Source organism: Acomys minous, assembly GCF_964271855.1.
Source record: "Acomys minous genome assembly, chromosome: 11".
In the NCBI taxonomy this organism is placed as follows: domain Eukaryota; kingdom Metazoa; phylum Chordata; class Mammalia; order Rodentia; family Muridae; genus Acomys; species Acomys minous.
Genome location: NC_140492.1, coordinates 12,618,007 through 12,762,185, shown reverse-complemented (window position 1 = coordinate 12,762,185; position 144,179 = coordinate 12,618,007). Strand labels below are relative to the sequence as shown.

The 144,179-nt window shown below is 39.7% G+C and overlaps 1 protein-coding gene and 1 long non-coding RNA gene across 2 annotated transcripts; one reads left to right on the top strand and one right to left on the bottom strand.

Annotated features, from left to right (window-relative positions):
* Positions 1–21,442: 21,442 nt before the first annotated feature.
* LOC311609342 lies at positions 21,443–34,464 on the top strand. Its single transcript, XR_014783362.1, has 3 exons — positions 21,443–21,553; positions 23,772–23,977; positions 34,419–34,464. It is a non-coding gene; the product is annotated as an uncharacterized lncRNA (long non-coding RNA).
* Positions 34,465–48,017: 13,553 nt separating this feature from the next.
* Positions 48,018–140,710, bottom strand: CYYR1 (cysteine and tyrosine rich 1). The gene is made up of 4 exons (XM_084802357.1): positions 140,245–140,710; positions 133,799–133,901; positions 64,568–64,725; positions 48,018–52,751 (listed from the first exon to the last, which is right to left on the bottom strand). The coding sequence occupies exons 1-4, from the start codon at positions 140,315–140,317 to the stop codon at positions 52,549–52,551; spliced, it is 537 nt and encodes a 178-aa protein (XP_084658483.1). The 5' UTR covers positions 140,318–140,710; the 3' UTR covers positions 48,018–52,548.
* Positions 140,711–144,179: the final 3,469 nt, after the last annotated feature.

Below are 144,179 nucleotides of genomic sequence, written 5' to 3'. Positions count from 1 at the left end.
GCCTTACCGTTTCCCTTCTGTCTTCTATGGTGAGGATGTGTTGGGCTCTGCTGCCAACACTTGGAGAGAGAAGAACAGGACACCTTCCATTTTAATCTTCTCTGACTGCAACCAGCCTCTTCCACATTCCACCATTTCAGTTTGCTCTAATTTCTGGTGAGCTTACAGCATGTAGTAATTTCCAGCAATAATCACCCACCCATCTCATAGATAGCAAGAACATAAACTTTAGCATCATTTTTTTTTTTGCCAGTTACACTTTATCACTCCATCTTAACTTTCATTGAATTGCTTAGCATCATTCACAAAAGAGGGTGTGTTTGCTGTTGAGATTCATGAATTGGTCAGTTACCTTTTTCTTCTTCTGTAGTAGAGAGTGAAGCTAGGAACTTATGCACATCAAGCAAATTCTCTGGCACTGAGCTTCAGCCTCACTTCTCTTTATTCTTTTTATTTTGAGATGTGGTCTCATGAAGTTGCCGAGACTTGACCTTTCTATGTAGTTTAAGCACACCTTGAGTCTACAGTCCTTCTAAAGAGCAAGGACAATTAGCCAGGCATGGCTAATTTCAGGTCTTCTCTCAGCTCTGTAGGTCTGTTAGTTTGGCCACAGTCCTGTCTCTGGCTTCTGGAGGCTTTGCTTTATTTATGAACAAAATGAACATGTCTTACAATGGCTATGGTTCCTTTCCAGGTTTTGTATTCTCTATCTCAGTTTTGGTGATCAGTGCTTTTGTTGGTGCTGGTGATATTTTTTTTTTTTTCTGAGACAGAGCCTTACAGTGTAGCTCAGATGACTGCCTGACTCACTATGTAGACCAAGTCGGCCTTGAATGGCTTGATTCTTCTGTGTGTGTGAGTGCTGTGGCTACAGGCATTGCCATGCGTTGAAAATTGCTGATCTTGTATCATTCTGAAACAACATTTGAGGGCTGGAGAGATGGTTCAGTGGTTAAGGATATGTACTGCTCTTACAAAGGAGCAAGGTTCCATTCCCAGCAACCTTATAGGACAAACACAAACAAGCGCTTGTAACCCCAGCTCTAGGAGCATATGATGCCTCTGGTCTCCATGATACCTGTGTGTTCATACACATGTGAACACACACACACACACACACACACACACACACACACACACACACACACATACTTTTTTCTCTTTTCTTTTTTGAGACAGGATTTTTTTGTTTTTTGGGGGTTTGTTTTGTTTTGTTTTTTGTTTGCTTGTCTGTCTGTCTTGTGCAGCCCTGGCTGTCCTGGAACTCACTCTGTGGACCCAGATGGCCTTGAACTCACAGAGCACCCCCATGCCTCTGCCTCTTGAGTGCTAGGATTAAAAACATGCATGCCACCACCATCAGGCTATATTTTTTTCCATGGCTCTCCTATTTCCATACCCCTATAATTTCTAAAAATTCACTCATGTTTAAATTTGTTATTTTGAAAGACAGGATCTCTTTTAGAGTTTGAAAACAGTCTTTCATACTTCTATTGAAGGTTTGCTTGTGCAAAGATCTCTCCAACAAGAATCATGTGACAGATGAGAAAGAAGAATGGAGCTAACAGCTGAGAATAGAAAAATTGCAGAACAAAGGTGAAAGCAAAGCATTGTGGAGAGAGGTGGGTGAGAGAGAGGATCCTAGGATGGAACATTTATAATGGTCTCACTTTCAGGGGTCTTGCTCTCAACTGACAACTGTGCCATCCTACCCTTTAATTCTTTCTATAATACCTTTTTAAAAGCAAATGTTTGGTAGGGTACATGTTATATATGTAGTATTCACTGCATGCATATTGGTATGCATATGTATGTACATTTACAATATATATGTATATATAGTAATGTTATATAATATTTATACATATAATTTAGCTATTAAAACATGTAAATTATACACAAGTATGTACACATAAGATATTCCTCTGTGTTGGTAGCTAAATTACAGGCTCCTATTATATTTTTAACTATATAAGAAATATAAAGGTTCTTATGGAATAAAATTAGTTTCGGCAAACATTAATTTTCTATACCAATTCTTCTTTTGGTCTCACTTCTAATACAAATCCAGGCACATACCATTTTTTTAAAGTTCAGATAATGAAAGGCATTTATTCTTTTCAATGTAATCTCTTCAAACCTCATAATCCAGTAGAGAATGTCTGCCTGACATGTTGAGCAATGATTAATTCCCTTAATCATCATTTCCACATCCAGCTTTCTCTTTTCCAGACATTTTCGATCAGTCTGGATCCATTTCTTTCAGCATCTGCCTCCAGCTTTCAAGCTATCTCTCTTATAGCTAATTTCTTTCTTTCTGTTCTTCTCTTTTGTGATACCTGCTTCACTCCAATCCTCCATCCTTTGCCCCAGTCTTATTTCTAATGCTTAGTCTCTAGTTCAAGTATCACATTCTTTTTGCTTCACTAATTTCTTCTCAATCATTCCCTCATAATTTTAATTATATCTAAATTTATTCTAAGTATCTCATTTGCAATTAGAGTATAATAATGGTTCCACCTAATAGTGGAGCAAAAACATATACAATTGTGTTTTGAATGCACACTCATATATATTTTGGGAGATATTTGTGAGTTTGAAAGAAAAACATTCCTCTACAACATTGGTTCTCAATCTGTGGGCCATGGCCTCCTGGGGGATCAAATGACCCTTTCACAGGGGTGACCTATGATCATTGGAAAACACAGATACTTACATTATGATTCATAGCAGTAACAAAATGACAGTTATGAAGTAGTAATGAAATAATTTTATGGTTGAGGGTCACTACAACCTGAGGAACTATATTAAAGGTTTGCAGCATTAAGAAGGTTGAGAACGCTGTCCTAATGCCTGAGGACTGACTACCCACTGAGATATGTAAATGTATCTTTTATTCACCTTGTGCAATTGTCATCTTGGAGGCTTACTGCTGATTATGCTCACCACTTCTCCTTTGTTCTGAACTCTGGCTGGCTGGTTAAACTCAGCTGTTCTGCTCACATTTCTCTTCAAGGTGATTGATTCAATCAGGATTCTTTCCAATGCTCATTGAATTTCTCTGCTTGACCTCAAACTAACTCTGGCAATTTGTTCTAATCTGGTTTCTTCTTACTCTTTGGCTTCAACTGTCTCTGAACAAACTCACAAATGAACTCAACTCCACTGCACTGCACTCACTCATCTGAACTGGACTGAGCTCAACTCCATTCAAATGAACTGACTGAACTCATCTAAAAGGTCACGAACTGAGCTGCCACTGCACTGCCTCTCAACTGCCTCCCCACTGACTGACCTAAGCTCTCTACTGTACTGTTTTCTATACTGAACTCTCTACTCTACTCTACCCTACCCTACCTTACCCTACTCTACTCTACTATATTGTCTTCTCTACTCTCTCTTCACTGTACCCTACTCTACTGAGATCTCTTAAATCTCTCTTTTGTCTGCTGTTCTTGTGACAGTTGGGCATACCTTATCTCTGGCTCATTCCGTCAAATCTTTCTCTGATTTGTCACTTTGTCTCCTCCTGTATTAGCTGTCACTTTCAAAGAAGGGTACTTCTTTTTTTTTTTTTTTTTTTTTTTATTAATTTAATCTTGTTACATCTCTATGGTTATCCCTTCCCTTGTATCCTCCCGTTCTTCCCTCCCTCCCATTTTCCCCTTACTCCCCTCCCCTATGACTGTTCCTGAGGGGGATTACCTCCCCCTCTATATGTTCATAGGGTATCAAGTCTCTTCTTGGTAACCTGCTGTCCTTCCTCTGAGTGCCATCAGGTCTCCCCCTCCAGGGGACATGGTCAAAGGTGAGGCACCAGAGTATGTGAGAAAGTAATATCCCACTCTCCACTCTACTGTGGAGAGTGTTCCGTCCATTGGCTAGATCTGGGTAGGGGTTTAAGGTTTACCGCCTGTATTGTCCTTGGCTGGTGCCTTAGTTTGAGCGGGAAGAAGGGTACTTCCTTCTGCAAACTTACATTACCTTCATTGTTTGGGATTGAAGGTATGTGTGTGTACCAAGGGTGTGCCTATTCCAGTCAGAGGGATTAAAGATATGTGGCACGTCTGCCTTCCAGCTGAATCACACAGACCTAGGTCTTTGGATATGACCCCTTTCCAGTGCAGCCATATTGCTGGATTAAAATTCCTCTACAGAGACAAGATTTCAAGACAATTTATGCTGGGGCTAGAAGTTTTGAATGTTCCACAAATAGAGACTCATTTTAATTTCACTATAGAATTTTGTCAAGCACAGGTGGTAAATCAGGAGAGCTGTGCATAAAAATAATATGCTCTTCCCCACCCCCTCACATCTTATTAGTGTCTATTTACAAGGGCAGCTATGCCACAGGATGGAGTTACTTGGAATCTTGCATCTGCATGTACTGGAGAATATATTCAATGGACCCTACCAAAGAGTGGCCCAGGAGCATGCAATTCAAATGAACTCTGTTGGTACTTCCTTTTATTACTCATGTACATATACTTTATTCCCCTTTCTTTGAATATTTCATTTTCTTAGGCCATGAAACAAGGGCTGATGTCTCCAAAGGCCAAGCCTTCCAAGAGAGAGCAATTTCTTGCAGATGGCAAATTTCTGTGGGAAGAGGAAATAATTGCCCATCTTGTGTGTAAAATATTCTAATCTCTATATTCGTCTGGGAGGTTGAGGTCACAAAAAGGGGACACCATTATACTGGGGCACCATTCTCTTTTAGGTTTCTTCCTTTCCTATCTACACACCTTTCTTAATCTTGCCCTTCTTAATTCCTGGACGTGGAAACAGTATTGTGTCTCATACTTGCTCTGTTTCTTTCCTTCCTCCCTTCCTCTCTCTCTCCTTCCCTTCCTTCCTTTTCTTCCCTCCCCCCTTTCCCTCCCTCCCTTCCTTCTTCTTCTTTTTTTTTTTTGAGAGAATGTCTCTATGTATAGCCTTAGCTCTCCTGGATCTCACTATGTAGGCCAGACTGGCCTAGAATTCACAGAGATATGCCTGTCTCTGTACCCCAAGTACTAGAATTAAAGGCATGTGCCTCCATGACTGGATTCAGTCAAATTTCTATGTGTGCTTACTTACTGTATAATTTCATCTACTCTTGCGACTTGGAAGGTTGAAATGCTGATATTGTCTTTCATTCTGGTGTCCAAATGCCACATTTATGTATACCGAGCTGCATACCTGTGCACAGGGCAGAGAACCAAGTAGGAACACAGACTCTGGAATCATGATGCCTGTGTTTAAGTTTCATCTTCTCCACATAACTTAGATGAGCAAATTTCTTACCTTATCAATGTTTTTTTTCCAATCTATGAAATGGCTATGATAATAGACTCTATGCCAATAGGCCATTATAATAATTAAACAAATTGATATATACAAGCTACTTGGAATGGGGCCTAGAACATGGGAATTGCTAGGCAAGTCTCTATCACTGATCTATACACATAGCCCTTGCTTGGGAAATTACAATATTGATATTTTCTGTAATTACTTTTAGATATTTGAAGTGTATCATAGTTAAAATTATTTTAAAAACCCATAAAACTTCTCATATACTTTCTACTTCAAACTACAGAGAAGACAATCAAATCATTTTCCAGATAGTTTCTTATCCTGTATTATTTTTCTATTCATTCCTCCTAGGTCATAACTTTCTTTCTTTCCTTTGCCAAATTTATTGATCTTACTGCCTTTTTCCAATTCAAGTGCAATCAACTCTTATTATTCTACGGCACCTCAGTAGAAATTATTGGCATGTCATAATTTAACCTATTAACTGACCCACTTTCTGAATAATTCCTTTCTCATCTGTTAGTAGATACAGTTGGCACTGTTGAATTCAATTCTTTGCACCAACATCACCTCTCAAGACATGCTTCATGGAGCAGCCTATGTGGAAAACTGGTCACACAGCGGCCACTCTTGTTTCTCTCCATTCTGTTTCCCACAGAGGAGTCCATGTGTTCAGTAGTCTGCTTTGTCACCATAGTATTGGCTTTTGGAAGAGCAAGAACAGTGCTTGGCATGGAGCAAGGGCTCAAAAAAGTGAGAGTCCACTGGTCTGCCAGTTTCTTGGCAAACCAGGTTCCTGCATCATAACTCTTTTTCATTTCTTGTACCTGATGCACACCCAGGCAAACAGCAGGTACTCACAATGTATTTGCTCAGTAAGTGGCTGACTTATGAGATGGCAGTACAAGTAAAGCCCACATTACTGTTGTTCCTTTCATGGTAAGGACACCATGGAATGTTAAAGGGGTAAATCTCTCCAGAATGAGTAATGGACCATTTTGTTAGGGTGAAGATTTGCAGATCACAGTGGATGAAAAGGAGCTGGAGGCAAGGCTTTGACAGACGAGGGAGTACAAGAGCAAAGCTGCCTGGGACATGATGTGCAGGATATGAAGGCATGGACGTCACATGGAGGAGGCACCATTTCTAGATGCAGGAAAACGAAAGCCTGAGCTTCTAAAAGTGGAAGAATAAAATGACTGAGAATTGAGCACAGTGGGCAATAACATAGTTTCCCTCTCTTCCAGCCACTCGCCCCTCCATGCTTACTCCATTCCCTTCTTATTTCGTCCACCGTACTTGTGCTGGGGGCTTACTGTATCCCAGAAGTAATACAGAAGTGAGTGCATAGACAGAATCCCAATAAAGGGGAACAGTAAACCTCTCTCTCACTCCCTCTGTGCATGTGTGAGGGTCTTTGTGAATCCATATGTATGCCACATGCATGTAGGTACCCATGGAAGCTAGAAGATGGTGTCAGGTACCCTGGAGTTAAAGTTTCAGGCAGTTGTGAGCTGCCTGATATGGGTGTTAGAAAGGAAGGGGGGGGGAATGTTTGACCTGGCCTAGATGAAACTGTAAGAGCATGGGCAAATGAGGGCATTGGAAGCAGAGGAAAGCTGTTTTGAGACAAATACAGGAAGAAGAACTTATAGAGTGACAACCAGTTGGATATACACAAGCAACTGTGAAGAGAGTGCTTAGAGTTCTCGGGAGGCATGTGGCTGTGGTGGACTCTGAGACCTTTCACAGACACAGAAACCATCTACACCTAGGAGGGTCAGGGCGTGCTAAGCCTAAGTACTTGCCACACATGGCAAGTGTGCATAGTGGATGCATAGACTTGAAGTCCAATAATGAATTGTGGGTGGCTGAAGCATGGACAAGGTGGCATGGAATGTTTAGGATAGAACTTTCGATACCAAGATATTTATAATGTGAGTAAGAAATGAAAAAGGAGGGGGAGCAAAGCCAGGACAGAGTGAGATGCTAGAGCTGAGTAGGAGAAGGAGGAGAAGGAGGAGAAGGAGGAGGAGGAGGAGGAGGGGGAGGAGGGGGAGGAGGGGGAGGAGGGGGAGGAGGGGGAGGAGGAAAAGGATGTGCTGTCAATAGTTCTAAACATCACAGCCAGAGCCAGTGTGCTAAGAAGGGAAACACATCTTTTTAACTCAGCGATAATTTATTGAAGGAAATCTATTTAGGGTTAAAGCTGAGAAAGTACCTTGTTTATAGACCTCAGAGGCAGACCACTGACTTGCTTCAAACGGGTGTGTGAAGCAGGGACAGGAGATATTTTCTCTTTCCTTTTGGTCTCATTCAGACCAGCTCATTTAAGACCTCTCTAAGTGTAAACTAGGCCTTTACTTTTCTTTCTCCTATTCCCTTTTCTCTGCCACCCCCCTTTCTGTCAACTAAATCACAAGAACATGGAGAATAAAAGGTCTGGTCTTAATTCCCCACTGGTAAATGTTTTCTTTTTTTTTTTTCCTTACTGAAGTTGACTTCTTCTTTCAGTAAGTTAATAACAGTCCTCCTCACAGTGCTTCCAGGAGAAGATTTTAAGCTGGGTTAGGATGCCCGTTGATGTAGTGCTATATCTAGAGTCATCAACCATGTCAAACTGACTTTCTATTTCTGTAAGCCTTGGTCCTTTGCTTAGAGCAAGCTGAATATGTTAGTCTGACTTTAGTGTCTTGTGATTGAAAGACACAGTGTTGTGATGTCCTGGGTGTTTCAAATGCAAGGACCAGGAAACAGGGGCTTCCTTTCTTCTCCAGAATAGGGGTACACGCAGAGAGGGAACAGGTGCATCGTCTCTTTATTGTTATGTTCACAATTACAATATTTAAATACGTGGGCACTTTCTGACTCCTGAAGCATTTGATTTCAGGGGGCAGAAGGAGGGAAGTCTAGGAAGGGTAGGACAGTAGAGGCAGGTGGCTGATTTAGGCAGAGTTATTTCTTTGTACCTCAAGGACTGAAGATGCTTGAAGATGCAAAATTTCAGGCTGGTCCTGAGTTTGGGAGTCCAGATGTATGATCTGACTTTTCCTGAGGCTAAGTGAGACAGATTGCAATTCTTTCTCATCTCGCTACCAGTGACTTCACATAGGCAGTTAGCAAATGGCCTGGAAGGAGTGGCATTTCTCCATTCCACTGCGGGATCCATTAAGTATCCTGGAATCTGTGGTTGTTTTGATAAGAAAAATGTGGGCCAGTTGATCACTGTGGATGTCGGAAGACTCAATAGCTTCTGATGGTATTCATAGACCTTCAACAACAATTAAACACTGGCTTCCTACTAATTGAACTTAATAGGTTATCATAAATTTTAAAAAATTAAGTTGAGAATAGGACATATTGGGAGAAATGGGAACAACTGAGGGAAAAACCAGGGGTGAGGAAAAATCAAAATTCATTATATACTTGTATGAAATAATTCCTCAAGAATAAAACAAATTCTTTATAAATATAAATATTGTCTTTAAATGAGTTGCCACTAACTAAGCTGAAGAATGCAGCCAGCCAGTTAAATGAGCAGTATTTTGGAGATTGGCTCAATACAAGTAAGCATTGTGTTGGTACTAACTGAGCTTAACAGGTCATCATAAATAAAAATAAAAAATGAAGTTGAGAACAAAAATGAGAATCCGTATGGCACAATAGTGGTGCTCATATCTAAGCAACAGATGTGCAATTGGGCTTTAGGTCTGCTTGATAGGCAGGAATTCATACCCGGGACAGTAAACCTAAGGTCGGAGGGGTCATAGATCCTAGAGGAGAACTGCTATTTTGCCATGTTAAAATTGTTTATAATAATATTCTAAGTATCTTATGCTCATGGGTAAATGTAGCCCTCACTCCTCATCAATCAGGCATCTTTTTTTGCAGCAGGCAGAGGCTATTGCAGAGACCCATAGCTGGTCAAATATAGGGAATAAGTGATGGGGGTATACCCAGGCCAAGTAGGTGTATCTATAAAGCAGTCCTTAAATGTGAACACCATAGAAGAAGAAGGAGGAGGAGGAGGAGGAGGAGGAGGAGGAGAAGGAGGAGGAAGAGGAGGAGGAGAGCAATTGTGAAATCCAGAATAGAAGGATGCCAGAACAAGACCTCAACAGTGACAAGGTACAACCTCCTGAATGAAGAGCTATAGGCAATCAATGGGTGCTGAGAGAGAAAATCAATTTTATCCGGAATGATACTCTGATAGGTTATCTATTATCAAGTAGTCAACCCTAACATTTCATAGAGCACAAATAAAATGTTGAATGAACTCAGCATGTGTGTGTGTGGGTATGTGTCTGTGTACATGTGGGGGTGTCTGTGTGTGTCAATAGTAATTAAAAAAAATATCATTAATTCAAAAGGGATTTGGAGGAACATGGAAGGAGTTTTAGAGGACAATATAGGGGTGGGCATGATATATAGTACCCATGTATGAAAATTTCAAAAATAATAAATTAAAAATAATTTCAATAGTATTTTTATGTGATTAAAGCATAATTTTAATCATTGATAAAATTTTCATATGGAAAATAATCTTTTAATCAACATGTATCTTAAAAATTTGTTGATTAAAATAAGGTACTGGTTAAATAAATAGTGTTACTTTTTTCTTGGCTTTTCATTTATGAATAACTACACTGGGATATTGGGAATTCACTCATGCAAAACTATACGAGCAAAATTGCTTTCTCTGGCAAACTCACAAAGCAGAGTCTCAACAAACTGGCAGGAGATAGAAAACCCTGAGTGATTGCAGGCATCTAACTGAAGCTGCTGCCTTGACACAGTTGGAGACCTGGATATATGTTTAATTAAATGTCCAAAGTGATGCATGGGCTACAACATGTATCTTAAATGTGGACTTCAAAGGGCAGAGCTATGTTTTACAGACTTTTCTGGTTCAAATAGGAATCTTGAATCACCTCAATAAAATTTCTAGCTAATGACTCACATAGGCTTGGATGAAAATAAACTGACCAAGACTTGTTTACTCAACCTTGTAAACTCTTCACACTCTCTCAGCTGTGTAGGGATTTGGAATGTGTTTGTCTATTTGTTTAATTGCTTGTTGTTGTTGTTGTTGTTGTGTGTGTGTGTTCAGTGTTGTATTTATTTATTTTTTCATTTTACATAGGTTAGGAAAAAATGTTTTATTTCATGCTGGTCACCCTGCTACTAGACTTGTTCAAAATGCTCTTACTGTATCTGGTAACATATCAAACAAAGCAGTGAATAAATTAGTTTGTTTAAAGATTGGTGGTACCCTGGGTAAGAAAAAATAGGAAAAGATAGACAAGGAATAGGAAGGGAAAATGGAGTTTAATAGCAGAGAGGAAGACAGGCTGAGAGGAAACATTGGGATCAGAGGCTCCTCTCTCCAGCATGTGGAGGCCATTATCGAACACCACACATGGACAGGGTGCAAAGACCAAGAGATTGTGGGAGCCCGGATCCAAAGCATACACCTTAAGCACAGCTCCTCCGTCTGTAGCCACGTAGCATGACAGAAGACGGGCCAGAAAGAGCGTAAGAGCCAGAAAACCAAGAAGTCTGCTGTGTGCCTCTTCAAAACAACTGTAAATAAGACCAGAACAATGCTAATATCAATAGACATGCTAACCCAGGAGAATGAAATCTCATGGGGTCCACTTCTAGACCAAAAAAAAAAAAATCTGCAGACAACTGATGACTGCTGAGAGATGGTGAATTAGCCTCTCCAGAGATGAGCCTCCTAATTGGTTATCTAATACAGAGTGGGTTAAAGGAGCTTCACTCTGGGATGCTGTGCCCAGAATCTTCTTGTCAGGAGCTGTGACCTCAGGGAAGGCAGTACCTGAGCAAACCCTGCAAAAGAGAAGCCGGGCTTCTCTTCGCTGAGTGCCTTCTGTTGGGTGCCCCAGCCACTGAACACGCTGTAAGCAGAAGGTCACTGATGCTGTGGTGGCAATCTGTAGATTCATCATTTCAGGACACAGAGCAGACTTTGGAAAGGTGGAGAATATGTCTGGAGGGGTAAACATAAGACACCAGGCACAAGCTCTCAAGTGACAGAAATGGCCAAGGTGTCACCGTGATTACGAGGGAGCTGAAGAGGGGGAGACTCTCAGGGGATGAGATCAGACAAGCAGCAGACTAGAATTTCATGAGCACTGTCAGACACTGTAAAATCCACAGTCCTTACCATGGGGAACCTGGTGTGCTAGAGAGTTCTGTGTGAGAAGGCGGTATGAGCTGACACGCCCATGCTCTCTGATTGCAGCGTTAGCGTAGCCCATGGTGGGGCAATGGTAAAATTCTGAGGCCATCAAGCTCATACAGATGAAATGAAAATAAATAAATCTTTAAAGAATTATGTCCATTTGTTTTCATGTGTATGAGTGCCTTGCATTTTGAGAAATACAAGAGATTAAAACTGATGGGCTTAGGTTTTTTAAGGGTTCTGAGCCTGGATTGGGGAACACTTACACTAAAAGCAAGTGGCTCTCTTTAGTCTTCTAGAGATGAGGTCTTGACTGTAGGGGAAGGAGTGCCTGACCCAGAGTGCGCAGCCCAAAGTATTTCAATTAGAGGAAATGATCTTGTAAATGTTAGTTGCCTAAGAGAAAAATCCTCAAAACAATTTCATAGAGGAAGCACACAACATTTAGAGAGTGCTTCGTGCTCTAGCTTACAAATCTCAATGGGATGGAAATATCAGGGAAATCCCATTATTTGCCTACCTCAGAAACTGGTTAATTCTTTTCATGTTCTTAGCCTTTAGTGACCTTTAAAAGAGTTGTTCTTTTCCTAACTATCTGTGTAATAGCAGTTGCTTTGGTTTAGTGCTGCGCTGTGGCAGGGCTATTGGAATGTCTGGGAAGAATCGGATACTTTTTTTTAGTGTCATTTTAAGCCTTGGTTTCTCTGGATTTGGTGGCACAGAACTGAATGAGACTCATGTCCATGGAGTGTTTTTAGAGTGCACAGTAATTGGATCCATCCTCTGTGTGGTCCAGATCGACTCTAAGATGTGGCTCAAGGGAAACTAAGTTTTTGCTTTGCATTTCTCAGCATTTTTTCCCCCTGCAGAACATTTCTAGATAATATAAAAAGTGCATTCTGGGCTGAATTTTATTATGGCCATTATGAAAATTAAAATGGATGATTTAAGAGAAGGTCTATATACTGGCAAACTCTTACCTACGAATATATTACTGAGGTGACTTCCTTTCTCCCTTTCAGCGCTACACTAAATGACATCGCTGTTCACCTGGCTGCTTAGGTCCCCAGCCATCTCCTTCTAAGTACCTCGTCCTCGTCATCCTCTCCTGGACTGCCACCAGGAGCCAGGCAGCTCATCTTCTGCTCTCATGCTCCTCATTTACATAGAGAAAGCAAAGTGACCTTTTGGAAATGCCAATCACATTATGCTCTTTCTTATCTCAGAAACATCCCAGAGACTTTCCGTTCCATTTACTATAGGATGCAAAGAAGAAGCTCTCTGTTTCCACTCCCGCCCCCACATGTCCGGGCCACACTAATATTGGATTCTAACCTGAACCTCTGTCTTTGCTTTGTCCTTGTGTACAGCAGTTTTCACCAACTATAGACAGCCTTGCTTCCCAACTTTATGCAGGTCTCTATGCAAGCCTCTCCCCAGAGAGGACTTTCTAGGTCTTCTTATTTAAATAACTACTTCCCTGGAGTTTATTATGGTCTAAGTAAATATTTCTAATAAGCAAACAGAAAAAAATGTAAGCCACTTTATATTTTTGTATCTCAAAACTTTATGGTGCTAAGTCAGATCTGAAAAAAAAAATACTCCCTAAAACTTTATTTCATTGCAAATTAAAAGAATAAACACAAGGATTTTGTATATATACTAGACACACAAAAGTCATATTATAAATGACTAGAACTTCAGACAGTTAATTGGTTTGGGAGGAGGCCAAGGCTTTAATGTTAAACATATTACTATACAAGGCAAATAAGATGCATTTTACTTTGTTTTACTTGAATATTAGAAAGCTATGGCATTCTTTTCTAGGCTTAAAGCCAACGAACTGTTTTTTTAATAATTGAAAACAAAATGAATATATTTAATTAAATACATAAACTCTTAGGAATATATTTAAAATCTACATTGAGAACCATTTAAGATAGAAAAAAAAATCTGTTTTTCAAGCTTTCACACAACTGATCATGATAGTAATTTTTTGAAAAGAACTACGTTAGTGTGAGTAGCTCCAAATATGTGGAGAGCAATTTGTTCAGTTTCAATATAGCTCATTCTTTGTCCTTTTGCACTTTTCTCCTATACAGAAATAAGATTTGATATTATTCTCCTTTCCTTTCTGTGATGACCAGGCTCAGTCTTTCTCTCTTTCTGAATTTTCTCAGGTGCCTAGCAACAGGAATTGAGTATGGCCAGAGCAGGAGTCAGGTGTCAGGAAATGCAATGTCTGATCCCCATTTTAATGTAGCCTTGAGCAAAGCTCTTGAACTCTTCAAGGCTCTAAAAAGAATCTATCACTCACTGGGCTTCAAAATGCCTTCACTTTCTAAGTTTTTGGGTTTATCATGTTTCTAACCACTGAGTCCAAGATTTCCTCTCCAGCATTGCGTTTGGCTGATAAGGCCAAAATACAGTGCCTTAAAATAGTGCGCAGCCCTTGACTTTGGTTGTCTTTCCATTCTTACTGCTTTATGGTACCTTAACTGCTGTGACAGTCTTGCGTTCTGAAAGGAGTCAGTTCTTGTTTGGAACGCAAGGAACTTAAGATATGAACATCCTTCCAGAGGAATTGTCACTTATGGCAATTAATGGGACAAATGGTGTCTTTTGCTGAATTTAATATCCAAGACTCAACACGGTTAGAAAGAATAAAGGAAATATCTTTGTAGTGGGATATCATACCCACAGGAGAGCATATCAAACTCTGTTTTTTAAAAATATGCATCTTACAGATTTCCAAAATAACGTTAATAAAGTTAATTTATATGTACAACAATGCACTTACTTTACATATACTGTTCTGTGAGTTGTAACAAATATATAATTGTGAGGTTTTTTTTTTCCTTGTGTATGTGTAAAAATCAGAGGTCAATGTCAGGTGCCAGTTTTAAGGTGATATACATCTTGTTCCTTGAGACAAGATGTCTGACTGGGTTTCAGCTCATTGATTTGGCTAGAGGGGCTAGCCAGTGAGCCCTTGGGAGCTGCATAAGCATCAGGATTACAAGTAAATGTCAGCATGTCTAGCTTTTTAATGTGGGTACTGGGCAATGAGCTCAGGTCCTCATGCTGTAAGCAAGTGATTGATTGAGATGTCTCTCCAACTTGATATGGTATGTGGTTGTGCTTACAATTCTACCAAGGCTATGTTGGAGTTCGAACTCTCAGTATTTCAGAGTGTGACCTGTATTGAAGATAAAGAGTTAAAACTGAGGTCACTAGGATAAACCTTAATTCAGTATGACTGGTGGCCATAAAAAAGGAACTGTTTGGATGGGATTATATGAACACAGAGAGAGTATCTTGTAAGGAGAAAGGCTTCATGCTTCTGCCAGCCTAACAGTGACCAGAGCCGGGAGATGTTTCTTAGCACTTTTGGAAGGAACATGGCCCTGCCAGCACCTTGACTTTGGGAGTCCAGCTTGAGGAGCTGTGGCACAATACCATTCTGTCCTTCAGTCACCTCCATTTGTGGTACTTTGTTTTGGATCCACCTGGTTTGCTGTACTCAGTGCTGTGAGAAGCGCATAAGGTGAGAACCTTAAATGGATACATCATTTTAGTGCTCCCTTTCAGACTTGGTAATGTTTTGTTCTTTTACAGTAAGTTTGACAAAGACAATGATCATTTTACGTAGAGTAAAAGGATCTTTCAGGAAGAAAGAAAACCTTCAGAGTTTGAGCCATGTGATCATTCCAAAATGATTTAAAAAAGTGATTTCATTTAAGAACATCACAGTCTGGTAAGACTTATATATAGTCCCCTCTGAGTCCAGAAAAACGATGCTTGGCAGAAGTGTGTTAACGTGTGACCCTCTGGGTTACTGATGTTTGAGAGATGTGATATCAGTCTTTCAGCAGCAGAGAACCATTCGTTTTAGTGGCCTTTAAAGGGAGCACCCAGTGACAGCTAATGGCTGGCCAGAATGAATGAAGAACTAAAAGAAGACGGTTAAAAGAGTATTGTAAAAGCTTTGAGGATTAGGGTTGAGAACAGACTTGATGGGAATTAAAGAGAGAAAAGCCAGAATGGGAATAAAATTTAAAAATACATTTAATGACCAGCTAGATACATGTGTGAAAAAAAATATTCTAGAGCTAGCAGAGATTTATAACAATTCCAAAATTAGTTACTTTAGTTGGGGTTATAATAAACTCTAGAAAGAATCTGCTTATGTGAAATGGGGGTTTTTGGGGGGCTCATGGTTTGAGGGGACACACCCTCTTCGTGATAAGGAAGGCATGGTGGCCTGATCAGGTTGTCTGCGATGGTGGAGGAATGAGGCAATGTGCTCATTTCTTGGTGGACCAGAAGCAAAAATAGATGAATGCTGGCTCCTAGCTGTCTCTTTTTATTCTTTCCAGAATCCAAGTACATTGTAGGTGCCTTCTTCATTCATGGCAAGCAGTTCCTACCAGTCAGTTCTGTGTAGAAATACTCTCACTGAAACCCTGTCTCAGTTTCCTTTCCTGTTATCATGAGAGAACACCCTAACAAAAGCGGTATAGGGAAGAAAAAGGTTATAGTGGCTCTCCACTCAAGGTGGAGTGCATCTTGGTTGGGAAGTAAAGATGGCAGGAGACTGAAGCAGCTGCATCCACAAGTGAGGACAGAGAGAAACAGATGTGTTTGTGCCCAGCATGCTTTCTTCATTTTATACAACCCGAGGTGCCACCCCCCCGCCCCCCGCCCCGCCAGAGAATGGTCTCACCCACAAGATCCATCTCCTTGGTGATTTTGTAAATGACAACTCTTGCCGCCACATACTTCCATGTTCCTCATCCATTTCCCGGGTGTTTCTTAATCCAATCAAGGTGGATAGAGCAGGGAACGACCACAGTGTTAAACTCTCTGATTCACCAGCTCACCTTCTTCCTTTTTTTTAAATGTAAAGAGAACACAAAGCCAGAACAAAGGTTTTAGACTTTGTCTTCAAGGGAAGGAAACTTTGAAAAAAATTATAGACATTGTCATGGTATTATATAACATTGGAATTAGAGATATATTTTTAATCATCTTTCTATACATAAGCACATAGCTTTAATCCTTTGGGCAAGAAGGCTTATTTGGCGGCTTGCTAGGTCAAAGGCTGTCTGGGCGTGGGATGAGCCATTCCCGGTGTGAAAGAGCATAACCACAGATGTGCTCTAGTGTCTCAGAGCTCTAGAGAACCATCATGAACTCTGGTGTTGTTACTGGTACAGATCACACCTCAAAACCATTCTGAATAAATAGTGTTTCAGGCCAGACTGATGGTTAAAAATTCCTGTTGCATTTTCTGCATTTTATCATGTTTATGAGGATGGCAAATGTGTTCAGGCTAGAATATGCATATACTTTCACGAAAGACATAGAGAGAGATTTGGTCTGATCTTGTTTGATCTTCCATATGTAATAGAGAACACAGAGGGTTTGTCTCCTTGAGTGTGGTTTATATTACTTAGTGTGATATCTTGCAATTTTACCAACTCTTACGGAAGTGACAGCATTTCATTATTTAAATAGTTTTATATATACATGTCAAGAGCATGCATATACTCATACCACATTTCCTATGTACACTGTATTGTGTATTAATATCACACTGAACACTGTTAATATGTGTAATCAATATACAGGAGCCCAAAAATAGAAGCAATATAAAAGAAAATGAAATAATAATACCATAAAAATTAAATGTTGATTATATAACCTTAGGTAATTTTTATAATGTACATTTGTAGCAATTACCATTTTCACACATAATTTACTTACTTGATGTTTATGATAAAACCAAGAAGCCACATTATTGCCTTAATTTTAAAGATAAAGAATTCGAATCTCTAAATATTTAGGTGATTTTTCAGATTTTCAAATTTACGTATCTTTATGACTTTATGACTGTAAAGTTTAGACTTTTAACTGTTCAGAGTTCTTACATTTGTGCCCCCCCTCTGTGTGTATGTATATAGTGTATATGTGGTAGTTTGTGTGTGATGTGTGTGTGTATGTGTGTGTGTGCGTGTGTGAGGTGTAGTATGTATAGAGTGGTGGTGGTGCTGGTGGTGCTGGTGGTGGTGTGTGTGTGTGCCTGGTTCTCTGTCACACTCCCTGGGAATTAGACAGAAGTGGTGAGCACAGTTACATTGAGTTCAGCCAAATTCCCTCAGCCTCAGAGCATAAATTTTCAGTAGGTGCAGGTTGCTGTGATCTTGCCCATCCTCCACTGATGCTGATTGCATGAGTCTTGGAAATATTTGAATTTGCTATTTAAGTACTTCATTGTCACTGGGGTGCTTGCATGTCTGTAACCTTCCTGGTTAAACTGGCAAATGCAGTAGAGATATGCTAGAAAAATAAGTAATGTGTGCTTTTAGGAAGTTTGAAGAATGAGGTTACAGCAGCAAGCAACCCAACTCCTTCCTGTATCATTGTGGTGACACCTTTGTATGACTCCTCATATCCTAACCTGACCTTGTCTTATTCACACAGGGCTCAGCTTTGCCTTGACTCAGCTGGCTGGTGCTCTGATGTGGATGGCTTCTTTTGTCTCTCCCTGCTGTTCTGCTGCCCTCTTCTAGGGTGTCTGCCAACTCTGCCTCTTCAGCAGTTTCTGGTCTCAGCTGCTCTTGGCCTCCTGCCCCACGGCCACTCACTTCTTCAAAGCTTCGGTTCCTGCTCTCTGCTCTACCCCTGGTGTCCCAATGTATGTGACAGTTTGTATCCAGGAGGTAGCAAGTCCAGGTCTCTTTGATCTTGTTAACTGAATATTTCTCCTTTTATTGACACAATGGCCTCCCATCTTCTGAAGAGGCTTCTGGGACGAGCCAATGAGCAAAACTTGCTAACAGACTTTTCCTTATGGCTGTGCATCAATCTCGTATGAGATGTGCGCCTTGTCTTAGGGTGAGGACCTTAACTATTCCTTCAGCAGCACCACAGCAGCCATTTTAACCTTCTTGGGGGCAAGAAAGCTCTTAGCTACTCCTTATTGCCTGGGCCTCTTACTGAGGTCTGATGTTCTGGTGACAAGTGTGAATTGATTTGTGAATGCTCTTCTTTGCTTCCTTCTCCTCCTCCTTCCCCTCCTGTATCTCCTCTCCCTCCCCTCTCCTCCTTTTTTGATAGGGTCTCATGTAGCCTAAGACAGCTTCAAACTTTCTATATAGCCAAAGATAACATTAAACTATTAGCAGTTTCTTCTGCTTCTACCTCTCAAGTTCTCAAGTGTTGGGATTACAGGTATGTTAGCTAGTAAACACTGTTGTGTGCTATTGGGGTATGAGATTTGTGCAAGTCCTTTACCAACTGGGCAAACATTTCAAGCTCTGTATTTAAGCAAAGTTTTGATTCGTAGTGTCTATTGGCAGCCAGATTCTCATCATGGTGATGCCCTCTACTATAGTAACAGTGGCACTAGTGGTAATGCTATTATGAGTATTAATAGTTTTTATTACTCAGTTATTAGTTATTATTGTTATAGTCCTTTCAAGAGTCATTGAAGCTTAAACTGCGGGGGCTCTTCCTAGAAATTAAAAAAAATCTTTCTTTCTTTCTTTTTTTCTTTCTTTCTTTCCCTCTTTTTAAGATTTATTTACTTGTTATGTTTACAGTGCTCTGCCTGCATGTATACATGCAGGCCAGAAGAGGACATCAGATCACATTATAGATGGTTGGGAGCTACCATGTGGTTGCTGGGAATTGAACTCAAGACCTCTGAAGGAACAGTCAGTGTCTTTAACCTCTGAGCCATCTCTCCAGCCCCTAGAATATTTTCTTACATTAAATAATAGTATAATCCATATACAACAAAGGTTGATAAACTTTGAATTGACTTTTAAGCATTTGAAGAGACTCAGGGGTTAACATTCTAACCCTCTTGCTGACATAGTCATGTTTTTAGAGGCACTCCAGTGACTTTGAGCAACAGTTAATCTGAGTATGCATGAGGAGCTTGGCTATGAGCATCTACCACAAGTGTGAGCAATAAACCTGCTATGCCACAAGCCTTAGTGATGAACCAAGGATGAAGGAAGCAAAGACTATAAATTGGAAGTGGAAGAGTCTGGTTACTATTTGGGTTCTTACTTCACTGAGATCCCTAGCAATTCCAGCTGGTGGGAAATCCAGTATCGAAAAGAACTAGTGGTAGAGACAAAGGTAACTCAGTAGAGTTACAGGGTCCAAAGGGTACCGAACCTTTTTGTTTGGTATAGGCTTTCCAGTGCCTTAGTGAAAGAAGAGCCTGGTTTAGGTGATTGCATAGAAGTTAGGGGAGCAGAAGAGTTCACAATAGGTGGGAAGATTAGTTAGTTAACAGAAGACTCTGGAGTTCATTAAAGAGTACAAAGGACAGACTCAGTTGCCTTCAGGGGAACAGAGGGAGGCCACAGCAGGTTAGCAATGCTATAGCTAAAAGGCCAGGAAATGGGAGCAGGAATCCAGATATAGCACAATAGTAGATTCTAGGTAAGCAGTCAGCTGGGCAGACTCCTCCAGGCTCTTTAAATGACACAAGTTACAGTTCCTTATGTAAGACCAATGTTGCCTGAGATTGAATTAGTAGCTGGAGGGAACAGAACTCCTGATTGAAGGAAGCAATCATGGCAGGAGGTGGCAGGTGTAATATGGTGATATAGCAGTGTCAGTAGTTGGTTGGTGCTTCTGGTTTTCTTGGACTAGGGGTGTTGTAAGACTGTGGATATAAAACAGATACAGTTATGGATAAAGTGCCATATGTTGGCCACTCTATGAAGAGATGTCTTTTATCTTCTTATTTTTTTTAAATTTTTTATTAATTTATTCTTGTTACATCTCAATGGTTATCCCATCCCTTCTATCCTCCCATTCTTCTCTCCCTCCCATTTCCCCTTATTCTCCTCCCCTATGACTGTTCCTGAGGGGGATTTCCTCCTCCTGTATATGCTCATAGGGTATCAAGTCTCTTCTTGGTAACCTGCTATCCTTCCTCTGAGTGCCACCAGGTCTCCCCCTCCAGGGGACATGGTCAAATATGAGGCACCAGAGTATGTGAGAAAGTAATATCCCACTCTCCACTCTACTGTGGAGAGTGTTCTGTCCATTGTCTAGATCTGGGTAGGGGTTTAAGGTTTACCGCCTGTATTGTCCTTGGCTGGTGCCTTAGTTTGAGCGGGACCCCTGGGCCCAAATCTGCCTATCATAATGCCTTTTATCTTTTTAATGAAACACTTGCTAAATGTTGCTCAAGATTAAACATTGAAAACAAAAATATATATGCCACACATATTATATGGAATTGGTAGCAATGTTAGTGATAAGCATTTGCTTATTTTGTATCAATATATGTGTGATTGTAGATCTTAAGGCCTCTCAATTATGAAAGATGTTAGCTGCCATTTTGTTTCTCACTGTGTGGATGACAAAACTGAGTCACAAAGATAAGACTGTTCAAATTTGGGTAGCTAGTTAAGGGCACAAGCCTTTGGACCGGAGATTTCTTCCTGGCCCTCATTCATTTGCTTAGTCCTCTTGGTAAGATACTTACCTTTTGAAGCTGACTATTTTTCTAGTTCCCTTTCTTTAGATGGCTATAGTGAACTCCACCATGGAATCAGAAGGACAGCAAGTTTTAATGCGTCTACAATGATTACTAATGTGAATAAGAGCATTTCTGTTAGACTACTATTACTTAAAAAGAAAAGCATGCTAAATAATGCTTATTATGGCCCTATTTAATGACTGGATTGAAAAGAAGCAAGCTGCGAATTCAAGGAGCCCATCACCATACCTTGACAGCCTCATATCTTTCCACAATTCCTGCTGTAAATCTCTGAGGTGGAATCTTAGCTCTGGACTCAGTCAATTTTCTCATTGCAACATGTCATTTTTTTCTTTACTATCTAGACCATAAGTCAAGTTCAGGATTTGTATCCCTACAGGAAGAAAAGAAATAAGATACTACACAGTGACCTGAAAACCGTTACGAGAACAGGCCATACCTGGAGAGCCAGTGAGAATGATAAATAACCCTCTAAGTTTCAAAGTTTAAAGGAACAGATCGATCTCAACTGCAAGGTCAGCTTGCCATTTTTCATTCCATGTATTGTCAGGTCTGTGATGTTGAACATGCCCAGAGGAGCTTTTCGGGGATTGTCTCCTACAGACAGTTACTAGGAGAAAAATGTTCTGAGCAAGTCCACAGGTAAAATGTATTTATATTTTTCAAATGCTTTGGACAAGTACTAGAGAAAAAAAATCACCATCCTAGATTCTGTACTCCTGAAAATCGAGGCTGATAGACTATTCCTCCATAGCTCAACTAGCTCCCGGAAGGGTGGACCAAGAATGAATCAGTAGCTGGTTAGAGGCTGAGAGTATCATGTTTTGATACTTGAATCTGTAAATGTTCTAACTGACAGATTAAATAGATATTATTGCTGTATACTTTTGCTGTCTTTATATGACATTACAGCTTTCACTTGTTTGAATTTACTCATCTTGTTCAACACAATGCTGAGATTATTTAGGAAGGGAATGGTGTGTGTGTGTGTGTGTGTGTGTGTGTGTGTGTGTGTGTGTGTGTGTGTGTGTATGTAGACCTTCCCAGGAAATGGTAATAGAGTTTTAAAATGGTAAGGAAAGAAAATGATTGTTACTGACTGAGACAAAAAAAAAATACAGATTACAGAATAAGAATATATATTTCACATACTAAAACCAAAACTTACATAGAGACACTGATGTTTCAAAATTAAATGATTTATCATCAGAACTCTAAAGAATATCTTCCCATAATTGAAATGTCCCTTAATAAACAAATCTCTAAGTGGTTTTAAATGTCTTATGCTGACTAGTAGAACATGTCTTAATGGGAGTTTTCTGTTCTTTAGGTAATGTCACCTCTGTCATGGTCTTACATAAACATAACATTCAAGGTTCCACAACTAGAAAGATCCAGAAGAGTCTCAGACTCTTCTAAATATAACACTTATTAAATACAAAGTAAAGACAGTTCATCACTTCTGCTACCTAATAAGTGTTTGACCTAAAATAGTTGACTTTCTTCATTTTTTTGTATTAAAACTCATGTAGTTGTCAGAAGCAATTAAAAATTAGCTTTACAAGACGTTTAAATTTAGGTGGTTACATTCATTTGGGGTACTGGGGGATTGTTTTCTCAGACAGAATAAGAAGTTTTCTTTATCAAAGTACTGGTTTTGATGAAGAACCAACCCCTAAATGAACTGTTCCAATATTCTCCATGAAGGAAAAAAACTAATAAAGTATTTTTATTATGTTTAAAATTATTTCTGATTTATTATATTTAAAGTATCTTATTGGATGAATCAACTTTCAGAAGACAAAGTGGAGCCCCCAAACAACACTTGAGATCATGCAAGGCAATGACAGAAGGCAAGCAAATGCTCCTTTAAAAGGAGCCCTGGAGTGGACTTACCAAGAACTCACCAAAATTCCTATGCTCTTTTATGTCTAGAATATCATAACTTGTATACTTCTATGCAATCTGTTAAACACAGGACAATCCTTCCATGAACTTTTGAGGACAAGCATGCGGAACAGTATCCAATGATATATGTTTTAATATAGGTAACTTGTATAGTGGTTCTTTACTGTCCTTGATTGGCTAGTTTTACCATTTTTCTTTAATATATGTCCAATTGATTTTGCAATTTCATTAAGAATAAATCTGTATCTAAGAAGTAAAACACAGAACAGAAGAAGAAAAACACACTCCATGGTTGAAGCAACATAGTACATTTCTGTGAGAAATTCCAAATTAAAAGAACATTAGTTTCCTGTTCTGTCACAATGCATGAAGGACAAACCAAAGCTATCTCTAGCCTCAGTTTTCTCATATTTTTAAATGAAAACAACAACTGTGGATGATACCACCTTTGGAAGGGTACTGCAAAACACCAAGAAAATCATAGCATCCAATATTATAGCCATGCTGTGAGCTCAAAGAGATTCCTGTAACTATTCATTGTAAAGCTAGGTTATTTGAATAGAAAATGAAATTCACCATGTGAACTCACGATTTGAGACTGCATTGATTAATCTTCTTATAAAATGGATTTTTTAAAAGACCTTACACCTTTTGCTTAAAACATAGGAGAAATTTTCAATAGAGTAAGCCACTGTGCTTATTATAGACTCGGTGAGGGTATGACCTTTCAATATTTTCTTTTGATTTATTCTCCTTCTTAAATGAACAAAGTTCTCTAGTTAAACATGAAGCTGGAGACTAACAGAATCTCCGTTTTCTTCCCAGACAAGCTGCTCACCAGTCCTACCCCACATCTGGACCCACCTTTGCCCACTTGAGTCCTGGAGTGCGCAGGCTCAGTTTGTACACATCACGGAGGCAGCCAGACTCAACCGCTTGTTAGAGCTGCCTCTGGGGACCCTGCTTTTCTAGATATTTCAATGCAAGCTCTGTGGTGCTTTCTTCCAGGAAGAGGTCTACCCTCCACCAAGGTAAATCCTATCATTTAAAGCATGGATACCTCAACCATGCTCACTTACCAAGGACTCACCAAAATTCCTATGCTCTTTTATGTCTAGAATATCATAACTTGTGTACTTCTATGCAATCTGTTTGTAGATTTTAAGTAGGCAAGCACTATCTACCCAAATAAAGCAAAGAAATTCAGCCTGGTGTGCTGAATCTATATATGTATATATATATATATATATATATATATATATATATATATAGAGAGAGAGAGAGAGAGAGAGAGAGAGAGAGAGAGAGAGGGAGAGAGAGAGAGAGAATACACCATGGTTGGTCTTGATTGTTGTTCTAAACTGCACTGGAGTCTTCTATTCCATGACTCATAATGGAAGGAAAAATGAGACTGATATCTCATAGATTTTACAGAATTAATAACTTGAAATCAATGATAAACAGAACTATTTTTGTAAATTTGATTATAGAAATAAATGGAAAGACCTAAACATTATGTTTAATAAAATTACAGCTTTGAGCTACCTCTATTCATATGATAATACAGCTCCAAAATAGGAACATCCATGAGACACTATGGACTTTCATAGCTGTGGTGGGATGAACATTAAGATGACCCTCATGAACTTCACACCTGAAATCACTGTCATCTTAAGTAGATTGTCAAAGCAGGCCTATTCTAATTGTTAACACTTGAAAACCTTGTGTTTCCCTGGTTGAGAGAAGAGAATGTCAGCAGAAAGTGAGGCCTGAGAAGGATGTCTGTAGATTATTATCTCTGTCTTTGAAGATGGAGGGAGCATGTGTGAGGAACACAGAGCAGTCCTTAGGACCCAAGTGTGATTATGGGATGGCAGTCAGCAGAGTCACAGGGAGATTCTTTCCCAAATCCTCCAAAGACCTGTCTAGTCCAAGCAAAACTTCACTTTCACCAGTGGGACATTCTAAGCAGAAAACCCAGTTAAGAATTCTGTGACTTAGCAAATGGATATGATGTAAAGCTGTTAAGTTGATGGTGATTTGCTATACAGCATAAAGATAGATGTGTGTTGACCCTTTTCCTATTTGGGGCAATTTTGTGTTGAACAGATCACTAAAGGGGAAGATATCTAGTTAGAAAAATAGTGGAAAACCTCCTTTTCTCATCCTATGTCTCCTTGGTGCAGAGGACATTAAAATAATAACAACAGTTTCTTCTAATTGATAGCCTGGATGGAAGAAAGTGCTGGAGATTTGGAGTCATGGCTTTAATAGGCAGTCAATAGAACTGACTTCCTTCTGGAACTCTGATTGCATATATGGAAGAATGGACAAGCCATCTAGTCTTGTTGATGCATGTCTTCAAGCTTTGGTACACAGTCATCTACAGTGTTGGTAAAATTTCCATCTTTAAACATTGATATTCAAAACAAGAATAAGAATACTAAGGGGGAAGGAAGAGGAGGTGGACGAGGAGAAAACATAATTCCAAGCAGTATACATTCTATTCAAGTCAAATTCTAAGGTTCTCTCATTGTGAGTTTTATATTTATATTTTGATTTGTCACTTAAAGCAAACTGGGCCTTTCACCTCCCACCCCTAGTTCTCTTTTTCTAGAAGTCTACTTGAGTGGAAAAATTGTTTCTATGACATGTTCAGACATATTTTTGTAGATACAGCTGAATATTCTCCAGACCAAGGCTTCTGCACACAAGGCAGGGGAAAAGTAAAACACCTTTGCTTGTTTAGTATTTTGATACATAGCTATTTTAGTTTTGTTAGTTATGACTGTGAAAAAAATAGCTGGAGAAAGCAAGTGTAAGTAGAGGGTTGCTTCCTTTGTCTCACGGTTTCAGATATGTCAGTCTGTACTAGTTTGGCCCTCTGTACTTGGACATATCATCATGGCAACACAAGCATGTGGTAGCTGAAATTGTTGTCAAAGATAGGAAGCAGAGAGAGAGAGAGAGAGAGAGAGAGAGAGAGAGAGAGAGAGAGAGAAGGGGCCAGCTGGATACTTGGCCTAACATTCAAAGAAAAGCTCACCTCCAGTGACACATTTCCTCCAACAAGGCCACTTCCCATAAGCTTTCAACAACTGTCTAAAATTGCATCAAGTATTCAAAGCTCAAGGCTGCTGGGGGGATATTTCACATTGAAATATAATAGTGATGGATGCCTTTATACCGCTTTTTGGTGTATAATACATGTTGAAAGTGCCAGAAACAGTTTCTAGCCAACAGTTTGATGGCATGACGCAGGCAACATGTAATCTCTAAGGTGCAGCAACAGTAAAGCTCTACACCCTGGCATCACAGGGGAATGTCATCGTTAGGAGGGTCAGTGTGAGTCCCCACCTGTAAGGAGTCATTGGGAAGTAACACCTGTCACTAAACCATTAAGTTGTAGCAGGGCAGAAGAGACTTCCAACACATGGCATATGGATATGAGTAAATAAAGTCCACAAAGTTAAAGAGGACAGGAAAAGACAGCTACTTTAATTTTGAGACAGAGACAACTGTTAATAAATTCTTATAATTTAGATAAAAGAGATTCAGCTTAAATATTTTTAGTTTCAGGATTGGTTTTTCCTGGCAGTTATAAATAACACAGACTTGACCATTTTGACAAGTTTAAGCTCAAATGTCAGTAGCTGGAAGTACATTCACATTGTCAGGCAACCCTGTGGGCATTTGTAGTTGAAAATATGGCAGAAGTTTTCAAAAATTTTCTCATACTGAAGCCTGATATTTTATGCTTTACTTTGTCACTTACATTATTATGTAAAAGGTATAACTTTGAAGAGTTTTGTTAATTTGCATTCCACAGATAGCTAACTAATAGATGGTATTATGTCGGTAGTCTTAGATCTCCAGAGATAGTACCCTCCCCAAAATCCCCAAAGGTAAAATAATTGAAAATATTCATTACAAATTGTTTCTAACATACAGTGATTTGACTTAATGAGTTTTGACTTTATTTTTTAAATTTTTTTTTTGAGTTTTGACTTTATAATGGTGTTAAAGCCGTATCCATGAAGTCGAAATGTTACTTTGGATTTTGAATTTTGTTCTCCTGAAGTAGTGAAAGGTGGTTACATATTTTCTTATGATGTTGGGACGTGGCTGTCAGCCTCACAGTCATAAATGTGAATGAACATTCTTCTATGGTGTGCTGTGCAGCTAACTGATTTAAGTTGTATGGAAGGTCATGTGTATTACATACATTTTCAACTTATAATATGCTCAATTTAAGATGTTTCTTTCACAGGGATCTCTATGTTCCACCTAATGTTTTCCTGTGAGTCATAGCTTCTGTTTCATTTCATTGTTGGGTGGGGCATCTCAGAGGATAGTTATGCTAAGCTCCTGTCTGTAAACATAGCAGAGTGTCATTACTAGTGTCAGGGGTTGGTTCTCTCCTATGACATAGGTATCAAGTTGGGCTGGGCATTGATAGCCATTCCTTAAATCTCCGTTCTATCTGTATCCCTGCATGTCTTGTAGGCAGGGTAAATTTGGGGACAAAGTTTTTGTGGGTGGGTTGGCGTCCCCTCCTTCTACTAGGAGTCCTGTCTGGCTAGAGGGTGGTCTCTTCAGTCTCTGTGACCCCCGCTACTAGGGGTCTCACGATATCCTTCCAGAGACTACCCTGCTGTAGGTCTCCAGCTTGTCTCAGAGGTGCCTCTACTCACAGTTTCTCTTCTCTCTGCAATCCCTCTGTCCTACCCCCCTCCTCACATCTGATCTCCACCTTCATTTCCCTTAGTTTTTCCTCTCCTATCCCGCTCGCTCTCTTCAACCACCTCTGCTGTCTATTCTTTTTCTGCTTCTGAGTGAGATCCTAGCATCCTTCCCTGGGCCCGCCACATTACCTAGCTTCTTTGGGTCTGTGTACTATAGTGTAGCATCCTGTAGTATATTGCTAATATCTGCTTATAAGTGACAACCTAGCATGCTTGTCTTTATGGGCCTGGCTTACCACACTCAGGATGATCTTTCCTAGTTCCATCCATTTGCCTGCAAACTTCATGATTTCCTTGTTGTAATAGCTGAGTAGTATCCCATTGTGTAAAGGAAGAGTTGGGGGAAGCATAGCATGACCTGGAGGAGACAGGAGCTCCACAAGAAGACCAACAGAGCCAACTAACCTGGGCCCAGTGGGGCTTGTAGAGACTGAAGCACCAACCAAGGACCATGCATGGACTGGACTTAGGCCCCCTACACATACGCACCCAATGGCATCTTGGTCTTTACTTGGGTCCCCTAGAAGTGGGAGTGAGGGGATGTCTCTGACAAGATCTCTGTTGCATGCTTTTTGATCACTTCCCCCTGGCAGGCTGCCTTGCCAGGACACTGTGAAAGAAGAAATGCTCGGTCCTGATGGGACTGGATGTACTGAGGTGGGTTGGGGAGGTCCCCTTTTCTAAGGGGTAGACGAGGGTAGATAGGGACCAGGAGAAGAGGAGGGAGGGCACTACGATTGGGATGTGAAGTGAATAATTAAATAAATAAATTTTAAAAGAGAATTAAACAAACAAAAAAGATGTTTCTTTTGAGCATATATCTCATAATACAAAAGTCAAAGAGTAACTGTATCTTGTTCCCTGTATTTAGTATGTGCTATTGGTATGTTAACTTTTGGACCACATTGAACTATGTACAAATCATGCTCAAGTTAAAAATGGATCATGTTACTTAGCTTTCTTTCTTTCTTTCTCTCTTTCTTTCTTTCTTTCTTTCTTTCTCTCTCTCTTTCTTTCTTTCTTTCTTTCTTTCTTTCTTTTATCCAGTCTAGGATTGTAGGTCAAGGAATTGTGCAATGTATACTTGGGGTGGATATTCCCATATCAGTTAATTTAATCTAGAAAACCAACCCAGATATGCTCAGAGGCCTGTCTCTCTGGTGATTCTAGATACAGTCCCGTTGTCATTGTTAGCCGTTACACCTGTGTACTCTTGAGTAAGTTTGTACAATGGCTGGTACAGGTACTACTTTTTCCCATTAAATTTACAATTCTCGGGAGCTAGAGAGATGGATCAGAGGTTAAGAGCACTTGTTGCTCTTTCAGAGAACTCATGTTGAGCTTCCAGCATCCCTAGGACAGCTCATAACCATCTGCAACACCGGTTTCAGATGTTCCAATGCCCTCTTCTGGCCGCCATTGGCACTAGGCATGCATGTGAGACACATGCAGGCAAAACACATGTACATTAAAAAAAAATTTAAAAATCTAAATTCACAATTCTTCAAAATAATTTTTCAAAGATATCTAGACAGTATCCTATAATTAGTCAGAGCACAAATACTACATTCTAGAATAAGAAGGTTTGTGATGAAAAAGAGAGAGAAAATGTTTATGGTGAATATAGTCCCTTCCAAGTTGTTTTGTGTTTTTTTCATTTTTTTACTCAGGTCTTTGACATTGGCATATCAATGAACCAGACAAGGAATATTGTTAGAAATCTTCATTACAGCTTTCCTATAAAATGCTGAAGGCAGTGTTTCACAGATGATGGTCGTATGCACCGTAATGTGTTTAGCAGGAATCTGTGTCTACCTGCTGGAAGCTAATAGCTCCCTCTTGAGTGTGAACAACCATATTCTCCAGAAATCTTGGAACACGCACACATGCTGTAATCTAGCCTGAAGAAATATACACAGGAATTAGGGCATTTCCAGAACTAACCAAAACCCTGGTAACAAAACCCAAAGGTAGGCAGTGGGGATGAGTGACTTCATCATTGTTAAAATATGGACCTAAACTTATCAAATGTAAGTTAATTCTGAGGCTGCCATGTTTTTCTTGCATTTTATGCTGGCTCCAGCCCAGGCTCCTTTCCTCCTCCCAAGTACTCAGAAATTCAAAGACTAAAGTTTGGATGAAGCACATGGCCCCAGGATCTGCCTTATCTTTTGCTGAATTTTATTCACTCATATTTGATTTAACTCCTGTTAGGGTTTATCTTGGTTGCCAACCTCACTGGCTCTGAATGAACTATTGTCTCTGGGTGGGTCTGTAATGACTAGTGGGAGGGGCTGGAAGACACTCCCCCAGTGTGGGCAGCATCTTCTGTGTGTGTCCCAGGTAAAGAGGTGTGTGAGAGAACACCAGTGTGGACTTCTACCTTCACACTGGCTGGTGCTCTGTCCCTTTCTTGCTGCTGCTGCTGCTGGCACCAGAACCCAACTTCTTCAGCTTTCCAACATAAGCAGAAGAACAAGGGTTCTCCAGGAATCTTCCAGTCCTTCAGCCCCAGACAGGGACTGATGAGGCATCCAGCTTCATGGTCTGAGCAGTTAGTTTCCAGGTTCCTTGTACAGAGGGGGTCTTGGACTACCCAGTCCCTACTGTGCAAGGCAGCCTACCAAGTCCCCTTTTGTAAAAGCTGTTATGTGGTTCCAAAGTACCCCAATACAATTTCTCACTCCTTTTTTTTTAATATCATCTCCACCTCATGCAACCCAGAAGCAATTGTACTCATTGTCCTAGTCCATTCACAGCTGAATGCTTTGAGCAGACAGTCAGGTGCTTTTGGTTTGTTATTTTGGTGGGAGGGAATTGTTTTTCTATTCTGCAAGCTACCCCCCTTCTAAAATGACCGAATTCTTTATCACTAAATACATGACAAGGCATATCTGCTTTGAGGTTCATTTTTTAGAAGGCCTTGTTTTGAAAAATCAATGGGAAAATATCTGGAGAGAAATCTCTGCACCAGCTAACAATGTAAAAACAGCCCCAGCTGAGATGATAACACAAGCTTTGTCACAGTGCACAGGGGAGCCATAGCAGCCAGTGCCTGGAGTCAGTCCTCACGGCCCCTCACTGGCTCATTGACAAACTGCTCATGCTTCTCTGCAGATTCAGACACTGACAAACACGTTCAGGAGCTGGGAGATGCCAGTCTCTGTTCTTATTTGGAAGGGCTTATTAGTAAGCACTTGGTTGCTGGGAACCCTGTTTTGTTTGAATTGGGAAAAAAAAAAAACCTCTACTGCTGCTTATGACATTCATTGCACATTATTTCCCAAATATAGGAAACTCCTCCAAATAGCCAAGATATCCATTTAAAGTACAGGAAAAAAAAAAGCCCACACTTATCTGAGTTTTAAAAATATAATTATCTATTGGTTTTTAAATTACAGATGCCAATGGATGTTTTACCTAGAATATTTTTAAATGAAGTAATAGAGCCATTTCCTCCGCTAGAGATAACTTTTTTATTTTTGAAACTAACATATAAGCACATTATTTCCCCCTCATCCCTTTTAACCTCCAACCTCCCTCCATGCTCCCTCTAAAATTCATTGCCTCTCTTTCTTTAATTATTATTGTTACATGCATACATATATAAATACAATTTGTTCAGTGTACTTAGTGTTATTTGCATATACATGATTTCAGGGCTGACCAATTGGTATTGGAAAACCAGTTAGGTGGCTCTCCATTGAGGGAGACTATTTCTTCTGTTCTGAGCATTTCTTAGTCACTTGTGGTTCTATGTTTAGGGGTGGGACCCTGTGAGATTGTCACCTCCCATGTTAGCATGGTGTTGTATTTAGTAACATCTTATTTAGGAATCCATACCATTGAGATATCCCGAGTGTCGCTTCCCTTCTGTATCTGAGAAACATAATCATATTTTCAGGTCCTCCCACTCTAAAAATTTTCTGCTTCCTCTTTTGCAATGTTCCCTGAGACTTAGTACCTATTGGAGACAGACACCTCAATAGTCAATTGGTTTTTTTTTTCCATTTTGAATAGTGTTTTTCTATAGTGTTCTACCTCTGTTACAAATAAATATTTCTTTGATGATGAGTGAGGGCTACACTAATCTGTGGGTATAAGGAAAATATTTAAAATACGGTAAAGAATTATGCTGGTTTATTAAAGTTGTGATGGAAGAGTCTTTTCTAAGATCCATAATTCCACTATCTCTGTGAGGTTGGGTAGGTTTTTAGTATAAGGGCATGCTTTTCCTTAAGCCTCCTTAAGTTAGGCTTAAGTCCATCTAGACAGCTGTTGCTTACTACCAAGATATAAGTGCCACTATTGAATCCTTAGTGTTATCTTGCATGCTGGTCACTGTGGTGGATCATAAGCATCATAGTTAGGTAGAGCTACAGGCTACTTCCCTCCTCTGGGAGCTTACTTGGCACCTTTATGTTCCGGTCTTTTATATGCAGAAGATAGAATTTATGTTAAAACCCCATCAATTCTCCATTTTTTTCTTTTTGTTTTGTGCAGTATAGTCAACATGTAGTTTTATCTAGCTCCATTGTAGCAGATGGAGATTATTTTACAGTGTGGTTCATTATAATGTATAACTATGCTGATTTAATGTTACATTCAACATTGCAACTACAGTACATATGAGCACATCTTTGCATATTTATCCTATTGTTTCTGATAGCTTGTCTCCTGTAACTGGAACCACAGAGGTGAAGATGCGCATTTTTCTTTTCTGTGCTCTTCAGTTAGAGGTTTCCTGTTTCCATCCTACAGGCTCCTCCTGTGTTTGTCGCTCACTTCTTCTCTAGACAAGTATTTATTGGCAGGAAATTGGTTTCCATAACACTAAGAAGACTGCCCAGACTGAAGCCTTGAGCTGATTAAGTTTGACTGCAGAAATCTGTGACAATGTTCTCTTAACAATGATTATATCAGTCTTTTTCCAGATGAATTTTTCTCAGTAGAACACACAATAGGAAGTTGTCCAATGTGAAGAAGACTAAGCTCTGTTTACTGAGTAGTTGAACTGCATCCATTTGTCTTGTAAACAGTGTTACCTCTGTAAGGAAGCTAACTTCAGATCAAGTTTTCCTTTGGATTTTCATGGGGAGAAGTGACAGTGTTCATAGAACTGTATTGTTCTTATCACATTCACTAAAAAAGAAAAACCTTTACCTTACATTTCAGCATTCCTTCTGATGGAGTTATTTTTGAAATCTCTTTCTCTACTCTTTTAATTTAGAAGCCAGAACCCAGGTGAAACACAGCTTGGTCCTGAACTTGATGTGAGAGTGTGTTCAGAAACTGGGCCAACAGTTATCTTTTGAAATGCATGACTGTAGCTAGACTAAAGGCCCTCTCTTATGGTAGAACGAGACCCTGCTTGGGCCTGGATCTGGGTCAAATGACGGTTGATGGCACACTGACTTCATTATTTTATTTGTTTATTTTTGTCATGAGCAGCTTCTGTGAAAACACAGTGGCAAAAGACCGAGCGACACCTACAGTTGTTTCTTCATGGGAGTCACTAGCAATGGAACCTTTCCTTGATTCCTCTATGAACAGGCAAAGCAGGTTTGCATATAGATATGGCCTCATAGTGGATGTTCTGCAATAATTATTAGGAAGTAGGCAATGGATAAACCTGAGCACTTATGATATTCTTATATTGTATGGATCTCCTCCATTTATAGATACAACAAGATCAGACAGTATATTATTGAGTCACTGGAAAACAGAATCTGTTGCCTATGTGCGTATTTTCCCCTACATTATATTTGGAGAACTTCATACATGAGCATTTCATCTGTGTTGCTCCTGCCCCCCGTCTCCTCTACAATTCCTCTTGTGGCCTCCCCATTCATAATCTCTTTTTAAATTTTCATTGTACATATACATGTAAATATACAATGCAATCTACCGATTTTACTTCACATTGCTCATGTGTACACGTGTCTAGGGATGACCGCTTGTGATTGGACAACATACGCAGGAGCCAATCAATGGAGGGAACTGATCTGCCATCTCTGAGGAGCCCTTGGCCACCTGTAGCTCTTCATCTACTGGTGGGACCATTTAAGAAACTGGGCCATGTGATCATTGGGGCTGCCAAATTTAAAATGTGCCATGCATCGCAGGAGGTTGAAAACTCAGCAAGGTTTCCATGTTGAAGTCTTAGAATTCCTTCTTTCTCAGGAATCTTCAGTAGTTGCTTCCGTATCTTTGACTGATCAAGTGAGACTGACTCACACAATGAAGTATGATCTGCGTTATTTACAGTCAATTGATTATAAATGTCCATCTTATCTAGAGATATTTCCAGAATAACATACATTAATGTTTGAACAGACAACCAGGCACCACAAATAGATCAACATGATACAAAATTAAATATCAGATTTCTGGCTGTTGTTGCCAAGGCCCATCATTTCATCATCCCATTTCCAGAAGAGCCTGAGAAACATAGTGAGAAAGAAAAAAAAATCACAGATAGCTGTTGGAAATATAAGCAAAACTATAACCCACAGTCTTTGGTTTATAGCTGACAGTTGGGTAAACTGAGGCTCTAGGAAGTTCTGTCACTTCAGAAAGGTCCTGCATCATCTCAGAGATGGAACAGAGATTCTAGCTCACTTTTGACTCTGAAGATCCAAGTGTGTTTACCTCCTCGCACATCTTCAGACTGATACACAGGCAGCCACTCACTCAACTCTCACCTGTTTTCTACCAATCCCTGCAGAGCTCATGTCAAAGGAGAGAAAACCTGGCCCAGCCCACCTCCTGTTGCTACAGGCATCTGAACAGTGAGGTTGTGCTAGAGGATGTGGAACAACTGAGTCAGAGAGGAAGGTAACTATCAAAGATAACAAAACCTCCAAGTTTTATTTGGGTCCTAATATTAAAAGCCCTGCGACAAAGATGAAAACGGTTCAAAGTAAAGATGAAGTAGAGTCTTACATGTGTGGGTCTCGAGAGAGAAAAAAAAATGTTACCACAACAAGGTGTCACACAGTTCACTGTGTATCTAGGAGGTGTGGACTCCAGTCATTGGAAGCACATTAGCCCAGCAGGTCACCTGACCCCAGTACAAAATGCAGGCCACTTGCCCGAGTCCTTCAGTCGCAATGCAAGCACACAGTTCTGACCCCATTGCCCATAGGAGCTTTCCCAACCTTGATGAGATCTTACTGAATCTTAGGCTTTTGCTGTCCATTGCTGCCTGTCATCTTGTGAATGACAGACCTCCTTCCTGCAATGTGTTGCTGGTGTGTTCTACAACACTGAGGAGGTAAGCAGTGCACACTCAACAGCACTAGCCCCTTTTCCTTTATAAGTGCCCAAAGATGTGCACAAAAGATCTTAAATATCTCATAAATCACAATGCCTTTATGAAATAAAGGGACAAAGTTATATCTTGTTTTTAAGAGAAAACTGGCAAAAATATTCCATTCAAACATTCATAAGAAACACAGAATTACCAGCCCTTGCTTTTATGTGATCTGGTATAAATTTTACCACCTCCATCTGCCATCCATACAATGAGTGAAACCAGCTGTATGTGTCTATTTAGGAGAAAACTGACCATGGATAGCCTGAAACACAGAAAGGGGCCCAGTCTCTGGTTCCGAGACAAGACAGAGGCTGCTGACATTTCAGAGATAAGACCTAAGTAATTTTCCTTTTTTTTTCTCCTTCTTTTTCCTGTTCTTTCCTCTTTCTCTCCCCACCCCATTTTTTCTGTGTCAGTGCAGATGGAATCCATGCCTTGCACACACTAGGCCAGCGCTCTACCACAGAGATGCCTCCTCAGTTCCCAATAAGGAATTTTTTAAAAAATGAAAACACATTTTAAAAAATCCATTTTTGAAACTAGTGTTGCACTTTGGAATTTTATTGCTGGACACACACACACACACACACACACACACACACACACACACACACACACACACACTCACACCCCTCATGTAATGCAGTCACAGAAAGGATAGCTGGAGTTTTGCCTGTATTCATTTGGCATTAAGGGATATCTCATAAAAAAAAATCTATGCTCAGAGAGAAGTAACTCTTCCTGTCAAGAGTTATTGTTTTATAGGATCATCCGCTCCCTGTCTACCATCCTGAACTACTACCCTCAAATCTTCCTTTATCTCTAATCTCTTCAAGGTCCCTCACACTGACCTTATATTCTAAAATTTCCTTTATCTTCTGTGGTATGCAAACATTCACATGGAATATTGTGGTATAGATAGCCAGCAGCTGATTAAGTAGTCCCTGGGTATATTTACCTTAACTCAGCTTCTATTCTCTCTCTCTCTCTCTCTCTCTCTCTCTCTCTCTCTCTCTCTCTCTCTCTCTCTCTCTTCTCTGTGTGCGTCTTTTCTCCTTCTTGCCTTTCCCTCCTCTCTTTCCGTCCCCCATGCACCCTTCTCTTTCTATATCAAGCACCCCTGTGAGGACAATGGCAATTATAAACAGAAGCCTATTGGCATTTAGAGAGCAATATACAAATGCTATACATTAAAATTAAAGAATATAGATTTTCCAATTTTGTCATTTGAATTGAACATATTATTAGTAATAGATTTATATCTATCTATTATCTATCTATCCTCAACATCACCTATCATCTATCTATCTATCATCTATCCATCCATTTATCTGTCATCTGTCTATGGTCTCCCTATCTCTTTTGACTCAATATTTCCCATTGCTTTTTTCCCCCAATTTACTCAGAGTAAACATCTTGCCATTCTGATATTACATCTTTCTTCATTTTGTTCTGTTCATTCTGCCCCAGAATAGTGGATGTAAACATGTGTTTGTTTTGATCCCAAGTGTGGGATGGGAAACAGACTTGTGAGAAGTTTGATCTTTGCCAGCTGAAAAACATCACAGTATGGACTCTGAGGAGCTATATATATTTATAAGCTGAGCCTTTTGGCCTTGATATTGTTTACTATCGTTTGGCTGTTCATTGCTTCACTTTGAGACACTCCTAGAGAGAATAGCTCCAGAGAACACTTCAACGTTCCAGTCCTGGCTGCTGCTCTGGGTTCCAGCTATTGCAGTTGCAGCCACCTTTGCTGAGTTGCTGGTTTGTTGTTTAACGAGTCTGCTAGAATCCTGCCAACTATGCTAGTGGAATTGCTCTTAGGAACTGAGGCTAAGAAAGTCGACTTCTCTAGTTCCCATTAACCTGTTTTCTCTCCTATCTAGGATAGGTAGAGTGGAAGGGGGTATAAGCATTAAAGAACCCCAAGTAAAGTAGATTTGAAAAAGCTTGAAGCCTATACCCAGCCTTTAAAAATTCTTTGCTCTTCATTAAATAAACTGTGTCCCAGCCACAGGCCTGAGTATGTGCTTCTTCTTCCTGTGGTCTCTCGCAGCCCATGACTCCCTCCTTACCTTTAGTTCTCTGCTCAAAGAATATGGCAATGAAAGTCACCCCAGTTTCCTACCAAGCATAGTCTGCTATTTTTACATCAAACCTAGTCTCTCTTTTCGTCCTTGCTTTTTTTTTCCTTGGAGATTTTTTACAGTTGATGTACTGCATTTTCTTTTATCTTCTGTCCTTCTTGTTAGAACAAAGTGTGAAAGAATTTTGCTCTCTGGGGGGAATCCACAAAGCCCACAGCCACAGCTGACACATACAAGGTTCTCAGTCAGTATTTGTTGAATGAACCAAAGAATGTTAGCAAAGATTGGTCTATGTAGTACTCAAAGGTCTTCTTTGGTTGCTGAACTGATAGTTTAAGTTAATTTATTTATTTAGTGGTGTGTGTGTGTGTGTGTGTGTGTGTGTGTGTGTGTGTGTGTGTGTGTATGCAAGTATGTGTACCAATGAGTGGGCATGTTAGAGCCAACTTTGAAGACTCAGTTCTCCTGTACCACCTTATGAGATCTGGGAACTCAAACTTGGCTCATTAGGACTAGACTTGACAGCAAAAATTATTACCCGCTGAGGTATCTTGATGGTCTGGTTTCAATCTTTATAATGATTTTTGTAAACTATAAAATAGGTAAGCCCTTGTTGCAAGCAAGCTGCCATCCCCCCGCCCCCCTCCAAGACAGTCAGCAAGAAAACTATAGCTTTATAATCAACAGCTAAAATGAACAAGATGGAAAGTGTCATTGTTTGATCATGTTAAAAACAAAAAGAGGAGAACTGTCAGGATAGACCAGGAGGTGTTCTACAACCTCAATGAACTTCATGGAAAGCAAATATGAAACTGTGTTTTGCCTGTAGGGTCCTGCCAAGCATGCACACAGAGTACCCCACTCTCTTCTTCCATGATGCCTGTATATTAGTATGTTTTGTGTTCTACAACAAAATACCTGAGGTTGACTAGCTCATAAAGAAAAGAAGTTTATCTGGCTCACATTCTAGCAGCTGGGCTGTCTAAACAATATGGAATTGCCTCTTGGTTGAATCACAGGATGGAAAGGAAGAAGAAGCAGAGCTGGCTGCCTGCAGAGTAGTCTGCATGTGGAGTGCCACGCTTTGTAACCACCCACTCATGTGCAACGTCCTTCTGAGAGGCCAGCTTTAGTGTCTTCTTAGCATACTGCTCCCAGAGGACAGCTTCCTTCCTACCAGGCAAGCTCTCAGGGCTCTACCTCTTAGCATCACCATTGCCACATTGAGAATGGATCTCCAAGGGATTGCAGTGAAACCACTAATGCTTCCTCGCACCGCAGGTTTTTTTTAAACCACTCTTGCTTTCGAGACCATTTTTTGAAACTTGGTGACATTTGAGGCTGCACTGTTTTGTTTGTTTTTGTTTTTTGTTTTTGTATGTGATAACTGGCCTCCTTGTTGAATATATGCAATACTCTCCCTCCCTTTTCAATTCTATAGACAGCGCTGTCTTTAGTGATTATTTCGTGTGGAGTTTGTACAGACTGCTCTGTTTCTGTGAGCCAAGATACCATGGCCATTTCCTTCTTTGCTATAACTCCAGTTTCAAGGACTAGAACATAATAGGCTCTGGATTAAAATATGTTTAGTCATCATCCACAGACATGAAATGAAATGAATGACTATGATGACCAAGAAAGTATTTGCAGATGTGCTCGCTTTACTTTTTGGAAACTTTCTAGGAAGAAGCCATCATTTTATTTTTAAATTTATTCCCAGAGATGTCGTCTTACTAATTGGTTTCTTTTGCTTTTTTTTTTTTTTTTTTTTTTTTTTGGTTTCTTCTAATGTAAGTAGACATGTCACTTTTAATATTCTAATTTTAATGCTGTCTTACAGTTACAGGGCCTAACTCATTTAAGCCCGTTTCCCAAAGCATACGTCAGATCTGGTGTCAGGAAACAGCACTGCTCGGTTGGAATGCCCTCTAACAAATGAAGATCCCCAAATATCCCAGTATCAGCTATTTGCACTCCAGCACGTTAGTTGTCCACCATTACAACTTGCTTCTCACCAACAATAAAATGTAGCTTTTCTTAGAGTAGAATGTAGGTCGCTATTAGGTAGTAATAGATCCTGGTTTGAACAATGAGTATTTGCACATGACCCAGAGAGGCAGTGACATGAAGCCATGACTTGGGTGAAACAGAGTTGTCACAGTGTAACTGTAGCTTGAGAGGCCAATGCACCACCAATCCCTGAAGCTTGAAGAAATGGAGCTTGAACCTTTCCCAGTACCCTTTGCTCTGCAGATCACTCCAGCCAGAGAAGCACGTTATTGCTGATGGCATCCATTAAGGCTGTTACATACACATTGGTAACATTTCTAAAGTCTTAGGAATTATATGCTAATCTTTTGGGTTTTCTTTACGATACCCTCAGAAAGCAAATCTTGGAGAAAATGACCTCTCCTCTACTGTGGTACCTGGGTAGAGTTATGTTTCATAGTATGCTAAGGATCACTAGTATTTCTCTAGGTAGGTTTAACTAGAGTTTCAAATACCGGTGATTGGTATGGGTGGGTCAATTCCTCTCTGTGAACCAAACTCAGAAGAAAGGCAGCATGGAAAAGAGCAAGGGGAAGGGGAGATATTTTTGTGTTGACCACTTGAGTATATGTTTGTATGCGTTTATGTACGATTGTGAGCATGGAGGAGGAGATGTGCATGTAAAGATTGAAAGATAAGAGCATGCGCATGGACTTGTGCATATAAGAGCAAAAGAGAACCTCCAGCATCAGTCCTTGCCTTTCCTCTTGTTTGAAGCAGGCATTGTGACTCACAGCTGCATACGTCAGGCTTCCTGTCTCTGGACAAAAGGATCAGTGGCTACAGGTGAGTGCTGCCACAACTAGTTCAACCAGGGATTCAGACTCAGAGCCTCAAGTGCACATAGCAAATGTTCCACCCAATGAGCCATCTCTCCAGCCTGTCACGGAAACTTTTAACTGAAGCAGTTTGAGCTTACATTCAACTTTGCTTTTATTAGCACCTGCATTTTAGCTCTGCAAGACACATTAGATAATTAATTCAGCATGTTGTGCTTTAACTGAGTGGCTGCATTGGGTCCTGGGAGCTATGTGTTCAGCTGATGTGCCCTCACTCTCTTGGAATTTAAACTTCAGCGGAGAGAGGATACCAGATAAAAACAAGTAAATGACGCATTTTTAGTTAAGTGTCTTCGGGCAGCATGAAGAAAGGCACACAAAGGGGTTGTTGGATACCTACTTAGATGGAGTCATAGAAGATTTCTGAAGGATGAAAAAAGATGTTAATGTCTAGACTACAGGGAATGGAGAAAGCTATGAATGAGTGAAGTCCCCAGTGAATGTGTGATGATGTTATGGGCATGGCTATGTCAAAGATGCCAGCCTTAAACCCGTGGGAAAATGGCAAAGCCTTTTCTCTTGGGTGTGATTCTGAGGGATGGATGGAAAAGTCTTCTTCTGTTCCATGTACAGATGTTGATAGCATGTGTAGAAAATGTCCACCATCGTTTTCTCTGCAGATGTTTATGTCCTGAAGATTACTTGCCTACTGCACTCTACTGCTTCTTTTGAGATAAGCTCAGCCTGTCACCTTGTTCAATCATAAACTATAAACACTGCCTTCCTGTTTATCTGCATGTAGTAGCCTGCCTCCTTGCTCAGCTATATGCAATAACCCTGCCTTCCCTGTTCAACTCTGTATAATAAACATGCTGAGTTTCTGGGAGTGCTGTGTTTCTCCATCACAGAGACCAGTCCACCCAAAACTAGCTTTCCCATATGTCCATGTATTTTCTCTTTCTGTTTAGAGCAATAGCTTTATGTCAAGAGTGCAGAGGTTCTCCTTCCCAGCTGTTCTGTACTCATCCAAGGAGTACAGGTTATTTTATGACTAAATGAGATGGTACTTGTGAAAAGTTTCATATGGTGCTTGCTACACACTAAATGTTATGCATTTGTTGAGCACAAAATAAATAAGAAATCGAGTAAAAGGATGATTTAATGGATTGGGCTTCCATATCAGGGCTTACTGAGCCTTGGTCTTGGCCTTAGTGAACGGATTGAGGTCATTGTCCCAAGAGTAGTGTTGTTTAAAGGTGGGTTGTGTCCTCTCTTCTTCCCTTGTTCTTTTGTTCTCATATTCTACCCTCTACAATAGAAGAGATAGTACAGGGCCCTCACCAGAACTGGGACAATGCCCTTGGGATTCTCAGCCTCCACAATCGTTAACCAAATACATTTCTGTTCACTATAAATTACCTAGTCTCAGGTATTCTGTGATAGCCACCAGAGACAGTCTAATAGAGTTATTTTTAAACTGTGCTGTTTGTAGGTTTCTAGGACTCTCTACAAGAAGAACATCTTGACGGGTGGATCGGGGCCCAGGGGGATCTGCTCAAACTATTGCACTAACCAAGGACAATACAAGTAGTAAACATCAAACCTCTACTCTGATCGGCCCAATATAAAGGACATTCTCCACAGTTATGTGGAGAGCAGGGACTGACTCTGACATGAACTTTGGTAGGGAGGCCTGAGGACACTCAAAGAAAGAATAAGCAGGCTACCAAGATGGGACTTGATAGCCTATGACCATACAGTGGGGTAAGAGGTCCCCCTTGGTCTTAGACCTAGGAGAGGAGAATAGGGTGAAAGTGGGAGGGAGGGAGGAAGGGGAGAATACAAGTGATGGGATAACAATTTAGTTGTAATCTGAATAAATTAATAAAATTAAAATAAAAAATAAAAATAAATTGTACTATTTGTATAAAATATGAAAGCTAACTATTATTTTCATCTTAAAGTTCTTTCTTATCCATTATCCATAGTAATATCCAATTATTTGGCAAATAGATATATATTTCTTTTAATATTATATATTGAATTTGAACTTCTGGAAATGGGCAACACAATAGTATCTACAAATTTTACAGGAATATTCGGACAAAATAGACCTGCCTTTCAGTAGATGTCTGAAAACAGTGATAATACTGAGGTATGTAGTCTGTTTCTTTACTTACATGTATATGTACATACCTATGATAAGGTTTAATTTATAATGTAGACATAGTAAACAATCAGTGCCAATAATGATAAGCTAGAATAACTACAATAATATATTAGAATAAGAGCTATATGAATGTAACCTTTTGGAACATCTAATTGTACTTTTTTTTTTCCCTAAAGGAAGCCTTTTGAGCTTGTCTTGGCTGAATTAGCAGCCATATTCCTTTTTTACTTTAGACTATTAAAATAGAGGTTATTTGGACACAAACTCTACTTTACTACAGCAATCAATAACCTGACCATATAAAATGTTACTAAATGGGCAGCATAAAGGATAGGTATGCAGGACACAGGAGGGACTCATGACCAGAGTATGATGTAGCAAAACAGGTGAGTTTTCATCATGCCTCTAAAAGTAGAGTACACTGTAAAACTTATGAGTTGTTTGTTTCTGGAATTTTCCATTTATTATATTTGGAACACAGCTGGCTGTAGATAATGAAAACCCTAGGACTTGTAGAATGGAAAATTCATCGTGGTGGCAGGCAATGTGGAGGGCAATCTAGTAAAGCTTGGTGCTGGGCCAGGTGCTGTCTCAGAGATAAGAATGTCCGTTCACTCTCTTGTCTTGCCCATATTGTCATAAAAACTGGAGCCCAAGGAAGAATAACAAGAGATGAGCAATGGAAGGGCATGAGTCATTAAGACTGTTCAAGCATGTGCAGGCATTCGCTTGGAAATTATGTCTCTCCACTAGACCTAACACTCTCACAGGTAATTTTCATAAGGAATAAAGCTGTGTGTTTCCTTGGAAGAACTCAAAGTTTGTTCTTACTGAAAGAAATGGCTTTACTTTTTAACTGTGAAGTCACATAGTACAGTTTTTAATTACGAGAATCTAAGGCTGTTATAATCCTTACCACATAGAGTTGAGCAGTGCCAAATTTGAATGTGGAGTGTATTAGAACAGTGCTTGGTATACATAGCTCATATGCACACACAGAGATGTTGTCATTGTTGTTATGGCTGGTGACACTTGTAAGGATAAGTCTATTAAGAGCCATTTCTCTTTATAATATAAGTCAATATACTATTACTCTTCATATATTTAATACTAGCACAATAGCTGGTTGCCATTTATTCCCCATTTTTCATTCTATTTTAACTGTTTTTTATTTCTTTTCAAAATATTCAGTTTTTGAATATACCCTGAAGAAATAGAAATGAATAAATCATGGAATCTCATTCCAGTACAAATGCCTTTGAGTGAGTCGCTTGTACACTGTTCAAGTGACATCCGAATCCATTCTAAGGAAATGTGACTTATGAAGCAATTCTTTTTATGTAAAATAGAAGAAACTCAATTTGAATTTAAGGAAGAATTAGACAAGTGACTCTGCCAAGCTGGCATGTAGTTTTATTCTTTTTAAAGAAGCCAGTCAAGATGAATACCTTCATTTACATGGACAGACATGTATATTGTATTTAACTTCCCAATTCATTTGTGTCTAGATAGATATGTGTCATCAGTTGTGATTTTTTAATCCACACCTCAGATCCTGGACACCATATAGAATATTCTATTTACTATTGGCTCACCACAGCTGAATCTAAATTTTTGTGTGTTTGTGTATATGTGCTCATGTGTATGAGTGCCCAAGTGTGTACAGAGTGTGAATGCACATGAATTTTCAGGTATGGGGAAGCCTGAGGAAAAATCTCAGGTATCATTTCTCATGAGCTGTCCACATAATTTTTGGAGATATGGTCTCCCATTTCTATCTGGAACTCGGGTAATGCAGGCTAACTAGTGAGCTGCAGAGAGCTGCCTGCCTCTGCTTTCCCAGTGCTGGGGTCACAGGCCTGTGCTACCATGTGTAGTGTTTTCCCTTGTGTCAGCTCTGGGGGTTGAACTCAGGTCCCCATGCTTGCACAGCAAGTAGTTTACTAACTGAACTGTCACCCCAACTCAACCTTAATATTTTAAAATGTCAAATAGTTTTCTGACTGAATATCATTACCCAATTATTTTGTGACCTAAATGTATAATAGCTCCCGGAGACAATGTCCAAGTTCTTGCTTTCAAAGAGTTTGTATGGTAAAGAGGAGAGAGAAAGATAATGCTGGTTATGATGAATACAAAATGGCCACAAAAGTAGGCAGAGGAGGGACACAGCGAATTCTGACTAAAATACCTACTACAGTTTTCTCCTCTAAGTGTGGGCCCTTTAATGATGTCTGGAAGGATAAATACATTTCCACAGACTAAGCAAGGGAATGAACTATTCCCAAGGCCATCAGGTGAGGAAGCTAATGTCCTCTGTCCACATGGTGGCAAAGGGATCAGAGGGGCTACACTCTGAGGCATGCTCACAGGAATTGAATTCAGAACAGTCAACCCTCCAGATCTGCTTCCAAAGTTACCACCTGTACGAGATTGATATGAAGGTACCACATCTTATCTTGTTTTCTGTCTGTGGATTTTAGTCATGGAAAAGTAAAACATACATGTGTTAGGCCGTGGAATCCAGTCCAGCTGTCTCATTTATTTACCAACCACAGTCAAATATGTGTGAGAAAATGCTGTCCCTCCACACCAGAAGCTACTCACAATGGCTTAGAAGAGGAGACGCCAAGCAGAAAGAAACAGATCTGGTAGTCATGTGCTGGTTCTCCCTGCTCCAGAGAAGGCAGAGCTTCCTAGCACATTTGGGCGGTCTCAAGCCTTTCCTTGGACTTGTTCTCTCTACTTCTCCTGAAGGTGTTCAGGATTAGGGTACAGGACAACTGATCCATGAACATTCATTTGGAAACATGTCTTGGAATTGCCCTGGCGAAGATTATGTAAGCATCTTGGAAGAAATTGAAAACAAAAGGCTAGAATGTGGGACTCTGCTAAGACTTGTCTAGAGAGGTGAGTGGTATGTACATACTTCCTTCTCTGCCAAGTGCAATACGCAGAGCATAGATGAACTTTATGAGGAACACAAGCTGCATGTGTCTCTTTCAATCCTGCTTAGGAACGTGGCATTTAGCTAGCGTGCCCTTTCAGTGTTGCCAGATCCTTTCTACTATTGTCACTTCCATAAAAGCAATTTCATTATAGCTAGACACAGCTCTGGGATTCCTTTCGTTTTTGAATCACTATGTTCTTGATAGAAGGAAACATTTATTTTTCTACATGGCCCAAAGTCCAAATAGCAGCCATAGGAGAATGTGACAAAAATACCCTGGCTGTGGAAAATAGTACCGAGATGGTCTCTGACACTCTCCACCTATTTCTTTCTGTGCTCTGGTGTGATTCCTATTGTTTTATGTAGATTGAACCTGATCCTAAGAACCCTGATTCCAAGCAAGAGATATGGTAGAAATGGTGGGCCCTTGGAATTTTCAGGCTATTTTATTCGGGTTCTTATATCTACCACCCTTATCCATCCCAATCCTTTCAAACTCCAACACCAGGAGGGGGGACAGAAGGTTAGTGTGGAGAGGGGGCATTGAAATCTTTGTAGAGTACTTCTTGCTGACTAGGGGGTTGAGTTCCTTGGGCCAAGTCCAATCTTCTTCTCATCAGGATATCTCCAACTTCTTTTCTCTTGACCACTTGACAAACCAGCAACAGCAGCAGCTCGAGCAGCATCCAGAAGGAGAAACAGCCACACCTCCTCTCTTGGGGCCCTGGTTTTTCCCACACACTCTCTAGAGTCCCCCAAATTAAACTATGTTCAGCTGGGAGAATCAGAGCATGGCAGACCATGCACGGGGCACATAGTCTGTTGCTGTGTACAATCTGAAGCAGCACCATCAAAACAAAAACATATTTACAGAACTGCGTTTCAAAGGAAGCCAAAACTCTCACTGCAGTGGGCCTTCACTTCCACCGTAGAAGGAGTTTTAAAACCCTGTGATTCTCATCCTGTTGGCATTCTGTACTTTACTCTCATTTGCTTGCTTCATGGAGAAGCCCAGAGAGTACAAAAGTGAAGCTGGCCTCTAGTCAATAGTCAGTATGCATAAGAGATCCCTTATCCTAGCATCTTTAAGGAACTCATTTATGTCAACAGCTATGCCTGGGAGAGATCTTGAAGCAGACTTCTTTAGTTGTGCATTGATTCAACTGGAGACTGGGCGATCTCCTGAGCCAGAACCTAGAGTCCTGATCTGGTGAAGTGGAGATGTGAATCCTTTTTCACGCCGTGTGCCTCATGTGGTGTTTTGTTACACAGCCATGGATAATTGTATCCTTGATTATGGAAGTAGCACAGCTTTCAGTGGGGCACAGAGTTGGAAAGTGAATCTGTATATACATTAATGTCTGTGTGAGTCGCCAACTGGAAAAGGTCTGTGTGACAGTTGTCCTTCAGGTATCGCTTGTAATAATTGCAACAACCCAGTAAGGGTGATTTTGATCATATTTTGAAAGGCAGTGGTGATATATGCATTTTCCACACATACAGAGATGGGGGCAGGGGGAGGCAGAGTTCAGAACATATAGTTAGAACATGGTCGAATCTGAAATAAAATCAAAGTATCTCCATCCTAAAGCTGGGATCATTTCTCAACATGAGGTGGAGAGGGCTGAAAGTAGGCTGCCTGAGGTTCTCTTTAATCATCTAGGTCACTTTTATTTCTTGAAGATTGTGACAACTTGAAGCCTAACACAGTGGCATTGACCATCATGAAAATGCAGCCTTATACCTTACAGACTGTGTCTATAATCAGTTAATGAATATTTCACTTTCTAAGCAGGCCTGGATTAAGGACCTGGCAGTCCATACACACACACACACACATCTGTGGTGATTAGCAAGGCCTCCTGTGACTTTATAATCTGGTGTTAGGTTGTTTCAATGAAGATTTAAAAAAAAAATAAAACAACAAAATGTAATGGACAATGAATATATGCAACAAAAAATTAAAAACAAAGAGAAATAATAGTATATAGCACTCCAAATTTTGATATTGATATTGTCTCCTGGGTGTTAGACCTATATCATCTACAAGCAAGCTTTGTCGAAGTGAACCTTGCTAGAAAAAGACAAGAGTGAAGTAATGTAGATGTGGGACATGTTTTGTTTTTGTTTGGTGGAGACCAGCCGATTACAGAAACAGAAGGAACAATGTTTGGCATCGCACAAGGTAAGGCTGGCCTTGGATGTTCCTGTGGTGTGCAGAGCTGAGCTGGCAGTTGTAAAATTGATTTGACTCTGAGGAGAGACTGAGGTTGTCTGGTCAACTCCGAAATGAGAGCCATAGTCTGTCTCTGGTCATTAGCCCATTAGCATTTGCAGTAGCATTCCCATCTTCATTGGAAGGAGTTGAGAAGGCATTGCTGCTCATGGGGCCCCTGAACAGTGCAGCCTGTTGGTATTGAAATACTATCCCAACATTATCAAAGAGCAAAAGTTAACAAGCTCTCTAGTTGGAAGTGATTGAGTTCTTTAGAGTCTCCCTGTTAACACAGTTTTCACTGATCTTTCTAGTGCATTGTTGTCCAGAATGGCCAACACCAACCACATCACTTGAGATGGGCTAGTGGCACTGAAGAAAAAATTTCACTTGACTTAATTTCAATAAATTTAACTCTAAAAGCACAGGTTTAGAGCTGCTATTTTATTACATCTCTTTAAAATTTAATTTTAGTTCATAAGGATAGGATATTTTCCAAGTCTCAGGCTCTAAACTAAAAATTTGCACATATTCATCCAATTTTCAGAAAACCCATTGAGGCCCATTATATCGTTCACATTTCTTAGAGCAGAAATTTAGCCATCAGAGATAAAGTATCCTATCTCAAATCACATAGGTGAGAGTCAGGATTAAAAAGTCAGTGTGGCTCCAGACCTGTTTCCTTGTGCAAAGAAAAAGGCTGGTTCAGCAGCAATAGAACGGAAGAATAATGACACAAGACAGTTAAAGCACAGTTCTTGTTATAATAAGTTCTTTCATTTTATTGCTCATTGTAAACAATTTAGACATAGCAAATGTTAGTTCTTAAATAACCACAACCCAAATTTTTACATCAAATATTGTTTTCCTCTAATATATATCACCTGTGGAAATAATCAGTGAATTTAGACATCTATGATATATTCATTCGTGTTATTACGACACTAATAAAATCAGTAAAATTGTTCATCTATTGTAAATATATAGATTTGTGCTATGCCTTAGGGGAAGCCATAAACGACGCAAAGACAGGTGGTGTGGACAGAAATGGCTCCCTTGCAGGCAATATTTGTAGAATGTTGGAGGCACGTGGTGGATGTACATTAGTGTGAAGACAAGCATTCCATTTCAGCTGGACTTGCCTCTCTATTTTTCTTCAGGAACATTTAGTGCATTTGCAAACAGCATTCCCAAAACACAGAGACTTTGGCATTGTGCATTATAGCTGCAGCATAGTGGAAACTAATCACATTTGCAGAAGGAAAATAAATTAAAGCCTTTACACGGTTAACACTATGCCGATAAATCATGTGGGGCAGGGAGCTTCTCACTAGAATAGCCAGGACTCTTGAACACATCCCATCTTCTATGTTAAGATTATCCTTGTCTAAGCCTAGGACGTCACTCAAAACAAATCTTGCTTTGACATCTTCTGTAGACCATGTCCCATCAGAACCATATATTCCTAATGTAGATAACTGATACAGCAAACATCACTACTCACACACATTAATCTTCTCAAATACAAGCACAGATTCCATAACTTATGCTGTAAGGTATTTCTTTTGGCTATTTATCAACTTTCTTAGTGTCATTTTGGAATGTTCCTGAGTTATAATCATGACATTGGATTGCATGTTTTAGGTTTCCTTTTTAACGTGACATAAAGGTCTGATCATCAATCTCCAGTGTTCAGCAGTTTTAAACTGTACAAAAGGACCAACATAAAAATATAAATGTGAAGGTCACTTGCAGTAGAACATGACGCATTTGAATTTTTTATTGACTGCCTTTACATTTAAAGGTAATCTTTTCATACAAGTCTGTACTTAGGCAATAGGCAACAGGGGTGCTTTCTTAACTTGGCGGTTAATTACCTAACTTTAGAAAAGAATAGATTAGTTACAGTTTATAAAATGGAGAGAAATTGGTTATTACATTGGAGCATATTTATGTAGAAAGAAATCATTTTATTTCCCTCTTAAAAATGTCTGATGTACATAGTCAAATCATGGCACTTTATTACTCATCTAAAACTCTGGAAATATTTTGTTTCCCACTTTTTATTCCACAGCTGGAGCAACCTTCATCATACCTGTGACTAGGTTTATAGGAGGGGTTAGCAATGACTATGAGATCGTAGCCCCCAGAACCTGTTGAGTACCTTTGATCTTGTTTAAATAGTCAGATTAAATGAATAAGATTCATCTACTGCATTTGTTACTGGAGATACAGTTGGTCACTTCACATCTAGATGAAACATAAGCAAGAAATTGATGTTCAAAGGACTAATCTGTTGTTCATTTTTAGGGCTCCTTCCTAGGATATTTCTTTAATACACAGCCCAATTTTGTTTGAATCTTGATGGAAAGGATCTTCACAAAACTATAATGTGTATATTATAAACAGTAATGCTGCAACCATTTTTTTAAAAAACAGACATACTTTAGAAAAGGTATGGGTTTGATATTCTGTCCATACCAGTAGCATGTCAATGTCACCCATGAAGCAGCTTGGTTTTCTTGTAAATCCAATTTCACAAGAGAATCACATGGATACTTTTTGGTTTTCCAGTGCACATTAAAGTTTGTATGTACTCCAGTTTATTAAGTGTCTTCAAAACAATGTATACACCTCATCAAAATAGTTTATTGCTGAAAAACGACAACTAGCCCCAGGAGCTCTCAGCAGGTCTTTTTGGTGGTGATGGTGAGAGTTGCTTAATGCTTAGGCTGGTGGCTGCTGAAGGAAGAAGACTGTTGATTCCTTAAAGGAAGATGACAGTGAAGCCTGCTGAATGGGTTAAAACTTTTCTTCATGAAAGGGTTCTCTGCAGCCTATGATGCTCTTCGGTGGCTTGTAATGCACAGTGTATCTTCCTTACAATTTGTAGTCATCACTGTTCCTGCTGCTGACTTATCAAGTCAACTAAAATGCTCTGAACTCCTTACTATTCTACCATCTCTGCCCACAGCACCTTTCACTGGAAGTACATTTCACCTGAAGAAACCATTTTTCATTGCGCACCTATGAGACACAATTATTCATCTGGTAGTGGTGTTGTGAGGTGTGGCAATTGAGTTATACCTTTGAGTTCCTTCTCTAACTCTAGTTTCTTTGTGGGTCTACCATCTCTGTTGATAACTCATCCACCAAAGCCTTAACACTGCCAAAGTTATGCATGAATGTTCAAATCAACTTCTTCTAAATGCACATTAATATTGATAGCCTGACTTCTTTTCATTAATCATGTGTGGTCTTAATTGCATCTACAACCATGAGTTCTTTCCAGGCTGCTTCCAATTTACTTCATCAAGCCCCCAGAGGACACCATGTTTGTGTCAGCCATGACCTTATAAAAGTCAGTTCTTAAGTAGCACATCTTGAAAGTTGAAGTTTACTGTAGTCTATGAGACACAGAGTGAGTTTTGGATCATTAGTAAACATGAAAACATCTTTGTCTCTTTTTACATCTCCATCTGAACACTTGGTTGATCAGTGCAGTGTCAATAATCAGTAAGATTTTGAAAGAAACCTTGTTTTTTCCCTGAGCAATAAGTCTCAACACTTGGCTTAAAACATTCATTAAACTCCATTGAAAATAGGCTTGGTTGTTCTACTTGTAGACTACAGGCAGAGTAGATTTAGTGATTCTTAACAAGACTTTTTGACTAGCAAATGAACATTGAGCATTGGCTTCATGTGCAAGTCACCAGCTGTGTTATTGTTGGCAACTAACAAGAAAGCCAGGCTGTCTTTTGAGGCTTTAGAGTAGGGATGGGTTTTTTTTCTCTGTCTGTGGAAGTTCTAGAAGGCCATATCTTTCATCAGTCGGGTCTTTCATTTATATCAAGACCCTGGTTTACTGCAGCCACCTTTATGTGTGATCCTAACTATGTCTTTGGGAGAATGGGCTGCAGCCGCAGAGTAAGGCCCACTGCTTCACTTTATATTTTGATGCTATAGAGGCAGCTCCTTTCCCTCACTTCAGGGCCTGACCTCCACTCCCTTCACATCTTTCTCTTACAGCATGTAAGTTATGTTGACATTTCTCATACACCTCTACCAGCCTTCGAGGAATGAAGAGAAGTAGGTCCCAGCTTAGGAGTGAGCTTTATGACTTGAGGAAATATGGCTGTTTTGATCTGCTCCTCACACCACTAAAGAGTCCCCCTTAGAGACTGTTGGGTCCCTTCTCTCTTTCTTTTCCATTATTCATGTGTTTGGAGAGAGCCATTTTTAGTTTCCTTCACAAAGTCCTCATTTGTGTTTATAGCTTAATTTATGAGCTGGTATAAGAAGCCAGCCTTTCAGCCCATCATGCCAGATTTGAACATACCCTTTTCACCAAGATGAACTATTTCTAGCTTTGAGTTTAAAGCAATAAACACATGATTCTTCTTTCAGCTTGAATACTCAAAAGAATTGTTGGGTTATTAACTGGCCTAATCAATACTGTTCTTGGTATAGGGAGAAATGAGAGAGGAGGGGATGGAGTTTTTCAGTGGAGCAGACACAGTACACGTGATATTTATCAATCTGCCAAGCTCACTGTTCTACTGTGAGCAGAGTTCATGACAACCCAGAACAAAAGACGGCTGTAACAACATCAACAATTACTGACCACAGATCACCATAACAGACATAATAACAACAATGAAAATGTTGAAATACTGTGATGATTACCAAAATGTGACACAAAGACAGGAAGTAAGCTTTTGCTGTTGAGGAAAATGACATTGTGTGGAGCAAGGTTATCACAAACCTTCAATTTGTAAAACGTACAACACCTGCAAAGTGCAAAAGAGCAAAGTGCAAGGAGGTGAGGTATGCCTGTGGCAAAGCCCAAGTTCTCTTCTAGCTACTTCCATCCAGCGCCCCAAGTGGTGCCAGGCACAGAGGGGCTTCTAAGGCACTTAATACATATTTGTGGACAAATGAAGCAATGGCTTACTCTAGTCCTTCTAAAAATATATGGAATAAAGCTTTTTCCTGATGTGGCTCAGGCTGTCCTCTGTTCTTTATTCCAGGTTCAATACTGCAATCTCCTTCAGCTAGTCCTAAAGCAGCATGCTTGTCAGATGGTCTGCCAAGTGCACTGCTTTAATCTGAGTGTGCTTGGGTGGATCAGTAGATCACTCAATATGTGACTTCCGGGAACCAAGCATAATTCTCTAAAAGGGAGGGTCAGCTCTGAGCAGGGTGGTAACCCGCTCCACATGGGCATTCTGCATGAGATATTATCTGACTCTAACCAGTAGACAATTATTTTGTTTTTGCATGTTTCTAAATTGAGGCATCTTGTTCTGGGTAAAGTTGGTAATCGGCACATATTCCATTCTGGGAGGAGGAATATTTCCTTGAATTGCCAGGATAAGGAGGGGGTGGAGAGCGTTGGGCTGAAGCTTGTGGGGTTGGAGAGTAAGGTGGAGGCAGGTCTGCACAATATTCCATCTCGTGGTGGTCATAAGTATAGGGGGGAGGTGCCACTGAAAGAGAAAAGGAGAAAAAAATCAGGCAATCAGTAAATATCTCAGTGGCTGTGTGAAGCCATTATGCTAGATACTTGGAGAGGGGAAATACTTTTAGCTTGCAAAACAATATTTGTTTAGGACGTGGGCAGGTATGGCTGAACGGGTGAGTTCTCTGTAAGGCACTGCCATCGGTGAGGGTGCTTGGAGTTGGGGATTAGGAAAAGTCCCTGGGAAGTATGGTGCTGAAGGGACAGAAAATGAAGAAGCAGAGGGTAATTCAAGTTTGGCTAAAAGCACAGAAACAGAACAGTTGTGTATTTCAGCAGGAAGAGTGGGGAAAAGGAGAAATGAAAAAGGAGACTGAGGACCTCCCCTTAGTAGGGAGGCCTGGTAGCACTCAGAGAAAGAATAGGAAGGCTACCAAGATGAGACTTGATAGGCTGTGACCATATGGTGGGGGAGGAGGTCCCCTTCTGTCACAGACCTAGGGGAGGGGGAAAGGGTGAAAGAGGGAAGGAGGGAGAAATGGGAGGAAACAAGCAAGGGGATAACAATTGAGATATAATCTAAATAAACTAATTTAAAAAAGAAAAAAAGGAAAAATATATACCAAGCTGAGAGAGAGAGAGAGAGGGGGGGGGGAGGGAGAGACTGGGGAACTGGGTTCCCTGTCACCATCCTGGGCTTGTTGTCATGGGTAGAGAAAGTGACGTGGCATTCTTAGAAAACAATTGTAAAATTTATTTCTTTAAAATGATTCATTGCATTCAAACACAATGCTGTTTAGTTCATACAAATATACACTGCACATTGAGCAGGCTCTTCCCGTAGGCTCCACCCTCCCCTTTCTCCCACCCGTCATTATCCTCCCTAATTCTTTGTTTGATTTCTACTTTCATGTCATGCATGATTTTAGGTATTTACGTAAAATGTAAGAACCACAAATGGGAGCACGATGTCTTTCTGAGACTGGCTGAATTCCTTTAGTGCGATGTTCTCCTGTCACATCCATTTTGCTACAAACAATGTAATCTCAAGCTCTTTTGTGATGGAAGATGATCCTATTGCATCTGGACCACTTCACTTTGCTGGACACAGGCTGAGTTCATAACTATTACCGTGAACAGTGCTGTAGTAAACATCGGGCTGTACATATCTTCCTGATACTTAGGAAAATAGATTAGTGGATGTGCTTTGGTAATAGTACTCTTTCAGCAGAGAGGACATAGGCAGACTGAAGATACGAGAGGTGATGGAGCAGTACACAAGAGTACTCAAGTACGCTCATGACAGTGAGGAAGAAATATTCATAAAACACCAAGTGGCTGAGTCTGTAAGCCACTGGAAAAGTAGAAAGGAATAAGAAGGTGAAAGGAGACGTAAAATTATTGGGCACACAGAAGGAGGGTTCTAGAATTTTCAGGATAAACAAAGTTTGGGAATAGAGATTTTCCCAATCTTATTTGAAAATCCTTTTCTAAATCTTATTTGAAAAATCTGTCTTAATTTCATTTACTACATGTCAGTGCATTTAATAGTCACATTTACTATACTTGATTGTGACTTCTCCTGGATACCTATTTTGCACTGATCCTAATTCTGTCTCCAGGGGAGGAGAGAGGCATCTGTAAGCTGAAATTCATCTATGTCTTCATGATGAAAAGCCAGAAATGAAATCATCCTCAGGGTTCAAATCCTATTTGGGGAGTGACAGGCCTTAACTGGTCACCGTGAATGTAGCACGGATCCTAAGACTAACGTCACAATAATGTGACTAAACTGCCAAGCTTTCAACATTGCAATGACAGCAGAGAAGAGCTAGCATTTCAACAAAGTGTTCTTCCCCCCAAGGGCCTAACAGTTCTGATAAAAACAGGCACAGGCATGTATTAGGTCTAGACTACTACAAACATAGAAATGATGTTCCTACTGGATTTCTCTAGTGTGCCTCTCTTTACCAATGCATGTTTAGAGTCATGTATTGATCTCACTATAGACAGAGAATGTGAAGAAAGAGATTAAGTAACCAGAGAAAAGAGGAATAAAGACCCACCCAAGTGCATGTCAAATCTCCAGAGAGCCCTGCTCTGCTGATAAGATACCACTTTGTGCACTGAGGGGGCCGATGTTTTTTGACAGGGACCTGGTCTGTGTGAAGACATCAGCAGAGATGCTCACAGCTTCTTTAGCTCTCCTCTACAGGTGCCTGACTTGTAAGATCTGTTTTCTATGACAAAATGGAGTAACTCCAATGGAGGCATTCACATTCCCTCTGGATTTTGTGCCCAATTCCTGGGCTCTGTTAAATATAAGAGGGACGACACAAATATTTACAAAGTGTTTCATGCATACCAAGAAAGGAGGGCCTACAGCCTTCACATGAAACTGGCAAGTCCCACCCGTCTGGGCTGCCCCATCACACTGGTTCTTGTAAACAGGTGGTTCCACCTTGTTATTAAGCTTAAGTTTCTCCTACCTCTGGCCCGAAGAACCCAGACTAATTTATCCTACAGATGGCCTCCACCTCTTCCTCTGTCTCAAACCTATGGTGTGCGTTTATGCATCCTTGACAATGCATTTGGGCTTGGCTCTGGCATGGCTTGAACACTGCTGGCAGACAGTTGGGTCAGAATCCTTATGCTTCATGCCGCTGTGAGTTGAATTTCAGCTGTGAAACAATGGTCTTTCATTCGCAGATCCTTTGAACTCTGCTGAAATTGCAGTGATGCTGGAGAGTGGTGCTCTGAGGAGTACTCACCATGAAAGTGCTGTTTCTTTTGCAGTAGTGTCACTGGAGGGCAATAGCTCTGTATAGTGGCCTGGGTTACGTTTCTTCATGACAGTAAGGTCTCATAAGGAAATAGCTGTTCAAGGTATCAGTTTTGGAATTCCTGATTAACCCTAATTAATTAAGGGGTTTTGTTCTTTTCAGTTGGGCACATAATTTCTGGAAGATGCATGGATGCCTTTCTAGAGAACTTGTGTATGTGATATTCCAACTCTCTGATGTAAGAACTGCAAATATGCTGTTCACCTTCAATGTCAGATACATGTGTCTATAACGTTACAAACCCGATGCTGGCCGTGATGGTGTACATTTGTAATCCCAGCGTTTGAGAGACTGAGGCAGGAGGAGCTCGATTTTGGGGCCAATAAACTGAATTCCGGGTCTCCCTGTTATACAGCTAATCCCTATATCAAAAATGACTAAATGAGTGAGTGAGTAAACAAACAAACAAATAGATACTGAAAATATGAAATTCACAGAAGAAATGCAAAGTTTTCAACAAATTCAAGTACTGTTCCAAAATATGCAGAAAATACGGATGCAGAAAAAAATCATCCTGAACTTTGTCATTTCAGTCTGTAGTCACCGGTCACACCCATGCCTCTGGTCATTTGTGCATTTACACTCTTGTAGCCACATGTAATGGCACCATATTCATCACTGCACAGGATAGTACTGCTTATATTTCTGTGTATTCTTCCTGAAATGTTATTATTACTAGCTATATTTTATTCTACTTTATATTTACTTACTCTGGGGTTACCACTTTTATTATTATAAACAACTGACAAATATGTTCTCACTGGAGACTTTATTGTTCTGACTGATTTGTTTGGAACAAAAACTTTAGAAATCTGTGTTAAACAGTGATTAAGTGTTTTTATTTGCGGTGTGTTGCATGGTGAGCCTATTTACAAAAGAATTATGAAAATTTCTACAGATACCGGTATGGCACAGGCAGGCTGTCATATTAGAAAATTCATAAATAAGAAAAGATAGCTATCTTATCCCATCATTTCTCTGATCAAGGCTGGGAGTTACAACATCTATATTCTGATTTGGTGCTTGAAATTCAGACTGGGTAATTTATGTGTTTATTCACTTTTGTTCCAGTCTGGTGACTTATAAATTGGACTCTTAAAGTTAATAATAAGTAAAGAAACAAACCTATAAATTACATATTTTCACTTTAAGAATAGTTTGTCAGTTGGGTGTGATGCAACACACCTTTAATTTCAGTAGATAGAGACAAACAGATCTCTGTGAGGTTGAAGCCAACTTGTTCTACAAAACCAAACATCAAAAAAGAATAATTCATCTTGGTTGCTCATTTTACTACATAATTTTGGGCATTTCAAAGTTTAAAAGTTGTATATAACAATTTTTCACCTTTACTTTCTGTTCTTTGTAAATATAAAAATCAACCTTTTTTCACGTATCTGATTCGTAACCATTCTATTGCTGAGTTTACCCTCTCTTATTTTATATAATTATACTTTTTTGGATACAGGACATTGACATAAAGTGTAGGATGATCAGAATCCTATAATGTAGCACAGATCCTTCTGGCTCAATTCTCTGAGTACTGGGACTACCAAAGTGTGGGCCACAGTTTTATATTTGGTAGATGTTGTAGTAAAGTTTAATTTTCTTCTAAGGTTTTAATCTTGACTAAGCCAAATATCTAAATGTAGCCTATTAAATAATACCCAAAGTTCATATTATTATGGTTCTGTTAGAAAATGGACTTGTTAATCTACTTTCTCTGTCCTGTGGACCAGGTATGTCGGTTTATACAGAAGCAGTTTATCTTAATTATTATAGATTTTAAATAGATTTTAGTATCTGATTGGACTCTTCAATAACATTGTATGTGTGTGTGTGTGTGTGTGTGTGTGTGTGTGTGTGTGTGTTTGTGAGAATATGTGTGTATGCACATGTGCTGTCTATATGTGTGTATGTGTTGCATTGTATGTATGTAAGTAATTTATGTACTCTTGAAGACTTTTTATATACATTTTTTAGTTTTGTTGTTGCAAGCAAGTTCTACTTTACTCTGTGCTCCTGAGCCCTACCCAGATCAGAAAGTTTACACAGAAGCCCTGAGTAGCTGGCAGAATTTGCACTGCCCCACCCTCTGACACACCACACAAACACGGCTGTTTTTCTTCTGCAAAAGGCCAAGATGCTAAAACATATTAGAACTCTTTGTTCCTCTTCCTTTCTGATAACATCAGGATCATGTCCTGCATCCTTGTGTCACTATTAGAAGGACAATCTCCTAGGACATCCTTCATTTTAGACTTGTAACGAAGGACGGCTTTCAACTCCTAGTCTGTCTAATTTCCCAAGCTCCCTTGACTCAATTTGCTGTGGGCTAAGTGGAAAACAAAGCTGGCTTCGCAAAGTCCCAGGTGTCTTCTGGTTCTTCAATCTTTCAGCTACATTCTTTTCTAATGGTGTCTGCTTTGTGGTGTGTGCATGCATCACTGTGGGTGTAGATCAACTAAAAGTCTCTCTTTCTCAGTCACTGAGACAGATTATTTTACTAGGATTGGAAACTCACCAGTGATTGGGCTAGGGCAGCCCAGGTAGCCTAGCTTGGGATCTCAAATGTATGCTGCCATAGCCAACCTTTTACCTGACTACTGGAGACTCAACTTGGGTCTTCCCACTTGAGCAGCAAGCTCGCAGCCAACTGCCACATCCTGAGAGTGCCTATTTCCCACAGAAAGATGAGCCATGGAGAGTGTATTTGCTGTGGGCTCAGAGTGTTTTGAGTTTGGGGAAGGAAGAAGAATGTGAGACTGCTATTCTAAGGAGATGCATAAATATGAACAATAGCTTCACATTTGCATCTAATTAAAACTTCAATTTTTTTCCATTGATGAGATGGCTCAAGGAGATCAAAGTCACTACTCCTTGAGCCTAGGAACTAAGTTTTATTCCCAGGACCCACAAAAAGCTGCAAAAATAGAATTAGCTCTGTGGAGTTGTCCTTTAGCCTCCACATGTGAGCTGAGATACAAGCACCCACAAATATCACACAAAAACATACAGAAGTAATGGTGATGATAATAATAATATTAATAGTAATAATAAAATATTTAACACATCTAATTTCTTTCCCAAAAGATGTCTTCCTCTGCCACACTATCAAACTAGAGTTATTTTTCCTCCTGTGCCCTACAATTTGCAGGGCAGGGACACGTTAAAGCCATTCCTCAAACCATTATCTATTTTGTTTTGAAATGTCTGAATTGTTTTGTACCATACAAGCCATGAAACTCTATTTCTTGTATCTTATAGATATCTGTAACCCTTCCTGATCCAAATATGTGTTCACTGAGGACTCAGGAGAGGGTCCACATTTATCTGTCCATCTCCAACATCAACTACCATTCCTGCTCACTACAATGTCCACGTGAGCCTGCCTCACATGCCTATGCCATTTATGCTTTGCTTTATCATTTCCTCCCCCTTGTAATGATCAATTATGTTAATATTTTGCAAATTTTTATCTTTAAAATATGATTCTTCTTTCTATTTTTCTAGAATGATTTCCAACATATCGAGGGCAAATTAAACAACTGAAGTTTATGCCACCTCTTTTTTATCTTCCTGTCCTTTAGCACCTGGTATTTATGCATCATTACTGAAATTATTCCTTTGCATCTGTGTCCAGGCTCTTACATCTTTCTGTCCCTATGGTAACCGTGGTGGGAGGAATGGTTGAAGAGAAATATTTGTGGGTCTTCTTAGGCTATCAGGCTGTCAGGATGTGGAGCCCTAGGAATTGTAATTACCCCCCAGGAATCTCTTGCTGGAAGCACAAAGCTGAAGCCTGATCTCAGCCAGAGGATGAACTTGTCTCTGTGGACTCTGAGTGACAAATTGTGATGTCACCTTGCAGGAGAGACAGAGCCAAGACAAGAATGGGTCAGTGATGTGATAGACAGGACCATACCTTGGCCAGGACTGCCCAGCTGTGTATACATCTTGCCTTCTACTCATATCTAAGCCTCATGTCAGATGCCTAAAGATAGACTGAAGGGGACGTGGGAGAGATCCCTGGCTCCCTTTATTTGTTCCTCTTCCCAGTATGGTCACGATGGATAGATATCCTTGTTTTGCTTTTTGCTACTGTCTGCTTAATTGGCCCATTGAGGACTGGTGGCTGAGCATAGCTTGTTAGGGCTGCCAGGACAGGCAAAGGCTCTGTATCTAACAACTCTAGCAACACGCCTGCCCAGCAGAGCCGAGGCTCTGATGAAACCTAACACTCTAACTACTCTGTATCTGAACCATGCAGACTGATCTCACTTTAAAACACTGAAATGTGTAGTCTGTGGGTTGGTGTTGCTCAGAGAGCCTGTATTACACTAGGCATTTCACACATCCCACTTTCTGAGGTTGTTTTCTTCACTCTCCTTCACCTCAAGCATATCCTTATCTCTCGGAAGAAGATTGGGTGCTTATTTCACAGAGATAATAGGAACAAACAGAAGAAAAGACTCTCATATCTGATGACCAAATCCAAGCCTCTAAGGGAAGGAAAGTAAACCACTTCACTTGTGCATGGGATCCAACTCTGTGTCATGCTGAGACTCTGAGTAAAGCCATCATGGTGTGTACATGGTGTGTATTTGAGCACACATGTGCTAGAGCACTCACATGGAGGTCAGAGGACAGTTTATGGAGCCAGTTCTCTCCCAACTTTATGTGAGTTGAAGACATTAAATTCAGGTCCTCAAGCTCTTCACACACTAAGCCATCTCTCCATCCAAGACTTTGACCTTTGACAATGGCTCTTGCCCTGTATAGTCACCAGCTTCCTCTTTTTATTTTATATATTAATTGCTAAAATACAAAATATCATGAACTACAGTTCTCTATGAAAAAAATCTGTTTTCTTGATCCATTTTAAAGTGAAAGTTAAAGAAAATTGTACCTGCTTTTCTACTTCCTCACACAATATGTATGTGGTGGTTTGAATGAGACACCATTGTATATTCTGACAACATGAACGCTGAATTCTATGGTTAAAGGGAAGGTTTTTATTGTAGATATCAGAGAATTTGAAAGAGTCTAGAGTAGAGAGAGAAAGAAATAGACTGGACTGGCCTGCAGACTGGACATACCAGGGCTATCATTGATCAAGGAGAGAACAGTCGGGGATAGGGAATAGAAAAATCATAGTGAAAATAGCAGGAGCCTAGAGAACAGCAGGGTTCTAAGAAGGTTGAGGAGCTGGGAAAGGGGGAGCAAGCTCATGAACTGGAGGGACTTTCAGGTACAGGAGGAGGGGAGAAGTCTTAGGATGGTCACATGGGCTTTAAAACACACAAGTACATGTTCATTGGTGAACTATATATCCCTTTTGCTGGAGGTAAGGGGAATAACTCCTTCTGGTAGATGGCAACCAGCCTGACAATTTCCCAAGAAATGCTGCCTTTTATCTAACCACCAGAAGTCCTCTGGTAACCGAGGCTGATCTGGGACAAACTCAGTTTTGGACAGGTGAGGGAGTTTGCCCATTTTAAAGGGGTATACCTTGAAAGTGACAATGTCCCACTCCCCCACCCTCCTTAACCCCCGCAAACAGTTTCTGGCATTTGATTGCGTGTTCTCCAGCTGTTTGAGAGGCTTAGAGCATGTGGTCTTTCTGGAAGAAGTGTGTCACTGAGGTTAAGCTTTTGGGTTTCAAAGCTGCTTGTAGCTGTCAGTACACTGTCTCTGCCTCTTGATTGTTCTTGCTGCCATGATTCCCTGATATGATACACTCTTATACCCCTAGACAAACAAGCCCTTAGTGTTTTATCACTGAAATAGAACAAATAACTATTACAACATACAACAAAAACTTCTATCTGTGGCATCCATTTTGTATGTGTAATTCACACAACAACAGAAGAAGTTTTGAATTCTGACTGCCAGGGTGGTATCTTGTTCATCACTGTGCCCATTTTGTTTTTTGTTTTTTGTTTTCTAGTGTGAGTTGTATCTTTAAATTCACTATAGCACTATTTTATACAGTACATTTCCAGAATAAACTTTTAGCAGAGAACAAATTACTCTTTTCTTCAACATTACTTTTATCTATTTATTAGTGTTGTTGTTGATTAATTTTATAATGAAAATAATATAGTATATTATAATTTATTTTAAACATTATTATTACTTTGTGTGTGTGTGTGTGTGTGTGTGTGTGTGTGTGTGTGTGTGTGTGTACGCGCATGCGCGTGCGCGCGTGCCATGGCACAGCACATGTAGAGGTCAGTTGTCAGCTTTCAGAAGCCTCTCTTGGAATTGAACTCAGATCACTGGGCTCATTTGGCCAATTCCTTCACCTACGGAGGCAGGTTGCCTGCCCAGAAAGTGCCTAAAATATGAGTGTGGTTTCTAAGGAAGCATGGCAAGAACTCAACGGAGTTCCACATTCAGTGCACATGTCTGTGGCCTATCCTCAGTGTGAGTACAGAGGGACAGACACAGTGACTTCTTTTTCTTTCCTTTTAAAAATGTGTGCAGGTGTTTTGCCTGCATACATGATGAGAAACCACTGACTTTGGATCTTCTGTGATGTAAATTATGTGTCTCTGGAAGATCCTTAGTGCAATGGTGTGATATAACTCAACATCTACCTTTAAGGGAAAGTTGCCCTGGCAACTTTTTGGAGAGTAGATACCAAGGATCAAGCATTAGGTGCTGGGAGGTGTTAGGATACTGCTGTAGTTGTGGAGGTGAAAGCTAGCCATGTGACTCTGTCTTACTTTCTTTTCTATTGCTGTGAAGAGACATCATGACCAAGGCGACTTATAGAAGAAAGAGTTTATTGGGGCCTACAATTTCAGAGGGAGAGGCCACGAGCATCATGGCTGTGAGGGGGACTATTGCAGCTGACAGACAGGCATGGCACTGCAGCAGTAGATGAGAGCTTACATCCTCATTTGCAAGTTGGAGGCAGAGAGAGAACTAACTGGGAGTGGCTGGGCTTTTGAAACCTCAGAGCTCACATTTAGTGATACACCTCCTCCACTGAGGTCATACCTCCTAATTCTTCCCAAATAGTTCCATTTAACAGGGGACCCAGCATTCAAATATATGAACCCATGGGGTGCATTCTCATTCAACCCATCACAGACTTCCACCCAGGAAGTAACCACGTCTGTCTTTATGAGAAGTAGTCAGATGCACAATATGTTTTAAAGGTGCTGCTGAGAACGGTTCCTTGCGGATGGCATGTAGCTTTAGGTCAGAGAGAAGGAACAAAGGTGACTCCAATGTGTTGGTCTGAGAGCTAGAAGACTAGAAAAGCTTCACCCTTTGTGGTGAAGATTGTAACTGAGGAACGGAGCAAAGATGAACTATAGGTTGTGAGGGGAGAGAAGATGAGAAATGTAGCTTTAAGCATGTTCATTTCTACATAGCGACTAAATATTCTGATGGAAATGTCCAATGAGTGCTGAGATAAAAATAAATCTTAAACTCAGAAAAGCAGTTTGGGAACAGTGGTATGTAACTCTGGGAAGCATCAGCATACAATTTCTTCTTCTTCTTCTTCTTCTTCTTCTTCTTCTTCTTCTTCTTGTTCTTCTTGTTCTTCTTGTTCTTCTTCTTCTTCTTGTTCTTCTTCTTCTTCTTGTTCTTCTTGTTCTTCTTTTTCTTCTTCTTCCTTGTCCTCTTCTTCCTCTTCCTCCTCCTTCCTTCCTTCCTCCACCTCCTCCTCTTCCTCCACTCCCTCCCTCCCCCATCTGTCTGTCTGTCTCTCTCTTCTCATGTGGGCAAAATGACACAGCCATAGAACAGTAGATACTATGTGGAAGAAGACCCAAGAGTGTGTGGATATGGGAGAAGACAGAACAAATGAAAATTTTTTTCTACACTCATCTGAAGTGTGTTTCTTCATGTTGAAGCAAATAAAGATTAAAAAAGGAAGCATTGGCAGTGGATGCACTTAGAAGATGTGTGTGTTGTTCCTTTTCTTGTGGGACTGAGAGAAAGAGTGAGTATGGATGAGAAAACAATATCCTACAAAGTTATCAATTTAGAAATTGCTCATCATATCATTATTGTTGTGAATATTTTAATTTTCCATTATTTTTGAAATGTTCATACAGGTAGACAATAAAATATAATCTTATTTATTCCCTTTCTCACTTCAACTCCCCTACATCTTCCCAACAGTTTCCCTCCAAAACATCAACTCTTTTTATTCTTTTCTGATAGTGTACTAAATTCCAGCTAGCTATGGCTATGGAAAAACTGAAAGTGGCCACATCCTCAAAGAGAATGTGTCCCCCTGTCTATCAACTCCCAATTTCTCCTTGGTAAGGGCAGGAGCCTGGAGATCATCTAGCCATTTGGGTCAGAATTTTCACTGATATTATCCAGATTTACTACAGCTGCTGTGAGTTCATGATGCTGCTTACCTTTTATGTTTTATGTTGCAAACAGAAAGTGACATAGATTCTCTAACACAAGATGAAGGGTTTTGTATACAGAATTTCGTGTATACATTCAATGTATGTATATGTAGAATTTCTTGAAAAATTTCAGCATGTACTTGTCAAAGTATTAATATATCACCTTTGCCCTTTGTTGAGAATTTTAATATTATGTGGAAGCTATATTTCTTGTTTAATGAGGACTATAAGAACCTTTTCCAATACTTCCCCAAGAGACATATGTACCTACTGCCTCAGAGGCCAGCTTATTGAGATAGATTGCACACTTTCTCTATAATTACTTGTCAGAACTCATTGGTAGGTAGACACAATGAGTGTGAATTTTCTATTTATCTTCATTCTGGCTGACTGGTGGTTGTAGCTAATGATACAGTTATTGAGAGTGTGACTATATACTAACATATTCTTTTTACCAAGATCTATGTTCAAAGCTACAGCTTCAATCTATCGTTATTTGGGAATACTCTAGAAAATCAAGAATTATTTCAATGAGAATTCTTTTACTGGCTCTTGAAGGAGCAGAGTATCACTGACAAGCCCATCTCATTTTTTGAACAGCGAGCCATGTTGCTTACCAGGATAGGAGGAGATGGTGTTTACGTGGGCTGTTCTGATGACTCCCACCCGGGTCCCCCGGTTGTTCTTCATGCACATGCAGATGCATATGGCGATTCCTGCAATGACCCCCATGATGAACACGATTCCAAACACAATGCCTGCAATGGCAGTGCCCCTGAGGAGGAAAACAAAAGCACATCTGCCTCAAAAGTCTGAAAGGAGTCTCAAACACAGCTCACGGCTCTCAGCAAAGTGTGTCTTTGCCGTCATGCTTAAAGGAAAGTGTTTATTTAGAGAACCCCTTGAATTAATAAACCAAATGGACTTTTTTGTTTTGTTTACAATTTTACATAAACTTTAATGTAAGGAAATACAACTTGTTTTGTCAAGTTTATGTTAGAAAGTATTGACTAAAGAAGTCATAGATAAAACATTTAGCTGAATCTCTCTCTCTCTCTCTCTCTCTCTCTCTCTCTCTCTCTCTCTCTCTCTCTCTCTCACACACACACACACACACACACACACACCACACAAGAAACCAGGGTTATCTTTAGAAACAATGGTAAGGCCATTTATCAAAAGAAACAAAGCACAAGATGAAAATGAAGCAATAGAAAAATTCAACTTCACTTCTCACAACCAAAACAATTATCACATCCTTAAAAGAAATAAATTTAGAAAAGCATTGTACAAGATATGTTGCAGATTTGCATTCCATTAATTCTACCAGCTGTATCAATTCATCTCATTTGCCTGGATCTGCGACTTGCCAGGTCAGACTGACCAACGCAGTGCCTGGTTCACGCAGGTGCGTTCTCTGCAGTATCTGTTATACGTCAGTACACCAGAATAGACTTAATTCAGAAACTGCCTTTGTCAAACAAAATGAAGCATCATTTGCAGGAAAAGCACTACTGAGAGACTGAGAGCCCTGCTTCTTGCACTTTGGGGTTCAGCTACAAGACTGGAGTACAGCTTACAGACTTACATTGCCATTGAAGTCTTTGTTGCCATAACTTTGAATTTTTATATGTGAAAGAGTCATCGATTTGTCCAGGGGTAGGGAAGTGTTTGCCAGGCATCTTGAGTTTATTTCGGTTCCTGGGAAGGGATGTCTTGATGGTCCGGAAGTGTGAGTTATCTCTCCTCACTGTGCAGAATCATCACAGTGTGAACGACCAGATTCCCCTTCACGCCCCTGTCCTTCGCTGCTATCCACTGTGCTTCTTATGCATTAAAGCACATTTCGTGTGGTTTCAATACCAAGTAAAGTTCAATGAAACTTAAAGAAATATAAATTGCTATAATATTAAATGGTCCAGTTGAATAAACATGTGTGGGATAAAACATTTACATTCTCCACAGCTGAGTGGAGAGTGGGGTCTGACTTTCACACGTACTCTGGTGCCTCATATTTGACCATATCCCCTGGATGGGGAGACCTGGTGGCACTCAGAGGAAGGATAGCAGGTTACCAAGAAGAGACTTGATACCCTATGAGCATATACAGGGGGAGGAAATCCCCCTCAGGAACAGTCACAGGGGAGGGGAATAAGGGGAAAATGGGATGGAGGGAAGAATGGGAGGATACAAGGGATGGGATGACTATTGAAATGTAACAAGAATAAATTAATAAAAAACCACTTAAATTTTTTAAATTCATAAATTTATATTAATTGTAATCTCCACTGATAAAATAATGATCTAAAATAATAATATAAAATCATTTTGCTATGTACTTGAACAGCAAAAATATGAATATTGTACAAGGAGAACATTTGTTTCAATGAGAAACCTCAAGTGCAACAATTAAAATGCTTCATATAATAAGGCAATTTCCCCCCATAAAACAAAGAAAGCCAAATGCACCATCTGCGCCCCTACCCCATACACACAGAAGCTAGAACAACAAATAAATATTCCCATTAAATTCAGGACTAATGTCAGCAAAGCCTCTATTTCCACGATGGCTAATGATTTACCCCAGAAACCATTAGTGCATGCAACAAAAACAACTGAAAAAAATTGCAGAAGATACTCAACATTATTTTTGTACAACATGATCTGTAGCATCAATTTTTGTCAGTGGTTTTAGAAGTGGTTCATCTTTACCAGAGTGAAGAACCTGACTGGGCAGTGTCACTTCTCACAGTGCTTCCCTGGACGCATAGCACAGTAATATGTGCATGAACACTTAACAAGGATGCTCACCAAAGTGACTGCGGTGCAGCGGGCATGATATTCAACATGGCTAACTTCCTAACGATATTGTGAAGAAGAACACAAGTATTAACATACAGTATCAACATTAACAGGTTGACTGCAATTCCCTGGAAGGAGAAACTGTATCTTCATGAACTAAGTTTTTAAATGCACAGCCTATGCATTAAAACCTATTAAATACATAACGTAATGCCTTGTAAATAAGGGGCAACGAAAGCATTTTTCCATTTTCTAATTTGTGCACTGCACCAATAGCTACCATTTTCAACTTTAAGATTCTTTGCTGGAAATTATTGTAAGCCTATTTCTCTTTATCATTTTAATTTATTTTTTAAAATTTATCTATATATGCACTCTTTGCATGCATATTTCCTTTATAATAATTATCTGTCGTTAAAATTGCTATCAATACTTATATTACCACTGACTGCAGTGTACCCTGCTGGGTCAAGTAGAGTACTGTGGTAAACTTAGATTTCTCTTACAAGCCATTTTAAGGAAGTTCTACTGGTTTCATTTCTCTGTGTATGCACCACTGTAATTCTTTCCCCTGCCCATGGTTCCTTGAAATCTTTCACGCAATTAGCATTAATTTTCATTTTCAAGCACAGTAAAAAAAAAATACTCATCGGGTTTGTTCTGTTTCCATGGAAATCTCCTAACCATTCCCAGGTCTTAGGTCTTCTGAATCGAGAGCTTTTCCGTTTAGACCTGGATTTTAGGTTCTCAGTTTCAGGACCACATTCCTGAGTGGCTTCTTATGGAGGGACTCAAAAGGAAGCTTGGGTGGGTAAAAATGACTTTATAGTATACCTTTCCTGATGCAAAGGTGTAGACAAAGAAGTTGTTCATCTTATGGCATCCAGAAAGTGAAGAGAAAGCAGAAGAGGGTAGAGGGCTCTTTTGATTGCTTAATTTGATCTCTCATGTTTAGTATTCCACTCAATGGTCTGGTCATCCATGAATCCTCCTAGCTTTGTTTTGGATGTGGCAACAGTGTTACCCAAAGGCACGTGAAAGGGTGCGTGTGCTGGGAGCTTGGCCACTACTGTGGGATGTGAGGAAGTAAAAGGAGGATCCTCCTGGGAGGTGGTTACATCTTTGAAGGTGTACCCAAAGAAAGGATTCACAGAGTTTCAGCTCCCTCGGGATTTATCTTGTTTCTTCCTGTAATTGTTCCTTCTCGTGTGTTCCATTCACCCTAATGTGACAGACACAGCCAGATGGGGTCTTGATAAAGGTAAAGCCATGCTGTTCAGACTTCTGGATTTTAAAACTGTAAGATAAACAAGCCTTTGTCTGTCTGTTTGTTTCTTCTTCCCTTTCTTTCTTTTATAAAAGCATTTGTATTTTGTTATAGAAATAGAGACTGATGAACTCCTCTACTTAAAAAAAAAAAGGCGTCTAAGCTTAGTATGCAAGGCTGGAATTTGACAAATGAAACATGTAAACTCAATTTTCATGTCTTTTTCTTGATTTGCTTTTTCCTCAGAAAACAGATTTCTTTTTCGTTTTTTTGGTTTTTTTTTTTCAGTTTTGTTGTTGAAGAAGATGAATCTCACTAAAAAATTCCCTAAAGCTTTAATTTTTTTTTTTTGCTAGAAAGGCTCGCGCTTTTGCAGAGTCCTCAAGCTTTTGTTCCAGTGACCCTATCTTTTGCTCTAATCTGATTGCTGCCTTTTAGCTTTAAAAAACACGTTTTCTGGCTACCTTCTAAGTGCAGCTTGGTACCTCAGGTGAAGTGTATGGCCTCTCTTTGTCTCAGTTTTGTCGTTCTCAAAATGACAGCCAGCTAGGTACTTATCAGCCTTTTCTGCCAGATTTCTTGTCAGGAATTTGTGTTCACAAACTCATTTGATAGATAAGTAAATTCCTACTGCCAGCGTGCTTTGAGAACTTATCCCACATCTTCTATGATTACCTCATAATTTCCACCTCCAAACAGGTATTCCACAAACCAAAAAAGTTCGAATATTGATACGTGTGTGGCATAGTGTGTCAGTATCAGAGGCAGCCTTGTGTTCTGAGAACATGGATATTTCTACAGTGCAGGTGGGGATGCTAATATCCCAGGTTACCTAGAGACCACTAAAAAGCCCTGGTTGCTTCAAGCCTGTTCTTGCACTAATTGACCCTCATCTGCATTTCTGAAATCCTTAAATGCTCTGGAAAGTGAAAGTGCAGACAATGGACCTGAACTTGTGTTACTCAAAGACACTCTGTCTGCAAGATTCTCCCCAACTCACTTCAGTGTCACCAAAAAGTCCAACACACTCTTATTTATTACAGGAACTTTCACTTTGTTCTTGAGTTATGAAGACTGAATGGGAGGCAGCTCTGAAAATTTTTCTATTAGCAATTAAAAACGGTAGCATTTAGTCATTTATTTCTCTGCAAAGGGAAAGATTTGTCAGAGGAGGTAATCTGAAGGAAGAAATGAAAAGTTATCTGGAACTCTCCTTTGTATTATAATTTTCCAGTTTTAAAGATGATTAACCTGCAGGGTTTAATTTATGCTCCTGAAATAATCAATGGCTCAATTATTTAAGTATAGAGTTCCAAAGTCTGCATTTTTGCATATTGCAAGCTGTTAAGATATCAAATTGGGGCAAATTTATATTCATTAGTCATTCTTTTTTAAACAGAAGAAAGTGGGAAATGAGTTGCATTCTGTCCTTTTGTTGACAGCTCTGGCAAAAGTGCATCCTCCTAAGGTCCCGTGGGTTGCAGTAGTATGCTAAATGAGGTTGGTGGATTTTTCTAGATTAAATCATGATTTTAGTGTCCTTGATCCTTTGCTACCCATTAGCAATTGTAAATGTGCCTAAGACACATTAAGTATAAAATTTATAACACCACTTATTTTGCTATTAATTAAAAGAAAGAATAAATACACAGCACTTTTCTGTGTCTAAAAACTTGGTCAGGAAAGAGAGAAGCTTTAAGCCTGGGAAGTTTAGCATCACTGTGCCTTGAAGAAACATTTAGGAAATTTTTTTTCTTGTAAAATTGTAAAAATCTTGGCAAGGTAGGCATATTTCTTGCTCCTTTAAATTTTTATTTTGGAATAATTATAAATCCAGGGAAATTGTAAAACGGATAGAGAGGTTTGGTGTGAGCTTCACTCACACACACATATCATATATGCATATATATGATTTAAAAATTTAAATGACAAGAAAGCAGAGAAGGAACTATTTGGAAAGAGAAAAGGAGGCAGTAGGAGTGGAGAAAGGATGCTGGAGGGTGATTAGGGTGGATATGGCAGTATATATACATTGTATATATCATATATACATTGATATGTATGAAGGATACTTCAAACAGGAATGATGCTCTGAAAGTGCCACCTCTCCTCCCTAACACTTTACTTTATGCATCTTTCATCTGACTCTTTCTGGTAATAACTAATAACAATAGCACACACTAACAACAGCAGGTAAGTGTTCTCTTGAGTCCTGTGAGTTGTCCCCACAAATGCCCAAGCCCCACGGTGGGAGAGTAGGATGCTTCCATTTTGTAGTCCAGGCACAGAGCAGGGCTGGTAACCTGAGGACTGGAAATTTGCACCTGACATCTGAGGTGGGGAAACGTTTATGGGACTGAGTATTTACCCCGAGGAACCAGGAGCTAATTCCGATTAGTTAATATTTGCAGTGGAGTGACATGCTAAGACAACAGGGAATGGTGGCACATGGCCCTCTCCACATCTAGGGTGGAGGCTGAGGCAGGAGGAGGATCAAAGGGCAGGGCCTGTGTGTGCTGCATAGATGAGTGAAGGCAGCCTGGCTGTGCCTAGTGAGACTTGTAAGCAAAAGGCAGCACTTAGGCAAGCTCAGGGAAGCAATTCCTTAGCATGAGTGAGGCCCTGAATTTACTTCTCAGTGGTGTGTGCATATGTGAGTGAATGTGTGTGTTTGTGCATGTGTATGTGTGAAAGCAGAATAGAAACTCTTACACTTCTTTTTTATTTATGTTAAAACAAATCTTTGTACATTCAAGTAAGTATCAAGCACCTGTGCCTTATTTCTATCAGTAGATGCCATTTATTGATAATGAAAGGAAAAAAAAAAACCAACCAAAAACTCTAGAACAAAATAATTGATTAAAAGTTTGTAACAAATGGCATTTCATAATCAAGACCGTAAATGTATCTTAATGGCTCTGATTATAATAGAAAATTTGTTTATAACAAGCTTAGAGATGATGCTTTTTACTCCCAAAATAGCTTTCTCTGAATATAATAAAATTGGATAATACATTGTTGTAATATTTACAGTGCCCTTTCTTTTCTAAGCTCAGCTTCGCCACAACAATTTAGTACAGATACCTTGACACAATTTTTCTATTAAGTGATATTTATGTAAAATAGTAAATATAAAAAAATTGTGTAATATTTTCTTCCCTCTCTGACATGACTCAATTTGCAGACACATATTATAATACAGCATAATACAATATTTATGGTTATTCTGTGTAGTAATTTAATGACATCAATCACAATGAGGCAGGAAAGTAAAAGAAGAAGCCATAGAGAAGTAAAGGCCTACATGACAATATGAAGAATCAGAAATGATTTCTGTAAGGAGGAACCTTTCACATAAACATAAGAATTTCGAAGACCTCCACAGCTGTTGTGAGAATCTTTTCTAGGAGTGTAAGCTGTGTGTGGGAGGAGGTGGCGGCGAGGTGGGGGGCTAGACAAAAATCTACCTTCCTTCTTAAGGCCCCATGACAAACCACATAACAATCTGCCCAGAGTTCACAGTGCAATGAGTGAGGGGCTGTGGATAGGAGCCTGGGGTCCTGCCAAGCAGCCACATGGGAGGCTCTGAATCCAGCGTGGATTGACAGTGCCCCTGTGGCTGGGCGTACAGAGCTCTTCCCCTTGTTCTTCCCAGCCTGTTTACTTCTCTTCCCTCTCAGAGACCACGTGCCTTTACCTGGTTCGACAGAGGACTGTATATATGGATCAGGCTCCTTGACCCTTCCAATCTGTCCTCCTATAAGGGAAAGCCAAGAGTCAAGAAGCCTAGCTGCGCCAACCCTTTTCAAGAGGGCACACCTGAACCCATGATGATGATGATGACACTGTGTCTGGAGGATAGTCCTGTATAATGACAGCAGGAGATACATTTTTTTTTCTTTGAAGAGAGTGCTTGCTGGAAAAAGCAACCAAATTTACAAAAGAATAAATTTAAAATGAGTCCATTTCTTATTATAATATAACAAATTAAAGGTGAATCAAATTGTTTAATCTTTTCTTGGGGAAAGGAATATTAAATGTCCCAACTTATTTATGGTAATCTATATATGATGTGACAGGATAATAAAAAATCTTATTTGGACATTAGAAGGAAGTAAGATATACACATAAAAGGAATGAAGTATGACAACATTCCCCATTAGAATACTCTAATTCTCCAATGATTTGGGGTTTTGAGCAAAGCATTGCAGTAATATCCTTCAAAGCTAATGTTTTAGCAGAATATTTTAGCAAAGTATAATAAGGAGTATAATTTAATAAGATTTCAGCTTGTGTAATTTAAAAGGGATGAATACATTTTATTCTATGATGTTTTACTAAATCATGACAGCATTGTAAGGATAGGAAAACAACTGGCTGGAGTTATAACTCCTCAGTCAAGAGCACTGGTTTAGTTCCGAGCACCCAAAAATGACTGCAACTCTAATGTTAAGGAATCCTCTTCTGTCTTCCATGGGCACCTTCATGAATGTGGTGGACAAATATTCATGCAAGCACATGCCCATAGGAAAGCAAGACCATGAAGAATAGTTTTTAGTCCTAAGAGCATTAACTTGCATAACTTTCAATAATAACTGTAGGGCCTGAGAACTACATTCCTATTCTTTTTTCTATATCTTGTTAGATAGCTACATGACTATCATATTAGGAGACTGTGATGTTTTAATAGGGTTTGCTTATTACTATTATTCTGTGGATAAAATATTAGTCTATGCTAGAAACACAAACATACACGTTTCTCCCCAATTTTATTAGTCTAGGAATAAAAAATTCCCTATGAGTGAAGTGCTAAGTGAAATCATTAAAGGGCTTTTTCAGAAGAAAAATCATCATTATCTTGGCATATCTGGATTTCCACTGACTATAGGGTGGGGAATTTCAAATCCACCTTCACAGCCATTGCCCCGACAGAGTAGCAGCTGGCTTCCATGGCCTAGCGCTGCAAGGTCTAACAAGGTCCACAGGCCTGGCTTGTCACAGGAGGGTGGAGGTCCTCCTGGCAGAACTGCAGGAGCAGGTGACAGAGCTTTATGAGAAAATGAGCCTATGAGCCCAGTTTGCTTATATGGCTCTGCCGACAGACCAACTATACATGCAAACATGGCCACTCTCCGGAACTACTATGATGCTTTTTCTGGATGCTGCCTGTGCCTAGAAAAACCTGTGACTGATCACTGTCTACTGAGGCTGTATCTTGCCTATGACTTGCCTGGCTCTGACATTTTTCCTCTGGGTGCCACTCTTATGAGCTGGAGCTGTCCAGACCTGGCAGCTGTTGCCTTGTCACACTTCTATCCGGGTCTTTGTTGCACGCAGCCTCACCTGTGCCAGCCTGCTGTGATGGATTGGAGCGGCCACATTTTGGCTTCTTCCTAGAATCTAGTCTCAGTCTCATTAAAGTCTGTCAGAAGCAACCCACTCTTCCCAGACCACTGTTTCATTTTCTCTCAGGATATATGGCTACATCTATAGACAAATTCATCTTCAGTTTCTATCTTATTATTATCTACTTGAAAAAAAATTCACTTTTATCTTGTCTCATTTCAATAGGAAACAGTTCCAGTGAAGAAATGTGACTAGCTATCTAGGGACAGAGAATAATCTGTATCAATACTTTCAGCCAAGGCCAGGGTTATTCTGAGTGACCCAGCATCGGTTAGTTATCTGTCCTCAGACCTGCTACTTGTAACCATAGAGGGAAAACATAAGTCATATGAAGCAGTGCAAGGGGGTTGGCAGGCAAAGGCATAAATAGTCACACACATTGTAGATTTCTGTAGTTGGTAATACCAACACTCCAGGCTGGCTTTGGGTGGGAAGATTACAAAGGTCTTCAGTGACATCTTAAAGGATGTGAGACTAGGAAGGATGGGAAAGAAAGGGAAAGCTCCACATGTGGTGCAGAGTGTAGGCTCTAGATGTGAGATCACACCCAGGACATTTAGTAAAAGAATTGTGCAGTGCCCTTGGAGAAGAGTAAAGAAGACTCAGCATGACCATCGCATTATGCCAGGGGAGAGATTGAGGAAGGCCTGCCAAAGCAGAAAATTCACCAATGGCTGCCTTTGAGTCATCAAATCAAACTCCCCTAAATCTTTTGTAACCATCTGCTATTCTCCAGAACTCAAAGCATTTGAATAATTCCAGTACTTAAACATTACTAAGGCCACGTGTATCTTATGTACATGTGAAACAGAATGTTAAGATGCTCCTGTAGGGCATAATGTTTTAGCATGAATTTAGTTTATCGGAACTCTCATATCTCCCAATGAAGAGTGCTCTGCAGAGGAGGTGTTCTGACCTTTTATAGGAAAAGCAAGAACAGTCAGACTAAGGAAGGGATCACAGTGAGACCAGGGCACAGACTCATCCATCTTGTTGCTTACTGGTTTGATTTTAATCAAGTGCATTTTCCAAAGTTGATCATGTGTTTAGAAGACACAGCTATATTTTAACTGTATTCAGTAGAGTTTTAAGATGACAAATGTGTACCAATAGGAACTTTGCTTTGGTCTTCTAATCAATGACCTCTTAAGTGCCCTCTCAAAATGTGCTTATACTTCTGTGAATCATAAATGAGAAAGTAGTCTTTGAGCTATAATTAGAAAATGCCATGCAGTCTGATACTGCTGCCCAGATCTTCGTTCAGTTAGAATCTAATTGGTTTAGAGATGTTTGGGGTTCCCTCCAGCTCCCCAGAACCATGCCTAATTAACAGAAATTCCACTTTAGTAACATGGTTGCTGCAGGTCAGCAAAGGAAAGAAAAGCAGATGAAATCTTAACCTAATGAATGCTAAAAAAAGATTGGAACAAAATTAAATTACAGTGTGATGATTAATTGTAGAGCAAGAGGAACAAAATTCAATGTACATTGACTAGTTGTAGCTCAAACTGTATTTAATCACACAATTCTTTGGCAATATCATCTCCAATTCTGGGAGGGAAAAATCTTTTTCCAATAATTCTTACTTCACTTATTCTCAAAGTAAGAAACAATCTTGTGATGGAAATGTGATAATTATATAGGAAATAATAAATATTTCATATAAGTAATTATAATTGTACGTTGTCATATTGTCTAGCCAGTGCTTTAATCTTTTGTCTTTCTGTCTCTGTCTCTCTCTTTGTCTGTCTGTCTGTCTATCTGTCTGTCTGTCTGTCTGTCTGTCTGTTTCTCTCTCTCTCTCTCTCTCTCTCTCTCTCTCTCTCTCTCTCTCTCTCTCTCTCACACACACACACACACACACACACACACACACACAAATGCACATGTGCACACACATACACAGACACACAGAGTCTGAGCATGTAGTCCAGGCTGGCACCAAGTTCAGAATCATTATGCCTGTGCTTCCTAAATACTGGTATTACAGTTAGGTGGCACCATGCTTATTACCAAGACGGTTCTCAAGTTATGATGTTCACTTTAAAAAGATATAGCTTTATCTCAAAGATATTGGAAAAAACCCAACAGCTACACTATGATGGCAGGTATTATGCATGGCTTCTTTTTTCTTAAGAGAATTAAAGAGCCAATATATCATTTAGCACTATTTTCTGTTTCTACAGTGTATGTATGTACACACACACACACAAAGGTGGGGGCTACTCTTTCCTTAAGAGCAGAACATGTTTCTTTGTAGTCTTTGAACTAGGCCAGAGATTTCTCATTTCTACGGCTTCACAATTCACTGAATGAAATTTATTCCCGATGTTTGCAAGAACATAACTTTGTGTTTTTGTGTCTTAAGTGTCAAGAAATCTTCACTCTGTTCCTGTATTAATACAGGCAACAGGGAGGAGGAGGAGCCTGAGAAGTGATGGTCTTCTCTTCAGCAGAGAGGAGAATTAGTATATGGTGTATTGACAAACTGTCAGTATATCACAAAAGTCGATAGGCTGTAGACAGTAGAAGAAGGGATGCTGCAGTTGGATTTCTTTCTACTGACTGAAGATGGCTCTGGTCAAATTAATGAAGAGTGAGCAGAGAGGAGAATCCAACAAGGATAACTTCACCTGCATGTGATAAGAAGGTGATGTTTTCAGTCTCACTGGTTCAATGTAGTAAGAGAGATGGCAGCAAATGCAGGAGACATTTATGTCTCACCTGTAGCAGAACTATTCTCCATCTTTCCTACTTCTCATGCTCCTCAGAAGGGCTGTGTTGCCCATTCTCCCCCAAAGACTATGAATGCATCACTCCCTGTCAACATGAGCAAGAGTCAATCAATGTCTCTTCAAATACTTCACAATTGTATCCCCAGCCTGTGTGAAAGGAAGCAAAGGATTCTGGGATGGACAATGAACACTTTGGGGTGAAGGGAGGCTGAGTCATCTAGTCATGGCTTCAAGGAGGGACACATAGATAAGCTGGTGTGCTAATGAAGCAGTTAGGGTGCTAAGTCACTGACATTACAGACTTTCTGGCGAATGATCTTCAGATTTGGGTTAAGCACATAACATCTAAGGTTTTAAACTATTTAGTTCTCTCTACTAAAGGGCTCTATGACTTGACCACTCTGATCTCCAGTCTGGGGAAGGAGAGTGAGGATCACGTTCCAGGGAAAGACTACTAGAAAGGGTTTCAGCTCAGGGCAGTATAGTGGTGAGTGCCAGAAGTGCTACCTTCAGAGGTGCACAAGGAAGACATGAAAAGTTGTCCTTTGGCCTCTACACTCACACATCCATGTAATAGCTGTTCTCTCTCTCTCTCTCTCTCTCTCTCTCTCTCTCTCTCTCTCTCTCTCTCTCTCTCCCTCCCTCCTTCCCTCCCCACTCTCTCTCAGAAAAAAAAACCTGAAGGATTCTATGACCATTTCTCTTATAATCATATTTCCCTTAGTTTTTTTTGTTGATTTACTTTTTAAAATGATATTGGGCAGCAAGATGGTTCAGTGGCTAAAGGTGCTTGCTGCTCATCCTGACGACATGGATTTAATCATTGGGATATAAAGGATCGAGGGGATTCCCACAAATTGTCCTCTGACCTCGACATGCATATTATAGCATGCCCCTCCCAGAAATAAACAAATATAATAGAAATTTTAATAGCTTTGTCTTTTCTGTACAATCAAGTCCAAATTCTTGTTAAAGAGTTTATCCTATATACTATGGCTTAAATAATACAGTATTGATAAATCAATTTTTGAAATTACATACTGTTGAATTGACTGGCATCGTGCAGACATTTAAGTGTTCCAACAAATATCTTTCATTAGTAGGTGATACTTTTGAATCTTTCACTACTAGAACTTAGTGGTCCAGTGTCAACTATGCTCATAGGGCTACACAAGAGAGGTGTAACAGACAAAAGAGGAGAAAGCGGCATCATCATGGTCAGCTAAGTATGCTATAATAAGTCGCAGTATGGACCAAAGAATGACATCAACTCCAGAAACCAGACATCTTGGCTAGAGATAGCTAGAGGGTGTGGGGTCTGTTTGACATCTGTTTTGAGGATTCTAGTCCTCAGAGCTTTTGAAACACATTTCTGATGCTTAAAAAAAAAGAAAGAAAGAAAGAAAGAAAGGCTTCTTTATGGCAATTTGTTATGGCAGCTACATGTAGGTAGTATTATAAGAAGGCAGAAGAAATGGCGGGAGGAAAGAGTCAGTGCAGGCAAGTGGAGATTCTGAGTCAGCCTAGTGGAGAAGGACACTACTGCATGCATGAGCGAGGAGCTAGTAGTGGGCATGCAGGCTGCTATGTTTGTGAAAAGGTGCTGGGTCCAACTGCTTCTGTGTGATGATCAGCATGTGGATTAGACTGGCTAAAGGAAAGAGATGTTTTCTGAGCAGCAGAAAGCAAAATCAGAAAGGGAACAAAAATAAAGAGAACACAGTATTTTCTTGGAAGAGTAGGAGTCTACAGCACTATAGTAAGAGATTCTCCCATAGAAGAGGTAGAATTTATACCTTGTACAAATAAAGCAATGCCACAGTCAGCTCGGGTAGCTATAACTAAATCCACACGCAAAGATTAAACACGAGATATTTATTTCTTACAGTTCTGTAGGCTACAAAATTCAAGTTTAAGATGCCTACTTGCAGACGGTTGCTTTGTAAGTCTTCAGATGCCATGATAATGTCATTCTTTCCCTATATTCATCCATCTCACAATGTGGTTCCACCTTTCTATTCTCATTTAAACCTGTCAAAATCTTCCACATTCTAATATCATCTACATTTTTTATGAAGAGACAAATATTCAATTTATAACGAGGAATTTGATGACCTATGGTCCAGATGTTGATCACACAGTAATAGCATGTGGGGCAGGTTCTGAGATAACTACCTGAAAAAATAACAAGACTGCTCCAGGACAGCCTGTCTGTGCGGAATGGCTGGTGGAAGTCCAACAAGTGGTACATGGATGAAAGGATAGGTATCCCTTGTAGATGTCAGCAAGCTCATGCATGCAGCAGAGTAGAGGCGGTGTAGCTAAAGGCAGCTATAAAGAGAGACTGAGCAGCCAAGAAAAGTGTGTGAAGAGCTGAGCCACAGCTCTGTGCCATCTTCTGCTCTTGTCTTTTCACTCCCACCTCAGCTCTCACAGTGCTGGCCAGCAACAGAGTTACCAGCATCTCTCTTTTCAAAAGCATGTGGCCCATCAACTGCTGGATTTGGGTGGCAGATGGGGAGGAGCTTCACATGATATCCAAAATGTTTGCTGACATTGTAGATGAGATGCTTAAAATCATTTAAAAATCAAAATGACATCTTGAGACTTACAAGACTTAAAGGTTAAGCATGAGTCAAAAAGTTCTGCTACATTTGAGCTCCCAGATAAGAAAAGCTTCCTGCAAACAGGTGATGGGCTAGCTATGGCTTGCTCCTCTAACAAGCCTCATGTTTGTTCTATGTGCAGAGACGCTGAAACAGGACAGACATTTCCTGCTAATGAGTGCCAGGAGAGAAACCTTTGTTTGGAAGAAAATCAACAAGGTGGCAAAGGTCTTTTCTGCATGGCTGCTTTCCCATCCCTTGGTGCTGCACCAAAAATATGCACATCACAGGGTGCGGAGTATGTGGTCCATCTCCTTTGATGGTGACAGGGAGCTTCCCACAGAACTTTGTAAAGTATCCTATGCAGATTCCATTTGCTTTCCCATGCCAAGGGGGAAGTCTGTAACTAACCAGGTACACACAACGACCCAGGATGGAGAACTGGGATCGAAAGCCTTCGCGACTTCATTTGCACATGCTCTGTCATTCTCATCATTTCACAGATAACTATCTCAGCCTCATTTTCTTCACCTGTGTACAGGGGTGATAATGAGTCCCAATTTCATGTCATTATCTCGATGGGAGGGTCCCCACAGTTAGACTACATAAAAGTCTTATGTACCTCCCTAAAGTATTGTAAGAATCCATGACAGTATACTTAAGGATGCGCTGAGATGGGGGAGGGAAAGGGGGAGAAGGGAAAGATAGAGGAGGGAGGGAGGGGGATGGATAGTATTAATAAGCGTCAAGAGATAAACATTTTAACAAACGTGGTAAGAAACCACCCTGCAGAGGGCTTTGTCTTGTTTGGCCCAATGTCTCAATGCCTCAGGAGAGAACAGACTATGTGTAACAATAACTAAAAAGACAAAAGCAGTTACAAACTGCGACAATGCAAGGCATCACTAGTGCATTGTTCTTTGCATCCTGAACAACTAGCATTAAGATTTTTGAACCACAGCATTGGTTTATACACTCAGACTGAAATGAAAGCAGGCAGCATGCCTGGATGACTTAGAATTATCTCCCTAGGAAAGCAATACTCAGAAGCAGAAAAAAGATAAAGACTTCAGGGGCCACCCTGTTGCTCTGGATTCAAAACCCGCCACAGGCAGTATTAGTTGATCATGGCCTTTGTTTTTAATCACACAAAATAGGATGAGATGAGGATATATATAGTGATTTCCTGGAAAGATACTCAAGGAGCATGTAGAATGCAGAGCAAATTGGGCAGGCAATAGTGTAATAAGAGAATATGAATAAGTTATTTTTGAATTTAGATAATTGTCAAAAAGTAAAAGTCAGGGGTTCCTTCTTATATGCTAATTATTTCAGGCTACAACCTCCCCAAAAAGAATAATGAGGTACTCTGCCCTTGAAGTTCTCTTGGTCTACTCGTACACAGGGGTAAGAGATCAATGTCTGCTTTGTCTTCTTTTAGAATAACCCCTTGTGTACACACAACAGGTATCCATGTGTGCAGTTAGCCCTAAGTATGTTTTGTATTTTACATTGCTTGTAGGTTGCAATACACCCGTGAGTTGTACTGAACGTTAAAGAGAAGTAGTCTGTCTTAAATCCTTTCTTCTTCAGGAACAGGTGGGGATCTGCCACCATGGATGAATATTTTAATGATTATTTTTTTTCTTTTTATTCCTATATGCATATGGCAGGTTATTTTTATCAAGATATTTATGGCCTGCCCTATAGATACATCCTGAGTATATTTGCTGCAGTTAAAAAATATCAATTTGATAACTAATTCTGAAGGCAAGTGAGCCAAGGAAAATGAGAGTGGACAGAACTGTGGGAAGTTTAATGTTATCTTTTCCTTGTCTTCAGAAGACTCAGGTTTTGCAGCTTTATTGGGTTCCACACACATAAAAAAATCATTCACTATGACAACAGTTCTAATTTCAGGATAGTAATTTAACACTGTTAATGGTTCTTTGAGGTTCTAATATAAAAAGGCAATTTATGAAGCATTAATTTTTTTCTAGAGCATTTGGAATCTGTTCTTTAGTTGGGGGAGGGCTATTTTTAAATATTTAAATCCCGAGAATTTTAACCACTTCTTACAGGACTGAAAAAAAATCCATTAAAACTATTTTATAATCAAATTCAATCAAACTTCTATTTGGAAAAATATTAGATTATTACATATTTTTATAAAAGTAAAATACTATTAAACAACTTCACATCTCACAATTGACATTAAGAAGTTAATTAAAAAACAAAATCTTTCCTTTTAATTCTTTTCTTCAAGCCATATATACACATACAAATGTGTGCATGCATGCATATATATGTATGTGTATTTTACTCTTCCTTTTCCAATTTTGCTATGTCTCATATCATTTCTGCTCACTTTGGCTCTCAGCATGATGTGCCTGGAAACTCCGTTGCCAGGAGACACTGCTGAAGGCCGTCAACTGCTGCTTCCAACAGGGAGTCAGAACAAGTATTGCTTAATTCCTGAGCACACAACAGTATTTTAAAAGAAATAATACAATTTTGTCTGGATATTAGTGATACAGGTAATCATACATAATAAGTAAAGTTGAAGCTGTAAGGAGGGGCAAGAACTTTTAAAAATCTTCATTGCATCCATGTACGTGAGAGAGAGAGAGAGAGAGAGAGAGAGAGAGAGAGAGAAAGAGAATGTAAAAAGTAAACTCTCCATCTTGCTTATGGGAACATCTTTTTCTTCCTTGTTACTCATTAATTCTGACTCTTTGAACTATTCTGCAAATCTCTACTTTCTCCGGTTCTGCAACATTTTTGTTTGTTTTAGTTTTGTTTTAGTTTTTGTTTTGGCTTTGGTTTTTTGAGACAGAGTCTCTCTGTGTAGCCTTGGCCGTCCTGAACTTGCTTTGTAGACCAGGCTGGCCTCGAACTCACGGTGATCCACCTGCTTCTGCCTCCCGAGTGCGAATGCTGGGATTAAAGGTGTGAGCCACCATGTCCAGCCCTGCTCTGTTATTTGCCCATTATCATCCTCTTTAGGACAAAGGAATTTGGAAATAGCAGCCAATTCCATGAAATGGAACAAGAACAGCCATGGGTGGGGGCAGTGAGAAAGGAAACAAAATGTAGTTATAAAAATTGCACATCTTCATCGCTTTCTAGAATCACACGCTGGAGTAGAATGCAAGAATGTCAGGCTATCCACATGTTGTCCAGGTAACTCAGGATGTTATGAGAAAATGCAATGAAAGCAATCTTGCAATCTAGAAACTTTATTTGAATTAAAACACAGTTCAGTAATGAAATCAGAGAGAAAACTAGGCCCCTCTTTTCTATATTTTAATAGTTTTGTCTTATTTATTTTATTCTATATAACTTTGACTTTTATATAGTGTTCATTGTTGTCAAAGTATAGTGAATTATTCAAAACTAATATTTATGGAAAAGATTGTAACCCTATGGGGGGGAGAGAGAGAGAGAGAGAGAGAGAGAGAGAGAGAGAGAGAGAGAGAGAGAGAGAGAGAGAGAGAGAGAGAGAGAGAGAGCAGTTAGAAGCCTATGTTGCAAATCAAGATAAGCTTCAGCATAAGAATTGCGAGATGCTGAGAGATGCTGTTGCCAGGGAGCTAAAGATGAAGCTATAATGACCTCACTTCTGCTGTATGTCATGGTGCAGCCTCACCCACCTTCACAGTTTCTTTGAATGGAAGAAAAAGAACCCTAGCATAACTGTCTTCTGAGGAGCTGATGGAAACAGATACAGGGACCCACAGCCAAACTTTAGACTGAGCTTGGGGAGTTTTGTGGAGGAGTGGGAGCAAGGATAGAGGGAGCTGCAGAGGTCAAGGAAACCTCAAGAAGACCTACAGAGTAAACTAACCTGGGTCCATGGGGACTCACAGAGACTGAACCACCCACCAAAGAGCCTAGATATATATGTAGCAGATGTGTAGCATGGTTTTCATGTGGGTCACCTAGCAACGGGAGCAGGGCCTATCTGTAACTTTGTTGCCGGCCTTCGGATCCCTTTCCCCTAGCTGGGCTGCCTTGTGTGAGAGGATGCACCTGTTCTGCTGTGACTTGATGTGAGAGGGTGGGTTATTACCCATGGGAGGCCTCCCCTTTTCTGAAGAGACGGAGGGAATGGGGTTGTGTGAGTGGGGACTGGGAGGAGAAGGGAGGCTGTGATCAGGATGTAAAGTGAACAAATGAATGAATTAATTAAAAAAGCCAATGTGAAGATGACAACAATAACAACAAAAGAAAAAGAAAAAAAATAAAAAGGCACATTCTTAATGTTCTTCACTTACGAGGATATTACAAGAATTAAATGAGAATATGTGTGAAAGGGAGCATTCCTGAAGTATCAAAAATGCTTGGTATATATTGGTTACCATCATTAGAGTTATGTTTTGGTTAATTAAGATGCTGAGAACAGGAGCTTCTGATACAGAGATTACTCAGGGCAGCCATGGGGCCAAGCTACTCATGAACTTCTAAGAAAATGAAAGGAAATTACTATATAACTCTATAGATGTAAGGAGGACTGTCCCTCCTGGAGAATATAGGTTAATAAGAAAACAAAACCGGACAACAACATTTGTAACTGTTTGTAGTCATGAGGGAGAACCAATGTGAGACCACATTAAAGAACTCTTCATTTGTCGAATCAGATGAAATCAAGGTTCTTCCTCTTCTAAGCTCTTCAAGTGCTGTTTATTTTTTTAACATGATCAAGCTACTATCATCCTGATGATTATAACACTAATTGATATTATGCTGTTATTGCTTTTAATAGTACCTGAGTATTAAATAGGCTGCTTGCTGAATCTTCAGGGTTTGAATATCTGCCTACGGCACTGTTATCACATCCCTTCAGTTCACTGTCAGTAGCCCCACTCCCAAAGTGGATCACTTCTGTTGAATATTTCAGAGTTTATGTTTTGTCCTTAAGAAAAGGACCATTGAGTACTCTGAAGCTTCTATTGTCATCCTTAATTAACTTTTAGTCCTCATCTATTAATCTTACTTTATTTTCCCTCTCCTAGATCACCTTGGCACTATGCTGATGTTTTCCTCTTTCCAGGGGGCTCCTAGTTTTTCTGCTTGATGGTACTTTTTTTTTTTAACAAATAGGAATTTTCATTAAATTATTAGTTACTAAGGTTTAGTGTTACCATAGTTTTGGATTTATAAACTCTATGAATATTATTTAAACATATTATGCAGTAAAAAACAACTCAGGCAAAGGCTTAGTAAGGGTTCAGAGAAAGTAGCTTTTAAGAAGACACAAAGGCAAACAGTAGGGACAGCTAGCCTTTTTGTTTGTTTGTTTGTTTGTTTGTTTTTTAAGACAGGGTTTCTCTGTGTAACACAGCCCTTCCTGGACTCACTTTGCAGACCAGGCTGGGCTCAAATTCACAGAAATCTGCTTGCCTCTTCCCCCTTAGTGTGGGGATTAAAGGCATGTACCACCACACCCGGCTAACGACGCGTTTCTAATGAAGGTCTAGTTTCAGTTTGAGAGTAAAAATCACCAAGCAGTGTGCTTAGCATTCTTGGTAAAATGTTACCATCCATTTCAAGACATCCAGTGTGCCTGATCTTACCCTGGAGCTCTGACCCACATGCCCATGTTGTGAATTTTTCCATTCTAGAAAGAGAAACAGCCTTAATTAAAACATTGTCTGGACTCCTGTTGGGTTCTTACCCAATGTAGGTGGATGCCCATTTGGTAAATAACTCTGGCCTCTCATTTGACTACTTGCTCACATTTGCTTGGTAAATAAATGCAGCTCTTGTTAGTAAGAGCAAATCAATATTTATAGCTGATCACAGAGAAATTTTTCCATTTTTCATCACAGAACTGGTAAGCCTGGAGCTTGGAATTTTTCTATGCGATGCATGAAAGGATTGAGAATAGAGTAAAACTGCAGTCTTCAAAAAGTCACAGTGGCTCTGAAAATGCTCAGCCCACAAGTTGCAGCAATCTTCACTTGAATCTGCTTGGGGGGTTTCTTTTTACTTTCATCTTTCAGATTCACACTCTATCTTGACACATGAGACATATGTCTCAATTTCTTACAGTACCAACCATGTGAAAACAGATGACTCAACCGTCACTATAAAAGCATGTTATTGCGGTAGCCAACCTTATGCTGACTACAGAGAAGCTTCAAGTTGATGAGGCAAAAAACAGCAATGTCCCATCCCAGAACATATGCTACCCTGTAATAAAAAACACAGGGCTAAATATAAATACCAAACAATGTTGCACTGCTGAAGTTAAGCATCTTTATGTTCATTACTTGATCATTGCTTCTGAGACAGCTCCCTTAAATGAGTCATTCTTTGCACACATTTCGTGATTGAGGGGCTGATTTTTCTCAACCATTTTCTCTTTTATAGTTAAAGAATCAAACAGTAAAATGAGGTCAGCCATCAGAGGATTTACACTGCAAGCCAATGAGAATTTCGAAGATTATTCTTGGGCATCAAGATGACAAACAAATAAAAAATATCTACAAAACCCTAGTCTGTGAAAGACCAACTTTGCTATTAAAATTCTATTCAGTTTCAAGTTATCTAATAAACTACTGAAATAAACACCCATTTTCCTTAAGGCAGTGTGTAAGAACACAGTTCTCTTTTCTGTCTCTTGAGCATCATTGTTTGTGTGTTGAAATGCACTTGCCACATCCTCTTAGATATGTCAGCACCCATCTGTGGGGAGTTTTGTATTTAGAGTCCGACCATGACTGAGCATCTACTATTTGCCTTCGCTTCAGAGGATTGACATTCAAGAGTTGTCTTGTGGTGCTGATGTAAGTAAGTTCAAAGTCACTGCTGATCTACAGAGTCCTGAAGGCGAAGTCAGGGGAACCTTCACAAATGTTTTGACATACAAATAAGGGCCGAAAGCAATAGGAAATTGTGAGCAAGACAAGGTGTGAAAACCTTCCATTGGAGGGCACAGTTTTTTAAGTCGCAGATGTGTGAAATAGCTTATAACATTTGGAAAGCAAGCGACATTATATGGCTGCAGCAGCCAGCACAGTCTAGGAGTGGCAAAGGATGCAGCTAAAAATACAGTCAGGAATTCGGTCATGAGAGAGTCATTAAGCCCAAGAAGAGGGAGGAACCAGCGATAGCCTAAGTTAATCTGGTTTTGGAAAGACTCTGTCTTCAACAGTGTGCAAAAAGATGAAGGGCCAAGGATGCTCCCAGGGAGCCTTTCTACAATTTACATGCCAGGAAACAAGAGCTAAATCTGAGGCTGTGTTATGTTTCAGAAAATGGGATTGGAGAGACATTTTGGAGAGGAAAAAACTTCTACTAATATCTGAGGATCCTGATTGAGGAAATCTGGGGAATTTTCTGCACCGAGAAAATCAACACAATGGTTCTAAAGCCTGGACTTCTTTCAGTATTCATATGGGAATGTCACAGCAAATCATGAGATTGGTAAGCCTCTGTAATGACCTAGGACACACCAAGTGATTGCTTTGTGTGCTGTGGAATTTTATTTTCTGATGATGTTTTTTACTTTCTGAAAGATAGGTAATGACTCTTGCAAAGAGCTCTTTGACAGCTGTTTGGCAAATATTTCAAACCAGAGAACTGCAACTGAGGGTATAGGGAAGTTAGAAAGCTAGTTTTCTGAACTAACCAATAGCAAAGCTTTGCTAGAATTACTTCTGAGTTGGGTGTTCCATGATGGATGACAGCATTACAATGTTTAGTAACTGATGCAGCTAACTGTTCAGGATCATGAGTACAGTTTTAAAAACTGCCTTTGTGTTTTTGTAGGGTTCTCTTGTGTGTTTGTTTTTTATTTTGTTTGTCTGTTTTTAAAGAGAGAAAAGAACATAAAGTTGAGAGAGTCAGGAGGTGAGGAGGATCTGGGAGGGTTTGGGGGAGGAGAAACATGATCAAAATACATTGCATAAATTTTATCCAATAAAAATACTCTTGGGTGGAGGAAGTCTAAATTCAAGGAAGTTACCACATTGCACTGTGTTTTTCATTGGCTTACAATTTTACTCAAGACAAGGGCAAAAGATCTCATAGTTGCCTGAAAGACTTTCCATGATGTGCCATGCACATTACCTCTCTGACCTTAATGCATGTGTGTAATGTAGACACACAGTCAGATCAAGATGGTAGGGTTGGCCACCCCCTCTCATATTCATTACTTCTCTGTGTTAAGAACATTCAGAATCCACGTTACAAGCTGTTTAGAAGTGCATAATTGATTATCGTCAACCACTGTCGTCCGACTATGCTGCACAACACTAGAAATTGCTTTCTTCTTCAACTTTATACCCCCGAGTCCATCTAATTACACTCTCTTTCTCTCCCCTCCTTGATGCCATTCCCAGGCTTTTATAATTAATATTCTACTTTTTACTTCTTAGAGATGAACTTATGAGCCTCTGCATGTAAGTAAGAACATGTAGCATTTGTCTGCTTTGTCTTTGGTTTATTTTAGTTAAGATGTCCTCTAGTTTCATCCGTATGGTTGCAAATGACAGAAATTTATTCTCTTCTGGGGTGAATGATACTCAATATTTTCTTTACCTATTATTCCATTCCTAAAAGCCTAGGTTGATTCCATATTTTGTCAATTGTGAATAATATCCTTATTTCATTATCTTTGGTTAGCTACCTTCTAGGGTATTTCTGAGTCATATCAAAACCATGTTTTTGGGCTTTTGGGGCAACTTCAATACTGTCTCCAATAGTGGCTACACTACAATATATGCCCAGAAACCCTGTTTGAGAACTGCCTTTCCTCTTAGCTTTACAGCATTTGCTTGCTTGTTTGCTCTCTGTCTTTAATAACAGCCACTCTAACATGGATGAAATGATAACTTATCATAGCTTAAATCTACACCAGGCTGATGTTCATAAGTTGCAGTGTGGCACAATGCTGTGAGCCGAGGAGGAGGAAGCACCAGGGCTGGGCAGAACCCCTGGATAAGCCAACTGCTAGTCATGTAGGATAAATAAAACTCAGGTATCAGTTCCTGGATTCTGCTACCAAATTTAAAAAAAAAAAAAAAAAGAGAAGCAACATATGACCAATTCACACTTCAGGCATTGCAAGTAATAAATAAACACTGATATTTATAAATAGAGAACTGGGGAGAAGGCTGTTACTAAAATACTTGGTGCTCAAGCACAAAGAACTGAATTCTGATCCCTAGAATTGACGTAAAAGAGCTGTGCCAGTCACATAAGCCTGTAATCTCAGCTTTGGTGGAAGCAGAAATGGGCAGATTCCTGAAGCATATTGGCCAGCCCAAGAAGTTAGCTCACTGTTAGGACCATAGTGGATGTTACTGTTTTCAGGTCTGAGGGATTCCTTCAGCACTGAAATAAGTATCTGTTTATGAATTGGCATTAGATTATTTTATATTTATGGAGCACGAAGAAGATTAATTAAAGAATGTAAAAGTGTAAGTTTGTAAATTAAGCACTTCTCTGCAGTGATTCTGACCCTCAGTGCACAGGATGGTCAGCGCGGGAGCTCTGTGGAGGGGATCTCTGCCCTGGATAGGCTGATATGTTGTATAACCAACTGCTCATGATTTGCGTCTTTTTAACACGAGGTGTGATGATGACTGAATACCAGGGATTTGAAGTCTTACTAGGCTGTATTAAAAATATGTCAAAATCCTTTAATGGCATTACCTTTTATAAATTTAGATGTCTAATGGGCACATTTCTTGCCCAGTTTCAAAGTAAATGAATTTAAACCTTTCGTCAGGTTGCTCAAGGTGGTTGTTGGTGGTAAAAGGTTAATATTAATAACAGCAGTAATGATAGCCAATCGATCAGGTTTCTACATTTGAAAAGGTATTTTAAACTACAAAAAGAGTCTCTTAGGTACATTCAATTTAAACTATATAAACATGTGTATATAAGTTATCTATTCTGATTACTAACAAAGTGAACAAATGGTCTGTATGAACACTCCATCTGTTCACTGTGGTAGGCCATTTCTTATGTAGAAGAAAGTTCATTCTGTTTGTGTGCATCTGTATCCAGCAGCAAGTACTTCATATAATGAGCTGATGGCTCTGTAGAAGGTCCACCAGTTACTGGACTAAATGATGTTCCTGTTGCTAGTGGCTGTATTGTATACACTAAACAGCAGGGATATCTTCAAAGTCACTCAAGGGCCACAAATAGAGAGCTAAAAGTATTAGAGACTATAAACTAGCAGTATTAGGATAAGTAACACACAGAATACAGATGAGAATCTTCTAATTAAATCTCGTCATTAAACTTCCTGCTTTCTTATTGGTCTACATAGCTCAGCTGTGCTGTTCACAAGAGGGTGGATTTAGCCAAGCCAGACATCAATAGACACCCCCAGCCAGACACTGGAAGTCAGATGGTACATGGTAATGAGATAAGGCCTTCTACAGGTTCACTGCACCAGCACGCTGAAGCATGCCAAGTGCCGGCCTGTAAAGCAAAGTGACAGAGCCCAGTGCAGTGTCCCTCACAGGGTGTTTCTATGGTACAACAATGGCTTGTTGCAAAGTGGCTGCTCTCTTTGTTTTAACTTGCTGAAAGCATATTCTACTTTCTTCGCTCAAGGATGTGAGCTGCTCCCCTATAAAGGTTTGTAACCTTGAGAAAGATTGCTTTTCTTCTTTTATTCTCTTTAGAATGCTTCTACCATCCTCTACGATGAAAACACAATACTCAGCCAGATGGCTACTGAACCAAGCTGAGGGCAGGGTGTGAGGAGTGTTTAGAATAAAAAGATTAGGAATGTGGCTGTGTTAAAAAATAGAAAGCCCAGATCCACTCCCATCACATATGCACACCACACACAAACCAAATATGCACCATACACACACATCACATACACCATATACACACATCCTAGTACACACCAGACACTATGCATACATACTACACACACACCATAAACATACCACACACACTACATGTGCCTCACATCTCATACACACACACACGCCTTACACACACACCCCCATATAAACATACACATCATAATACACACCACACATCCTAGATACATACAAGATACATTATATATGTACATCACACACACACCCCATATACACATATCATAATACATACCACACACACCACACACCCTATACACACTCACCCCATACACATTCACCCCATACACACACACCATTCACACACCACACCATGTGCCCACACCTCATATACAGCCCCCTAACACACACCATATACACCCACCACCCAACAGCACCGCTTGAATAATGAGATCAGCGTAACTTGTTTCCTTTCTCACCTCTTGCCTTTTCCTGCTAGTCTTTCCAATTCTAGTTGTATCATTTATACTGAGCCTGTATCAGGATTTGCCAACGTACAGTCCAAGGGCCAGAATTTTGACATGTTTTTGGATGTCCAGCTGGCTATCAACGTCATATTCTTCACATTGTTAGTAGTTGTGCTAATTTAATTCACAATAATACTTTTACAAATTAAATGTGAGTGTTTATACATAAACTTTGGGGATGCATTTTATCTTTTACTCATGCACTGATTATATCTTTTTTTTTTTTTTGAGCTACAAGGACTGAATGATTGCACCCTAAAGTACACAAACTCCACAGCTTAAAGTGTCTGCTAGTTGGACACATAACACACAAAAATAGTCAAGCCCAAGTGTATATGAGCAATGCCCCTGATGTTGGCCATGTGTGGCTGTTTGCCACAGTCTTCCCCGCTGGCATCTGTTTTTCTAAGTGTTGTTTTCCTCACCCAAGCATTCTTAGTTTACCAGAATCTGGACCATTTGAGAATCTCTTTATTCACGTTTCCACTCGCCACTTACTTATTCTTCCCTTGGTACCACTTTACTAGGCCTGTCTCTGATCATGTTACTCTGCTCTTTACCTACTGATACTTAACACTGAAAGCCAGGCTCAGGTATCACTTTCATTGTGGTAGTTCAGACATAGGTCAAGCTAATGCGACTTCCTGCTTTGAGGAATTTACATGCTACTTTGAACTCCCCTGACACGCTCTTTATCCTGTCTTGTACAGCCTTCCATCACACACTCAGCTCCTGTCTCCTAGCGGATCATCATATAGTACTTAAGTGTTTGGACTGCACTCGGTCATCTTTGCATGTTTAAGGCTGTTTTCATGTGTGTGCAGGTCATGTACAGTTTCCATAAGCTGAGACTCAGTCTAGGCATCAAACCAGCCCTCAACGAAACCACAGTTCTATCCTTAAGTTGAAGGTACCCAGAAAATCTAGTGGCATAGTAACAGGCACATTAGTGGTGTAATACAGGTGTGGTGAGCAGGCTGGGCTCTATTAAGAAACAAAGAGTTTGGAAAGGCGTGAGCCCAGATATGAATCCAGCAGATACAACCCTGGAGACCAGCTAGACTCTAAAAATATGAGATCAGATCATGAGTTAGAGAGCAACCTACAGAAACTGATTAGAATGGAACCCAAAACACTGAGGATTCCTTAAATTATTCCTGCTTCTCCTTCTCCATGGAACACAGAGGCTGGAGATTAGAGAAACTGATGGAGACAGAAAAATGTCCCTAGCTTTGGTGGATATTCATATTCACAGAGGAGAGAAGCAAGCAGAAGGTAGAGAGGACCAAGTGCGAGAAGCTGACTTGAGCACTAACTGTTTATCAGAGCCCATGATACTATGACAATTTCTCATGACACATGCGCAAAGACTCTGCAAGGAAGCTGAATTCACTTGTCTGTAGGCGAAGAAGTGCAGGCTAACAGAGATTAACTAAATGGTGGAACTGAAAACTAAGGGCAGGCATACATGAATCTAAACTAATTCTGCTATTTGTCTCCCTCCACAATATTATTCTTTATTGATGAATACTATTAAGTGAATAAGAAAGATTAAAAAAAAATACTTAGGAATGAATAGGTTGCAAGGGCCCTACATGGAATGCCTGATAGTGTTACTACTTTCCTCACCATGTTTCCATTTGTTAGATAGCTTGTACCTCCTCTATAGCTGGCCCATGATGGTTACAACTCATGTGGACTCGGTCATACGTTCCCTAAAACACAAAAGTAATTTAAAAAATACTGGAGCTAGGCATGGTGCTATGATCCCAGCACTCAGGAAGCTGATGCAGAAAGAGCGTGAGTTCAAGGCCAACCTGGGATGTAGAAGGATACCCTGTCTGAACAAGCAAACAAAGAAGTAATAAAGAAAACAAAACAAAAGAACATAATTAGTTCTTGGGGGAACTGCTTTGGATCCCTGGCCATCCAACTCTTGGACAAAGTAGCTACATTGAGTTTCAAGGCTTATGCATTTTGTCCGTTCACCTTAGGCTCTTCTCAGTCAACCACTGTCATTGTGCCCATCTGCATTGAAAGTCAGGTCTTCAATGGATCCCACTCCTATATCTGAAGTCAAAAATAATCTTTCTTCCTTCTCTAGCTATGTTCCCCTCTACTATTATATGGTGCTGTACTTGATCTTAAATAGTACTTGTTTATGTGCTACAAACTTCAAGAAGTGTGCTGTGAACATATAATAATTTGGACTTGTTTTTTGAATCTTACACAAGTGTATTGTGTTGCCATTTCTATAAAACTAGTGCTTCAAAAGTGGTGAGTACTAACAATAATGCACATAGGAAATATCACTTCCTTAGGCCCTGTGGAGGTTTTAATGAAATGCCCCCCATATTCTTGGGCATTTGAGTAATTGATGCCCAGTTGGTGGCTCTATTTTGATAAGTTTAGGAATATGGCCTTGGTGGAGGAATTATGCCACTAGGGGTGGACTGTTAGGTTTAGAGGTCACGTGCGGTTCCCAGTTTGCTCTTTGCTTCCTGTTTGTGGTTTGTTGTCAGCTTGCTGCTCTAGCTGCCATGCTCGCCTATTGCCAGGCCTTTTTCCTTTGATGCTGATGGATTCTTATCTCTCCAGAAGAGTAAGCACCAAATAAACCCTCTCTTCTCTGAGTTACTTTGGTCGTGGTGTCTTATTATTGCAGTAGAAAAGTAACTAATACAGGCCCCTTCATAGTTTCAAGTTTTCCTTCAAAAGTTGATCTGGAAAGAAATTAACATGGGATCATGAGGTTGTTGGTTTCATTTCACTCCTCTTTTTTGACTCCATTATTTACAAGCTGTGCTATTCTTTCTTCTGGCTAGAATTCTGTGGACTGAAGTAGTTCTAAGAAATGGAGTAAGTTGTCATGACTGAATCCCTTCTTCCCTTTCTCTTCCTTCTTTTCTAACTTTCTTTTCAGTGATGTAAGATCTCACTGTGTAGCTTGGAGTGATTTTCTTATTTTAGCCTTCAGAGTGCAGAGATCTTGGAAGATCTGAGTTAAGCAAGCACTTCGCACTGCCAGTATGTGTAGTGCCATTGGCATGCAACCTTATTTTCAGTCTTTAACAAAACTCTACCCTGATTTGCATCCTAGGTTCAGGGAGACTGCCAAGAAGTTCTATTCAAATGCCTGCATAATTTCTTCTAGTACATAATTTACATTGCTGCAAACAGTCTGGGAGCTTGAAAGGCAAGCCATATTGAAGATGTTTTAAACTATGTTAAAAGAGATTTTCCTTCTCACTTGATAAATATTAATATTGTTATTAATAGGTGACAACTGAGTACTAGATTATAAAAAATTATCTTCACTTTCAGTGCCTACAAGAATATTTACCATAATATTTAGAACATCTTTCTAAAAGTTACATCTGAAGAAACACTGCTGGCAAAATACCAGACCCAGATATTTTGCCAGGTGATAAGTTCTTTATTTTTGATAGATTTACAGAGGTTTCCCAAAATAAAGTCAATTTTAATTATATGCCTAACTAGACAATAGTAGCACTCTATATTGTGCATTGTAGTGTTCAAAGTCAAAGACACACTGCCCACTAGAGTGTGTTATGCATTTGAGGCAATATTTGCTCCAAAACATTTTCTTTTACTTAATATTAAAATCATGTGCAAGCTGAAAGTTAATGAAGGAGTCCTAGGAAATAAGAGGAACAAGGTTTCTCCAGGATTAAGAATTTACTAGGAAAATTTATCCAATTATAACTTTGACTATAATCAAGCTTAAAAAATAATGCCCCCCCCCCAAATAAAGTGAATTACTGTGGAAGAAAAACAACCTTGTACTAGGAATGTCCAAATCTTTTCCTTCTACAATCCATTTTCAGTTTCATATTATTATATATAGTTTTAATATGGTATTACTTCTAATATTTCAAGTACCCTGTCAGATAAATTTAATTATTTCTCAGATGTTTGCAAGTGAAAGAAAATTGCAGGAGAACATTTAGTCATCCATCTAGATATATTTAATTCATACAAAAACATTATTTTGTTAAAGCAATAGAGTCATGGGAAATCAGACATATGTTTAATGCCTTTAGAAGGGACAGGAGGGCCCTAAGATTTGAGATAATGTAGACAGAATATTTTTTATTGAACTTTCAGGAAACTCCACATGGCATTCACATAGTCACACACAGGCATTTCTCGGGGACTCCAGCATTTGCTTGTGACCTGCAGGTGTGTTATTGTCACTCTCATGGGGCCTGAATGTCCTGACTCCTTTACCAGTGAATCTCAGCACTTACAGTGATTGAAAACATTCAGCCACAGTACAAATGCTACATCTTTTAAAAGGCAGATTGATTTCATTAAGATGGATGGGGTCACTCTTTTTTTTTCTTGAGGCAGGGTTTTTCTGTGTAGCCTTGGCTATCCAGGACTCACTTTGTAGACCAGACTGGCCTTGAACTCACAGCAATCCACCTGCCTCTACCTCCTGAGTGCTGGGATTAAAGGTATGTGCCACCACTATGGCACCAGTGGAACCTGTGGAAGTCAATACAGCTTCTTATAGTAAGATAGACCTTGATTTATTTCAATTAATGTTTGATATAGAGCAACCACTCTACACTGGTGGTAGAATGCTGCTACAGTGATGAAGAAGAAGGAGGGTGAGGAAAAGGAGGAAAGAGAGGAGAAGAAAAAGCAGAAGAAGAAGAGGAGGAGGAGGAAGAAGAAGAGGAAGAAGAAGAAGAAGAAGAAGAAGAAGAAGAAGAAGAAGAAGAAGAAGAGGAGGAGGAGGAGGAGGAGGAGGAAGAAGAAGAGGAGGAGGAGGAGGAGGAGGAAAAAGAAGAAGAAGAAGAAGAAGAAGAAGAAGAAGAAGAAGAAGAAGAAGAAGAAGAAGAAGAAGAAGAAGAAGAAGAAGAAGAGCAGGTATCATCAGAGGAGATTCAGACACGGCTCATGATCATATACCAGGAAAATTCCTTTAAGGAAGCAAATTGAATGACAGTTTAATTCCCATCATAACCAATGTTAGCTGGAGATTTAAGTGGAACTGGAAAGCTAAAGAGGTTTTTCCAGACATAGAAAAGAATCAAAAGTGTTCTGGGCACAAAAAGAGTTACATGTAGTTACCATATTGGAGTTGGCAGAAATAGAATTGTCATCACTGCAGAGAGACCTGGCAAGTGGCAAATTGGTGAATGAACATCCAAGAGGGCTGCCATCTACCTCAGCTTCATGGCATCATTAGGACCTACTTGTTTCACAAAGATCAATTAAAGCCCCATATTTTTATAGGGGAAATGGAAGAAAATGATAAGGAAAGAAGGCATGAAACTACAGTTGTAATAATATAGTTGCCTTTAAGGTATGAATAGGCACCTATGGCTAATATTTATTTTTGTTTGTGTGTATATATGTGTGTGTTATTATGAGTGAGGAGACCGGAAGAGTGTGTCCCATTCCTTAGAGCTGGAGTTACAGGCACCTGGGTGCCTGATGTGGGTGCTGAGGATGGAACTTTGGTCTTCTGGAAAAGTAGCAAGTGCTCTTAACTGATGAACTCCAGCCATCGGTGTCCAACTATTAACAACTGGGTTGTGTATGCCCCTAAAGTTCACATACTGAAGCTCTAATTTTTAGTGTGATGGTATTTAGAAGTGGGCCTGTGGAAAGAAACTAAAGACAGACAAAGTTAGAGATTGGTGACCAAAGTACGAAATTAGTGTTCTTATAAAAATAAAAAAAAAAGAAGCAAGACCAATGTCTTTTGTGTCTGCCAGGTGGCAAGGCTAGAGTCTCTGCAAGCGAACAAGGCTGCCCTCACCTTTAACTCAATCATCCAGCACCTCACTGTGGTGTACTTCCAGACCCCATACTGCTGAAAAAGGCATGCTGACTGGTAGCTTGCTAAAGTAGCCCGAGTGATGAAGAGAAGACAATAAATTTTGTACAACACACCTTGCTTTGTTGTGGCAAGGGAGGACCACAGCCTGGTTAGCCACGCTGAGTGAGTGTGTGAAGAACAGCATTTTCCCCATTCCGTGGACATTCAGGGAGAGACAGAGAACCTCACCCTGATCATCAGAGGAGAACGGGGAAGAAGAAACAAGAGCAAACGAGAAAAAAAAAACTACTTGGTCCCTCTAAGAGTGTTTAAGAGAAGATTAATATCCAATTTTCTCAGTTGGCACTAGGGCTATTCTCACATAAGAACAAAAAAGAACGGAGAATTTTGATAATTCTCTAGTTGGATTAATGAGATTTTGTGAGATATCTTGGCAAACTAAGGATTACATAATTTATATTAAAAGCATGCATGGTGGCACAGACCTGCAATCCCAGCACTCAGGAGGCAGAGGCAGGTGGATCTCTGTGAGTTTGAGGCTAGCCTGGTCTATAAAGCGAGTCCAGAATAGCCAAGGCTGCACAGAGAAACCCTGTCTCCAAAAAACCAAACCAAAACAAACAAACAAACAAACAAAAAAACCCCAACAAAATAAAAACAAAACAAAAGGAAAAAACCAAACAAACCCACAAACAAAATTAAAAAGTATGTTCTAAGATATAAGTTGACATTTAAGACAAATGCACGCGCCTGCTTACTCATTCCTTTTGCAGGCTAGAGAGTGCTTACATTTCTTATGCCTAAATTTGGAATATCGAAATTGGTCACTATTTCGGCCAGCCCAACAACTCCAAACAGCTCACTCGGAATGTTTGGGCCACTCCAGTCAAAGTTGGTATTGTGGAAAGGAAAAAATAGGTTTGATTCATGCACATATGGAATCTTAATCTTTTCTCAGCAACAGACTCTAGAAGGCAGTCTAAAATAAACTGTCTTGGAGTCAAAGCAGCGGCTTAAGGGGCTTTAGGCGATTTAGTGGAACCAGGATGCCTAGAAAGTGAAGCTGCTGCTCTATTACCAATTCACACTCTCTCTCTCTCTCTCTCTCTCTCTCTCTCTCTCTCTCTCTCTCTCCTTCTCTTTCTCCCTCTTCTTTCTCTGTGAATGTGTGGTGTGAGTGTGTGTATGTTTACATGTGTGTACATGTGCATTGATACGCATGTTGAAGCCAGAGGTTTGATGTTAGGAATCTTCATCAATCACTCTCCACTTTTTCTTTTTCCTTAAGGCAAGGGAGGGTTTCTTATTTGAACCCAGAATGTTCCAATTTCAGCCAGTCGACCTAGGAAGCTTTCCATGGAGAACCCCATGTCCTCCTCTGACTGCTGAGATTACAGGCACTGCTTCATGCCAGCTGCTGATCTGAACACAGATCTCACACTAGTGTAGCAAGCGCTTCAAAACTCTGTCCCAAGGCCCTGACTATAATTTCTTTTCTTTTAAAACCTGGGTGACTTAACGTTTTTGCTTGATTAAACAAGGGTCACTTAAATAATCAAGTACCTACTATCTGCAATTAACTGGACTAAGTAATTTTATCACTTTGCCTTAAGTATTTATTTCCTTTTTTTCCACTCTTATATTGTCCTTTCAAGTCAAACTTTGTCATAAATGTGGATTCTAGGGGGGCCACATATTATTTCCTCTAAAGACCTATATCTATATGTAGGAGTGTTGCCTTATCAAAATTTTATCTATGGATACTCCTATGAATTAGTTAACTCCATTTTCTTCTTTTACTGCCCTGTTAAATTCCATTGCCTGATAATCTACAATTTATGTGTACTTTCTGTTTGGTAAGTCTATTGAAGTGTTTATGTGCCAATGTTCTAGTGAATATCTTTGAACTTGACTTCATCATGTATCAAAAGATGTTTTTATAACATCCTGTGGTAGTATTTTAACTGTCCTGATGAGTTTAGGATTTAATTTAATTTTAGTTTGGTTGGGTTGTATGATACCACTTTCTACCTACTATTTACATTTCTGTGTTGTTGTACTTTATAAATGTTCCATGTGTTCTTGAAAGAAATGTAAATTTCCTCCTTTTTTTTTTCTTGCAGCATTTTTGAGTAAAAGTCTTACTTGTGCCCTGTTTCTTTAAATGGCTAATATTTACCTAAGTATTTGTCTTTTGGTGTCTGAGACAACTCCTAACATGAATCAAGGTCGTTTGGGGGTGTTACTTGTTCCTCCTTACAATTCTGTCAACTCTTGTTTCATTTCAGTCTAAGCAGGGGTTCTGGTTGCACGGGATTAGGACTGCATCTTTGCAAAGATAGCTGTAGTCTTGGTTTGTGCCTTCCTCCCGCAGCTAAGAGTTACATTATAACATAGTGCACCTTCTTTCAATTTTGCCTCATAGTGGTTTTACTGTTGTTGCTTTCACACAGGTGTTTTGCCAAGCTTTCTTCTGGTTAATGTTTGCATGGTATCTCTTTCATTCTCTTACCGTCAACGTTTTTTTAATATAATTTTTTCTTTTATCATAAAAGAATTCATCAGTTAGATAGAATCTATCTTAGATAATTCTGGATTCTAATGTGTGTTAATTGGTTTATTTTTATTGTAATTATGATAAAATGGAATCCTATACATTTGTGTGTGTGTGTGTGTGTGTGTGTGTGTGTGTGTGTGTGTGTCTGTGTGTCTGTGTACAAGGATATTTGTTGTTATTGGGCAGTACAGTTTCATAATTAAAATGACATTACTATTATTTGTCTATGAGCTATTTAAGGAATTTATAGCAGCATACTGAATGGAGGCCTTTCTGCTTCCTGAAAGATTCTTTTGTTAATGAAAAGTGTGATTGGCTTTGTGACCTCCCTGAGGTATTATAATCATTGCTTACATTTACGTCATTTCACTCATTGTCTCTGTGTGTAGGCCCCACTGATGAAAGAATTCATCTCCTCCCAATTTTCTTCTTTTTATCAATAATTTCTAGTTTACTATCACATATTTTTTTTAAAAGCATATATTTTAAATGTCTTTTGAGCACATAACAGCCATTTAAATTACCTGAATAGCTACGATACAACTATGCTTAAAATGAAGGGAAGGTTTCCAACACCAGCTAAAGGCTTCCAAGAGCACATGGTTCTCCCTTGGGACCTTGGTGCAGAATCCCCCCCAAACCCTAAGTTTCAGTTTGGAGCCATTTATTAGTTAAGTGCCTTTGAACACTTCATAAGCCTCCTTCACCCCTTTAATTCTTGATTTACATTTTTTTTCATCTTTACAGTTGTAGAATAATTCCCATCCTTGCTCCAGGGTCCTAGGTACCAAAGGAAATAAGGAAGCTAAAGGCGCCTTCAAATTCAGGGGACACTGTGGCTTTGTTAATGCTGTCGGCCCAAGAACATACACTCTTTCTGCATAAGAGGAGCCAAGAATGTGTGCCAGTCACTGAAAACGAAAGAGAAGACGAAGCGAACTGACTCCGAAAGTGAAGCATCTTTGGAAGAACACTTCACCTTCCAATATCTGCTTTAATTCATAATGTGAACGCTCAGAAGTCAGGTGGTGGCTGCCCTCTTGTAACTGTGCTTCAGCGGAAATAAAAAGAGCAATTTAGACATTTGGGACCAGCTAAACCCAGATAGAAGATAGGAGTTCAAAAGCAGTGAGAGGCGCCCCCCCCACACTTTCTTTTTTAATTCCCCACAAACCAAAATACCATGAAAGTAAAAATCTTGTCAATAAATGAGGGGTTGGGATTTATTTATTTATTTATTATTTTGAAAAGAAATTTGCCATTATTTTTCTCTCTCTTTATTTTTACTTTTTAAAAAGTAATTCACTCATATTACATCTCAATTGTTAACCCATCCCTTGTTTCCTCCCGTTCCTTCCTCCCTCCCGCTTTGTTTTCAGTCTATTCCCCTCCCCTATGTCTGTGACTGAGGGGGACCTCCTCCCCCTCTATAGGATCATAGGGTATCAAGTCTCTTTGTTGCTAGCCTGTTATCCTTCCTCTGAGTGCCACCAGGCCTTCCCATCAAGGGGACCTGGTCAAATATTTATAACCAGCCAGCTTAACTTCTGAAGTTCTCTCATGCCCCCTCCCAGCATGATGTTGGATATTCTTGATAAACTGTAATTATGTAACATCATCCCAGCCACACATCTAACAAATAAAGTCCTATCACTTTAATTTTCACTCAGTGGCTGTTACATAAACCTCAAAAGTTAGGAAGTTGGCCAGAAAGAAAAAGCCTAACAGAAGCTTTTCACATTCTTCCTGGATTTGGACATCTTTTATTATACAGGCAATTACTAACAGTTGAATAGATTTGTTTTCATCATCAAGTAAAGGCGGCCTGTGTTTGCATGGGCATGCTTCATTTCATTGATGCAGTTGTGCCTCCCTTCAATTTTGCATGAATATGGCTAGATGACTCCTACAATAAATAAGGCAGCTCAGCTGCTCTGGAACAGGCTATTTCAATAGAGTCTGCTCCTAGATTCAAGTTCAAAGTATCAGAATCATTTCCAGGTATCAGGAGAATATTTTGTTCAAATGACACAACAAACAGCTCAGCCATCACTTGGTCCTTTTCACTCATCGCGTCTCTAGAAAATTCCACAAAGCCAGGGCTAATGAAGGTGAACATGGCATCATTCCTTTTGTTGTTTAATGCTTAGACAAAGATGTGAACTCATAAAAATAGCACAGAAGTTTCAGGAAGCAAAGTCTAATTCTGTGACTGAAGCAGTTCTGTAAACAAAGGAAAGGGTTTAGCAAAATTTCCAATGATTGAAAAATCCAGAGACACACTCTGCTAGAAAGCATAGCAGCTGCCAATCAGTAAAAGAGGAAGGTGATGAACTACAGAAATAGAGTAGAAATAAATGTTGATTTTATTGCACTAAAATATTATCATTTTGTTAATAAAGTTTTGCTTTAGTTCCAAACTTTTTTTTAGATGTTTTTATTAATATTTTTCAGAACTATATTAATGTATTGGAAGAAATAAGTGTATAAGATTTAAGATTCAGAGGGGGACCTCTTCCCCCTGTATATGCTCATAGGGTATCAAGTCTCTTCTTGGTAGCCTGCTATCCTTCCTCTGAGTGTCACCAGGCCTCCCCATCTAGGGGACGTGGTCAAAAATAGGACACCAGAGTTCATGTGAAAGTCAGACCCCACTATCCACTCAACTGTGGAGAATGTCCTGTCCATTGGCTAGATCTGGGTAGGGGTTTAAAGTTTACCAGTCATAGGGGAGGGGAATAAGGAGAAAATGCGAGGGAGGGAAGAATGGGAGGATACAAGGGATGGGATAACCATTGAGATATAAGAAGAATAAATTAATAAAAAATTTTTTAAAAAGTCTGAAGCATAAAAAAAAGATTTAAGATTCAGTTCAGTCTGTCGGGGTGGTACTATCTTTTAAGCTCAGAGAAGGATCATTTCCAGATCAGAAGTCAATTTCTTTAGTCTTCCTAAGGACCCTGGCTGGAGACTGCAGGCAGGAATCAGTGAAGAGGAAGGAGCGGCTCTTTAAAGCCTAAGCAAAGGTTTCCCCAGAGTGGGCGGCTGAGCTAAGCCTGTAGGATTCTGCTGTTTACCGTTTACTCTCCACAAACACAGACCATTATAGGCAGCAAGGAAAGGGCCTTAGGTATGACAGAAATAATTACTGAGTCCTTCTCAGCAGCTGCTCCAAGTGCTTCTCCACAGCCCCTGCATACTTTATACATGATCCTTAAGTCATGGAACAACTGTGTAGTTGCAAGTCGTCATTGCTGTCAAATGTACAGAGAAAGTCAGGTTCAAAAGAGTTTAGTAGCTTGTCTATGGTAACACAGTAAATGCCTAATGAAGCATTTTGATTTTTAGTATGTGTAGTCCAGCGTCCATTCTGTTTCTAGCACACTAAGTACGTTCATTTTGCCTATTTTAAGGGAGATGTGCAGTACTTTAAGAAATAATTGAGCTACTTGGAAACTAGAGAAAGTAACTATTTGGAATCTAGATCTTTTAACATATACTGGACATACTCATTAGATGCTAGGCATTACATTCACAAAGTATTCAGCTCCTGAAGAATACTACCCTACATGGGTATTCAGTGAGTCTTAAATGCTAGAGAATCTTCTCAGCTTTGGCTAGGATGAACTAAATCTGTAGAAGCATAATTTGTAGGAGCAGCCATTATCATGGTGCCCAAAGATGTTCCTCACTGTCTAGAACTGGAGGTTGGCTCAATCAGTACGGCATGTAGAAACAGATCCTGAAGTCACAGACAAGCAAGGTTTGTAATAGCCAAGGACAATGCCATCAATCCTAATTTAATTTAAATTACAGTTACCAGCTGTGGGCAATGCTGCTTTTGACAAAGGTCCCCACAGTTCACTGCCATCAGGTTTTATCTTATTAAGCACTTGGCTGTTTGCTACAATAATTAAGAGACTAAAGGTGCATTTAGAGCTTGAGTTGGCACTTAGATTTGGGTGATAACAGAAATCTGGTCTTCAATGGTTCCTGTATTATATTGACAATTCATGTTACTGCTGTGCAGCCCATCTTCTAGTGACAGTGGTGAATCATGACCACTAAAGTCTAAGGACAAAAGATCGGACCAAATACAGCAACATTACTCTCCCTCTGCCCCTTTGTTCTGGCTGAGCCCTCAGTGGGTGAAACGATGTCCCTTACATTGGCAAGACTGACCATGTAATCTGCATCAGGATTTAAATGCTAGTCTCGTCCATAAGTATCATCACAGCTCACTCCGATTTCCCTTAGCTGTCAAGCTGACACAGAGTATTGACATTCACAATCTACTAGTTGACATTACCACTACTATTGGCGGTGGTGTTTGTGCATGCACGTTTGCGTGTGTGTGTGTGCATGCACGTTTGCGTGTGTGCGTGTGTGCGTGCGTGCATGCACATACACTGATCAATTTTGACATCATAAGAAAACTAATGCTAGAAAACACTATTTTAAATCCAAATAGGTGTAATGGTGCACACCTGAGCACTAGTTCAATCACTGAGAGGTGGAGGCAGGAAAATCAGGAACTCAAACACAGCTTTAGCTACATAACAAGTGCAAGGCCAGCCTGGACTACAGTGAGATCCTCTCTTAAAACCAGAACAACCAATCTAAACCAAACTCAACATACCAAGAGTAAAAGAAAACCCACCATTTTGTATACTAACCAACTAAGGTCACATTATTTCATGGCAAGTGTCTGGAAGCTTTTGTTTGCTGTTTAGAGTTCAGATACACATAAGGATGATTCAAAACATTAAATTCAGTATAAAAGCCAAAGTGCACCAGGGGCATAAAATTGCAAGTACATATGACATGTCACATCCTAACATGTCACATTCTACCATTTCTAGCTTCATGCCAACACTCATTTCTAATCTGTTTAAGTAATTTAATTGGTCAACAATAAGCTCACACACACACACAAAAAAAACCAACCCAAGAAGAACATCAAAACACTTTGTTGACCATTAGGAAACATTTTTATGAATTTTTCATCACAGCAATCTTGGCTCTGCCATTTCCTTTGTTTCCCATAGTGTCTACATTCTGGCTTCTCTTTCTTGCCTATACACATCCTGCATCAGTGGCCTCCCTCAGCATCCCATCCTCCAAGGCTCCTTCAGTGTCCTCACCAGACTTAAGAACAGGAGAAAGCTGACTCCGGAATAAGAGTCCAGAATAGGAGTGTAGACACCTATTCAGCAGGACCCCTCCATGCAGGGGCAGGAAGTTTATGCATCCTTTGGCATTAACTGATAAGCTTCCAGGGAAGCTTGAGAAAGAGGATTGGTAACACATCATGGGAATAGAGCCCTGCTTCCATGAAAGATGCCTTAATATGTTTTTAACAAATGGGCATCTGACTGACATGGGTGAAGACAGAGTGCACAGGATCAAAGGATGGAGATGGCAAATTATACCATTTTCACATCAGGGGTGCCAGCAACTGAAGAGTTCTTTTTTAGAAGGTGTAAGTCACGTTGGTCCACCTTGAACACTGTTTCCTGCAAAGCTCAGAGGTTTTCATGTTTGAAAGGCATGGTGGGAGTCGCTCTGATGTGATAAGGAAGGCCCTGCAGCTTGCTTTAAAAATTCAACATTCAGGTGGAAAGAAAATGGAAACTTTTTTTTTCACTTTGATTTTTTACTCTCTGTTTTTATAACTCTAGCCACCCGAGACGCTGGAAGGAAGTGTGTCTGCTCTATGACATTACCCAAGCATCACTGCCTGGCAGTTCTTCAGTTGCTTTCATCTGGTCCAGAATCTTTATTTCTTCATTCCTTAAGCCACAGCATTTCTGTATTCTTTAGACTTATTCTAAGGTTTTTTTTATTATGCTCCATTTGCTTGCTCATTCATTCACTAAGGACTTACTGTGCAGAAACCCACATGATGATTTTGATTCCTGAATATGGCCATTCCAGACAAGCCCAAGATACGACAGCATGAGTGACTTGGCTATCCAATGCTGTCAATCTTTGAGGGCCGAAGTTCAATCTCTGGGACCCATATGGTAGAGAATGGATCCCCTCAAGTTGTTCTCTGGCTTTATCATGTATTCTGGCACATAAACACATGTATGTTCACAAATAAAGGTAATTTTAAACTTTCCAAAAGGAGTAATTATTAAGACTAGTCAGATTTGTAAATGAAATCACATTACAGATTTTCTTTGTAATTAATTTTTCTTTAATAAGTATGAGTATTTTATGTGTATGTATGTATGTGTACAACATGTGTACAGTGCCCATGAAGGCCATGTGTGTTGACTGAAGTTACAGATGGTGATGAGCCAACATGTGGATGCTAGGAATCAAACCTAGATCTTCTAGAAAAAAACAGGCAACGCTCTTAACTGCTGAGCCATGTCTCCAGTCCACATTGTAGGGGTTTAAACAAAGGAAGCTTCCTTAATGAGCAGAGTCCAGAGGCATTGCATGGACAGAGATACCCAGAAGAGAATAGTAACTAGTGAATATAAATTAACTGAGAAATAGAAAGGGATAACAATCAGGATGTAATATGAATAAATTATAATAAAGAAAATAGAGATAGAAGAAAGATGTTCTAGGTAGGAGTTTATCAGAGAGAACAGGTAAAGTCTAAAGGGCTCATTCATTCTGCAAACGATGCTGAAATATGCTATGTTTGACTTACAATTTCTAGACTCCAACTAACAAATGTATAAGGTAAAGGCTCAGGCAGACAGAGATTGTGGGTTTGCTCTCTGCTACTCTTCTGCTGAAGCAACTCACCTTGGATTATGTCTTGATCTATTTTCTGTTGCTATATTAAAAGGAGGAGGAGGAAGAGAAGGAGGAGGAGGAGGAGGAGGAAGAAGAAGAAGAAGAAGAAGAAGAAGAAGAAGAAGAAGAAGAAGAAGAAGAAGAAGAAGAAGAAGAACCCTTGAGAGCATGGTATTTATATTGAAATTTATCTTGCTCTGAGGTTTAGAATCTTGCAAGTCTAGCCACATCTGTCCAGCATCTGCTGAGGGCTTTCTTGCTGTATCATAACATACCACAGGATCATAACGTGGTGAGACCCAGCAAGGCAGCTCCTGTCTCTCACCCTTTCATTTGCAACTCACCAATGCCATTGTAAAAGCCCCGCCCTTATGAATTCATCTCATCTCAATGTCTCTAAAATGTTAGCTTCATATCCTAATAGTTTCCTATGCCATTGGGTGTTGATTTCTATCAGGAATTTGAAGGTGGGGCACGTTCATAGCTCAGAACCTAAAAGGGAGCAAGTGCATGGGAACAGATGATTGTTCTCATGTAACACAAGCAATCTTGAGCTCTCACTGTGGATACAAGTAAGGTCTATCTGCTGTTCAAGCTTTACGTACAACCGGAGCCTGCGAAAAAGGAGGGCGTTGTCCCTCCATTGTCACATGGCAGTTCAGGCTGGAAGAGGATCCTCACCCATGGCAGAGAACAGGCTGTGCTAGTCCAGACTCTGAATGAATATTTCTTGAGGAGCACTGTGCATTTGCTGGCTGCTGTGGCTTGGATGTGAAATGATGCTCCCGGGCTTACGCACTTGGTCCCCAGATGAAGGAGGGTCCCAGGGAAAAGCGTCGCTGCTGGCAGGGGGTCACTAAGGATGGACCTTGGGGTTTCTGAGTCCAGCCTCACTTCTAGTTCTAGAAGTAAGTTCTCCTGTGGTCCCTGTTAGTGGAGCCATGTGATCAGCCACCTCATGCCTTCCCTGCCTTAATGCCCTGTATCCCTGCATAATCTGTGAGCAAAATTAAATTCTTTTACCCTTAACTTTTTTTTTTATCAGGTCTTTGGTCACAGCAATGAAAGAAGTAAGTACTATAGTGGCCAAAAGCAAACCAAGGCAATGCTCAGGGTATGGCCAAGTGGGGCTATTAACCGGAAAGCTGGACCTATACAGCAAGTGTTAGATCCAGGGCTTATTAACCGCCCCTGATTCATGCTGAAAACTAGTCCCTGATGTGATGTTATTAGGAGTCAGTCTTTGAGGAGGTTTATAAAGGCTGAGCCATCATCAAGGATGGATTCAGTGCACTTGTAACAAAGGCCCAGGAAGCTGTGTAGCCCCTTCCACCACGTAGGCATAGTGAAAAGACACCACGTGTATGAAATCAGTCCCTCTTTAGACATGGCATCTGCCCGTGCCTTGATCTTGGATCACTCAGCTTCCAAGGCTGCGCTAAAAAAATTTCTGTTGTCTGTATCATATCCAGTTGATGGTATTTGTTATTGTAGCCTAAATGGACCGAATCAGTGAGTAATAGTAGCAACTACCACAGAGATGAGCCTTTCCTTTGTCAGATATTGATGTTTCCATAAAGAACAAATTGCTGCTACTGATGCGCTGTCTGTATCCAAGCCATTTGGGGATCTCTCTTTACTTCTGACCACCTGTTTTTAACTATACATAGAGGGAGAGGGTATTGTACAGAAGTGGAGGTCAGAAGGTGTTTACTGGAGTGCATAATGTTTTACGGATGTAAAAAACCATAATGCATAAAATGGCATTCCATTTCTTTGCTCCACTTTCTACGTCAAGAATAATTTTGTCTTAAATATTACTTTCCAGTCATTCGCTGGATTTTTAACCAAAGCTATACACTTTAATCCCAACAGCTACTTACTGTTCTTTGTTCGTTTGTGTGTGTCATCCTGGTTTTCTTTTATGGATGCAATGCAGTTTTCTATTTTTTGTAGGGCATTAACTGTTAAATTTTTGTTAGCAGTTTACTTATCTATCACTTTGTCTGTATCCTCTTTGCTTTTGTTCGAATCAGTTCTGTTTCTAACTTTCACCAGCAAGGCTTTCCTCAAAGGCCAGATCTCTCTCTTTCTCTCTCTCTCTCTCTCTCTCTCTCTCTCTCTCTCTCTCTCTCTCTTTTTAAACTGAAAAATAAAATCATTTATATTACATCTCAATTGCTATCCCATCCCGTGCATCCTCCCATTCCTCCCTCCCCTCCCGCTTTCACCCCATTCCCCTTCCCTATGACTGTGACTGATGGGGACCTCCTCCCCTTGAATATGATGCTAGCGTATCAAGTTTCTTCTTGGTAGTCTGCTATCCTTCCTCCTAGTGCTATCGGGCCTCCCCATCAAGGGGACATGGCTAAATATGGGGCTTTCTCTTATATGGCAAATTATATTTTAAAACATGCCTCAATCTGGGCCTGCTTGTGCAATTGCTTTTATCCCAGCAACGCGTAAGGTTGAGGCAGGGGGATTGCAAGTTCAAGGCACACATGAGCAATTTATTAAGGCTATGTCTTAAGTAAATAGATGAATAAACAAATGAAAGTCAGCAGTATAGCTCCATGGTAGATTACTGGTCTAGCCTGTAAGCGGTCAGTGCGCTTTCCTCAGGGTAACAGGAAGAAGGGGAGAAGGATCCCAAGGCCATTCCGAAGCCTGAGTGTGGTCACCAGTTTATCAGTCCCCCTGTATGTTTGTCACTGTGGAAACACTGTTTTGATAGGGGGCACTCTAATACTGTGTCTATTGTTCAAAGGCCGTTTGGTGCTAAGGCACTCAGGTAAAGCTCACGGGCTCCCTGTCAGCGTTATATATTCAGATTGCTGTAATTTATAAATAATGGTGTAATTTTGAAAAATAGAGGATGAGTCCTACAGGAGGAAAAAAAATAGCTGTGATTCTTACTTGTCCCCAGGTGTGATTATGTAATGACGGCCTGCTGCTTACATTAGATACGAGGGAAACGTGTGCTTTCAGAGAGGCTGGTGAAAACGGGGACGAATTACTGTTCTCATTTAGAATCAATCACTGCTGCACTGCCGGAGTTTACTTCGGGGTGGATCGATTTTTCTGGAAGCAGGCACCGACGTCCAGCCTATCTTGACCTGCGCAGAGAGTTCGCCTCTGCTCACTGCGAAGGTTTTTCTAGTGACCCTCACATCGCACTCCGTCTCCGTACGTTAGCTGTGTCCACGGTCAGAGACTGTGTGATGATGAGACGTCTCTAAGAACTGGCTCCAGATTTCTTCCTGGTGCAGCAGAGGTGCAGAGCATACCAAGGGAGCCCAGCTTCTCCTTCATCTTTCAGAACCACTCAATTTCTAGTTCCAATTTTTTGAGAGGAGGGGCACACCTGCTTGAAAAGAACCCATGGGCTCTAGTCTGCACAGTTCTGGGGGTTTATACGGAGAAAATAGGCTTTTAGCTTTCTGTCTCATTGTACTCTACTTTGTGAGTTGTTTTTTTTTTTTTTTTTTAATATTTTATCATCATAGCTTTGAAAGATTCAGGGAGAATTATAGGTAGACATTTGTTTGCATTCAGTCTACAAAACAGCCGAAGCTTGGTATGTTTATAAGTAGCTTCTCCTCCTCCTCCTCCTAGTCCTCCTCTTCTTCCATCTTCTTCTTCTTTTATTTATTTATTTATTTATTTATTTATTTATTTTACTTATACGTGAAATTTATCCCTCTCCTGAAAAGCAGCTTATCTCTTCTTCTGTGGTTTGGCAAAAATTAAATAGGAAACAGGCACAATGCATTATAAAGAAGCTATTTTCTGTCTTAGAAAACTGTTTCCTGAAAGGACTTTCTTAGACATCTGCTGGTGGGTGTTTGCATCATCTCTGTTCAGGGCATTAGCATGTGTTGTTCTTCAAAAGTGATGGCTAGGGTGTGGCTAGTTCTTCTATGAGAAGAATACTGATTGTATCCTTCCTGTGGGTAAATTCTACCACAAATCACAACTATGAACTCTTGACAAAATATAAAAGTAACTCCAAGATGTCACTGTAGGAAATCAAACCCAGGAGCAACCTTGAAATTGTTCGGGATGATCTACAAGCATTTTCTTTCTTTTTGAAAATTTCCATGTTTTAATTAACTCTTTGAGAAATGTATATGAGCATACGATTGACCATCATGGTGGGACTTTTACTGGCTTGATCTTGCTCTGGTATTGTGCCAGTGACTGCTTGAGTTCATGAGTGCATTGACACAAACAGCAGACACCCTTTGCCCTGGTCTGTCCTGGCTCCCACATGCTATCTGAATCCTCTTCCTTAATGGCCACTAAGCACTGGGAAGGAAGTGTGACATGGATGCATTTTCAAAAGGAAAAATGAATGACATTAACAGTACACTATTCCTAAAAGAAGAGCTAATACACATTTTTCAAGAAAGAGGAAAATTGTATTGGTTAAAAATTCAGGTTTTTTTCTCTCCTGGGGCTTGAACATTACACATTCTGGGAGAGTGTTTATCTACTAGGCTACATTCACAATCTCAAAATTTATATCTTCATTTCTCTAACACACTTATGCCTGCTTAAATTTAAATGATAACATGGATAGCACATTATGTAAAAAATTGTATGTATTACAGAGAAGGTATAAAAGATTTATAAGAAAGTTGTTATGCTTTATAATAAATCATACATTAACTTTCAATATGGTGAAAAATTAATAGTACTATAATATGATTTATATATCATTACTGACATAATCAAGGAAATAAATAATATAGAAAGGCAATTGGTGAAATGAAATTCCCAAATCAATTTCAACAATTTCAAAAGTGGTAGGAGAAAGGCAACCAGAAAACATGAAGCAAACAGAAAATACACAGTGAACCAGTGAATCCAACTACATCAATAATTACACTGACTGGAAATTAAATACTTCAATCAAAATGTATGGAGTGTCAGAACAACTTATTGTTTGTTTGTTTTTGTTTTTCAAGACAAGACAAAGGTTTCTCTGTTCACAGGGCCCTGGCTGTCCTGGACTTTCACTATAGAACAAGGCTGGCCTAGAACTCACAGAGATCCACCTGCCTCTGCTTCTGCCTCCCAAGTGCTGGGATTAATGACATGCACCTTTTAAAAGCACAAATTACTTACTCTCTACATGCCTGGTACTTTGAATACAGAAACTCAGGGAGATGCATTCTGAATACAAAGACTCATTTGGAAGCTGGAAAGATACAATGTCACTCCCTACCACAAAAGTAGGATAAGGTGTGTGTGTGTGTGTGTGTGTGAGAGAGAGAGAGAGAGAGAGAGAGAGAGAGAGAGAGAGAGAGAGAGAGGGAGAGGGAAAGGGAGAGAGAGAGGGAGGGAGGGAGGGAGAAAGAGAGAGAGAGAGAGACAGAGAGAGACAGAGAGAGAGAGAGACAGAGAGAGACAGAGAGAGAGACAGAGACAGAGAGAGACAGAGACAGAGAGAGACAGAGACAGAGAGACAGAGACAGAAAGAGAGAGAGAGACAGAGATAGAGACACAGAGAGAGACAGAGAGACAGAGACAGTGAGATAGAGACAGAGACAGAGAGGGGAAGAAAGAGGAAAGGTGGAGTTGGAGGGGGTAAAGGGGAAAGGGAACAGAGAGAGGATGAGGGGAAGAGCGTTTGCCTAGTAATGCAAAAGTGATGTAAATTTTGAGCATCAACCATTTAAAGCACTTTTCAATCCATGCAAAGAGGCACTCCATCCCTTAGAAGAGGCCCAGGGTATTAGGTACAGGAGTTAGATGCAGAAGATAATTCCCTCTGTCCAATAAAGAGGTTAAGGTCATATTGAGCTTTGTCCCTGGGTTCCAGAACAAGATAAATAGTCTTATATAACAACTTCAATACAATAGCTTCAACATGTCCAAATTATTAGAATGAGACAAAAAAAAAACAAACCCGAAAAGAAATACATTAGAAAATAGAAGTAAAATCCTATTTTATGTGAAATATATTACACAGACTATATGTGCATAGTATAAGACACATACATATTGCATAGAAAATCTTAACCAATGTACGAAAATCGTTCCTCAAAGTACAAAGTGAATTTAATAAGGTTGGAGCCACAATAATTAAAAATCATGCAATTTTATGATCTAACAGCAAACATTAGGAAGCACTGAAGACCGTTCTCTGTATTAACATATTAAGAAGCAAATTAATATGCCCAATTAGTAATGCAAATAATGTTTGTTTTTATGTTGTAGTTTAAAATTTACATTTAAATTTTAAAATAAGAACTTCAAAAGAAAATGACAACTTAGCATAAAACAAAAAGGGGAAGGCTGAGTTACTTATATATAAGTATCGGAGTAACGAAGAGCATATTCAACTAATTTATTAAAAGATCAATATTGTTTCTTTCCTAGGAAAGAAATTTTAAAGTTTGCTTTAAAATTTAGAAGTTGTGTGGCAGAGAGACAGCTCAGTCAGTAGAGTGCCTGCCTTGAAGGATGAGGACTTGATTTTGGTCGTCAAGACTCAAATAAAAAAAGAGGTCGTTGTGGAGTGGTCTGTAATTCCAGTGCTGGGTAGGTGGCCGTAGAAGGATCTGGAGAACACAGGGCAGCCAGTGTAGTCTAATTGGCAAAATCTGGGCCACTGAGAGACCCAGTACCTACAGAATGATAGTCAAGGTTGACTTCTGTTCTCAACACACATGCACACTATGCACATGCACACTTGCACCCAAATGATCTCGCCTTTCTTCTCTCTTGTATCCTGTCTCATTTACTCATCCAGGCATTCCATATACATTCCATACTTGAAAAAGGGCACTCTGTGTTAGCGACTCAGGTTTCTCCATTTGTACCATGGGATTTTGCAGTCTAGACAGAATAGGGACTGATGTCACCCATGATCAGCATTCACAAACCATTGGCTGAGAGTTGGTCAAACAGTCACATACACCCTAAGGTAAGAAGGTAGGTGGGATGTTTATTCAGGGACATCATAGTGGTACTAAATTTCTATTAAATGAAGGTGATAGATTGAATGTTAGGAAACAACCAAGTTTTTGACTCAAGCAATGACTGACTAGAAGATCCAATCAGGAAGACGTTTAATAGAAAATGGAAACTGAAAATATTTTAAACCATTGGCATTGTCAATGGGTTGGTAGCTCACTTTTACTAACCCATCAGAAAACAGAGAAAGTTCCTTTTTGCTGTTTGTTTGTTGCGGTGTTCTGTTTTGTCTTCTTTTTCATGAGGCAAGATCGCACACTGCAGCTGAAGCTAGTCTGAAATCTGTTACCCAGTGCAATCTGGCCTTTGACAACCCTCCTGACTCGCTTTTTTGAGTGCTGGGATGACAAGGTTAAGTCATCATACCTGTCTCCACTTGGTGTTTTTATTTACCACTGGAACTGCATGCAGATGACCGGGTGTTTTTTTTTTTTTTCTTCCAACCCCTTACATAAAAACACATGAGACTCACTGCTAGGTGCTGATCATCTAGAACGTCAAAAATCTTCTGAGCAGGATTTATGAATTACATGCTAAAACAGAAATTGTAGAGTAAGATTTGTGCCTGTAAAATTATAGATTTTTGTATACTGACTCATAAATCAACCACTGAAATCCCAAGGGCAACGGAAACATTTATAACCCCAAGCTTACTTGGGATTTACTGACTGGGTGACTATCATGGGGATGCTATATTTATAAATCTCTTTTCAATTTAGAAAACTAGATTTTTATACACTCTGGCCACCCTTGATGAGGATACCTTCCAATGCTTTTTGGTGATACTTGGAACACACTGATTAAGGATAGTGTTAGAAGGGAAGTCATTTGCCTTAAATTATTTACATAATATATAACATTGTATAATAAAATAGCACATACCAATATTTTAAAGAGCAACTTCATAATAAAACATGTCTGTTTGATATACACTGATTAAGATAAAATATTATATGAACACGAAATGACATGCAAATATTCATTGAACTAAATGCCAAAAACATCTGAAAGCATGTTAAATGATTCAGAGCACATTAAGTGACAAAATCTATCTGCTATGTATTATGGCCCGTGTTTAAATTTTAATTAGACAAACACTTTCTAATATTAAAATGATGCATTTTGCTACAAATATAGTGTTCAAGTTGATTTCATAACCCGTCTGGTTAAAAGGGGAAAAATATTCTAATGAGACACTTGTCTCTCAACAGACTATCAGATTGTTAAAACAATGGACTCCTCAGAAACGGGAATTTCTCCAGATCCTTATGCTGGGAGAAAAGCACCCTGCAGGGAATTTGTCTCCCTGTAAGCAAGAGATTTCAGACTATTTTAACAACTTGCCAGACCACTACAGGATCAGACTGAAACCCAGATCAGATGGGCCAGTGGCTAGTGGGACCACACCCTGGCTGGGGCTGCTTAGAAGCTATCCTGGCCTCCCCTCCATTTTGACTTTGATCCTACTGCAGAACTCTGAAGACTGACCTGAGGTGTTGCTGGATCTCTTTGCCTCTCTTCCTAATATGGCCACATTGAATGAATCTCCTTTTTCTGCTTTCCACTATTAAATTGCCTCTCTTTGTTAGTTATTGAGGACCAGTGGCTAGACTTGACTTGGGACACAAATTGTGACCCCTCTGGATCAATACAAAACAGAGCCCATTAAATGATAAAACATATTTACAAACTATCATAATCTGTGTTCAAATTTTAGTTAGGCAAATGCATTTACTAATATTAAAATCCTGAGTTTTATTGCCAGTATAAAAAGGTTTTGCTGTTTTGAGAAACCACATTTTCCAGACTCTGTTTTTTCAAATGTGCGGGGCAGAGCTTCACAGTCTTTGCCCTCAGAATCCCTCCTGAGGAGACTCTTCCTGCTCAGCTTGAGGGAACTCATGATGCTCAACAAGTGCCTTCATCTTTCTGTCTAGAATCTGAGGATTTGCATGTACAGTGGTACTCTTCAAAGCATTCTTCCATCCTCTGTTCTTTTTTGTTTTGTTTTGCTTTTGTTTTTGTTTTTTTGAGGTAAGATTTCTCTGTGTAATAGACCTGGTTGTCCTGAAACTCTCTTTGTAGACCAGGCTGGCCTTGAACTTACAGAGGTCTGCCTGCCTCTGCCTCCGAGTGCTGGGATCAGTGGCATACACCACCACCACCACCACCACCATCACCACCACCACCACCACCATCACCATCATCACCACCACCACCATCACAGCCAGCTCCATCTCAGCACTTGTACCAGTATTCTCTCCTTTCTTTACAGGAGATGCTAATAAACAACTCAAAAGTTTATGTGCAAGATCGCAGAGTTCATGAATGACAACACATATAAGCAGGTACACTGTGTAACGGCTCCTATCTTCTGACTAACATGATAGCTTTACATATATTTATTTAATAAAAAATACAAAGTCATGTTCATAATTAAATAACATATTACTATATAGTAAAATTAAACATAGTTTATATTGTTTACTTGTAAGCAATGTAAGCAATGCAAAACCCAATATAAATTGACATACAAATTATGTATTTTCTTAGGAAATGGATCTCACTATCCAGGCTAGATAGCAGATATTTCTTAAAACATGTTTTCCTAGTTTTTGAACTAGAATGTGAGTTAAGTAAATGTTTCAGGAAATCAGTAGTTTGTAATTGTTTGGATAAGAAATGCTTCTCTTTCCCACATGCTCATGTGTTGAAGTCTGGTCCCCAGATGGGAGGCTGTTCTAAAACTTTCAATGTATAGGAGCTAACTGGAAGAAACCGCTCACCAGGGTCAGGTCTCTTGGAATATATTGTGCATGGCTCTCTTTTCAGTCCTTCCTCTGCACCAAGTTGTCGCCGCTGTGGGGCTCTGCATGGTACCAAGTACCAGGAGTCAAAAAGAAACCCACGAGCCAAAGTTCTTTATGTTGTTTCTGTGAGGTGTTTGGCTTTGGCAATGAAAAAAGTAACCTGTGCAATATGATTCTTTACATTTTTTTAAAAAAATTAAAGTCGTATTTCTGTGGGCTTCAATCTATTAAATAGAATGCTAGAACACACATACACACTGCTCTGCTGCCCGCTACCACAAATCCCCCAGCATTACAGACTCTTCCTCTGGAACAATATGTCAAAACAAACTCTCCCTTCTTTAAATTGCTTTTGGACATGGTGTTGTGTGACAGCAGCAAGGACATAACAATGACACCACAGCAGTGTTATGGTCACATGTCTTCAAAAAGATGGCAATTAGCTTTTTAAGAGAAATTAATTTTACTCTCATTGGGGTGACTTAAGACTCACAAGAGGTTGTTCCTATACCAAAGAACTAGGTTCTTCAATATTTTTTTTTCACAGAAACACACACCAGACAAAGATAGGCCCTAAGGAGTGCAGGAGCCCTGAAGAGAAAAATCGATCTATGTCTCATCAGACTCTTATCCTTTAGGACCTGAATACCACAGCAACAGTAATATTTACTTCAGGAAGTACTGTAGGTGCTGGAAGGAAGCTCATAGGACCTGAAGTAGCCTCGAAGGAGATTTAGATGGCATAAATAATCAAGTAGAAATATCAGCTTTGGGGCATCATGATACTAGGGAAGGAAGTGGCCTTGGCTGATGAGTTACTCTAGTACCAACTCTAGACGTGCTCAGCAGATGTGGTACTTTCTCATCACTGCAACCAAATTTTGTGACATTGCAAAAATGGAAACGTTTGTTTTGCCTTATAGTCACTGGAAGATTATAGTCCACCAAAGCAGAGAAGGGATGTCGATGGGAGAGCATCTGTCTATGGATACAAGAGCACTAAACTCTTGTTCCTTACATTATAGGCAGGAAACAAACCAGAAACAGAAATAGGTATGTCCTTCAAGGCTCGCCCGCCTCTGGTAACTGACTCCTGCCCCCCAAAGCTCAATCCCTGAAGTCTTCACAACCTTTAAATTTGTACCACAATCTGGAGACTGGTCATTCAAAGCATAAGCCCATGAGGGACATTTTACATTCAAACCATAACACCCATCATGTATTCGATCATATGTTTAAAGCATAATGTGCGAATGACCTCGTGGTAGTTAATAAAGGCTGAGCACCAGCTCCTACTCTTGACTCATTTAATCCTGTAGGAACCAATGAGGCAGGTTCTAATGACATCACCGTTTTATGTCCCTCACTTTAGTAGAGTCAGGGCTTAAAAAATTTGGCCTTTTCAGAGCTTCTGAGAACACACTGCTATCTTTCCTCTATTCAACCACTTTAACAAAACAGAAATGAATCTTTGTATTTCATTTTCAGTACTCCTCAATACAGTTGCCATAGTAATTTGAGATAATTCTTCAGGGTCAGCCTATTTAATTATAAGGAAGTTATGGCTTAGGAAATGACTATTTAATTTCATATCATAATTTGGTAACTAACTAGATTAATAGGACTTTAAAATGAAGTGATATTTTGATATAGGTTATTTAGACTAACATGTTCCCAGGACCATTTGTTCCAGGATTGTCCTGTAAGGAGACGTGGTAGAAACATATTTGCTGCACCCATATTTCACCTACCGGATCTGAATGTCTACACTAAGTCCCAAGAAAATGTATTTTTAGAAGACACTCCCAGGAGGGTTTCATTAATATTAGCTTTTCGAAACTTGTACTTTAAACTAACTTAAATGCTGTTAATCTCTGACTTAGTTTTTGCTGAATAGATGTAATGAAGGCTTATGTACTTAAATAGCTTGCACATGTTTTAAGAAATGGATACATTTGATAAAGGTTTTCTATTTTTCTTACATGTGGATACCAGTTTAAAGGGTTATTGGTGCTGTGCAGGAAAAGAAATAACTTCCATGGTTTTCTAGCTCTTTAAATCAGACCACTGATTAATTGAGACACCTGGGGGTTGGTCTGCCTAATGGCATAAGCTGAAAAGCAAAAAAGATTTTACTGGCTTTGAAAAAAAATCATTCCAGGATAAGCTTTTTTCCTGTGAGAACTATTTTTCTCCATCCAGAAATGCATGAATTTGGGGAGCCTCCTCGGTTCTGTGTGAGCGCTCAAATATTTAGGTTACAAGAAAAAGACTTCATTGAATTTTAAAAAAATGTATGAGCATAGTTTGGAAAGCTTGCCAATGATTAAAAAGTCTTAATTTTCATATTGATATCTTTCTTCCAAGTCACAATGAGACATTTCAGGAAACATTATATTCACTTAATAAACCTATTAATGTCATTTTAACTCATTTCCCTCATGAATTTAGTTATTAACATCCTTAGTGTTTTGTTCTTCATGTCCTTATCTGTATTCCATGTTACCTATGGGCTCCCTTTCCATAAAGCATATGAAGTCAATATTTTAACCATTAACTCAGTGGGCTTTTGGTGAACTGTGAATGTACCAGCCCCCCAAGACCTCAGTTACTAACTGAGGTGCTTGGCCATATAGAAAATGATAGGAAGTGTTTAAATTTTAAGCTGAAGTAGAAGAGCAGAGATTCAAGTTGCCCCGTATTATTTATAATCCACTGGCATAACCGTCAATTGAAATGAAAGATGTAATAGGGTTGAGTGTGTCGGCACACACCCTTTATCCCCACACTACAGAGGCAGAGGCAGGAAGATCTCTGAGTTTGAGACCATCCTGATTTACAAGGAAAATTCCAAGACAGCCAGGACAACACAGTGAAACACTGTTCGAAAAAACAAAAATAACAATAGCAACAACACAAAATGATTTAGGGGAGACACACACACACACACACACACACACACACACACAGAGAGAGAGAGAGAGAGAGAGAGAGAGAGAGAGAGAGAGAGAGAGAGAGAGAGAGAGAGAGAGAGAGAGGGAATCACATGTAGGCCCACAGGAACTTCCATAGCTCTACCGTTCTTTTTCCCTTGGAAGATGACTTCAAAACATAAGGGTTTTCATTTTCTGCTCATCAAATCCAGCATCAAAACTGTTCATTTCCCTTTTATTCTTTTACTAGAAAGGGAATCATGACTTTTTCATTAAGCGTTTCTCCCACAGTATTCCCCTGTGAGGCCTGGTGTCCTTGGTGGGCAGTGGATAGCTCAGCCTTTCTTCTCTTGGAAAACTTTTAAGCCTTATGACCTGTAGGCTAACAAAATGCGTCCATTCACTTCTCTTTATTTACCAGACAAATGTAACAGTCCCATCTGCTTGTTCCCTTAAACTAACAAAGGATGATTTGTCAATTCATCCCATGATAGCTACACATTTCAGCAACTCCCAAGAGAGAAATTTTGGTGAAATATAAGCAACTGTTTTTAGATACTCCTCATAAATAAATTTGTACCAACATGGGATGCATGGGTCTTATGTTATAATGAGTCATATAATAATCAAGCATTTCAATGCCCCATGAGGGTGAGGTCTTAGTCCAGTGTAAACAATTGCTGTTAGATATTCTTTGCGAATATGTTATACTATCTCCAAAAAAGCTTAAAGGATTTTTTTCTAAATGCATGTACACTGCAGAGCTACTTAGAAGCCTGGGCATGTCCTGCTACAGATCAGGGTTTCTCAGTCTTGTCACCATTGACATTTTGAACGAAGCCATTCTTTGTTGTGAATTCTGGCCAGTGGCTTAGAGGATGTTTAGCAGCGTGTCTGACTTCATCCCGCTGGATGTCAGGGACACGCCTTTTCTTAAACATTTTTAAAAGGCATTTTCAGGTATCCACTGTAGGGGAAAAAATCTCACTGGTTGACAATCCCTACTTTAGATACTTTAGGATTTTTATCTTTCTCATTCAAGTTCACCTAATTTCACTCCTATGATACATCTTTGGTATGACTTACCCTGAGTCCATTGATGAACACTTTTCCTCAAATTTTCATATTTTTTCATCTCACACAGAAAATATTTTTATACCCAACTCCAGGATGTGTACATGTGTAACTGAAATGCATATATTACAGTATTATGCATGTTCATTATAACACTGATAGATGTACATTATACAGTGAGGAGATAAAAAATGGGCATAAATTCTATAGTTTCCTGCTAACATCTCAGTGGCTCATCTCCACAGATCTTGGTTGAACACAGTTGGGGAAGCACACTTGTTAGCTCATAGTTCTATACTTTTTAATAAAAATTTGTCATGGGTGACGGGCCCAACAAGTAAGCACACACTCCATCATGTCTATAGATGCTATTGTTGTTTAGACTTTACAAGCTATTTCAAGTTCATATTACAACCTCCTCCCAGTTAGGGAAGTAAATGAACTTGCCCTTTCAACAGATATTACAGAGCCAGGAGGGGACCTGGCTTTGCTGCTCTCCATAGCTCTTTCTCTTTGGGTCTTACAAGTAAAGATTTGTTTGTTTATTTAAGTTTGTAAATGTGTGGTAAGTAGGTGGCCTTTTATCACACTCTGAACTGTCAAGGAACTGGATGTCACATTGTGAAAGAAAAAGATATAAAAAAATGAATATAGCATGTAGTTTCCTCTCAGGCATTCACAATCAAGTAGAGACACCTCAGCTGGCATAGACACAAATGTCAAAATGGCAAGGAGAAATGTTGGAAGAATTGAGAGAATAAATTGCTTGAAAAATCCAGAGAAAGGGATTAAATGATTATTTATTGGCTGGGTGAGCAGAAAATTGTTAAGAATGAGGAAGAATTGATATATGTGTCCCTTGATTTAAATTCATTCTGCAGCTTGACATTTCCTCAGTTTATAGTTATTTATCATAACTGCAGAAGTGAAACATTATGATAGATAACTTAGATATTTTACTCTTTTCTGACACTGGTAATTTATGTCTCTCTCCTTGTTCTCAGTGTTCCTAGAAGCTTGTCAATTCTATTGACATTTTCAAAGGATAAGCGTTTGGCTTCATTACTTTTCCCGCAATTCTTTTGTTTTCAGGCTCATTGATTTTTGCATTGGATTTATTTTCTTTGTCTTTTCCTGGCTTCTAAAGATGGAAGCAGCTTATTGATTTCAAAAAACTCTTTTCTTAGTATAAGCTTTAATGCTACATAATTCTTTTCAGACACTATGTATCATTCTTTATTTCTTAATTTCAGTTTAAAGCCTCTATTTTATTTTAATTGGCCGTGTGAGTTCTTCTTGAGCCATGTGTTTTTATAAGTAGGCTGATTTTCAAGAGTTTCCTTCATCAAGCTTTCTCTTACCTTTCTGCTTCCTGATTTCCAGTGTAATTATGTTATTGACAGATTACATTCTTCATTCTTTTGCATTCTAAGTGTATGCATGACCAAGGATGTGGTCTATGCTAACACATGTTTAGGGAAAGCACTTGCAAATAACGCAGGCTTCTGTTGGCTAGAGAATCCGACACATTAGTTCACAACGTAGGTCAAGTCGTCCAAATCTTTGCTTGTTTTCCTCTCTTGTAATTCTTTATTTTGAGAGGGGATCCTCCCTAAGTATAGGCTTGTCTTTTGTTCACCCCAGTTCTTCCAGTTTCTGATTTTTGAACTTTTGTTCTTTATTCTTAGCTGTGTGTGCACTTAGGATGGCCATATATTCTTAATTAATTGACCACTGTATCATTATGCAACCTGTTACCTTATCTTTGTTAATATCATATGCTCTGAAGTTCACCGTACATAAGTTAATATAACAAGGCTACACAGAGAGACCCTGTCTCAAAAAAACAAAACAAAACAAAAAAACAAAACAAACAAACAAACAAACAAACAAAACCCACCACTTTCTTTCAGTACTGTTTCCATGGTGTACCATTTCTAATTCTCCTGATTTTTAATAAATCTAAAATGCTATACTCAGATGTGTCTCATATTAGTATCTTTCATTTTAAGAAACCATTAGTTATCATTTATTCAGTATGATTAGACTATTAGTGTAATTATTACTATATTTGAGTTTACCTCTATAATTTTATGATTCACACTGTCTCTTCCATTTATTTCTTCTTTCATTTTATTCCCTTTCATGCCTTCATTTTTGGTTACATGATCATGTGTTTGTGTATTAGGTCCTTCCTTCCCTTTACTAACTGAGTCAGGCAGCTTAGGTGTTTATTTTTATTCGTGGCATGGGGGTGCAGCCCATCATAATGGGGAAGGCCTGGAGGCAAGTGGGAAATGAGGCAAATAATCAATCATACAGCAGCTGCAGGACAGATGAGCAGCATTCTTCATCTTCTTGTTCAGTCCAGGACCCTTGTCCTAAGCATGGACCACTCTCTCCTCTCAGTATTACCTCTCTGGGAACAGACTCACTCAGAAGCAGCATACTGCTAGGTGAGCTTAAGTCAAGTTCACAGTGAAAATTGAACATCGTCATTAGATTCCATTTTAATCTATGGATTGTGAATTTTAATACATTATGCTACGGATAAATAAAACTGTTTTTGTTGTTGATGATGCGGTTTTTTTTTTTAAGTGGATGCTCAAGGAGATGCTAGAAGGCAAGCCCATCTTCACTTTGATGTATTTGGTCTCATTTTCACAGGAAACTGCCATCTCAACTCCTCTGCTTTGCTCCTAGTTGTATTAGCTACCGTGCCTGTAATGCAACGGTGAGTGTCCATTGTCAGCTCATTATAGCAGCCCTGACTTTCCATGTGACTGTGAACTTTATTTTAAAGACTATGAGGAGGCAAAAAAGCAGACTGATACTTACACGCCCCAGGCCAGAATTCCTGAATCTCATTTGCTTTCCCATATTCCACCTCTCTTTCCGACAGCATCTGCTTTATTTCTTAACTTCCATTAGTAACCCTTTTAGGTCAGATCTGCTGGCCCAATGCTGTCATGGCTTTTCTTAACAACACGGGCTTAGTTTTTCTTAATCTCAAAATGGCTTTCTTTGGTAGGGGATATTTTTTACTGGGTATAGAAATGTCAACAGAGTGTTCTAATTTTCCAGCACTTAGAGAGAGAGAGAGAGAGAGAGAGAGAGAGAGAGAGAGAGAGAGAGAGAGAGAGAGAGAGTCATTTTTCTGTCTTCTGTGATTTCTGATGAAAAAAAAAATGGAGCATTCAAAGCATGAATTCCCTATAGTAGTGTCCTTTCAATATATTTTCCTTAGTTCTGTTTTTTTGTGTGTGTTGTTGTTGTTGTTATGATTTTCCTGTGTGTGAGTTTATTTGAAATTTTCTAATTTGGATTTGGCAGAGATTCTTGAACATGTAGATTCTTTCATCAAACTGGATATTTCTTCTTCCTGTCACCCTCTTTCTACTGTATTTCTGTGACCCTGATGACACAGTCATGTCTGATATGACCCCACAGGCACTCAAGGTTTGGACCATTTGCTTTTCAATATTTCATTTTGTTAGGGAATTATCTAGCTGGATACTTTCTATTGGTCTGTCTTCAGGTGCACATATTCTTTTACTCCATCATCTCTATTTTGTCACAGAGGACATCTAAAGAATTTATTTAACCAGGGTGGTTGTGCCTTTTGCTCTAAATTTTTCATCCTGTTCACTGTATTTTGAGCACTTAAGAAGAAGAAGAAGAAGAAGAAGAAGAAGAAGAAGAAGAAGAAGAAGAAGAAGAAGAAGAAGAAGTAGTCAGTCTCCTCACCAATTTCGATTAGTATTTGTTCTTTTTGTATCCTGCTTACAGAATGTTCCCTGCATTCTCTGCCAGGTCATCTCCACATGCCTGCCATGTTGCGATTATCTTCTCCCTTGTGATATGACCCTTTCTTAATCCTCTGGATGTGGAGTGTGATGCACTGTACCTGGGACTTTCCTAAGTCCGTGTCAGGAGACAGGATTCACTTAGAGAAAGTGGCATGGGGCGGTGTGCTTTCCCCATCTTGCTCAGAATTGGAACCAAGGTGTCTAGTAAAAAGGTAAGGAGACAAAAACTACCATGAACACGGCACATGTTTTATGACATGAATAGTAAGTTAATCATATAAAGCCAAAAGATGAATGAAAAGAAATTGTTTTAGAATTCATAGACCAAGTCGTTGGAATAATCAGTGGCTTTGGTTTGGCATACAAACTGGCTTTATCTGGTTCCACTGAAAATGCTTTCTGTCTGGAGCCTGCTATGATCATAGGTTATGTATGCTATCTTCAAGGCAAGCTGTTGTCCTTAACAGTCCTGTAAGTTTTATAAGCACAGACTTGTATTGAGAGAACTGCTAATTAGTACAGTTTTTTTGAAAAGCTTAATCAAGGCAATCCTAAATTGCTGCATGTGAAGGCACACTCATATCTGTAGATCACTGTGATCCTGCTGCTGAAATGCACAGCCCTCAGAACACTGCTGTGTACATTAATTATTCATGTCCCAATAGAGAAGTGCCAGATATGTTCAAAACAGATGCCAGAAATCTCATGAATTAAACTTTGAAAAGGGAATTAATAAGAATTATATAATGAATGTTTGTATAGCAAATCATTACCTCTTGGCTTTTGTCATTATGGGTACTATTTCTTTTTCATGAATAAGAGTTTTGCAACTTCATTTAGACCTTTTCTGTTTTGGGGTCCATGTTCTAATGACCTGGTTAGCCTGCGATAACATGGCAGATGCTTAAATAAACCTGAGGTGCATGACTTTGGGGGTGGTGACACACTTTTTTGGCAATCACTGAACAGAGGAATACGCCTGCCCTGCCTTTTAGTCAGAGGCTGTAATCACACTTGATGGAGAAGGTAGGTTGCTGCTCTGAGGCTGAGGGTGCTTCCTGAGGCTAAAATGCTCCCTGTTAGCAGGTAGGTGTAGTGAGTATTGCTCTTCTGCTGGCATCCCAGAGGGCTAGGGAAAGTACTTCACCAGGAATGGCACCCTGTATGGCACAGTCTCGAGCTTTCCACCTGATCTTGGAGAAGCCACTGTGTTCTGCACTTGTTTCCTTTTTTCTTTTAGTCCCGATATTTTCAAAACCTGATATGCTTACTAATGACATGAAAAAATGCGTAAACCCTTTCTGAGTGCTTTTGTGTATAAATATGTCATCCAGCTGCTTTAAGACCCGGAAGCAAATTGCTCGCATTATTCTCTTTTAACCATTTTCAAAAGAGATCCAATGAGGTTAAGAAAACTAAGAAAATTCCACATTTTTTTTTCTGAATGCAAACACTCATGATCTTTCTTCTATACTTTCCATTGATTATAACTATTAAGAAGTATAAGAAGCTCCCCAAAATGTCTTCTGTTATGTAGCAAAGGGTGAGGCCCCTCTAGTTAGTGTATAAATGAACATTTTTTGATGTTACAATATTAGAGTCGAGAATTTAGATAATTAATAATTCTAATCATTAGCTGTAACTAAGATATGAAATCAGCCTAGGTACCTATCCAAATACCCATCAATGAGTGGATGGGTGGACTGATGGATGAAAAAGTAATGATGACATGTCACAGAACACTATTAAGCTATATATATATATATAAAAGAACAGAATACTGTCATTTGTACAGAAATAGATGGAACTAGGAGGACATAAGCAAAGTGAACCAGAAACAAAAATATCACATTTATATGTAGAAAGTACAGGAAATGTACGCAATAGTGTATGCTGGGAGCAGGAGGTGGATTGATAGAGGGAGGTTGGATTTGATGACTATTAGCCTTCTGTATATATCAATCACTGGACTCCGTAAACTTGTGCAATTAATATATTTTCATCAAAAGTAAATTTAGAAACACAAAAATGTAGAAACTCTGGAATTTTTCTGTGAATAATAGCTGGGGCCCTGATCTTGCATTATTTCTGAAGTCTGTGAAGGAAGAATGCATTTTCACCATTTCAGATTTGGCTTTCTGCAACCCCGGGTAGTTATTGTTTTTGCAAAATGTAGCATAGAGAGATCCTGATCTGCTGACCTCTTGCCCGTGCGAATGTGAACAGAAATATGTTCAAAGTAATTTGTGATGTTTTCTGTATTTTTATGTGATGTGCATCAAGGCATGGGGCATTCTTCTCCTTACATCTTCTCCTAATGCCTTCTGCCTCTTTCTGTTACAATGGTATAGAAACCACAAATTCTGTTTGTCTTGAGTCACACAGCTTCTGTGGGTTAAATAGCTCAGACTTCTACCCGAGGCACTTCAGATGGAATCCTATTAGACTTTATGAGGTTATCTTTGCCTGCAGAAATTTTCATTAGTTATGAAGTGTGTTCTTCCTAACATTCTGGAGACATTGGGAGACAGCTGGGAGACGTTTTATTCCGCTTTACAGCTGTCTGCCAGAATTCTTCAGATACAATGGAGCAAAGAAAAAGAAACCACTCGCTTTACATAATTTCTTCCTCCTCAATAAACCATTTTAGCTCCCCAAATTATGGAAGTGAATAAAGATGCAGAGGAGCCCGTTGCCGTAACAGTCTGCGGCTGGTGGATCACTTTGCCTTGTTGAGGGAGCACCACCCGCCAGGAAACACAGAAGTTAAATCATCATAATCAAATCAGCGTTTCCACTCCAGTCCCTCCTCATCTAATTCTAATTTATCATAAACAGTGTGATTAGGAAGTGATGAGAGACTCTCACACCCTTCGCTGTGATGGTACCTAATCGGTATTCCACAGAAAGATAGTCTCAGAAGCCAATAACATATTCAAATTGTGATGTGAGCTTTCTAAATAAATATTTATCCAGATGATGCATATTAATAATTTAGTGCCCACACACTCTCAAGGTGTTCATGCTTTGAGGGAGAATTGGCTCACATTAAAATGATGTGCTATTAGTTCTCTAGAGCCAAGAGATTTGGTGGTGGCTTGGCTGACTGGCAGGTCGGCCATGCAGGTCTGGAGCAGAGAAGGGCAAACAATGTCCTTAGGTACTGATGAATAATAATAGGGTGGAGAAAGGGCTGTGTTATCATAGCAAAGAGAAGAGCATTCAGTCCAGCTATTGAGGATAAGAAAAGGGATCTCCTTAAGTACAGTGTTAAGGTCCTGCTAGTGACAGTGATGTATCCTGTTCGTTCACCCCATCTTGAGACCTTCATAGAAAGTTGAATGCCTATACCCTATAGAACTACACTGATCTTAAGTGAAACCTATATACTTACATTAATCTAGAGTTAGCTAAAATTATTTTAGACAAAGCTCTTCCCCATTAAAAAAAAAAAAAAAAAGAAAGCAAGGACTGACTATCTCACACACAGAGAGATGGGCACTTTGAAGGCATAGTGGAATGTGAATACACAACTGGATCTGGAATGGCCCCAAAGTCCATGTGGTAAAAGCTCGTTCCTCAGCTTGACACTGTTTGGACTTGTGAGACATTTTAGAGGTAGGATTCAATAGGAGGAGGTTGGGAGTGTACTCTTGAAGACAGTGCTGTGACCCTGAGCACTTCCTGTCTCCCTCTTTCCTTCCTGGGTACCATGTGGTAAGAGACCTTCTTACGTACACATCCCAGTAACGCCTCAGGCTCAAAGTAGCAAGAGAAAGTAACCATTTTGAATGGAAATCTCGGAAATGATAGATCACAACAAACTTCTTCTTTTGCTGAATTGGATTTATCCAGGTTTTTGCTACGGCAATGGACACTGACTAACACATAAAGTATAGGAAACGGTGGGACACGGTGCCTTGTGCAGCACGAGGTGCTTCAGCTGTGACCCTGGGCTGATGAGGAGTGGACCTACTAGAAAACTTCTAAGCCCTATAGTCTATAATCCAGTAACACACAAGTTATTTTCTATTAAATATATTTTATTTTTAAAATGATGACAGTGATGATGGTAGTGGTGGTGATGATGATTATTGGTGGTAGTGGTAGTGCTTGTGCATGTTGTGTGATGTGTATGTATGTGTGTGCATGTATGTGATGTGTGTTATGAGAGCCGTGTGTGTGTGCGTGTGTGTGTGTGTGTGTATGTGTGTGTGTGTGTGTGTGTGTGATGTGTGTGCATGTATGTGATGTGTGTTATGAGAGCCGTGTGTGTGTGTGTGTGTGTGTGTGTGTGTGTGTGTGTGTGTCATAGAGCAGCACATGTGGAGATCAAAGAACAAATCTAAAGAGATTGTTCTCTCTTTCACTGTAGATTCTAGGAACCAAACTCAGGCTGCCAGCCTTGTTCAGCCAGCACATTTACCTACAGGGACACCTCCCAGGCACTATTTTCCCTTTGGAGACAGGCTCTAACTATGTGACCCTGGCTAGCCTTGGACTCATGCTCACTCAGCCTCAAGCCCCTGAGTAACTGGGATCATAGGGGTCTGGTAAATGTTCATATCTATCGTGTCTATGGGGGATGTCTGTTCTCTGTGCTTTTATTACAACCATTTTCAATCTTCTAAGATCTTTATCATGCATAAACCCTAGGCACAGTTTTCCAAATGCAATAAAAAGCTGCTCTAAGGGTTTTTGACTGAAATGGATTGGAATTGACAGATAGTGATGGAAGAATTGGCAGGGTTTAGTATTGACACATCCCATGCACAGAATGATGCCGCCCTCTCTTTCCCACTCATTTTGATATGATCTGGATAAAAATGGTTTCATAGTTACATATGTAAGAGCCTAGGTCCCTAGGGTGTGGTGCTGTTTTGATAAGGTTAGGAAATGTGAGGAGGTGAGGCTGAACTGGAGGAAGGGGCCACTAGACGCAGGTCCCTGGGAGTATACTATCCATGGCCATTTCCTGTCTCCTGTCTACTTCCTGCCAGCAACAGTGAGGAAGGTCCTTTGCCACACACTCTCTTCTACTTGTGAGATTTTGCCCAAGCATAATGGGTCACACAGCCAGGTGTTTTGGTCCCACTAACACAAAAGTAAATAATACTATTGATTTTTATGCATTCGTACTGCTCCGTACGTAAATGTCAGGCATATTTGGAACTACTTACTATTTACTTTGAGTATTTTTTGGGGATGAGAGGATGATGGGGATGAAAGCCAGGAAATTCTGCATATAAGCCAAGGACCCTCATCTTCTTATGGCCCTTAGGCGGTTTATTTGCATACACATTAGGTTTCCTAATATGTGTTGCTTGCATATAGCAGTCCACTAATTTTGTTACATAGATTGTATGTGCTTCCTTCCCATTTGGTGAAATTTTCTTATTAGTTTAAAAGGTATTTGTATTAAAAAAAAATCACATCAACCACATCATTTATAAATGACACTAGTTTAGTTTTTGCCTTTCCAATTATTTTACCTTCTTTTATACTATCTGTGGGTCATGCTAGCTGAGAATTTCAGTACAGTGACAGACAGGCTTATCTACTGCTGGTTTTAAAAGAAGGCATCTAACTGTATGCCACTAAGTGTGATAATAAATGCAAAGTGATTTGACCTTATTAAGATGATCTAGTAACCTAAAATTTCCCCTCTATCAGTAGTTTTCTAGATGTTTTAGGAATGTGGAATATATTTTATCAGTTCCTTTTGAGAATTTCTTATTTATGGCAGAGTCCCCTGCAGCTAGGATAGTTCTGAACGCTTCATAGTTAAGGAAGGTTTTTGAACTCCTATCCCTGCTGCCTCCAACTTCCAAATGCTGGCATTACAGGCTTGTGCCACCACACCTGGATTAGGCAGAGCTGGAGGTCCAAGATGGCGCCTTGTGAATGTTAGGCAAGCTCTTCAGCAATTATGCGATGTGCTGAGCTCTTCAGTTTGATTTTTTAGAATAACTCCTCTTCAAGAAGCCGTTGAGGCATGCTCAGGGCAGAGTAAGGCTTGCTCTTTTTTGGTTTGGCCAGGTTGTCAGCCCCACCAACCAGAGCAAGCTAAGCAACCTGCTAAGTTAGAGCTCTGTGCTACCCATGTGCTCCTAAGAAGCCCATGAGCAGATCTGTGCTTTATCGATGGCTTCATCCCACAGCAGTTGGTATAGACCTCTGAAGAGTTGGAGTGCATTTGTACAAATAATCTGTTGAGACTATGTCCTAGAAACTTCACTTATTTTTTTCTCAAAACAAATTATAGTTATGTTAGGTAGACTTCATTTATAAAGGCAATTAGAGTAGAAAATGAATTTGTCTGAAGAGTTTCATTTATGAACTCATTTATATTTGCTGTTAATGAAATAATCCCTAATATATAATGTCTTCTGAGAGAAGCACCCACTCTTTTCTTTGATAAAACAGAAGTTATTGTTATAATTTCAATTAAGTTCATCTTTATTTTAGTGCCGTCTTTTTGTTGCGGTGGCTCATCATGGTACTATTAGTAAAACAAAAATGAGACCTTCACTATATTTGTTCCTGGGCTGTAAAAGAAAGCTGACCAAGCCAGTCGTGGGAAGCAAAGCCATGCCTTTATGGTTACTGTTTCAGTACTTGACTCTCGGTTCCTGTCTTTGTTTTCCTCTGTGATGGACTGTGTAAGCACAACCCTTTCCTCCCAGTAGGTGTTTCTGGTTGTGGGGTTTATCACAGGAATAGAAAACAATTTAGAACTCTGACAAACATTGATGTGCCCAGTGCTCACTTTTCAGAGCTCTTTTTTTTTTTTAATTTCTGAAATGAAAATAATGTTATTTCCATTTAAATGCTGTTCTTAACTGATGCAAATGTCTTTTGAGTTTCCTCAACTACTTTGTGACAGGTGTCATCTGAAAATGTAAAATCTTTATCCTCTGACTTTGTTTTGCTTTCCTACATAGCATGGCTCTAAAATCATGGTAGCGATATTTATTAGCTGTCTTTGCAAAAACTGTGGGTACGACATCTTTCACATTTCATTGAGGAAAAAAAAAACAACTGAATCCCACCAGGGCCTCCATTATTAGTCCCTCCTCTTGATTTCTTCCCGTGGGGATGTTTTTTGCTGTCAGATGATGTGCTTGGCTTGATCTACATTTTACAGTGGCAGACTGGAAAAAGCCTATTTTTGAGTTAGGGTGTTAAGTCCTACAGCTGATGGTCTGTCTCACATGATCTCCCAGGCAGTCTGGCTCACATTTAAGACTGTACAGTGGTTTGTGACTAGGTAGAGTGCCCATACTTTCAGTAAGGTCATGTTTTTAGTTTGTTCCAGTGGATAACAATAAATAGTAACTCTGTAACACCCTGTATCCCCTTGGATTCTGCCAGTTCTAAAGAGTACTCTACAAATCACAGCTCTATGTGGGGTCCACTTCTAGGGAATGCCAGTCAGTTTCCACCAACAACCTAAATGCAGGCGTCTCTTTACATATATATCCGTCAGGGTACCCATCTTCTCTGTAGAAGAGTTGCTGAATCAATTGGGTTGTAAATTCCTTATTTATCAAATTAAATCAAATTCTCCTTTTTTTAAGTGTGGGGAGGCTTCTAAATTTCAGGTGATTGTTCATATTATTAGAAATCCTTAAATATAGAAATAATTATCAGGTCATGTAGTCTATCTAAAGTGTTCCACGTGGTTCCCTGTCTCAGAGTGGCCATCCTTATCTACGGAATACACTAAATCTTCATTTGGGGGTTTCTTGCTCTCTATATTATTAGTACTATCTAAGACGATGTCCACACTACATGAACTCAAATATGGAATTATTTCATTTTAATTCTAGGAGGCGTGACCAGTGAGAGTCTATTAATACCAACCCACCTTTTGTCTGACCCATGTTTTTCCATCTCTGACTCTGTTTAGTGTTCGTCTCCTGCTGCTTTGAACAAGATGGATCTTGTCGTAAGATCATTTCCTTGCTTCTATCTTTGGCTGTGTGTGCAGGAGTCTCTCTGTCTGCAAGGAATTTCCCCTCTTTCACTAGTCATTTGTGTAAACATGTACCCTTCCTTCAAAACTCTTATCAAATGCCATTTGTGAAGCTTTCCCTAAACATCTCATTGTAAACACACACACACACACACACACACACACACACACACACACACACACACACACACTTCTTAAATTAAGCAACACACCTCTCCTCAGCTATGATCACTGCTAAGGCTGGCAGAGGGAGCCCCTGTAGATCTCACTTAACCAACCACAGATATTACAGAATGCCCTGTGTTATAATTTGAGCTCTCCGTCACTTTTTGTTTTGTTTTGTTTTTTAAGTTTTTTTTGTTTTACTTTTTTTCATATACATTTATAGCATTACACATATATACAATAAACTACCTACAGCAAGAAGAACCAGGAAACAATAAGGAATTTATATAAATGTTACATTCATAGTGTTCGGGCTATTTGTATTTGACAGCCTTGAAGAGAACACGTAGTTCGTCTAAAATTAAGGTAACATTTTTTTATTTTGAAAACAAACCATGAGATAAAACCAATTTATAAAATTATTCAAGACAAAAAATTTATTGTCTCCATTGCTTTCGTTTTTGCTGCTTTTATGATTACGTGAAAGCTTAACTTGCTGTTAAGATGTTTTCAATGTTTAATGAACGCACCCAGGGGCTTGAGAAAGAGGAAGTATAGTTTCTGAATTCCAAACCAGCAAAACTGGGAAGCATGTGCAGAAAAAAACTCTTGTGAGCATTCTTAGAACTGGTTTTTTTCCCCTCCCCTATTGCACTCACTACAACATAACAGAAAAAAAAGCTTGGGTGGAGTTGAGAACTCTTTTCAAATGTTAAACAATCACTGGAAATCCTGAAAATGTATCCTCCTCCATCCAGTGGGAAAAACACTTTAAAGTTTTTTTTTTTTCCACTAAGAATTGTTTAGCAAGAGATTTACTCAGAAGTTTCTATTTTTGATAGAAAGTTCAGTTTTAACTGCCTGAAATATAATGCCATCTGTGTTTACTTTTCCCTTCTAAAACACAATTCCTTTTCGCCTGGGCGCATAACAAGTACATGGATCTAATAACCCAGATAACTGTGTTGTTCAGAAAGGTGTAAATTTCATTTTTTAATCTAAGCCACAGAAAGTGTATCTTCAAATTAAAAAATTTAAGATATGATGGTTAATAGTTACATCCACAATATTTATTTCCCACTGAGGGAGAGTGGGGAGTTAAGAAATTGGGCACGATGCACCCTGAAATGTAATGAGTGCACAGATAAAGGCATCAAGGGCGTTGGACCAGAAAATCCCAAACTCACTCATTCATATCCATCCCTGCTTCCACACATATATCTACTGGAGCAATAGCACATGGCATTCAGAAATCATTAAAAAATGTGATTTACTAATCAGAAGCTTTTAATTATCTTATGTTTGGTTAAGTGATCTATAATCATAAAAGTCATTATAGATTTATATTTAAGGTACCCCATTCCTGTAAAAAATATGCTGATAGGCAACTCATTGTTCTCCTATTGAATCTTCCATAGGGGAAAATTCAGAAAATTTACTTAATTTATATTTCACTGAATATTTCATTTCCAATTAAAATTAATAATCTTTCATTTTTAAAAATTTATCCTGTCTTTTCTTTCATCCTCAAGAGTACCCCAAGCCATATTTTTGGGGAGTGAGGTCTATAGTTAAACATATCTCTAATATCAGGTCTAACATGAGTCCCAGAGAGTTTCTGTATGGCAGGTCTTCCTTTTGAGAATCCGAGGATTCTGTTCCCAGGCATCTCAATGGACATGTTCTTGGAGCAGCTGGGCCATTGGACCAATCCTAACACTTTCTGATTCTTCTTGTGCTGTCAGAAGGCAGAAGTTAAAGCAGAACCACATGGGAATGGAAGAGTTTGCACCCATCCTTGTGCACATGGAGAAGGGAAGCAGAAGAGGACAGAGGCTGGACCAGTGCTCATAACTGAGCAGCACAGGAGACAGGTGGAAGTGAGACCCTTCCAATCTTGCCTTTCACTTCTCAAATCAATAGGCAGAGGAGCTGCAAGACCACACTCACATGGGCTTAGTAGAACTACAATAATAATTTTCTAGGCTTTCAACCTAAAGGCTGGCATTGCCTCCATTGTCCTTTGCTAAGAAGCAGGAATAAGATATATTCTTACTCCAATATGGCACCTGCTTAATACAGTCTGCATTTCTGCGTGTGGGATTACACATTACTCACGCCTACCTTCTCTTGAGTTTTAAATTATTTCTCTGAGTTGTCTTATATGCATTATGTAAATAACAGATTTCACATTACAATTGTCTTATTTGTTTATAGTCTCTCATTTTCCTTAGCTAGTGGATGTATTAGAAAATTTAGGGTATGGTTGGTAAAATAAGCTGACCATAATTAAACAACAAATGTGAGTTTATACATCCTTCAACAAAGGAGACAAAAGCATTTCATGAAAGAGTTATCAATAATATTACTACTTAATACACAAAAGAAACAATGAAAGGACTTTTTAAAAACTCCCTCTAATAAAGGCAACTTTATTAATGTACACATCTGTCTAGTAAAACTATATAGAAGACATTGGTGAGTATTTAAATTTTGAGTAAAGATTTTATATCCATAACCAATCTTTTATGTGTGTGTGTGTGTGTGTGTGTGTGTGTGTATGTGTGTGTGTATGTGTGTGTGTGTGTGTGTGTGTGTAATGAAATCTCATGCAGTAGCCTAGACTGGACTGGAAATAATTAGACTGGCTTCAAATTCTTGGTAATCTCTCTGACTCCGTCTCCCAGTGCTGGAATTACAGACTTGAGCCACCTTCTCCTCCACAATCTACACTCTCCTGTTGGCACTTGAAACCTAGTGTTTCTTGAAAGAGTAACTGGATCAAAGGAAGATGAGCACTGTCGAGTTTGAGCACTACTCACGAGAGGATGTTCCCGATGTAGGCATAGTAGGAGCAGCAGTAGGGTGTACTTCCATCGCAGCAGTAAGATCTGCAGTCTTTGCCACACTGAGCAAGGCAATTCTCTACAAAGTAAAAATAAGAGCAGTGGAAGTTGTGAAATCACAGCTTAAGTAAAAATTATTCTGTTCATGCCCAAATGCCCAATTTCACACTCTAAATTCCAAAATGTTTCTAAAGGTCTACATTGGCCTTTCTCTCCAATTAGTCTAGGCGGGGGGACAGAAAGCCATTCTTCCCAAGTCTTCTCTCTGGACACTGCAGTTGTCGTTGGCTTTGGGTGAACATGATCATGGCGTACAGAATGTATCAACTCATCAGTCATTAAAGTTGCCAACATTGTTCATATAATAGCTTCTATACAAGAAGGTTTCCTGACTTTAGAGTGTTTATTCTCTATTGACTACAATTAATGGAAAGTATTATTGACATGGGTTATACCAACAGTGATAATTGAAAGCTAATGTGTACATTTGCCATGATAATTTATTCATACCTCTCTTTTTATGTCATTATTTTTACCCCCATAATTATAGTTCCTATATATACAATTATATAATTGAGTCTGCATACTGTTGATCTATTAGACTTGGAAGGTAATGAGCTGGTTACAGAAGATGTTCATGTAAATAACTTGTAAATTGACAGTTTACTAAATATTATATTGAAGAATCAACAAAGTATAAAGCAGCAGAATATGAAGCAGGTAATTTCCATTTTAAAGGATATGATGGATCTAATATGACCACATTGCTTTTCTCTATGTGCTTTTCAACAAGAAAATGCATTGAAAAATATTTAATAAGAATCATATTGGGGGTTGGAGAGATGGCTCAGAGGTTAAGAGCACTGTCTGCTCTTCCAGAGGTCCTGAGTTCAATACCCAGCAACCACATGGTGGCTCACAACCATCTGTAATGTGATTTGATGATGCCCTTTTCTGGCCTGCAGGTGTACATGCAGGCAGAGCACTGTATACATAATAATAAATAAATAAATATTAAAAAAAGAATCATACTGACCTTAAACAGCTCTTTACTCCACCTAAATGATTTATTTTATAGTATAGGGTTATCATTAAACTTTAACAAGCAGTATAAATCAGGTATATATTTAAAAAGCACAATTTATATTCTATATTTCAGAATTTCAAAAAAAGCCATTTTCAACTCAGCTCCTGAAAGGAATATGAATTGTATGCTATAAATTATGTGAAGTGTTTATTTCCTACCAAAGTTAAAGTATTGAAAATACAAGACATTATATTTATGGGCGCATGTTCTTTTATTGCTTTCTCTAAAAAAGGAAATTAGGGAGCTTTCAAGCTGGGTCTTCCTATGACATGATGCAAGTAAAGCAGTCTGTTTGATTGTGTTAATTAATGTGGGGTTTGTGGAAAAAGGGAGAAAGGTCATATTTTCTTCCCCCTTGTTTGATTTCTATGTCACAGATAAACGAAATGAACTTTAAGAGTTTCCACTTGGCTGGAGAGGGAAATTATTTTTGTTATTCTACTTAAATCCACATGAGAAACATAATCAATCACATAGCTCCAAGAGAGAAGCTACTACATTAACAATAGTATTTTCAAAAAGATACATCTTATTTTTGTTTGTTGATTTATTTTTTAATTTTTTATTAATTTATTCTTGTTACATCTCAATGGTTATCCCATCTCTTGTATCCTCCCATTCTTCCCTCCCTCACATTTTCCACTTACTTCCTTCCCCTGTGACTGTTCCTGAGGAGGATTTCCTCCCCCTGTATATGCTCATAGGGTATCAAGTCTCTTCTTGGTAACCTGCTATCCTTCCTCTGAGTGTCACCAGGTCTCCCCCTCCAGGGGACATGGTCAAATATGAGGCACCACAGTTCGTGTGAAAGTCATACCCCACTCTCCACTCAACTGTGGAGAATGTTCTGTCCATTGGCTAGATCTGGGTAGGGGTTGTGAGTTAACCCAGAAGCAGAAAGACTCAAATGGTATATACTCACTTACATTTGCATACTAGCCCAAGGGGTATGTCCCATGAAAGCCTTCATTTACCAGGAAACTGGGACAGAGGAGAGGACATCCTATTGGGACTCTAGATGAGAGAAGCATGGGAGAATAGCAAAATAGAAGGATCTAGAGGGTCCTAGAAACCTACAAGTAGAACATTATGATAGGCAGTTTTGGGCCCAGGGGTCCCGCTTAAACTAAGGCACCAGCCAAGGACAATACAGGTGTTGATTTATTTTGTAGATATACCTTGCTGTAGCCCAGGCTGGACTGCCTACATGAGTGCTGAAGATGACCTTTAACGTCAGATATCTCGACTTTACTGTCGATGTATATGCCACCCTCCCAGCTACAGTGTTCTTCGTGACTTTCTCCAGCTCCATTTCTTGTTGCTCAGTGGATTCAAGCATTTAGTCAAGTCAGTCATCTCCAGAGCTTAGCAGGGATGTGTTTTGTTCTTTTTAAAATATATTTTATTAATTTATTCATATTACATCTCAATCGTTATCCCATCCCTTGTATTCTCCCATTCCTCCCTCCCTCCCATTTTCCCCTTACTCCCCTCCCCTCTGACTGTGACTGAGGGGGACCTCCTCCCCCTGTATATGTTCATAGGGTATCAAGTCTCTTCTTGGTAGCCTGCTATCCTTCCTCTGAGTGCCACCAAGCCTCCCCATCCAGGAGACATGGTCAAATATGAGGCACCAGAGTTCATGTGAAAGTCAGACCCCACTCTGCACTCAACTGTGGAGAATGTCCTGTCCATTGGCTAGATCTGGGTAAGGGGTCGAAGTTTACTGCACGTATTGTCCTTGGCTGGTGCCATAGTTTGAGCAGGACCCCTGGGCCCAGGTCTGCCTATCATAATGTTCTTCTTGTAGGTTTCTAGGACCCTCTGGATCCTTCAATTTCCCCATTCTCCCATGCTTCTCTCACCTAGAGTCCCAATAGGTTGTCTTCCCCTTGTCCCACTTTCCTGGTAAGTGAAGACTTTCATGGGACAAGAGCTACTGAGATCATGAAGACCCCATTACTTGTGGTGCTGGCCGGGAGCAGTGCCATCCAATTAAGCTTCCCATGAATTCAATGACTCAGCTGCTCCATTGCATTCATTGCTGTTACTGCTGACACGAGGACATGGTGTTATCAAAATACTGCGAGCCAAATTTACAGGAAACCAAGCCCCAAATTTTCTAGCCAAGAACCGGGATAGTTCTTGCAGCAAACATCCATGTCATGTCACACACTGTTCATTATTTTTATGGCATTTTCGAGCACTGTTGTTTAGTTCCCGGAATTAAACAATGGAAAAGTGTGAATTTAGCAGCCTGACGAATGTATTCACAATCACAGCTCTTCCTACCTGAGGCTTCAACCAGACTCCAAAGCCTCTATTACTATCACAGTTAGTTAGTTAGTTAGTTAGTTAGTTAGTTAGTTAGTTTCTCATATCTTGAGAATAGTACGATAGAGGTCATAGTTCGGACTACACAGAGCTGTTTCTCCTTTGTGAAATAATGGAACAGTCCAATTGCCCTCTGAAGATAAAACAACATCACCTCTAATATCCAAATTAATGTGTCTGGAAAAAAAATGAGTTCAAACTGTCTTCAAGTGCTTTTTAATGAAAGGTGTGATCTAGAAGGTTCCTCCAGCATACTTGCCCATTCCACCATCAAGAATGTAATACAGGTTAGTGCTATCTGGCTCAAAGCCCTTGCTTAGAAATGCCTTCGGCCAGCTACCGAGGCTGTGAGGAAGGAAAAGGAGGGGCAGAAGGGACAGGCACCGGAAGGTAAAACCTTGGTGGAATCCTGTCTTTGTAGCCTGCAGTGGGGGGGGGGGGGTGGACAATAATATAAACACTTCATTTGGATCTCTTTCCAAAAGTTACTCCATTAAAAAAAAACAACAACACAATGCATTAAGCTTAGAAAAATGTACTATTTGTTTAATCAAATAGAACATGAACATGTTGCATTATGTCTAGGCCATCATCAATGTATCCACTTAGGGGTTTTCTGTATGGTGAAACCAGCAATTCACTTATTAGAGTGTTCAGGCATTGAAGCACAACTCATGTGTTCAGTTACACCTCTTGGTCTACTCAAACTAAACTATCCGTTGTTGGTATTACCCATCTTACTATGCAGCCTGTCTTAATACTATATCCTAGTGCTTTCTTCATCCAGGGCCTTCCTGGTCTCTAAGTGTCTTGTTCTCCCATGCTTTCCTCATTCAGATTTCCTAAGTGCACGTGGACCGACCTCTTCTGTAGTCTAACAACCTTGCCTGCCTGTAAGGTTATTTTGCTGAACATAATAAGCATTACCTAAAGGGCAACTAGCCAAAGGGGCTGCTTACTCTCTTGAAACATGGACACACCCCTCTTCTTTGATACCTCTCGTCCAAGATTGTATCTGTCCTATGATGCTTGCTTTCCCACATTAGATTGTGTTAGCTCACCTTACCACTTACTGAAAACTCAGAGCATGATCTCTGCTCTAGTACCAAATAAATACGGCAAAGCCTTACAACAAGCCTCTGAAATACGAGGTTCAGGAATTTTCACCAAGGAACTCGTCAACTCAACATTTCTTACCCAAGCCAGACTAGTGTTGGCCTGCAACTACTCTGCAGCTTATTAGATAGGAATTTGAGAAAGAAAAGTTTAAAAAGTACCTATGAAAACCACCCCCACTAAATGCTGCCCTTTGCTGTTGGTTTCCTGAACACTGGAGAAGCTGCATATGTAGTCCTGAGAGTGGGAAAAGGATGAAAGCCAGAGTGCGAAGTCAAAGCCTTTCAGCCTACCACAGGGAAAAAACTCAGAACATGGAAATTGTGGCTCCGTGACGTTTCTGTGTCAAGGCAGTCACTAAAGCCTCGTTTGCTCCCTGGTCTTTGCTTGTGTTTGTGTTACTTGGAGAAGCTGAAGAGGTGGGAAATCATTATTGCTTTCATGAAATGAAAAGGAAGATAGGATAAAGAGGAACAGAGTTGGTACTTAGTGGGAAAAACGTATACTATGGACACAGCAGGAATGATACAGTTACTAGAATTGGGACTTTCTTCAAGTGAGAAATTCTACTTCTAGTAATTTCCCTTATACTATCTTTAACATGATAACTTTCAGATACTTACTAATTTGCTCTTTAAAATACGGTTATTTTTGAGATAGGCTCTCAGATATGCCAGAGTGGGAGGAGGAGACCCTGAACCCAACCACGTAGTTGACAAGGGAACTTCTGATCCCCCCTTACCCCCGCCCCCCCCCCCCCCCCCGCGCCGCCTTCATCTCCCCACTGCTGGGTTTACAGAAGTGGGCCACCACAGCTGGCCAATGCAGTGCAGGGGATTGAACCACCAGACCCTTTATGTTTGTTTATGGTAGGCTAGGACTTGGCCAACTGTGCTCAACCCCAGGCCCTAGTTTGCATCCTAATAGATGAGATTTGTCTCCCAGGGAGGACCCCTTCCTGGCAGAGCAAGGTGAGGAATTGAATCCTTCTGATACAATGATGCTATTCAATTCTTTTGCTGTAACTGACAGGGTTGAAGAACATCTTCATCTCAGAGCCGGCATCTTGACAAGTGTGGGGAAGGGAAGGGCTCTGCAAACTCCTGGGTCAGCTTCTGACTTCATTGTCTTTTAAAGTTAGAAACGCAAAATGGTTTAAAGCCTGCACTGCTTGTGAAGCAGGAGTGTGCGTGTAATTAACTTTATACTTGAATAAGCAGGGAAAGGCCATATGAGGCTCCCTATCAATCACAGAGCAAGAAAATCACTCTGCTTCATTAATTATTAGCATTTGCCACTAAGAATAATTATAAGGAGGAAAATGAGGGACCTCTCACAAACAGATGTTTAACCGCATTTTCAAAAGAAAGTTGTGTTGGCCTAACTGGTTGAAATCCTAACTTGTCCAAACCATATAGCTCAGAGCATAGGATTCTTGCTCAGCCTATTTTGTGGCTCTTCTAAAAAAACACGGAAATATGTCTAAAGTAAGTGACTCTAAAAAGGGGCAGAACTGGGTTATTCGGAACGTGAGCAGCCTGAGATAAAAATGCTCAAGCCACTAACGCGTTTATTCTGAATAATTTTACCTTTAAGTTTCAAGTATTTTAAAAGAGTCTCTGCCAGTGCCCAACCAAAGTTCACTTAAATCTTGGATGTATTTTCACACTAGCCAGATTAAAATGCCCTAAATGCAGTTTCTGAGATTTTTTTTTCCCAAACAAAAAAAGAAAGCAAAACAGCATATCAGTAATGTTAAAGAAGAGATAGGGGTTCGAGCATGTGGGTGTCTGGTGTTGCCTCCTAAGGGAATCACCACCCATTTACATTCCTGCGTTGGCCCCACGACCCTGGACAGTCTATCCCTGTTCCGGCTACCACTGACCTGCGTAGACAAAGAGCAGAACCAGCTTCGGAAGCAGTACCCCTGGACTCCGGGGCAGCTTCAGAGCATCCATCCAAGCCGGTGGCCCCAAGCTGCTCTGTAGCACAGACGGGTAGATCAGGCGGAGGTTGGAGTGAGGGGACAGCCAGGAATCCCAGCAGCGATGCGGAGGAGGATACGGGGCGGTCAGGTGGACAGGGCTGTGCTCCTGAGAGCAGGATCCAAAGCCATCCTGGCCATGACCCCAGCCAGAGCCCAAGGGAGGGAAGCCTGGTGACTGAGGAGCTGGGCGCCGGTGGTGGTCTTTGCCTGGCTGAGCTGTGCAGCAGGGGCTTTGTTCCGTCCAAAGGTGCTCTGACTTGGCAAGCAAAAAGCAGGCTCCCTGGCGTCCCTGGCCACCCAGGCTCACATTTCATCTGCGAGGGTGGCACCAAAGTGGGATGGGGGTGGGGAGGTGACGGACTCCTCCCCACTTAGCTAAGTTTTCCTTTATAAAATGACAGAGAGCTTGGCTCAGGAAGGAACTTGCGAGTTGTTTGGCTTTTACTACAGTTTAGCCAACCCCTGAGGTCTATTGTCCCATCTGGATCACAAAACTCCCCCACTCCGCACTGAAGCAGTGGACCAAGACTTAGTTTCCTGGCTAAACAAATGAAGATGGGAGTTTTCTGATTTAAAAAGCAATTGCACAAAGGATAACAGTGACAGCAGCCCAAAGTTTCAAACAGCATGGAAACTCTGCTGAAAGGAGTTGAAATATATGTAATTATATATATATATATATATATATATATATATATATATATATATATATATATATTCATCAAGTACTTGAAGCATTAAGCAAATTCGGAGGGAAAAAAAGAAACGAGGTATCTGGCAGTCATGATTGTTCTGTAGTCACTGTCCTATGCAATTAGAAAAGAGAAAGAAAAAAAATTGGAAACAGAAATATTAGCCAATAAGGTGTTCGTATAGGTGGAAAATCAATCACCACTGAAGCTCTTTTCTAAAAAAGAATTCAGGAGTTTTTTTTTCTTTGTAAATGAAAATCAGAAAATGCTCAAAACTATGCAGAAAGAGAATCAAAGAGGAAAATAAAAGGAAATACTTCTCTTTACTAAGAAAAGCCAGTAAAAATAACGTGTACCCCCAATTATTCTGAAATTTTGAGGATAAAATAGATCTAAATATAATTAGATATAAATAAATATAAATAGATTTTAATATAATTACTAACTTGAAGCTTTTTAGGTAAATTGGATTCTAAAGTTTGTACAGGAAATGAATATGTAAGGGCAGCAAGACAACTAACAGAAACCTGGATGTATTTACAAACAACTCATTACATTGTCACCATTTTTATTTTCTTTAATATTAAATTGATTGGAAGACATTGTTGTGAAGTATGAAACCAAGTTCTTAAAATATTTAAAAAAGCGACACACTTCAAAAGCTAAAATATCTGCACCTTAATTTAGTCCATCTTCTTTGAAGATTTTTTCCCCAGGTCCACAGGACAAAGGCAGTAGGGTGTGAGTATACAGTACCTCTAACTATATTTAATGCCTGAAGAAGACCCACTCATCCACTTCTCCAAAGGAAGCCTCAGCAATTCCACCCTCAACGTCAGCCCAACACAGGGAACTTTAGTGACGCCATTCATGTCTATTTGAATCTGCAAAAAACACGTTTATCTTATTTATGGGAGGGGTGCTATGGGGAGACCCAGGACGACCTTCTTCTCTTTCACCATATGGCTCTGAGAGAACAGTGTAGCCTGTCCAGTCCTTCAGCAAGCACTTAGCCAACTGAACCCTCTATTCTGATGCTAGCTTGTATTTCTAGCTGACTCTAGACCTTCACAGTTTTTATTAGAAGCATCCTCTGCCCCAGAAATAATTGCCCCACTAAAAAGTACAGCATTCCTTCCCTGCTTCTGGGTCTAACACCTGCAATGTTACTATTATTGTCCTATAGCTTAAAATGTGGTGTCGAGGGTGACTGTGCATCCGGATTATCTGCAGGCACTTAGACTAGAGGTCAGTGAATAGCAGCCCCAGATCAGGGGGTCAGAAGCAGACAGGAGAATTTGCATTTCCAACACATTCCCTACTGGGGATCCTGCTGTGTTAGCACCACAGTGAGGGCCACAGCTGAGAGCAGTCTGGCCCAAGCACTATGGCTCTTGCATCTAACTACTCCTGAGATGAACAGCTGAGTTTTTTTTCTTTCTTTCTTTTAAAATGGTTTCTCTTTTATTTTATTTTTAAATTTAATTTAATTTTATTAATTTATTCATATTACATCTCAATGGTTATCTCCTCCCTTGTATCCTCCCATTCCTCCCTCCCTCCCATTTTCCCCTTACTCCCCTCCCCTATGACTGGTGCCTCATATTTGACCATGTCCCCTGAATGGGCAGACCTGGTGGCACTCAGAGGAAGGATAGCAGGCTACCAAGAAGAGACTTGATATCCTATGAGCATATACAGCCACGTTTAAAAAAATTTTTTTTTAATTGATCCACACATGTTTGGGGTCTAGTGTAGTATTTCTATCAAATTGTTTAACATCCCTGTCCTTGTAAGCATGTATAAATTCTTTGTGGTAAAATACATTCTTTTGTAGCTGGTTTTGACTCTACAGTGTTGCTGGCTGTAGATGTGACCCTACTGTGCAGTAGAACCCGAGAGAGAGAGAGAGAGAGAGAGAGAGAGAGAGAGAGAGAGAGAGAGCGCCACTAACTCTCTAGTCCATCCCGTCCTTCCTCTCTGCCCTCTACAGCGTCTGGTAACCGCTGATCTCTACTCCCATGGGATCAGATGCTTTAAACTCCCATGTAAGTAAGGAGAGTGTTGTCTCAGTGAGTCTGACCTGTTCCACTTAGCAGAGTACTCTCCAGGCTCACTCACGTTGCTGTGAGTTAGAGAATTTCTAGTAATCCATTGAGTGTATATCCTACACTTCCCCTTGCCCATTTGTCCACTGGTGGGCATGTTGACGACCGTGAGCTATGCTACAGTGAAGACTGCAGTGTTAAAGTCAGGGAAACGCAGTTTTAAACCCATGATTCTGTTTCTGGCTGCATGTCTGTTGGAGTGGGCTGCTGTCTCACTGTTTTGCTATTGTCAGCCTTGAGAGTTATATTCTAAGTATATTTATTTTTATATTTCAAAAATACTGATGAATAGCACAGAATTAAAAGTAGGCTTTGAGAGTTTATGGTTTTCCCCATTCAATGTGGCCACGTAAGCTTTGCTCAAAGAACTAGGAAAAGAATCTATGTTTATATTTCTCTGTGATAACAATTTATACTCAAGTAATATGCTTTGAAATGGTAATTTACTTTTTAAACATAAACTAAATTAATTGCTTTAATTTAAAAAATCGATTTAAGGGACTGGAGAGATGGCTGAGAGGTTAAGAGAACGGACTGCTCCTGCAGAGGTCCTGAGTTCAATTCCCAGCAACCACATGGTGGCTCACAACCATCTATAATGTGATCTGGTGCCCTCTGCTGGCCTGCAAGTGTACATGCAGGCAGTGCACTATATACATAGTAAATAAATATTTTAAAGTCAATTTGAATTTTCAGAATTTTAAATTTAGTTTTAAAAGTACATAGGAAAACTTTCTGCAATTCACTTTGTGTGATATTATATGTCTTAAACATTGTCATTTAAGGACTTTATAGAAAAATGCTATTTTTGCTAAGCACTGGATGTAAGCAATTTTATATAATTATTTTAACCATACAATTCATATTTTTTGTATTTATGAAGATACTCCAAAATTTAAGTAAAAGAAAGAAAGAAGACAACGCAGCAGTTTTATTATATGAATATTTTATTTTATTTATTTATTGTTTTTTTTTTTTAAGACAGGGATTCTTTGTGTAGTCCTGGCTATCCTGGATTCACTTTGTAAACCAG

Coding starts and splice junctions, on each gene's coding strand:
- CYYR1 (XM_084802357.1), bottom strand. CDS start 140,317: ATGGATGCTCTGAAGCTGCCCCGGAGTCCAGGGGTACTGCTTCCGAAG. Junction 133,902..140,244: donor TCTGCTCTTTGTCTACGCAG/GTCAGTGGTAGC, acceptor TTTACTTTGTAG/AGAATTGCCTTGCTCAGTGT. Junction 64,726..133,798: donor TACATCGGGAACATCCTCTC/GTGAGTAGTGCT, acceptor TTTCCTCCTCAG/GGGCACTGCCATTGCAGGCA.